Source organism: Trichosurus vulpecula, chromosome 2 (assembly GCF_011100635.1).
Source record: "Trichosurus vulpecula isolate mTriVul1 chromosome 2, mTriVul1.pri, whole genome shotgun sequence".
NCBI classification, from domain to species: domain Eukaryota; kingdom Metazoa; phylum Chordata; class Mammalia; order Diprotodontia; family Phalangeridae; genus Trichosurus; species Trichosurus vulpecula.
Window position 1 is genome coordinate 233,362,608 of NC_050574.1, and position 144,179 is coordinate 233,506,786.

Sequence of the window (144,179 nt, forward strand, 5' to 3'; positions counted from 1 at the left end):
TGTCAAGTGTAGAACCAGAGGATACTGCCAAAGCACATAAGGGAACTAGCTGCCCAGTAGGGCCAGGCCAAATAAATAAATGGAAAAAAGTATAAATAAATAAATGAATGAATCAATGAATAATTAATAAATAAATGAACAGGTAGATCAATGAATGAAGAAATAAATGAGTGACTGAATGAATAAATGAGTGAATGAATGAATATATAAATAGCATTCCTATAGTGCTTTAAGGTTTATGAAATACTTTAAAAATATCTCATTTTATCCTCAAATCTACTCTTAACATCCGTGTTTTACAGAGGAGAAAAATAACGTTAATAAAGTTTAAGCTACTTACTCAGGGACACAAAGCTCAAAAGTGTCTGAGACTGGCTTCGTACTCAGATCTTCTTGACTACAGGTCCAACATTCTACCCCTTGGGCCCCCTAGCTGCCTTAAAATGGCGTTTCCAAACATTATTGAAGGGATCCAAGTGGAGAAAGGAAAAGTTTGTTGGTGAAGGAAGGGTGGTATTGAAGAGGGGAGATTAGGAAATTTCTTTTCTAGGAGTTTAAATTCTGATGTTATACCATTTGTTTATAAGTATTTGTAGTGTCATAGCATTTTTGAGTTTTAGAAATTGTTCTAGTTTTGCAGTCATACCTAAGGAATGTTTTTTAAAATGGCCTAAAAGGAAACTCCCATTATATTAAATAGATTCTCTGTGGATGCTTTGTAAGAAGACAGAGATAAAAATTGCACAGGATGAGAAGGCAGTTATACCCATGTTTAAGATCATAGATTGACTGAAATGCTTAAGTACAGAATGTTAGCCCTGGAACAGCATTTAGTCCAGCCCATCCAATTTACAGGTGAGGAAACTGAGGTTGAGTGATTTGCCAAAGGCCACACAGATAATAAGTGTCTGAGGCAGAATTTGAAGAAACCCAGATTTTCTTGATCTAAATCCATTGAAATATATAACTATAGAACATCCTCACTGGAAGGGATCTTAGGGATCATTTAATCCAGCTGACTCATTTTACAGATATGGAAATGAAACTCAAACAAGTTAAGGTCACAAAGCTTTTTAATTTGTGGTAGAATTGACATTATAATCCAGGTCTTCTAACTCCTGGTCAGGAGTTCAAGATAATAATCCCCATGTTATTAAGATACTTTTCCATGAGCTGTATTTGCAGTCTATTGGTCCAGTTTTTTATAGAAACAACAAAACACTTAAAAATAGGATTTTTTACTTAATTTTAATATTATTTAATTCAAATATTTTCATTATTATCATTATTAATTATGTTAATAAATTCATTGTTGTTGTTCTAAGAAGTTCTGGATATGCTTTGATAAATGACTCAGTTTATTATTAAGCTTCACGTTTGTTCAGCCTCCATCTCCTTTTTTTTGGTGGGTGGGGGGGCAAGATTCTGAAAATAGAGTTTTTATTCTATTACTCTCTATGCAAGTCCTCTGCTAACAAGGCCTCAGACTGAGCCCAGGAAATTTGGCAGTTCCTCATCATGAGCCTGATGCCATGGGTCTGCAATGTGTAAACTGTTAAATCACTAGATCAAAGAATGGAAAACAGAAAAAAAAAACCCTTAAAAAGCCATGTCTTTCAGATTTCCTCACAATCAAGCATTCAGGAATAGTGATCCCTGACACAAAGACACTGCCAGCTCAAATCCTTTCCTTAAAGCATGATGTACCACCACAGTGGGTTTGCTAGAGAATTTCCTTCTATGGAATCATGGAATCTTAGAGTTGGCAAAATCCTCAGAGGTCAGAGTCACAGAACTGGAACGGGTCTTCTAGATCATTTGGTCCAATCCCCTCATTTTACAGGTGACCAAACTGAGGCTCAGAGAAGTGACCTGAATTTTCCAGTCACTCATTTAGTGAGAGGCAAGGCCAGGACTAGACTTGGAGTCCTCTGATCTTTCAATCAGTGCTTTTTCAATATATCCTAGCTACTTAATCTAATCCAACTATGCCTGAGGCAGGACACCCTGAAAGCAGTGGTCATTACTCTAATTTTAGACATCTTCAACTGCTTTGGTCATCTGGAGCTGTGAAAGGTAAACTTTTGCTTCATCTTGCCTCTTACAAGCCACGATGGAACTTTCGACTCTATCCAAACCAGGCTGCCATGGACATACTGAATCTTCCACTTCTTTAGAATGCAAACTCATTGACAAGAACCATCTTACTGGGGTAGTTAGGTGGCACAGTGAGTAGAGCACCGGCCCTGGAATCAGAAGGACCTGAATTCAAATCCGGCCTCAGACGCTTGACACACTTACTAGCTGTGTGACCTTGGGCAAGTCACTTAACCCCAACTGCCCTGCCTTCCCCCCTGCAAAAAAAAAAGAACCATCTTCCTATCCCCAGAACTTAACATGCTGCCTAGCATAATGTGATAAATGCCTTTTCATTCATTTATCCAATAGTCTCTAACGGCTACTGAGTTTTATCTTTGGTTAAGCTAAGACAACCCTTCACATTTTCTTCCTTGTTTTATGTCAAAGATACTCATTCTCTTCTCTGGACTCACATAAAACAAGTTTAGTTCTTTTTCTATGTGTTATTGTTGGTGTAGTTTTCAGTCATGTTTGACTCTTCATGACATCATTTGGGATTTTCTCAGCAAAGATAATGGCGTGGTTTGCCATTTCCTTCTCTAGCTCATTGTACAGATGAGGAAACTGAGGCAAACAGGGTTAAGTGACTTGCCCAGGGTCACAGAGCCAGTAAGTGTCTGAGGCCAGATTTGAATTCCAGAAGATGAGTCTTTCTGACCCCAGGCCTGGCACTCTATCCACTGCACCACTAGCTGCCCTATATAACTATCCTTTACATTTTTGAAGAAAACTATTGTTTTATTTCCCTGTTCCTGCCCTAACATTGTTTCCATCTCCAGGCTTAAGATCCTGGATTTTTTTAATTGAATTGGGTGATTTAGAGACCCTTCAAAATCCTGGCCACCTAATTCTAGCCATAGAGAAACTTTTCCTAATATGTGGCGCCCGGTACTAAAAACAATGTTTTCAAACGGGTCTAGCCAGGGAAGACTAGAGTAGAATGATCACTTTGCTCATTCTGGATCCTAGAATGGTACCTAAATCCAGCCTCTCATTTTGCAGTCCAGTAAAATCACCAAGATCAAGAAACTGAAGCACTGGCAGTCGAGAAAGGGAGGAAGATGTGCCCATTGCTATTTGCTTGGGAAGATTTCCTCCCCCACCTCATACCATTGGTAGAGATATTACAGAAAGGAACCATTAACTGGGGGATGTTCAGGGACACCAGGAAGTAGACAGAGGGACAACATGACCAGAAGGATGGTCAAGTAGATGCCTTCCACAAACTTCAACACTAAAATATCCAGAGTAAGTTATTATGTGTCAGATATGGAATAATTACAGCTGAATCTAAAAGACATAATAATAGTAAAAATAACAGCAACTAACACATATTGTTCTTAAAAGTTTGCAAAATGCTTTATACCTTTATTCAAGGTTTAAAAAACAACAACCAGGAATTAATGCTGGAGAACTTTAATATTTAAACCTGTCACTCAGCACCCCACCCATACCTGTGTTCCATGTAGCTCCCCCAGTAATAAAGCCTGTAACACTTGAGTCCAGCTGTGCGGGTGCCCCACCATGCAAGAAGTGGTAGATATTGATTCTCCTAAGTTGTATGTGAGGGAAATAAGGAGAGAGGTGGGTAGAAACATCTGGAAAGAGCAGAAGACATGTTGCATGTGCTCAGAATCACAGGTTGAAGGGAAATAGCTTCAGGAATGAGAGAAATGGGCCAGGAAATGTATGTGGGGCCAGTCCTCCCCCAAGAGTTTACTTAGTGCTGGGACCTCGCCCATCCATCTTCTGCTATGCTCCAACATTAAGAAACTAAAGCTATAAAGCAAACTGAGCTTGGAGGTCCATGTAGTGGAAAAGGAGCTAGAGAGTGAATGAAAGGAAATACAAAAGAAAAGATGTGAGACCCAGGATGAAGACAGAAATTTGAATAAAAACCCATCAAACAAGCATAGAGGTAATATAGATTGTTAAAAGGAAAATTCTTTGTTCTAGTTTTCACCCTGATTAATGAGGTATAACTCAGGGAAAAGAGAATTAAAAGAGTTTATTAAAAAGATGTCAAGGTAGAAACACATTGACAGGCTGATCACTGGAGATTAGTAAGGGTTTCAAGATGGAGTCAGCTTTTATTAATAACTTTCATAATGAGATAAAGACAATTCAGAAAGGTCTATATCAGTAAAAAGGGATTGGCCATTATATCTCAGCTCCTCCCCAGTTGCCTAGATGTGATGTTTAGCAGGTAAGAAATGACGTTAATAAGTAGGGATACACACTGGAGAGCAGGTAACACAAAAGCTATAGGCTAAAAGATGCCTCCCCCAACAGAGCCTCCTCCTACACTGATTTACAAGCAGGTCACTGATTCAGCATAACTTTCAATAAGGTGACTCTAAAATCAGAAGGAAAAATGAAGCAAAATGGCCAAAAGAAATCATAGCTCTTTAAACAAAAATATAACATGAAGGAAAATCAACTACTATTATGCAATGAAATGAACTGTGGACACCTCAGAAATCAATTCCAGTAATAAGAGATGTCAGAATCACAAAAAGAAAAAATAACTCCTAGAAGAAGAAATTAGAAATCGACTTAGGATAGAAAAAAGATATATCAATAAAGAATTTTTTTAAAAACTAGACTAAGAAAAATTGAGTATGTTAGAAAGACTGTCTCCAAAGAAAAGCTCTAGAAGAGGGAACTGAAACACAGGCAACTGAAGTCAAGCCAACAAACCTTTATTTAGTGCTTACTAGGTGCCAAGCTCTGTGTATATGGCACTATTTGCTAAGCACTGAGAATACAAATAAAAGCAGACAAGCACTTCCTGCCCCCAAGAAACTTACATTCTAATAATGGGGGGGGGAAGAAAATATCAAATAAAAGGGGGCTAAAAAAAGGGAGGTGGAAAGGGGTGAAGGTATCTAACCAGGGATAAATGACAAAGTCACATGGAAATAAGTCAAAGTGCAGCCTGGAAAGGAATAAATAATACATAGTTGGATCTAAGTCTCCTTAAACCAAAGGTTCTGGAAGGAATAAACCAAACAGGGAGAGGCCTGTGAGCATTAGACTAATATATGACTAATATGTCATTGTCATACAATGACAATGAAGCAGAAGAAAGAAAAATAAGCGAAATAATCAAGAAAAGATTAAGTAATGAAATAAATTCTCTCAGGTTTATAATCTTCAAAATAAATCAGGAAAAGAGAAACTGGAAAAGTGAAGTTGGTGTACTATGGACTAAATCATTTGACACTCTCCCCACTCCAAGGCAAATCAGTGTTTTTCATGGAAGGAAATAGAAAAGTAAGAGAGAGCTCAAACTTGATACTTTAGAAGCATTGTGAGAGAGAATGAGAAGATAAGGAAAGAATTTAAGGGTTTATCCCATGAATCAAAAATTAAAATTCAGAGTAGACTGAAAGGAAAGAGTAATAATGAGGAGAAAAGAAGCAAAGGAAAACTTCTTAGACAAGAGAGAAGTAAAAAAAATTTAACTTTTAAAAAAAGATTGGACGTGGAAGAGGAGGAGAAGGAAGATTTGGAAAACTCACTTGAAGTGGCCAGGTAGAAAAGAGTAAAAGAAGTGGAGAAAAAGATTATTAAGTAAATGAACAGAACTAGAAATTATGTAAATTCAAAGACTTTGGGATAGAGTTGGCAAATTAAAGAGGAGTGAGGAGGCCTGTGGGTATTAGACTAAACAGAACTAATCACAATGACAATGTACTACCTTAAAAGAGGAAAAGCATTTTAAAAATCAATACAGAAAGAATTAATTAGAATGCTACTCTAAGGGGCTTGGTGATATTAGGCCACTTGCTAAGGGGAGAAGGTGCTGTATGCTCAGGAGCATAGAAAGAGCATTTGGAGGAGTGGTAGGCTATGGGGTGTGAGAGCACATAGCAGCTGTGAATCATTGTGATGTGGAATAATAGTAGGAAATGAGAGGTGTGTGAGTATGGTACTTGAGGGCTTTCAGCATCATGACAGAATGAAAACAGAAGCTACAGAGAAAGTTCAGAAAAAAATCGTGGTGAGCATACATTAATTCTAGAGTTAAGTGGAGAACAGAGACAATGCAGGGTTTGTTGGGGGACTCCTTTGTCACCATGGTTGCCATGGGGGTATGGATGGAGGTTGATATAATCTAAAGGTCTAGTTGCTAGTACAGTTTAACATCCTTGTGTAGCATATGCCAACAGTGAAGGAGAGGTGGAGAGAATTCTAATATGTTATTCAGGTGTGTCTGACTCTTCATGACCCCATTTGGAGTTTTCTTGGCAGAGGTACTGGAATGGTTTGCTATTTCCCTCTCTAACCCATTTTATAGATGAAGAAACTGAGGCAAACAGGGTCACACAGCTACTAAGTGGACCTGGCCACATTTGAACTCAGGAAGATGAGTCTTCCTGACTCCAGACCAGGTAGTCTTTCTGATGCACCACCTAAAAGTGTATAGAAGTTGTGGGCACATCTGAACTCTTCTGCAGGTTTCTATTTCCAAAAGATGGTACCCAAGTAAGGGAATAGAGGTGGAGGAAGGGGAGAAAAGCAACAGAATGCTCAGGTCTTTTTCATACTGCCTACTAACAAACCAAATTTCTGTCTCTCTGTCTCTGTCCCTGTCTCTGTCTTTCTGTCTCTGTCCCTGTCTCTGTCTTTCTGTCTCTATTTCTCTGTCTCTCTGTCTCTCTATCTGTCTGTCTCTCTCAATGTTTGTTTCTATGGAAGTTAATTTCTTAAACCAAAGTATGAGACTTTCTATTTATTCTTATCAAATTTCATCTTACTCTAGCTTGAGGAGAGATTTGGGGGTCTTTCAAGGAGAGCAGGAGCCATGTAGACAAAGTAGGAATTGCTTAATTAGAACCAAACATAAATTGATCTACAATTTTAAGAGTAAGAAAACACAGATTGAAGAGACACAGCTAATTCACTAATTTTTTTTTCAAAATAAATATATTACCTGAATTACATAGTCCAGAGAGAATGTGAAAATGGGTTCCATGGTTATCATTAATTCAAGTTTAAAACTACTGGGTTGTGGTTTTTCTTCTTCTTATATACCAAAAACTTTATGCGCAAATGAAAGAATGATAATGAAAGATAGAATACTGGACCTGAACTCTGGAGGACCTGAGTTCGAATTCATTCTCAGGCACTTCCTAGGTATGTGACTTTGGGGACATTACTTGGCATCTGCCTCAGTTTCCTCATGTATAAAATAGGACTAATAATGACACCTATCTCCCAGGACTGTTTCAAGGATCAAACAAGGTCACATTTGTAAAGTATATAGCACAGTATCTGACATGCAGTAGGTGCTATATAAATGCTAGCTATTATTATGATTAAAAGGGGATAATAATAGCACCTATCTCCCAGGGTTATTGTGGGGATAAAATGAGATAATAATTATAAAACACTTTGCAAACCTTAAAGCACCATTTACATGCTAGCTGTTATTATTAACAACTTAGGTACCATTCATAGAATCACAGAATTTCATACCTGAAGAGAACCATAGAGTTCCTTTCCTGAAGGTAGAAAATCAAACTCGGTAATTTTACAGATGAGAGAATTGAAGCCCTGAGTGATTTATAATTAGGGATTTCCCTAAGGTTACACCGACAGCAAATAGTCTAACCAGGACTACAACCCAAATCCCCTCATGCTGGTCTAGTGTCCTTCTTGCCACGTCGTGCTATCTCTCTTACTGAATTAGTCGATTATTGGATCATTCATAACCTATTAGATTCAAGGGAGAGAGAAGCGTGTCTTTATATGTCTTCATGAGCTTAGGTACTAGAGTGATATGTCACTTTTAATGTGTGATGATCATAAAATCTTCTTCCTCTTTTCCCTTTGTTCCTTCCCATCCAAATAAGTGGGGAAAGACAAGCAGAAAATGTGTAAACAACTTATACCGGGACACTTGAAGGGCAATTTCTTTAATGTTAGTTGAATGTGATTTAATAGGTTTCATGAAATCCAATTGGGTGCAGCTAGGTAGTTCAATGGATAGAATACTAGCCCTGGAATCAGCAGGACCTGAGTTCAAATCCAGTTTCAGACACTTACTAGCTGTATGACCCTGGACAAGTCACTTAACTCCAATTGCCTCACCTCTCAAAAAAAAAAAAAGAAAGAAAGAAATCCAATTAAGATGGTTGATTTGGATTCATATGAGTTCAAAGCATCATATGTGTTTACACCATTTGTGTCAATTTGCCCAATTGGTATAATTAGCTTTTCTTGTTTCAAATATATGCAATGTTTGAGCAAGCTAAGTGAACCACTGTGAGAAATTATCACTGACTACAGAAAATATTGCTTGCCACTGAGATACATATTTATTCATTCCAATACCACATTCTGTGTAAGTGTGGCCACAATCACCTTTTTTGGCCAGAGGCTCAGAAACTTTGAAATGTCTCCAAAAAAATAAGATTCCAGGGGATCCTCTGATGTATTCTTGTTTGAAAATACATTTTGCAATAGATGATTAACATTAGGTGAACGATGAACCCAATCAAAAGAAGACCAGATGGTCACAAAGGCCCTAGGAATGACAGAAACCCCTGTCCCCAAGATGAAAATATGTGTGGAAGGGAGTGTGCATGTGGACCTGTAATTTCATTCATATGATGAACTTTAAGTGTAGAAGTAACCTCTATAGATGCTGTTCAACCACTGATCTAACTTATATTTACTCAGTAATTTATAACCTTAGAAAGTTAGGATCTTACCAGTGGCCACATAGGTAGTATATTTCACATACAGAACTTGAACCCAGCTTTTCTTGACCACAAAGCCAGCCCTCTAGCCACAAAGCTATTTCACCTCTTTATGTACTTTTCCTCTCCTTATGTACATAACAAGCACTGCCGTATTTTAATGACATGTTATTCATTGCAATGAGAACTCCTTTCATTGATGCAGGTTTCAACTCCCTTACAACATGGCAAACAGTGTTTGGGAGTTATTATTGGCCCAAAAAACAATCACTTTCCTATAGCACCTGCTAAGAAGCATCTCCAAACTTCATTGGCTTGGTCCATAATAAAAGGCAATAATCCATCATCAGGCCCAGTTTTGATGCTACCACTTGGCAGGAACTGCCAGAACTTGTTTTCCACTAATATAAAATATGAGAACCCCACATTTTCTTTATGCCATGAGATATTGATGTGGTAAGAATGAAGAGAAACCTCACTTACACATGCACATTTGTATGTGTATGTATACATCTGTATACTTTGATATATGTAAATAATTTTTATTTCAATTTTCAGAGGAGATGAAATTATTTTTAGGACCTGACATTCAAAATAGCAGTATATAATAATATTCACTTGTAGCACTGCCTTGAGCACATATGATAATGGAAGGTCCTTTCCTGCTCCTTTTCTCTTATTTCAGTGCACATATATTTCAAGCACATATATCATCTGATCACTTCCTATCAGCCATGGGAAGTCCTTTAGTTGGCTGTTGAGTCAGGATGTTTGAAAGGGGATACTTCCCATCCTTCAGGCCCCTTCTTCTTTTGGTCTTCAAAATAGAAGGACAACATTCTGAAATCCAGAGGAATGCTCTGTTCCTCACACCCAGGGTAAGCTCATGGCCTCCTAAATTTGTGTCTGAGATACAGCTGCTTTCTGTTTCTATTGTCTTTCTTGTAATTAATTAATCGATAAATTTATAAACATTCATTAAGAGTCTACTATGTGCCTGGCACTATGCTAAATTCTAGGGATATAAAAAGAGGCAAAAGATGGTACCTGCCTTCAAGGAGCTAACAATCTAATGGGGAAAATAATATATAAATATATACAAAACAAGCTATGTACAGGATAAATAGGAAATAATTAGCAGAGGGAAGACACCAACATTAAGAGGGGTTGTGAAAAGCTTTCTATAAAAGATGGGGTTTTACACAAGAATCAAGAGAAGCATGAAAAGGTAAACAAGAAAGAGAAATCATAAGTGACTTACTAAAGTTGAACTGCTTTGTTTACATTCTTACATGGAAAGATGATGTGTGTAATTCACGGGACCTCAGTATTAGGGTAGCTGAAAGGAATACACACATACACACACACACACACACACACACACACACACACACACACACACATATATGTATATATATATATACATATATATATATATAGGCAGAGGGCATAGGGTGAGTTGAATATGAACAGATGATATCTAAAAATATTAAATCGAATTAAGGGATGAGAGAGGAATATATTGAGAGAGGGAGAAAGGGAGAGATAGAATGGGGTAAATTATCTCACATAAAAGTGGCAAGAAAAAGCAGTTCATTGGAAGGGAAGAGGGGGCAGGTGAGGGGGAATGAGTGAATCTTGCTCTCACTGGATTTGACTTGAGGAGGGAATAACATACACATTCAATTGGGTATCTTACCCCACAGGAAAGAAGGAGGAAGAGGATAAAAAGGGGGGGATGATAGAAGGGAGAGCAGATAGGGGGAGGAAGTAATCAAAAGCAAACACTTTTGAAAAGGGACAGGATCAAGGGAGAAAACTGAAAAAAGGGGGACAGGATAGGAGGGAGAAAAATGTAGTTAGTCTTTCACAACATGAGTATTGTGGAAGGGTTTTGCATAATGATACACCTGTGGCCTATGTTGAATTACTTGCCTTCTTAGGGAGGGTGGGTGGGGAGGGAAGAGGGGGGAGAATTTGGAACTCAAAATTTTAAAAGCAGATGTTCAAAAAAACGTTGTTTTGCATGCAACTGGGAAATAAGATATACAGGCAACGGGCATAGAAATCTATCTTGCCCTACAAGAAAGTAAGGGAAAAGGGGATGAGAAAGAGTGAAGTGACAGAAGGGGGGGCTGACTGGGGAATGGGGCAATCAGAATATATGTCATCTTGGAGTGGGGGGAGGGTAGAAATGGGGAGAAAATTTGTAATTCAAAATCTTGTGGAAATCAATGCTGAAAACTAAAAATATTAAATAAATAATAAAATGAAAAGAAGATGGGGTTTAGCAGGGAAGTCAGTAGGCAGAGATGAGGAAGAAAACCATTCCAGGCATAGGAGATAGATAGAGAAAACGCCTAGATCCAAGAGATGGAGTGTCCTGTTTGTAGAACAGCCAATAGGGCCTTATGAGATTTTGAATAAGAAAACGTATGATAATGAAGGAGAAATGTATATAAGGAAGAAAAGTATAAGTGAATAGTATGGAGGGAAACTTTCATATACCTATCACAATTGTGAATGTGAAAAGGATGAGCTTATTCATAAAACAGAAGAGTAGCAGAATGGATTAGAAAACAAAATCCAACAATATGTTATTCACAAGAAACATAATTGTAACCTAAAACTTGAACGATTTAAATAAGGGGTTGGAGCAAAACCTATTATGCCTCAGGTGAACACACAGAAAAGGCAAGTGGTAGCGATCATGATCTCATACAAGACAACAACAAAAATAGACATAATTAAGAGAGTTTAACAGGGTTGCTAAAAGATAACAGACACTGAATTCATTTCAGTACTTGACGTATGTGCACAGAATGGCACAACACCTAAACACTTAAAGGAAAAACTAAATTAATTACAAAGAGAAATAGTAAAACTTTTACAGAAGAGGACCTCTATGTGGTCCCTTCCAAACCTAGTTAAAACTAACCAAAAAAGAAGCTACGGAATTGAATGGAATTTTAGAAAAGTTAGAAAAGAAAGATCTCTGGTGATTATTAAATGACAATGGAAAGAAATGTGCATATCTTAACTATGAATGGTAATTTTACAAAAATTGATCATGCCTTAGGACATAAAAACCTCACAAAAAATTGCAGAAAAACAGAAATATGACATCTTTTATTAATCACAATGCAAAAATTAAATTAATGCTAGAAAATGTTAAAAATCAATTGGCAACTAAATTACTTTATCCTAAAGAATTGATGGGTCGAAGAACAAAAGAGAAAAATGATAGATTATTTCTTTAAAGATAAAGTCAACAATGAGGCAGCATACCAGAACAAAAATTTTTAAATGCAACCAAAGCAGTTCTTAAGGGCTCTAAACATTTTCATTGATAGAAAAAAGGGAAGAGATCAACAAATTGAAAATGCAACTTAAGAAAACACTAGACAACCAACAGATTTTAAAACCCAAATTAAATACTAAAAAGGAAATCCTGAAAATTAAGGAAGAGTTGAAAAAATTTAAAACAAAAACAATTAAATTAATAAATGAAAGTAGGAGCTGTTTAAAAAAACTAACAAAAAATAAACTATTAGGAAAACAAAAGGCAATAATCAGTTAATGGAAAGTCTTCAGCATTCCATGACCACATCTAACATTCATTTCTTCTTTTGAACTTCAAAACCTATGAGGATAAATGCTCCAGCTGTGCCCATTAACAGATAAGAAACTAAGGTTGAGAGGAATTCAGTAGCTTGCCTCAAGTCACAGAGCTGCCCAGAGTCTCAAGAAGGGTGTGGACTCAGTCTCTAAGAGCCATATTCTGTCTACTCCACCACGCTGATGCTCTGATTTAAGGTAGCGCTAGGGAGAATGATGGCAGGGACAAGAAGCTTCCCAGGTTTAATTCATAAAACTCGGCAACTGAGTGGATATGAGGGGTGAAATATAGAAGAATCAAAGAGAACTCAATATTTTAAAACCTGAGAAATTGAAGTACTGAAGTTGCCATCAACAAAAAATAGGGGAAATAATCATTTTATTGCTGGACTTGGATTATAGCTCCAGCACTAACCTTGGGAGAAAATCACTTCATTTCTCAGTGATTCACTTTTTTTTTACTTATTTAATTAGGATGTTGGACAAAATGAAATCTAAGGTCCCTTCAAGTTCTAAAATATTATGATTTTCTAGTATTTGAAGTCTGTACAGTCTGACTTCCAACCTCATCATTCAACTGAAACTGTTCTCTCCAAAGTTACTAAATAATCTCTTAATTGCCAAATCTAATAGTCTTTTCTCAATCCTCATTATTCTTGGCCTCTCTGCAGTCTTTGACACTGTTGATCACCCTCTTTTCTTTGATGCTCTCTTCACTTTAGGTTCTCATGACACCACTTTCTCTTGGTTTTCTCCTACCTCTCTAAATGCTCCTTCTCAGTCTTTTTTTTTTATTTACTGAATCTTCTTCCTGATTACACACATCACCTGTGGGTGCCCCATAGGGTTCTGTCCTGGACCCTTTTTCCTTTCTCCTCTCTACTCTTTGGATGAGAAATATGGAGGAAAGGTGTCCCATCTTCTTAATCAGGAGATTTAAAGACAGGGATGGATAGAGTGGAGGCTCTGGCCATTCTTCCCAGGCTACAGAATGAGTGGGTTGTGGAGTTACATGTGTGGTGCTCATGCACAGGGGACAGAAGTGCAGATAGTCACCTTTTATATGCCCACTTTTTCTTATTATGATTTTCTTTGGTCTCCAGGCAATTTGGCCTTGCCCATAAAGAGAATGGGCTTGGGCCCCAGTGGCTGAATGATTTCTGCAACCCCAAGCACATTAGGATGCTGACGGGAGGAAGGGGACACTTAGCTGTGGTCACAAGCAATCTGCAGGACCTCTCCAAGTTGATTGTCTCAAGTCTTAAGGGTCATTGAGCCTTGTGATCATTCAGCAGGGTACAAAACCGGAGTTAGCGTGATGAGAACGTGAGTGCAATATCTGGTTCAGTTACACAAGCATGGAAATTCAGGAATTGTTTGCATGTCAGGAGATGTGATAGATGACTTTAGGATGCGACACATCAGCTGTTTCTGGCTCTCAGGTCCTTGGAAATAGGAGGAGTTCCAACAAATCTAAACAGTTATTGATTAATAAGAAAATCATGAATGCCTCAGTGAACACCTGGTGCTGGTCAAAGCAATATGCTTTGTCAGAGGATAAGGTCATCCAGCGGGTGAGCACAAAAGATTGCTGTTATGCCAAACTCAGGGCATAGCCTGCTTCCTGGGCCTTAGTTCTGGGAAATGGGGTGTCTCCAAATATCCTGACATGAGGTAGGTACTGCAGCTTTTATTATTTACATTTTAGAGAGGAGAGATGAAACTACAGGCAATCAGTAATAAGCTGTCTCTGGCCACAGGACGCAGCAAGGCCTGCTTATTGCATCTCCAGCTCCAGTTCCCCCAGCACTGCCCCAGGCTCCACCCCAAACACCACACTTGGTGAGGATGCTGGGCCCAGTGAGAGGGATGGTGTAAGCACTCATGGGGTCCGTATCAATGCCTCATTGTGCTTGTTCTGCCATGGCCACCACCCCTGCACTGCCTCAGACATTGCCCCAGCCTCCTTGCTGTTGTGTTTGTCCTTTGCTCTCGAAGACGATCATGACATCAGGTTGATGATGACATGATTTGCAGTTGACTTGGATTTGAGTGAGGGAGGGCTGTGTAAGGTCACCAGCCTCACTTTCCCAGCCTCCTTGATGTCTGCTCAAATGCTTTTTCCTTCATAATTTTGAGGGTTGCAACAGCTTTCAGGGACCCCTGTGCTCCTGCCCTGGCAAGCCAGCTTTGGCATTACAGAAGAAACCAGAGACCCCGTCTTGCTACCAAGGGGGATAATTACTGAGTATCAGGGGAGTCTACAGGGACTATTGAATCCAATCTATACTCTCACAAGAAATCCCTCTATACTGGACCCAGCTACAACCATATTCCACTTTCTAAGAGCTATCATTGTTGGGTTGTTTGCCCTTTAGCCAAACCCAAATCTGCCTCTCCCACTTCTATCCCATGTGGCTTCCTAGGGCCCAACAGAACAAGTGCAAGCTCTCTTTTCCGTGACCAGATGCAATCATGTTCACTAGGGTAGAGACTATAAATAGTGTTAGGGAATGTTAAGGGATTCCCTGAACTTGTCTTTTTGGGTTGCCATATTTTCCAGAAACACTGGACCTGGAGTGTGTAGGAGGTCCTGAACATGTCAAGGACGAAACTCTCCTGAGCTGACATAATTTGTTGTTTGTACCCCAAGTTGGACTGACACCAATCAGTCTGTACCAGACTGAGAAATTGTTTATGCAACTGGGATTCTTTGTAGAAAAGCAGACCGTCATATTTTCATAGTCTAGCAGTTCCCAAGGGAAAAGAATGATGTCTTCGTCATCTTAATTATTAATGATCTCTCCTCCCCTACCACTACCATTTAGGTGGAGATTTCTGTTTCTCTTCCTCTCTTTGTCACAATTTCAAAAATATGCAAGCTTTTGTTTGGATTGTGAACTTCTTGAGCTTGGGTTCCACATGCATGCTCATTTCTTTTGTAATAAAATTAGTTTCACATACATTCTATAAATATCTAGTTGACAGTAGAGAGTAGAGAGAAGGATTTTTGGACAAATTGGGGTATATAAGCATAATGAAACACTATGGAGCAATAATAACCTCTGAACATGAAGAATTCAAAAAATTAGGAAGAAAGTATTATGTTAATGGGAATGGAAAGAGCCTTCCTACCCATTAATAGGCCTATGTGACCTGCTTTGAGCCAGAGTCACATGGAAGCCTGAGTCACATGAGCCTGGGTCACATGGAGCCTGTGGCGGGAGGAGCTTGCTGAATGGGTGAAACAGGAAGTGAGACAGAGCTGGGAGAGAGAAAGGCAGGCACAGGCAGAGTAGCTAGCATGAGTGAGAGAGGGAGTGATTTTGCCTAAGGGAGCTTGTTCATTGGGGAGGCCCTAATGGAGGGAAGGCTTGGGGATGGCCGTGCTCCCTGCATTGGTAATGTGAATTAACTTCTTTATTACTATAATGGATTTGGCTTTCTGGTGTTTGAATAAATGTCTTGGTTTCATCTTCAATGAAGAGTATCTGTTGTATTTTGCAATTCAAACCTGCAAATACACCAGCATATTCACAGCAGCTGCTGTGGGTATCACATTGGCGATAAAGCAAGCAATATTAAGGAGGTTAGAAACAGGAAGATTTGGCAACTGATTGGACATGTTGAGTGACAGAGTGTTCTCAAGGATGAAATCAGGTCACTAACCTGGGAAACTCTAAGAGGAATAATGCTTTTAACAGAAATGAGAAATTTGGAAGAGGGGTGGATTTGAGGAAAAAATCATGAAATCTATTTCAGATATGCTAAATTTGATATATTTTCAGGCTTTCCAGTTTGAAATGTCCAATAGGCTAACTAAAAGAAGATTAGAAAGAAAAGAAAGTGAACTCAGAACAGGGGCAGTGGCCTGAGAAAATGAGAAGAAAATGAAACAGAGACGATCACAGAGAAAATAGACAATTATGAGAAAATGAAATTGAAAAACTTTTGCATAATCAAAATTAATGCAACCAGACTAAGTAGAGAAATTGTCAAGTAGGAAAAATATTTGCATCAAATATTACTGATAAGAGTCTGATATTCAAAGCTTAGAGAGAATTGACACAAATGTATAACACTGAGTCATTCCCCGATAGATCACTGGCCAAAGGGAATGAACAACATTTTCCAAAGAAATGCATACTATAAGCAACCATATTTTAAAAACTTCAAATTGTTAATAATAACAAATTAAAACAACTTTCAAGTTATCTTACCATAAGAACTGGCAAGGATGAAAGACTGAAGGAAAACAGACTCACTAATATATTCTTCCTAGAGCTATGATTTGGTCCAACTGTTCTGGAAAATGATCTTGAATTATTCAAGAAAAATTACTATGCTATGATCCTGCAATTCCACTACAGAGCATATGCCCAAAGGGGTCAAAGTTAAAAGAAAATCTCAAATACATCAGAATATTTGTAACAAAAATACTGAAAACAGAGTAGGTGCTCATCAATTTAGGAATTGCTGAACAAATTGGGGTACATAAACATAGTGGAACGCTTGTATAAAAAGAGAAAAACCAAGAGAATAACACACAATGACTACAATAATACAAATGAAAACAGCATCAAAAGTCAGCAGAGTACAGATTAATTGCGTTGACTATTCCTAGTCTTGGATTACAGATAATACAACACCCTTCCCTTCTCTCAGGAAAGAAGTGGGGTCTATGGGGTAGTGTTGCACATGATTCTCATTGTGTGCTCTTCCGGTTCCTTAACTGTTTACCTTTATTTCAAGGCTGGATTCCATTGGGTGGGAAAAGACAAAAAGACATTGACAAAACTTTTAAAAATAAGTAACGCCCATAATTTTCTTTATATTTTTGCCACATTTCTTCTGTGTGAAAGGTTCAAGAAAGAATTCAGTAGATAACATCTGAATGGTCTATAAGAAAGCTAGAACATGGGTTATGTCAAGAAACACTTCATCACCAAGATACCTCAGTACTGATCTGCAAGAAACACTATTTCATTTGGCACCATCCTCTCTGCCGCCTTACCTGATTGTGCCAGAGTAGAGTAGTTTGACACACATTTACTTGAAATTGGTTTGAGTTCAGTTCAGCTAGAGATTGGTTCGACACCTAATGTCTAAAATGCTCTATAAAGTCTCAGGAAGTGATTGATTCTAAGGCTTTGAAGACTTTTTCTAAGGGATATCATATGAAAGTGTACCTACTGAACCAGCTCAGAAAAGCCAATTGTTAAAATTTCAGTGTATGCATTTATAAAACCTCAGGAATCAGAAAGTGCTACAAATCAGGGCTGGATATTGTTTTGCCAATTGTATATGCTTTAAGAAAGTGATGCAGAAAATGTTGATGATGAAGATTAAGTTTAAAAGTGTGTTGTGTCTTTCCATAATGGTTCACTACAGCAGGAATGGTGTGCTACCATTACAGAAACTGTGGCCAAGGCAGAAGATAGAGAGTACCTAAAAATTAGAAATTTATTACTTTAGTGCATATTTATATTTTTTTGATCAACTGACATTCTTGGTAAGGTATGGTTTTCCTGACATCAGGTCTAAGTCTTCTCCTCTTTGACTACAACGCTTTTCTTACTTCTGCCCTCTGGAGCCAAACAGAAAGTCTAATCCCTCATTCATGATGTAACTTTTTCTCCCCATAGGCTAAATATCCTCTGCTTCTTCAAATGAAAAACACACCCCCAGTGTTGTCCCCTTCCTGGTTGCTTGTCTTCATTTCTTTATCAAGGTCCTTCCTAGCATGTAGTGATTTATTTCTTAGTTTATTATAGTCATTCTTGTATCCTGTGAAATATAATGATCATGAGTTTGCAAAGCATGTATGCTTGCAGATAGCTTTTTAAAAGAAGAGCTCAATCAATACTTGTTAGCAACTCATCTTTTTTCCTTATGCTGTCTAGCCTCCACACCACTTCCCAAGTAATCTTCATAAATTATTACTATAGTTATGCACCTTTTCTACACAAACTTTTCAATTACTCTTAATTAAAAATAAAATGAAAAATATATTATTGCTAATAATCATATATAATTATACATATGTCATATCACTGAATACGAAATTAAATTCCTGACCTTGGCATTCAAGGCCCAGTAAAATAAAACTCCAGTTTCTTGGCACAGTCTTATTATATATTTATTTTTAATGCATTGTACATTCTAGGCAATGATACTCTCCATGCCCTACATTTATCTTACTCTTCTTTTCTTCTGTATTTTGGGCTCATGCCATTCATCCCTGTCTAGAATGGTACTGGTAAATGTTATCAGTTGGCTCTCCAGAAAAAAAAGTATGCACAACACACTTTTTTTCAGTCATTAGCAAATTTATTAGTTGTATTTATAAAGTACAATCAGTTTCATCTATGTATGTATAATGTACTTTGTTTAGAGATGTCAAAAACAAGGTCAATGCACATTTACTAAGCAGTTACTATGTACTTTGTGCTGGAGACAGAAAAAAATAGATTGAAACATAGATATAGTACAGATCCTGCCTTTGCAAAGCATATAATGCATTAAGGATGATGATAATAGGGACCCCCTGTGACACAAAGGAGAATGGGATAAGTACGAAGGAAAAATATGGAAAAATAGAATGAGGAATTTGAGGAAGGAATTATCTTTTTCACCTGGAGTATTCAGTGAAGAATTAATAAAAAAGTAACATTCTGAATTGGGCCTTCCAGTCCAGGCATACACCAGTGGGGTGGCAGGGGGAGAACAAGAAGTGGGAGAAGAACATATATATAATATCCGAGGAACGCTTTCTGTCTTCCCAAGTTTCATTTTATATCAGACAAGATAAATAATTTTTGTATCTTCTCACAAAGATTTTCAAGTATAGAACAGACATTTACCCTTCATTTTGTTTTTAAGGATATCTGGCCACTGGACCCAGATGGCTCTGGAGGAGAAAATGAGGTTGGTAACTTTGCACAACCTATCCTCACTCAAATCAGTCAATTGCAAGTCACATCGTCATCTCCCTGATGTCATGGTCTTCTTCAAGAATGAAGGACAAGGGGCAGCTAGGTGGTGCAGTCAGTAGAGCACCGGCCCTAGAGTCAGGAGGACCCGAGTTCAAATCTGGCCTCAGACACTTGACACATGTACTAGCTGTGTGACCTTGGGCAAGTCACTTAACCCCAATTGCCCTGTCAAAAAGCAAAAAAAATAAAAATAAAAAATAAAAAGAATGAAGGACAAACCACAACCTGTGAATAGTCTAAGCTGCCTGAATGGAGACCCAGCTGGCCAATTCCAGTTAGGTAACTCAACTTATCCTCTCTTCTCCTCTCCTATCCTCTCTTCTCCCCTTACCTGAGGGTGCTCTGCCCAAAGGAAGATAAATTTTGACGGTCAAAAGCTGCCTAGTTAACTTGGGGTTTACTGGCTAGATTTCTTTTTCAAAGACCAAGCCTTAAACCCAATTCACTCTGGATCTCATGGATTGAATGCTGGATCTCATGGTTATTGTATTATGTTATGAAACAAATAAAAATTCTGCATAGCAAACATAGTTTTTTGAAAATTAATACTTTTCCCCACTGTATTTACGTTTAAATTTTAGAGAAATATATGTATATAAGCTGCATCCATCATAGTGCTACTGCTAAGGTCATGTGATATTTTGGACAATTAGCTCAATAAAGAAATGTTCGGATTTCCCTTATACCCCTACAGGGATGAAAAAAAAAAGATAAAATCAAATGCTGAGGGGTTGTTGTTCAATAGATTATAAACACTGACAAAGGTAAACCTTTATTTGAAATTGTTAAATAGTATAGGGTGAACAGAAGATACATTACTGAAAATGTGACTTTTCAAAACAAAAAATATTTGAAAATTGAAAAATTAGTCTTATAATTGGTATTTTAATAGCTACAATAACATGTCATTTGGATGTTGCTTTTTTCAAATATGCAACAAGGGCTTCTCTCTCACTCTTCTTTCGTAGGCCAGCAAAAATCATTTTCGTCCCAGGGATATATTTTTTAGGGTTCTCCAAATATTCCATTAAACTAGTTTCATTCCAGGTAATACCTAGGGAGTTGAAAATAAATTTTATATGTTGTTCTCCACTTACTATCTAACATGTTACAAATACATGAATAAGCACCTAATCATGAATTCAAAATTAAGACTGACATTGAGAATACTTATAAACAGGATCAATCAAAGACAAAAAAATGTAGGGGAAATTTATCTTTGGTCATGCCATCACGAGCTTCCCCTAAAAGTAACTCAGCATTCTAGTGATCCTTGACTGCCACAGGAGCTCTGGCTACCAGGTAATTTGCCTGGACCTATTGATCTCAAGCAGCATCCCACATTCCTGATGTCTTCCTTTCAGCCAAATTTATAGCATTGGGTGCCCTAGTCCCTTAAGACCATGACAAGGCACGACATGATAGATGTGACACTGGGTAGAAAATAGAAAGGCAATTGCTAACTAAAATATTTACAAGAAAGTCTTACATCCTTAAATAATATAAAGTCCTTGATACATTTTTAAAATATTGTTAAGATTTTTCCAGGATCACCATGAAGGCTAGGAATTTTAGATGATATGGCAGGCCAACTACAGAACATTTTTTTTTTTTGTTCAGGGAGCAGTATACTGTCTCTTAAGGGAAGTCACAAAGACAACTGGCTAATACCTAGATGCATAAGCCTGAGCCTGTCTATAAGCACTACAGTATCAGAAAATGTTTTAATATTTTAAATATTTGACTCAATAATAACACTTTATGTTATGCTTTATTTATGGTGATCTCTAATACACATCGCTAAGAAATTTTGGTCTCTAATTTCAATTTCTTTCTCCAAAACTTTATAATACCTTTAATAACTCTAAGTTGAGCTGATTTAAAGTTATTACTATTTCTCTCTCTCTTTTAATTCACCCTCCTGAGGGACACTCAAAATATTGGCAAAAATAAAAAATCAAACCAGGTTATGAATAATTCAAAAGCTGGACAATCAAAATTTGATTGAAATTGCTATAGTTTTATGAGATTAAAAATGGAAAGTATTTTTGGAAAATCTAGTACCATCCCCTCTAAGATTACCCTCATCTACTTTGTATTTATCTTATGTGTTCTGATATATGTTGTTTATATGTCATATGTTGTGTCTCTCTTTAGCATGTAAGCTCTTTGAGAGCTGGAGCTATGTTTGCTTTTTTTGGTCTTCCAGTGCCTTTTACAAAGCATACACTTAATAAGTGTAGATTGATTTTATCAACTAGAAATTTTTATTCACTTGAATGTCAACCTATCATTAATACTAAAGTCTAGAGTTATGACTTCAAGACTCATTAATGCTTACACACCTTCTGAATTACCAAATAAAATGAAATTATATTCTCTCAGTATTAGAGTTGTATAGTTTATGACATCCTAATATTTTTAAACTGGTAATCCACATTAGTAGATATTCTCAATAATAAACAATAGCTCACATTTTTAAAACAGTTTGAAGTTTAAAAAATACTTTTCTCACAACTTCCCCTATGAAATAGGTGAGGTTTTATCTCCATTTGCAAATGGGGAAATTGAGACTCAGATCAAAGTAATTTGCCTGTTATCACACAGTATATAAACATCTGGGCTAGAACTCAAAGTCAGAACTTACAACTCCAAGTCTAGTGTTCTTTCTCTTCCAATATTCTCTATCCACACATAGATCCTAAAGCCTTCTAAATCTGCTACCTGTATGCTACTGTCATGCCACTGTCTCCAGAGGTTGGCTGGGATTCCCAATGAGGCAAGAGTATGGTTAGCAATGTTCCTACTGCATTCATTCTATCCTTTTCCTACACTGCTCAGGAAATTCACTGTCTGCATCCCACCTAGTGATCTCAAGGCTTTGCAGAAAGTTTGGGTACCCCTAGTATGTTCCAATAACTAGAATATTTAGCCTGAAGGCCCCTTTTCCCCAACCATACCAGATAAATGCTGTGAATGTTTATGGTTAAAAAGTCTATAATTATTTATTCCTTACTGAGGGAGTAGGCAAAGGAAATTTGAGTAACTAAAAGAAATGCATAGAAAAGGCAATGTAATTTTAAGCCCCCTCTACCATAGCATGGACTAAAGAATTCCTAATGACCCCCAAAATAAAATGCACTATGTTCTACATCATATAAACATCTTGAGATATTCAATAAGCTAACTGAGCCACTTGAAAAGAACACATAACAGTCATATATAATAATGTTCTATATTCAGAACTAAAGTAAATCCAGTCTCAGGCAATTACTAACTGTGTGACTCTGGGCAAGTCACTTAACCCTGTTTGCCTCCATTTCCTCGTCTGTAAAATGAGCAGGAACATGAAATGGCAAAGCACACTAATGTCTTTGCCAAGAAAACTGCAAAAGGGGTCACAAAGAGTTGGACACAATTGAAAATGACTACACAATAACATTTAATTCACAAAAACATTTACCATAGCATTCCTTTAAATTTAAGGTTCTTAGCCTTTTTTGTGTCATAGACCCCTTGGCAGCCTGGTGAAGCTTAGGGACCCCTTCTCAGAATAATGTTTTGAAATGCATAAAATACATGAGATACAAAGGAAAACAAACATATTGAATTGCAGGTATAAAAAACTATTTTAAAAAAAGAAAAAAGTTCACAAACCCCAGGTTAAGAATCTCTGCTTTGAATATAACTTCCTCAGTACATTTAAAATTAATTGACTTGTAAAAAAATCAACTTACATGCTTTTTCCAAGAATAGCGTGCATTAAATAAGGTATCTATGTGGCATCTAGACAAACATCACTATTTTGCTTGACATAATTAATTCCTTTTATCTGAGCAATGAAATGTTGTTCTGATCTGTCTATTCCATACAGTAAATCAATATTGATTATTTTAGAATCCATTTTTAATTCCTTTAACAAATATTTATTGAGTACCTGCTATGTGTAACCAAATTGAAAAGAGAGAAAGAAATCAAATCATGCTCTTCTTATCACTTCAAAATACTTGGGTTTCTTGTCACTTCTTAGTTTTTACCTCTATTTTTGTTTGCTTCAGAATAAGAATATCCAGGTGCTTGTCCCGTTTTTCGACCCATCAGACCCCAGAGATTCGGGCCAGTCTTATGTTTTCCACCCTTTTCCACTGTGTGACACTGAGCACATTTTTGAACAAAGATTTTCCTGCCTGCCTCAACATCTCCCATTTTGTTCTGAAATGAAAAAGATTAAGCCACAGACTAAAAAGAAAAGCACATTCTAGAAGACACTGGAAAACTCATTTACAAATCTGAGAAAATATGCAAATCTAGTCATGACTAATGAGGAAAAAAATGAAGGAAAAGTCAAGCAAGGTCAAGGAGAAAGTGAAAAAGTAGGAAAAGAAGGAAAGTGTATCCTTTTCTCACTAATATTAGTGCTGAGTTGGTTTTTTTTTCCAATTCTAAACGACAATTTTATTACTGTTACTACTAAATCAATACATAGTTCTTATTTCCAAACAAAACTTTTAACTTAAAGAAGAGTATGACTCTTCATACTCTTGTGTCTTGCTTCTGACCCATAGTTTGTGGGACCCAGAACAAGTGAAAGATTCTCAGTGTCCCCAGACAAGTCTCTAGGACTCTAAGTTGCAATGAAGATAGCAGTCTGTATTGTTAGAGGAAGTTCTTCACCAGGAGCTCCCTATGCAGATGAAATCACAAGTCCTCACAAAAAAACTATTCATAAAGCATACAAATATTTAAAATTCCATTCTAGAAAAATTGACAAACTTCAGTTATTAGACTTATTTGCATGTAAGTACTTTCAGTGCCTTCTGATCTTAAAACTTGCAATAAGTGCTCTAGAGGCAAACAAGATGTTGTTTCAGTATTCACATGAATAACAGCCACATACATTCTCCTTTTTTAATTCTAAAATTGGATGTAGAAAAATAAAACAAACTAAAACATATTTTCTCAAGCAAGTAGCCTATTTAATAGATCATAAATTTTCCAACTTCAGAATTTTCTATTTTCATTCAATTATTTAAAACTAAGAAGCTAAAAGAATTTGAGGAGCACTTAAACACCATACTCGTAGACACTTTATAATGCCCACAATACTGTTAATTTGGAAATCAGGACAATAAATTTTATAAAATTAATGAACCCCTTAAGCAAGTTGTACACATTATTTCACATTTCCTTTGCAATTTTATCTCTGAATAAAGCTGCCAGATTAGATGCCAATGATATTGAACTAAATGAGATATGTATTCATCAACAAAAATGAGTATTACTTAACATAGAAATAAAAATAAAATACAAAGAAATGATTTAGATTCGGATAGTGCTATTAGAACCTTTACAATGGTATAAAGCCCTAAACATATAATTTTACAAATTAAAAATTTGCTTCTGTGAACATATTTATATATATATATATAGATAGATATCGATACCAAATAAAGTTTGCCTAAGACATTTATTTTGGTCAAGTTGCCATAAGCTCTATTATATCATATAAATTGCTTGTCTCCTCTATTCAAATTATGCAAAAATTATAGTGATTTCAACAGTGAAAAGATAATGTTGTTGATTGATGGCCATGATGTTGCTGCTACTTGTTTCTTACTAATGAGCCTTTCGAGTACCTGGAAAGTAATAAACTAAATATATAATTTTATATTACTGAAATGCAGAAATATTTTATTTTCTAATTATGTGGCTGCATTCCAAGTATAAAATATAAACTTCCAAGTGCTATAGAAATAAATGTAAGACAGTTAACAGCAACATTGTATGATGATGATCAACTCTGATTGACTTAGCTTTTCTCAGCAATACAGTTATCCAAGACAATCCCAAAAGCCTCATAATGGAAAATGCCATCCACATCCAGAGAAAGAACTGATGGAGTCTGAATACAGATCAAAGCACACTATTTTCACTTTCTTCGGGGTTTGTTTGTTTTTTTATTTGTTTGGTGTAGTTTTCTCCTTTTGTTCTGTTTCTTCTTTCACAATGTGGCTAATATGGAAATATATTTTACATACTTGCACATGTATAACTTGCACATGTATATCAAATTGCTTGCTGGCTTGGGGAGATGAGAGGGGAGAGAGGGAGGGAAAAAATTTGGAACTCAAAATTTTATAGGAAATGAATGTTGAAAATTGTCTTTATATGTAATTGGAAAAATAAAATACTATTTACATTTTATTAAAAAGAAAGAAATGTAAGTTATTCCATCCTAACAAAACAATGTATTTATCTACATAAGTTATTAGAAAAGTATATTCTAGTCAAAAACAGAATGCAGTATAGTTTCAATTATCATTAATGCATCTATTAAGATAAAGGTTTGTACTTTACTATACTGTCATGTCTAGATTTACTAAATCTTTCCAAATTCCTTAAAGTTTTGTACCAACTCTTAACAATTTCAATAATTTCAGTTAGCATTCTAAGATTATAATACTTTAGGACTTTTAAAGGGACTTCGGAAATTATGTAGTTCAACCCTCTCATCTTATGGTTAAAGAAAGTAGGCCAAGCTTGCTTCTCCCCTCCCACTGACCAAAGTAAACAAAAATCACACAAATAAATGGCAGAGACAGGATTCAAATCCAAATCTTCTGACCCCACCCAGATCCAGGACTTCTTTCTTTAAGCCACTGCTGTCTTCTAAAAGGCATGAACCAGTTCTATGTGCTCAGAGGCCTCTGTGAAGAATTTAATCCAATAATTTTTATGACTAAAAGTTCTTATAAAGCAAAGAACTGACCCCTATTTTTGCCAAGAGGAAATTTTTTTTCTTGAAAAAATTTGATTAACATTTGTACTTTTCTTTTGAATTGGGTGCTATTGATTTATTTAGATGACCCCAGTAATAAACAAGTTATTATTATTATCAAAATGAATCCAGTCTTACTACTATTATTCTCATAAAACGATTAAGCTGGCAATTTAAGTACTAACTGCATAATCCCTACTTCCAGTGACAATGTAAAGGGCAGAATTGGCCATGCTGAAATTTTTGGATCCTTGGTGGCATTTATAATGCTTGCAGTTAGATAATTTTAAAAGGGGGGGATGTTAATTGATATGCTGCTAATTACATCTGGAAGTCCCCAAAAATATACACAATTTCCACTGTGTCACAACTCACCATTCTTCAAATGACAGTGCAAACTGCTGCCACTTTTGCTACAGGATCCAGCAGGAATTCTCTTTGGTACTTCTCAAACAGGTGAACACTGAAACTCACAAAACTGTCTTAATAGAGAATGTATATTCATACATATAAGGAAACAAAAAAGCAAACAAAAAAGCAACTTTGTTACTATTTTGTTATATTTAACATTTAATATTTATTCTTATATCTATTTAAATTTAACAAAAATATTCAATTTTAATTTTAATTTAAAATATCAAATGGCCAAAGAATTTGTTTCTTCTAATTTTCCAAAGCAGCATAATCTCAACATTGGTTCAGTATACTGTGTAGTATGAAGCCCGTAATATCTGATTTTTGATTAGGAATAAGGTGGGAACCTGATGGTGGACACAAGCCTACTTTGCCAGCAGGGAAAGAGATTGTCAGATTGGCTGTTGTGTTGATTGATCTTGTCTTTTTTTTTTTTTTTAACAAGTAGTAGCTCATTGGTGAGGGCTGGGAATAGAGACCCATGATTTCATTGATATAGGAAACTCTCAGGTGAAGAAATTAGCTCTGCCAATGCAAGGGCACTTTCTATGCAACTTATATGGTGTTTAGAGAGTAGTCTAGAGCAATGAGGCACCAGAGGAAGGAGAAATTCAGGTCTTCGTGACACCAAAGCCAACTCATGGTACCAGACCGTCTTTAATTTTTTATAGGAAAAAAAAAAGAGGAAAAAATGGTACTGTCAAGAGAAGAAGCAAAGACAAAGAAAATGGTAGTTGGGTTTGAAACTTCCCAACTGGCATGTGAGGCAGTGCAGTGGAAAGACTGTTGGAGCTGGAGGCAGAGGACTTAGGTTCAAATGTTGCCTCTGCCACCTGTGTGAGCTTGAGCCAGTCACTTTTTCTCTCTGAGCCTCAGTTTCTTGGGATTGAATTAAATGCTCTCTAAGGTCCCTTCCAGCGCTAGATACAGGATCTTAGGACACCTTGTACATTCCAGGCCTTCGAAGGGTTGGCCATCAGCCCAAGCCAACTCGGACTTCCCAGCCTGGCCAGACGCTTCGCCGTGTCCCTCACCTACTATCAGAGGAAACTCTCGGTCCCCCGCCGCCTCTATCTTAACCTCGACCTTCGGGTAGAGGGCGGACGCGGCGCAGCAGCCACCCAGGGGTTGAGAGAAGCCTGAGCCAGCGTCCCCAGGCTGTCTCGCCTCCGCGAGTGAGCCGCTTGGTCAGCCTAGACCTTCCAAGCGGCCGCAGAGCAGCGGGGGCCACGTGAACAGAATGGAGGCTTCTCCATTCCGCGAGCCCACTAGCTCGTGTTACTTTCCTACCGGACCTGGGATGGGAGGAGGACTCCGAGCGGCCGAAGATAATCCCTGAGTGATAGGATCCTAGATCTAGAAGTAGAAAAAAAAAACCGTAGAGGTCCTCTTCGCAGAGCAGTGAATAGATCTGTCCAAGGTACCTCTGACTCCAGTGGTCGCAGCACCGCCTTCGGCTCTCGCACGCTAAGCTGTTTATCCCCTAAACTTGAATGGGTGAGTTTCAGGGAATGCCAAGATTTGAGGCTAGAAGACCTATTTAAAACCGACCTGATCCAACTTCTTTATTTTACAGATGAGTGAGGAAACTAAGTCACAGAGACAGATAAATTGTCATTTCTCTGGGTTTTGGTTTCCTAATCTGTAAAATGAGAGGGTTAGGATACGTGACTTTTGAGGTTCTTTTCTAGCTCTCAGTCTGTGAAAGGTATTAGGTAAAAGAGCTGAACACAGGTTCACATTCAGCGTACCAGAAATGGGTTTATTTCGGGCCAGCTAGGTGGTGCAGTGAGTAGAGCACCGGCCCTGGAGTCAGGAGGACCTGGATTCGAATCCTACCTCAGACACTTGACACATGTACTAGCTGTGTGACCTTGGGCAAGTCACTTAACCCCAATTGCCCGGCCAGAAAGCAAAAAAAAAAAAAGAAAAAAGTGGGATTATTTCAATTATTCTGGACAGTTCTGTTAATGCAAGCAGCATCTATTACTCCTGTAAATCAAATTAGTATCATCAACTTGGAGCTGGAACAGAGCTTAGATGTTATTTAGCCTCCTCATTTTACAGATGAGGTGCAGAGAAACTAAATAATCTAATGAACCTTGGAGTAATTGAATTAAAGCCGAAAGGAAATTTAGAGGCCCTTTTGAACAGGGGTTCTTAGCCTTTTTGTGTCATGGACCACTTTGGCAGTCTGGTGAAACTTATGGATCCCTTCTCAGAATGATGTTCTTAAATAATTGAAGGAAAGGCTAAATTTCAAAGATTAGTGGAAAATAAAGATGCAATTTTTTTCTCATCTAAATTCATAGAGCTCCTCAAATCTATCCATAGATTTGAAGTTAAGAATTCTACCTTTACATATTCTACCTGTTTAATATCTCTTATATATACCCCCTTCTCTCCACCACCCTTCAGCAGGCAGGCCCTCATCACCTCTTACCTGGACTATTGCAGTAGCCTGCTTGTTGGTCTCCCTGCATCTTCTCACTCTAATCCCTCCTCCACTTAACTATCAAAGTGATCTTCCTAAAGCTCTGTAACATGGTCTGACTGTATTATCCCCCATTCCATTTTCTCCCTATTACATTCAGGATCAAATATAAAATCTTCTGTTTGGCTTTTAAAGTCCTTCATAACCTGGCCCCTTCCTACCTTTCCAGTTTTATTACCATTCATTCCCCTGTACATACTCTATGATGCAGTGACACTGGCCTCTCTGCTATTCTCAGAAAAAAGATGCTCTACTTTCATTTTCATTAGATGTCCTTCACTCCTAGAATACATGTACATGTGTGCACACACAAACACTTATAAAGATAGACATAGATATATAACATATATCTATACATACATACATATGTCTGTATTGTTTGTACATAGTTATTTGCATATTTTCTCCCACATTAGATGGATGATCCTTGAGGGCAGAGACTGTTTTTGTCTTTCTTTCTATCCCCAGTGATTGGCACAGTGCCTGTCACATTGTTGGCACTTAATAATTGCCTATTGGGTTGATTTGAATTAAGAATGCTTACTCTAGATGAATCTTGTGATAGGTAAGGAAACAGTCTTAGAGAAGTTAAGTAACAGGATCATAGGATCATTGAATTAGAACTGGAAGGAAATTTAGAGACCTTCTAAATGAAGAAAGACATGGCATTCAGGATTATGAAGATTAAAGTCCTTCTGTACTGTTCCCTGGTGAGACCACATCTGGATCTTTTGTGTTTGATTCTAAATGTGTCTTAGGAAAGACACTGATAAACTAGGGATTGTCCAGAGGAAGGAGATCAGGTTGGTCACATCTAATATTCTTATTTTACAGGTTAGAAAACTAATACTCACAGAAATTAAGTGACTTACCCAAGGTCACACATAAAGTGACAGAGTCAGAATTTGAACCCAGGTCCTTTAACTACAAATCTAGCACTCTTTCCACTATGCCATACAGCCAACAAACACTTACCAATACCTGCTGTGTACAAGACATTGTACTTGGAGAGAGTGTTGTTAAAGGCTCATGTAGCATGAGGGTATCACTGTGTGGCTCTAAAGGAGACAGAATAGACATCTCTAGTCTCTTCTACCCCCACCTTTCTACAAGGGCAACTTTAGCTCCTTTTAGGAAGGGAAGCAGGAGGTGGAGAGCAATAGCCAGCCACTCTGCTCTCTTCAGAGAGAAGGGATACTGAACTAGAGTTATATCTATCTGCTCCCTTAAATATTGTTAGTCTAGGAAATGTGATTTTTAGATTCAAACTACCTTCTGATCACTGTTTCATTATTGAGGGAGAAGCAGGACCCCAAGCTGTATACCCAAGGCTCTATTCTTTCCCACCAAATACCAGTTCCACAATGAACACACCTAGCAATTATCCAAGAAATCCATTATACAAATAAGTAGCAAAACAGAAACCAGAGAAAGATAGAAATAGGAGAATATCTACCAGACAATACAGAGTGAAGGAGCTCTCCCACTGGGAGCAAGATAACTCAGCTTAACCAAGAAAGAGAGCTCCAGATCTCACCCAAGAGGAAACTTCCTGAAGTCTCTAGTGTGGCAAGCTAGGGATAGAGACATGGGAGAGACTCCCAGCTCCTCTCCTCTCATGCCAGTTTCTTCCCGGAGTCTTCTCCCTTCAGCAAACTGAAGTGGGACTGGCCTTCTCTCTCAAAGCTGGAAATCAGTGGCTGCAGAATCTGTAGAAATTCTAAAGATCCAAAGGTTAAAGAAAAGTGAAAAACCCCAAAGAGCTCTTTTTTCTTGACAACTCCACCCCACCCCTCAGACAGTCATGGGCCATTGATCTTCATCCATAAGAAGTAGAGTCCCATACTAGTGGGCTTTGGTACTGGAGTTAACATTCAGAGCATACAAATACGTGCAATTCATAAGACCTGCTCTCAAAAAAACCTGGAAGTTAAAGAGACAAAGTGTAGAAATATGAAAAAATTAATTAAAAATATAAATTAAAATTCCAAGCAGTACTATAAGAGATAATACAATATAGTAGTGTAGACAAGGAATAATATGAGTTCAGTGGGAATAATCTCTATTGAATGAATAATTGCCCTGGAAAACAGGTTCATGGAGGAAAGGGGGCAAGATTTAAGTGTGAATCTTGAACCATGAATAGCATTTGGCTAGGAAGAAAGGTACAAGGGGAAGTTCTAGGAAGATCAGAAAGGGGGGAAAGTACAAGCTATGTCTGGCAGATACTGAGTGGAGAGGTTTATGTGAAGGAGTAACACTTCACTAAAATTTGAAAGAAAAAAGACGTTACACTCAACACAGATATCTAGCAAGGAAAGTTTTCTAAAGAAAAGGATTTTTTAAAGCCTGTATCTTTGGGTGAATGTGTTGCTAATTTCTTCTGTACTGTGCAGGATACTGTCTTATGGAATGTAACAGTAAAAATTTTGAAATGGGGTTGTGTTCTTGATTTCAAAAAGTACATATTTGGAAGGATTGAACATATAATTTCCCCAAAGCAGATTTCAACCCTTCTAGCCCTTTTGATCCTGGAAGATACTTGGTCATGCTTTTTTCCCCACAAATCTACGCCCAAATAATAATAGCTAACATTTACATAGTATTTTAAGATTTGGAAAGTGCTTTACATATGTTAACACATTTGATCCTCATAACTCCATGAATCAGATGCTATTATCCCCATTTAACAGATGAGAAAATTGAGACACAGAGAAGTTAAGTGACCTGCCCAGATCATTTTGCTAGTAAGTATCTGAAGGAAGATTTGAACTCAGATCTTCCTCACTCCAAGTACTAGGCTCTAACCACTGCACAATCTAGCTGCCTCCCAACATACTGCAAGCCATCTTGAGGCTCTTTTAATATCTTGTGGTACCAGTTTACTATACTCAGGCTATTTATCTATCCTTTCTCATCATCACAACATGACCACACACACACACACACACACACACACACACACACACACCTTCTTTTCCAGTCAAACATGTTCTTGGTAATGTCTTTTATACCATTTCTCTGGTTCTCATCATCATGACAATGTAATGAAACCTATTCATGCTTACCATGCACCTTTTCACTGTTCTTTATCCTATTTGTACCTTTAATGCTTCCAAAGTCATGGTGTTCCAAGATCTGAAGCCTCTTATCATCACTGTTAAGACAATGAGATTTTGCAACAGTTTGGGATCAGTGAAAGAACCACACAATTTTTCAAATGCATTCTAGTCCAATCTTCTCTTCCTCAATGCTGGACATGGCTTATTGATTATCTGCAGCAACTATTCAAGAGACAGACAGACAGACAGACAGACAGACAGACAGATAGATAGATAGATAGATAGCCAGTCAATGATTTAGAGCCTGAAGGGAACTTAGAAACCATCTCTGACCCTGTCATTTTACAAATGAGGAAAATGAAGCCCAGAAAAGAGAAGCAACTTGCCCAGGGTCACATAAGTAGTGAGTAACATTGGCTAGAATCTGATCCAGGTCCTGTGGCTACAATTTCAATACTCCATCTAGCCTATCATGCTACACTAGCTCAATGGGCTTCCCATCTACTGGTATGTAATCATCTGAACAATGAGTACTTTCCTTCAACTTCATTTTTCTGTTGTTGTTGTGGTTTAGAAAGATATCTCTCACAATACCATGGATTTCACTGAAGTTTTGTAGCATTCTGGGGCTCAATGAAACTGGTAAAATATCATCTAAAAGATGTTGATTTTAAAGTATTTTGATCTAGAACAAAATTCAATCTTACATGTAGGCTCCTTGACAGTGTTTACCACATGTGCTAATCTAAGGTATTTCCCAACATCATAGAACATAACCTATGCAAAATCCAAACAAAGAAATTGGGGATAAGTTATGAAGTTTATGAAATCAATCAATCAATAAGAACTCATTAAGCATTTAACTATGTGCCAGGCATTGTGCCAAGTACTGGTGATACAAAGAAAAGCACAAACAATTTCTGCCTTAAAGGAACTTCTGTTCTAAAGGGGAAGAGTACATGTAAATAAGTAGGTGCATTAATGTGTGTATGTCTGTATGTATATGTATAGTATATATGACAGACACAGAGTAGAAGGAAGGTAACTATGGAGGGGAAAACTCAAGTGATTATAGAAGAAGCATTTTGAACTGACTTTTGAAAGAAGCCAAAGATATTGAGGGAGAGCTTTCCAGCATTGTTTGTATATTATCTTAGAGGCACTACGAAGCTATCAAGGATTATTGGGTGATAGGATGACATAGCCAGACCTGCTGTAAAGGAAAATCACTTTGGCAGCTCTATGTAGTATATATTGTAATGGGGAGAAGGAGTTAATTAGGAGGCTATCACAACAGTCTTTGTAACAGGTATTGAGAACCTAAACTAAGGTGATAGCTGTATGGGTAGAGGCAAGGGAATATCTTCAAAAAATATGAGATTTAGCCAGTGGTTAAGTAGTTATGGTACAAATGTGAGAGACTTGAATAATGACAATAGAAGACTCCCCAAATAGGTGCTTCAAAAAAAGCAATCAATACCAACATAGGCATCAGTTGTTAAAAGTTTGTATAGATCCATGGTACTATACTGCATGTTCGAGTGCTCTATCCTAAGCATTTTATCTATCCTAGATAAGATGACACACACAGTACTCAACCAAACTAAATCAAAGGCAGATAGACTTTTGGAACCAAATCTACTAAGAACATTAAGCCGGGAACTGGAATTTATCTTGGAGTTGACTCAAAGGAACAAACAATCTCCAAAAGCAGCATGGAACCTCAGATTTAACCAAACCATCCTGAGCAGCACTATAAACAGGCACATGTTGTTCTGAGAACAACTACTGATAGTTAAAAAAAAACAATATCCAACTTAAAAATAAGACAAAATCTCTTTACTCCATATAGGAGAAACCAGAGGGACTGTCTTGCATCACAACTCTAGCCATAGAAAAGCTGAATTTTATCATTACTTTTCTGCTTGAGAAATTTTGGAAAACAACCACTGAAATCTAGTTTTTTCCTGGCACTTTAAAAATATTCACTTTAATGGTTTCCCCCCACCCCCTTGGAAATTCAAGATCTCAAAAACTAAATTTCAAAGAGAAACGAAATTTTGCCTCAGACATATATACATAATTGTTGGCCATGTAAGCCATACTTTCAAAAATTAGAAAACAAATGTAATCAGAGGATTGGCATCAGCTTATCTCTGGTATCAGATCAATTAACAGATAGAATTTCCCTATTTTGGTTACATAGGCATTCTTGATAGCCTGTTCAAATTACAACTTGAGAACAGACTACTGTTTAAATCATACAGGGAAACTTGATTAAAAAGCCCTTTAGTATCACAAGGAAACCTTCAAATTACTGTTGCCTCTGAGACAGTTGAAATTTCTTCATTTAATTACAAATCTAGAACTGGTTCTTCTAAAAGTAAGAGATTTTCAATCATCCATGTTTGTAAACCTAGAACCATCAGACTTCTTTCTAATTCATAATTACTACCTTTTTTAATGTACCACATTGTTTACTTTCATAGAACTGTGATTGGACTGGATTTTTTTCCAAAGTTTATTTAAATTTTTTATTCTGAATTTTAAAACCAAAAAAGAGCATTTCTGTATATATACAGAGCAGAATGCAAAAAGAGGATTGTACATGGAATCATCACTCTCCATTTCATACTACTAACTTTAAAAAAAGGGTATAGTAAATTCCATACATTACTGTCAGAACTATCCTGTTTGTACTTCCTTCTGCACTTCCTTCTATTCTCTCCTATGCATTTGAAAAATATTTCAAATGTCCTTTTATTCTCATCCCTATTGCTACTATGTAGAATCTCTCCCTTCCTTTAAAAGTCAGCTGAAACACTACTTTCTACATGAAGCTTTCCTTAGGCCTTCCCCCAAAACTGTACTCTCCCTCCAAAACTACTTTTCATTTATTTTGTAATAATCCTGCATACATACACACACACACACACACACATATAGTTGTTCAGTTGTTTTTCATTTGTGTCCAACTCCATTTAGGGTTTTCTCGCTACTTCCTTCTCCAGCTCATTTTACAGATGAAGAAACTGAGGCAAACAAAATTAAGCGACTTGCCCATGGTCATACAACTAGTAAGTGCCTGAGGCCAGATTTGAACTTGGGAAGATGAGTTGAGGCTTCTTGACTCCAGGCCCTGTGCTTGATCTACTCTGCCACTTAGCTGCCTACACACACACACACACATACATACATACATACATACATACATACATACACACATGTTGCCCCAGATGCTGTGATTTCCTTTTCTTTGTTTTTGTATCCCCAGTGCCTAACACAGTACTTGGCACACAGGTTATTAATAAGTGTCCCTTGGTTGATTGATAGCTATCAGTTATTGTTACCATCTCCCCTCAAGCTCTTCTAAAGTTGTCCAGGGCCCCCAGCATCCCATACCCTAACTAGAGACTTTACTGTCTTCATCAACATCACTACTACCTTAACTAGTGTCCCTCCCCAAGTGATCACAGCAAATGAAAAGATGGTTCTGGACTACCCCACACTCACCTCCCAAAGTAAATGAAGTTTTTCTTTCCTTTTACATTACTGAAAAACATATGTTATGCCCTATTTGCATGATCAAATACAGTAATCCCCAATGAGTAACAATATGCATTTTTATTCTTTTTCCACCTTTATTCTTAATTTTTCCAGATGTGATCCAAATGAGGTGAAAGCAAGTCACTGATAGGTCACCTGTAGACATGATTAGAACCAAGAACTCTAGCAATCTTTGTTCCAGTTTGAGTTCTGTCATCCATTATGTGGCCCTGGTCCAAAGAAACTCTGTTCATCTACAGGGTATCCCAAAAGTTTTAGTGCAGTTTTAAGTTGTTAAGCCATTAAAACAAAATTGCACTAAGACTTTTGGAATACCCTGTACAAAATGAGGACAACCATCACTGACAGCTACCTAATAGGGACACAGTATTTGTGTAGGACATTATTTCCTAAACTCTTTTCTATAGGATCTTGGTGCTTCTTTTTTGATATCAGTAGGGATATTTGTGAAAAAAAATTTCCATGTTAGTAGCTAACATTCTAAACTATTAAGAGGGAAATAATTTTTTGGTATTTGGTTGGCTCTGTGCTCTCACCAATGCATGTGTATAGTAGTGTTAAGGGTATGTAGGATGTGGTGATCAGAGTTCTTCTATCACTCCTATTTGCTCCTCCAACTGCTCCTGACTCATGTTCAAGAGACATTTCCAGGGATAAACCTCCATTGCTCCGGGTAGCAATATTATATTAAAGGATTTTTAAATTCTCTTTATCTTTTTGTTAGCACTCAGCCCTTGGTCAAAGACAGCGGCTTTTGGCAAAACACCTGAATGTTCAATCTATCTTCCCCTCTTCTCCAGGGATGTTCATCAGTACACCCCGAAGGTGTACTGATAAATGTTTCATAATTGTCTGGGGGTTGAGGAAATGTATGCTTGATATACTTTTAAGTTTAATCTGCATTGTTAATATTTTCTCCCTCACTTTCTTAAGTCTAGACAATCAAGGAAACATTAAATCAAGCCCTGGTTTGTATCATTTGCCAACTGCTGAGGTGTATATGCTCATGCTGAAAATTTAGCAATTGACTTTCTGACTCCAGCCCTCTGTTTTCTTTTCAGTTGCCTCTTCTCAACTACCTTCTCAATGAGGGCATCTCAATCAGTAAATGCACAGGTTAACACTATTTATAAAAACAAAGTAAACACTTAAAACAAAGAGAAGTAAACAGACTCCCCCATGGCCAAAGCAAAATTTCAAGCCCCTGTGAAGGAGCTGAAGGAAAACAGGAGTACTACCTCACAGATCTAGTCTGTAGTCTCAGAGGATTTCAGCAACACAACTCTTCCCCTGACATTCTACAGGCCCAATCAGCTCAGAATCTTCACCTCCAGAATCCTGGCCTCTTTCTTTGTGGTGGCTGCCTCTACCTGTACTTCCACTCTACCAGCTCCAGGTGACTTCTGATAGCTTCCTCCTACTCTTTGTAGCTTATTTTTTAAATCAATTTTATATTTTTTCATTTCTGAATTCTCTCCCTCCCTCCCTACTCCCTTCCCCCAAAACAACAAAAAAGCCCATTGTAAATATGTATGGTTGTGTAAAAATTCCTGTATTAGCTTTGTTGAAAGAAACAAAGGAAGAAAGAAAGAAAGAAAGAAAGAAAGAAAGAAAGAAAGAAAGAAAGAAAGAAAGAAAGAAAGAAAGAAAGAAGGAAAGAAGGAAGGAAGGAAGGAAGAAAGAAAGAAAGAGAAAGAAAGAAAGAAAGAAAGAAAGAAAGAAAGAAAGAAAGAAAGAAAGAAAGAAAGAAAGAAAGGAAGGAAGGAAGGAAGGAAGGGAGGGAGGGAGAGAGAGAGAAAAAGAAAGAGAGAGAAAGAAACAGAGAAAGAAAGAGAGAGAAAGAGAGAAAGGAAGCAAGGAAGGAGGGAGGGAGGGAAAGAGAGAAAAGAAAGGAAAAGGAAAAGAAAAGGAAAGGAGAAAGAAAATAAAAGATGTTTCAATCTACACTCTGAGCTCATCAGCTCTCTCTCTCTCTCTTTCTCTCTCTTTCTCTCTCTCCCCCTCCCTCCCTCCCTCCCTTTCTTCCTCTCTCTGGATATGGATAGCACTGTTTCTTCATGAATCTTTTGGAATTGTAGCTGTTCATTGTATTAATCAGAGTTCCTAAATCTTTCAAAATTGATTATCTTTGCAATATTGTTGTCATTATATAAATTGTTTTCCTAGTTCTGCTCACTTCACTTTGCATCAGTTCATACAAATCTTCCCATATTTTTCTGAAACTCTTCCCTTCATCATATCTTATAGTACTTATGGCTTCTTGATGTACTATAGTACATCATTTCTTATAGTATTTCATCACATTCATATAATTGTAACTGATCTAGACTGATTCCTTAATTGATGGGCACACATTGTTTCTAATTCTGTGCTACTACAAAAGAGCTGCTATAAATATTTTTGTACATATGGGTCCTTTTCCTCTTTCTGTGATCTCTTTGGAGTATACACCCTATAGCAGTATCACTGGGTTAAAACGGTATGCACAGTTTCATTGTGTTTTTGCTCCACACATAGTCAATAGTCAACAAACACTTATACGTGCCTATTATGTGCCAAACACCAAGCTAAGCTCTGGTGAAACAAATATGAAAAAAAGACAGGCCCTGCCCTCAAGGAGCTTATGATCTAATGAGTCAAGACAACACAAAAAAGAAAGTTGAAAAGTGGATGGACATGGGGCATGATGGAAAATCAAAGAAGTCTAAAATGAATGTAGCAGGATGGGAAACGAGATGTCTGAGGATGTCCATTCATCTTCAACTTGTCTCATTACGAACTGAGTTCCTGAAGTCTAATAAAATGATGATGGTGGTGGTGGTGGTGATGATGATGATGGTAGTCTTTTTTACATATGATAATAGTCATTCATAGTTTGCACACTGGACTCGATGAAATGACTTTTATAGGTTACCTTGAGGCATTCTTCATCCTATCTCATTGTATCCTTTCTAAATCTCTGAAGGGACTAATTTATGCCTTAAAAGCAGGCCATTTATATCATTCCAATGGCATGGCCTGCATCTTTTATGATTAGCAGGCCCCTTTTCTGTAATTATTCCCTGTGCTTTCAAGAACTCACTTATACAAATTCTCCCATAAAAGATGCAAGTTAGAATTCATCCATTACTGTTTATACTGTGCAAGAGGGCATGGATAAGAGCTGGAGCAGCAACCAACTATTTATTCCTCTTAATATGTGACTGACTCAACTCACTGACCACACATTTCTGGTGACATGTGTTTCCACATGTTTTATATATAGAAATAGACTTAATTTCTTAGCATTTTATATTATAGGAGGGAACCTTAAAGATCAAATACTTTTGTTTTAGATTTTCCTTAAGTAGCATTTGAGGGTTCTGCTTATGTATTTTAAGCCCCAAAGTATCCCATGTCAAATTAGTTTCGGAAACTTTAATAAAGAAAGTCAGAGACTATTTCAAATATCCTCAATACATTATCTGGGTTGAATTGTGGTTCCAAATTTTTTTAAGCAGTCTTTATTAGCTCATAAAAAATTTAATGTATAGCCTATCTAAAACCCTCTCATACATGCTGGTTTTTTTATTTAAAAAAATTCATTGTGGTTATGTAAAAAGAAAAATATACAAAATATATGGCTTTTATAATTACACACATTCTCCAGCAGAGGTCACTAGCATATGTGTCAATTTACTCAGTATTTCTTTGCATTTGTATCTAGGGTTGGGGGAAGGATTTATGGGTGTCTTGATTTTTTCTTTCGTTAAATAGATCACAGCTCTTCATAGCCTAGCCCTCTCCTACCTCCCAGTCTTCTCACTCCTTACTCCTTGCCACATACAGGATTCTTTGATCCAAAGGCATCATCCTCCTTGCTGTGCCAGAAACAAGAAATTCCATCTCTCTACTATAGGTATTTTCTATGCCTGTCCCCCATGATTGGAATGCTCTTCCTCCTTATTTCCACTTTTCCTGCTTTCCCTGGTCCCCTTTAAGTCCCAATTAAAACCCCATCTTCTACAGGAAGCCTTTCCTAACTCCTTGATTCTAGTTCCTTCCCTCTCAATTATTTCCATTTATCCTATACACATATTTGTTTGCACATATTTGTTTACTTGTTGTCTCCCCCATTAGATTACAAGTTCCTTGATGGTAAGAATTGTCTTTTCTCTTTTTTCATATCCCCAATGCCCAGCATGTGGTGTTGTTGTTGTCTACCTGTTTTTGAAGAGGACCAATGACACCACAGGGTGATATCTTGCACATGAATTGGATTTAAGTGAGGCAGAGTTGCACAGAATCATCAGCCTCACTCTCTCTTCCAGAGTCAGGACAAAAGTCAGGATGACTGACGATGGCCTGGGATGCACTGGATGACCTTGGCATCTTTGATGTCTGACTAAGCTCTAGTCTAAGCACTCCATGGTACCCACTTCAGCCACCTTCATGGCCCGCTGGAACAAAACGTTCTCATCCACCATTTCACTTGGGAAAGTCTATCCATGCTTGGGGTAGACATTCCCCTAAATCACTGATGGGTTAGAGGCTTTTTGGTAACCCTCAAACTGGTTTAGCCCATATGGTGAAACAGTTCTACCAGCATGTGGCCGCAGCACATGCTACAGCTTCTTGGAGCCACAGGCGAGAGTTGGGTGGACATCAAAGGTCAATGAGCAGACCTGAAAAGGGCCCAGCAGGCTTTCACTCCATAGGTGCTAGTCCTCCAGGAAAATCCCGTATATCCCTCCTAGCATATAGTAGGCACATAAGAAATGTTTGTTGACTGACTGACTGACTGACTAACTGGTTTAAATAAGTCATATTAGTTTTTATCCACAATAGGATGTTTCTGGAAGAAGTTAGGTGAAAAGTGGAGGATGAGGTCTGACTTGGGCATTCCTGAACCCAAGCACTATATTTCTAAAAGATGCATTTGTGGGCTGGGGGATAGTGGAACAATGTCCTTACCCTCTGGTTAACAACTATATGTTACTTGTAGGCAATATGTTTGCTCTGGCACCACTTTTTCAAGCCTGTTACATTTTATCTCAATCAGAGTTCCCAGGCACCAGGGGGCTGAGGTTTCTCCTTTACCATCAGCTGTGTTCCTCTCAGTTTTAGGGGCCCGGTGATTAGCACTCAAGTTTCATGTAATCACTCCACATTGGATTAGCTTTTACAAAGAAATGTTTACTTCAAAAATATAGCAAGAACAAACATACAAACATTCCCTCCCGACACCTGTGGCACAATCCTCCTATACCACCTCAGTCTAGGGAGAGGGAAAGATTAAGGGGAATTAGGCTCACAGTTGCTGAATTAGCCCAGTTCCTAGGCTCAAGCCCAAAGCCTTCGGTTCTGCTTTTGCTGGCTTGGAGTTGCCATTCCTTTTTCCTGAGGGCATCACTGATGGGCTGGCCAAAACACCCAGCTCTGGGTTCCTATACTCCTAGATCTACATGGCTCAAGCTCCAGGGCCAGATTAGAGACTCCATTTCCTGAACCTACAACAGAAAAGAATGAAAAGTCAAAAGAACAGTCCATTGGCTACATAGCCTGGGGATGAGAGGAAATGGGAAGAAAGGAGGCCTGAGGACCCTTCCCTAATCCTGTATGATCTCACTGATCATGAGTGAAGAATTCACTTTCACCCTTAGACACAAATGCAGCAATAGCCACCATAAGTGCAGAGTCAGAGTATTTAAAAGATGCAAGCAGTTCTGGCCATTGGAGGGAAAAAACTCTCAACCACATGGTAAGCCAACACCAATTATTCATACATTCTCTAGTCCTCCAGGCTCCCAAAGCAGGTCCAATATCTTCCACATGGATGATGCAACCTTAGCAAACTGAGGGTATTGGCACAGACTCATACTTAATTGTCTCACAGTTTTGTGATATGTTTTGAAGGCCTTATATATTCAGTGGTTGTTTATATAATGTAAAACTTCATTAGAAATAAGGATTCTGGGTGGATGGGAAAATGGCTGAATAAGGCAGAAAACTACCTGATTCTCCCATATCCCACCACAAATGTGATATATGGAACTGTGTATTGTCTAGTTTCACATATTTATCTGTGTCAAATGTTGGCCTTATCTAGTGTGGGGTTGGGAGGGAGGGAGGGAAACACCTTGGAACTCAAATGTAACAAAAATTGAGTATGTATATATATAATATGCATATATACATATGCACACACATATGTATATATAGACATATATACATATATTTAAAAAAAGAAATAAGGATTCTAAAGTTATTTATTAACAGGATAAGGCAGAACAAACCTACTCTGTAATCGCATTGGCTTGCATTAATAATGACAAATGCTTATTTTGGTTAGCAAAACAACATAACAACCTTCAGATACATGGAAATCTCTATTAGCAAAAGTCTATGCTTGATTTACTCATGCACGGATATGCTCCAATGGATTCATGATCTCATCCATGTGAACTCATTTGTAACTGCTCATCCTATCAATCAGGTAATCATTTTTTTAAGGGCCTATTATTTGAAGGCACTGTTTTAGATCCTTGGGGCTATAGGTGTAGAAGCATATTTTTTTTTATTTTTTCCTTTGGGGGGAGGGCAGGGCAATTGGGGTTAAGTGACTTGCCCAAGGTCACACATCTAGTAAGTGTGTCAAGTGCCTGAGGCCAGATCTGAACTCAGGTCGTCCTGATTCCAGGGCTGGTGCTCTACTCACTGCGTCACATAGCTGCCCCGTAGAAGTATATTTTTTAAAAAACCAACTGAAGTTCAACGAGAAATATTAAGAAATATTATTTTCTGATTAAAAAAGAAATGATTTTTAGACTTTTCCCTTTAGGAAAATGGTTAGAACAAAAGCTAAGTCTTTTCTTAGGGAAATAAACTGAGTGATAACCAAGATCACAACCAAGATCCACAACATGAGGAGATGACCAGGAAGTAGCATAGAGGACTGATTCTGGGCAAGATGTAGGAGAAGGGGTAAGAGTCCACTGCCCTGCTGGCTGGATTTAATCAGTGATTGTATCCACTTCCCCATCCCACCCTTGCTTTAGGTCGTGAAGTCTGGGCTCTAGAGTCAAATGTGGGCTCTGAGACTCACTACCTGTCTGACCTTGGTTAGGCAAGTCACTTTCTCGAACTTCAGGGACCACTACCCCTAAAGACAGGAAGAGATGGTCCCTCGTGTTCCTCCCAGCTCTAAATCCTTTCGGGGCAGTCCACTGCTTTCATGACTGCAGAGGGGTAGTCCTGGCCAAAGCGGACATAGGGAGGTAGACTTTTTAGGGTCAGACAGCCCGGAGATCGTGTGGGAGGTGCAATCAGGCAGAACAACGTCAAGGCTCTCCATCGTCTCCCACAAGCCGGACAGATCCTGGAGAACTCCTGGCCGCCCCGTTTGGACAGCGCCCGCACCGCGCGGCGCCGCCGGGAGGGGGCGGGCTGAGCGCAGGCTCCGCCTCCTCCTGCCCTCGAGGCGGCGCTGCACCCCCGCCGCTCCCGGAAGCCGCTCTGGGTGGCCGCGGCTACAACTGCCGGGCGGAGAAGTTTCGTCTTTCCGGAAGTGTCCGGCCGAGCCCAGTAACGGCGGCTGACGGCCGTCGGTATCCAGCGTAAGGGGAGAGTAACGGCCACGGCGGGGACCACGGAGATCGAAAGGGACTGGGGGTGTTCGGGCGGCGTTTGGGGCGCCATGGACGAAGCCAGCAGCTGTGGCAGCGGGGGCGGCTTCCGCCCCGGGGTGGACAGCCTGGACGAGCCGCCCAACAGCCGCATCTTCCTGGTGATCAGCAAGTACACGCCGGAGTCGGTGCTGAGGGAGCGCTTCTCGCCCTTCGGGGAGATCCAGGACATCTGGGTGGTGCGCGACAAGCACACCAAGGAATCCAAGGGCATCGCCTTCGTCAAGTTCGCCCGCAGCTCGCAGGCCTGCCGGGCCATGGAGGAGATGCACGGACAGTGCCTCAGCCCCAGCGACTCCAAGCCCATCAAGGTGCCGCGCTGAGAGGGCGGGAGGGAGGCGACGAGGGAGGCTACCCGTCGCGGTGCCTCCCTGTGCCCCCGCCAGAGCCCAGGCTGTCAGCCGGGGGTGGAGGGGGAGGGAGCCCAGAGGCCGCCCCGCCCCCGCCCCTGCCCCCGCCCCTCCTGCCCCTCCTGCCCCCGCCCCTCCTGCCCCCGCCCCTGTGCCCCCGCCAGAGCCCAGGCTGTCAGCCGGGGGTGGAGGGGGAGGGAGCCCAGAGGCCGCCCTGCCCCCGCCCCTGCCCCTCCTGCCCCCGCCCCTGCCCCTCCTGCCCCCGCCCCTCCTCCCCCCGGCCCCCGGCCCCTACTCCTCCTGCTTCCACCTTTCTCCTTTCGCTGCCTATGTTCTTGCCCCTTCTCCTGCCTCTGGCCCTGTCCCTGCTCCAGCCTCTGCCTTTCTCCTTCCCCTTTACCCACCTCTGTTACTGCCCTTTCCCCTGCTCCTGCCCCTTCTGTCTTCCAAGCAACTTTGGCAGATGACAGTAGTGGTCTGGCTCTTCTTATTCAGTGGATGCTGTGCCCTGTTTGAGCACTAGCCTACCCTGAGGTCTTCTGTGACCCCAGCAGCTCTTTGCTGGAACTGTTTGCCCATGGGCAAAGCTAAATAACTGTGATTCCCACCCCCAACACACACTCACTTTCTCTATCTCTGTCTCTCTGTGTCTCTCTCTCTCTCTCTCTCTCTCTCTCTCTCACCCACCCTCTCACCCTCTCACCTCCTGACAGTTTTATGCACTGAAATTGTGGCCTGGTGGTGTAAGTCTTTTTCTTTTTTTCCCAAAAGTCCCAAATTTGAACCGTGGTATTTGACAACAATCAAATCATTACCCCACCCCATTTTATTTGGCCCCAAGGTAAGGCAATTCCTTGGTGCCCTGAGCCCTTCTCACTTTTAGGGAGAAAATTCCAAAACAATCGTCATTTTTATTGTTCTGGAATCTTTCAGCTTTAACTTCATTCCTCCAAAAAAGTGGGAGGTCAGGGAAAACATGGCAGCTCTAAGGGTTTGATTGCTATGGCTGTAGAACAAGTCCTTTGTTACAGAATGGGTACAAATTATAATCAGGTAGTTATTGTTTAATTAGTGCACACCACTGCTATTCACTTTGGCCTCATCAGTTACTGGTGGCCAGGATTTTGGCCAGGCCAAACTTTCTCAGTTTCCAGTGCTCTTCTCATAAACTCATCTTCTGAGAAATTGCAAATGCTGAAATCCACCCTTTACCAACTTTGCAGAAATTTCTGTTATAGTGTCAGTCAAGCATTTGATAAGTGCTACTATCTGTAATGGTCCTGTGCTAAATGCTGTGGATATAAAGAAAGAAAATAACCTGTACTCAGAAGTATCTTTATTTCTAATGGAAGAAAAAACATGTAAATATTGAGATACTTAAAGTATATGAAGTCAATCCAAAATGGAAAGGCATTATCATATACAATATATTATTTGTACTAAATCAGAAGTTTTCTAAATTAAATACATTTTCTTTCCCCATTCTCCAAGTTCCTGTATTTTTTACATTTTAACTGTGAATCTTACATGTAGTAATACATGGATAAGGACCTTTTTCTATGTGTTATGGACTCCTTTGGCATTCCGGTGAAGCCTATGTGCCCCTTCTCGGAATAATGCTTTTAAATGCATAAAATACAACTCATAGAATGATGTTAAGAGCCTTTGGTCCTGACCTTTGGTGTCCTTGAAATGGAAGAGGAACATGCCTCTTCCTCTTTTCCAAGAGACAGGAACTTCAAATGCCATTGGAAGATGTGGGTAGAAATAGGTATGGTAGAAGAACAAAATCTAGGATCAATTCCATTAGAGAGGTTCAGTGACAACTGTCAAAAACAAGATGAAATTGAGAGTAATAAAAGATCGAACAGTAGACAGTAGAGTTCCAGATTGAGTTGTCTCCATGACACTTGGGGAAACTGGAGGCAGAACTATCTACCAAAGTGGATACAGTAGGAATAAAAGCCATTTGTGAAGGAAACTAGGATACTCTGTCTCCCTAGGTTTGTCCTTAAGTAGAAGCAAGAGAACTAGTACGTTCAGAGATGCTAGGCCTGAGGTGCAGCCCTTTGATCTGCTGAGGTCAGCAGATGAAAATTATGAACCTAAGACAGATATTTGGAGAAAAGGAACTCAGTAAAATATTTATTGAGCACATACTCTGTGCACAGCACTATGCTGAATGCTGAAGGAGGTACAAAGAAAATTAGAACTTTCCATGTTATTGGGGTTTACAATTAACAGCAGTACTAATAACTTAAAATTATACAGTGCTTTACAGTTAGTAAAAACAGCATATGTTTTTCATCTGCTCCTCAAACAACCCTGAGTTAAATCACATAAGTGCCTTAGAGAGATTTATTAGAGAATTTCTCCTTAATAGATACAGAAGCTAAAATTCAGGTTAAGTCACTTGCTTGGGTAAGAAGCTAAAATTCAGGTTAAGTCACTTGCCTAGGTAAGAGTTAGACTTGAATCCATGTCTTCTTACTGTAAGTCCGGGTGCACAACAGTCCACAACAGACACCAAGCTGAATTTTCTAGGATAATCATATACATTTCTTTGATGACATCCTTTGTGGTTCCTCATTCGTAATAATGGTGTTGCAGCTTGCAGCTTGCCTCTGCCTATCTTGCAGTTTTAGTCAGTCTGATAAGTATATATATATACTTATATATATGTATATGTATATATATACATATACACACATATATGTGTGTGTGTGTGTATCAAAGCATGTATATATTCTGTGGCCATTTGTCATTTATTTAGTTGATGAGAATATGCATAGAAAAAGTGGCAACCAAATACAGAAATCTATAAGTGCTGTTTCTAATAATGATTTTATTGGTTTGCAAAGATTTCCATCAAGAATTGATGAGAACCTACCAAATTTCATCTCATTAATCAAGTACATGTGTCAGTACTTAAGAGATCTGTGATTTCATTGATGTGTATGCTCTTTTCATTAATACAAAGCATAATCCCATTTTGACTTAGTCGATGATAATACTAATAGTTTATATGATGCTTTAAGATGTGCAAAATGCTTTACATATAATATCTCATTTGATCCTCACAACAGCCCTATGAAGTAGATAATAGTAAATATTATTTTCATTTTATACTTGAGGAAACAATCCAAGAAAAGCTAAGGGACTTGCGTAGGGTCATACAACTAGTAAGTGTTTGAGACAGAATTTGGACCCAAATCTTCTTGACTCTAAGTCCATTGCTCTATCTACTGTACCACACAGCCTAAAGGACTGCTATAGCTGAAAAATTCATGACCCTGTGGCCACACTAGTTATGAGCCAGTTTATGGTCCTAAAAAAGCAAATAGAGAGCCTTTACAATATTTTTAGAACAGTCCTTTTTAGTACCCATCAGAATTTATACTCTAGTGACATTGCCTTTGACAATCTAGAGTCACCTCCACACCACAAGAAAGCATTGGATTAGGACATTAATAGATTAGGACTACTTTAATATTTATTTTGTTAGAACTTTAGCAGAAGACATAATAGTCATAAAAGTAATGGGGATCTAGAAAAGGGCATGGACTAGTTTTTCCTATTTAACTAAATCTCTTTCTTAGGTTTTCATTGCCCAGGCAAGATCATCTGGGAGCCACCGAGATGTTGAAGATGAAGAACTTACAAGAATTTTTGTTATGATACCAAAATCATATACGGAAGAAGATCTAAGAGATAAATTTAAGGTACTAATATTTTTAGTCAGATAGCATCTTTAATAAACTCATTTTCCAAAATTTGCTATTTTTTTTTAGTATTCCGAGTAGATATTGTTAAAAATATTGTAGGAAATATTCTAAAACCTTTTATATTCCTATTACATTTAATATATTATTAGCAATAATATCTTAATAATAGTTACAATAATACAACATATTATTTCTTAGTGTTTCCTAGCACTACATGGCTATCGTAATGTAGTTATGAACTCTAATTTCCATATCTGTCCAAGCAACTGGCATGATTATATTTCAGTCTTAATTTTCTCTGAAGGCCTAAGCTGTTGATGTTAAATTTTTAGTACACATTTTGATTGTACATACCGTTTTTGTTTTTTAAATCTTTTAGGTCTATGGAGACATTGAATATTGCAGCATTATTAAGAATAAAACCACTGGAGAAAGTAAAGGTTTGGGCTACGTAAGATACTTAAAACCATCACAAGCTGCCCAGGCCATAGAAAACTGTGATCGAAGTAAGAATTTATTTGGTTAATACTTTTTACAGATATGCTTTTGCAGATCTATCCATATTTGTTTGTTTAAGAACAACTTTCAATTCTGGTTTCACTTCTGATTTGACCTTAACCTAAGCAGTTGGGTTTTAGATGTATAGAGAGCTCTGAGATGGACATTTTTCAGACCAATCTGATGATGGTTATCTTTGGCAACAGTGTTTTAAAAGCAAAAATGTCAGAACAACCATTATTAAGATGATAAGAGCATTAACTTATTTTGGAAAGTATTTATATAGAGAAGAAAACAAGACAGGGTTTTCTGGGCTTTGAAAAATCGGACTGTTGTATTTCTTTGTATTAAAGACATATTTCTTTGAACGCAGTATTCATAAGCTCCAAAATAGCTCAGAGCTTAAGTAAAAGAATTCCGCCTCCCCCCCCCAAAAAAGCATAGTTAAATATGTATAGTCAAGCACAAATTAGAGGATTGTAAGGGGAAAAATGTTATGTAAACAGTAAAGTTCTATGAAAATGTGAAGTGGTTGTTTCTAGTAATTAAAAATTAGGTAGTTTAGTGAGAGGTAGCAGATATATAACCTTTAAATTCTATTTCTGACATTAGTATATGCTAAGAGGCAAAGTGGTGTGGTTGGTAGAACCTTATAGTCACATAAATCTGGTTCAGATCCTGGCTCTAACATATACTAGCTTTCCTTTGAGTTCTACTTGTAACTCAGATACTAATAAATTCCAGATGATTTGTCAATTTGTATCAGTGAAGAGAATTTTCATGTCAGGAGGTCGCTGACATCAGAAGTTGAGACCAACAAGGGAAACATAAATGAAACACACTAAATGAAGGTGGAACAGATAACCATTTATGTAAAACTGAACATGTATGAGCTATCTTTTTCAGGTTTTAGAGCAATCTTGGCTGAACCTAAAAATAAAGCATCTGAATCTTCTGAACAAGATTATTATAGTAGTATGAGGCAGGAGGCATTGGGACATGAACATAGAGTAAATATGTTTCCTTTTGGTAAGTAGTACTATTTTTTATGATAATATGCGTGATCATACCTTTGAAAAAAATATTTTACAGACAGTCTGTCCATGGATAAGATTTCTATAGGATGGGCAGGCATACATACATAACCATACATAAGTTATTTAGTTGCTACGCAGTCATTTTTCTGCCACACTTCTGGGCTGACCGACTTCTGCTTCTGCTTTGCTGGCTCAGACACATCATACCCACACTTAGCTACTCCTTGATATGCTCGACATAGTAGAGGAAATCTGTCAGTCTTGAACATCTGCCTCATGTCTTTAGATTTGAATGAGAGAAAGGTTTTTGGAGGACAGGTGGATTGGCTAGTGAGAGTAAGAATTCTGAATCCCTAGAAATTTGAGGAATCTATTTTCCCAGCTGAAATCCATGGTGGAGTATGACATTTTCTAAGCTGCTATACTTATGTATTCTTGAATAAACTAAACACATTCTCTACTTATATTCCTCTTTGTAGTGAGGAATTTTCTGTCTCTTGTTGTTGCTCTCTTATTACTGCAAGCAAGAGAACAAACCTAGAGGTGTTCCAAACAATTGAAATCATTTTTATATTTGCATGTTTTAAATTATTTAAAGGACTCATTTTAAATTATCCCATGTGATTCAATTTATATGGGACACTATACAACACCCTGATCTCACATATGTTCTTTTATTTAAAAGGTCTATCATTATACCAGTTTTATTCACTTGTACCTAAAACTTAAAGCATGTTTTAAATAAGTGTACAGAAATTTGATGACTATATTTGTCATTTTGTTGGAGAAGAACAGCCGGAATTTCCCTCTTTTGAAAAGAATGATATCCGAGGCCAGGAGACCATCTCCAAACGCTTGTCAGTGGTATCACGAGTTCCTTTCACACAAGAGCAGCTCTACAGCATTTTTGATATAGTCCCAGGCTTGGAATATTGTGAAGTCCAACGAGATCCTTACTCTAACTATGGTAAAAAATAACTTCTAATTTTCTTTCTAAATTAAGCTCTTGTTCTGTTTAAAAATAACTTTCTATAATTGTTTTTTTCTGTAATTGTTCCTTTCATGATCAATTTTTTTTAATGCCCACATGACAGGATTTGGAGTTTCTCTTTCTCTGAGTTTTAGAAATGTCATATTGACCTTGATTCCCTGTAAAAGAAGCTTCTTTATGTTGTCATCCATAGTGATCAGACAAACAAGAATTATATAAATCTTATTATACATAGGAATTTTAAAAAATAATTACATAAAGCTTCATATTTGTAACTATGGAACAAAGAAAATCTCAATGCCCAACTTCTGTATATCCTGCGGGTCAGATTGTGTTGTCTGAAAAGGTTGTCTTCCCAGCTTCTAACCCTTGCCAGCTTCTTCTCTTTCTCCCACCCTACCTCTTGTGGCTTATTTCAGATCCCAGTGACTCCCTAGTCTCTATTCTCTTCTTGAACCAAAACCGGGAAAGATATGCTGCGTTTTTTGGACTTTTCGAAGGATTGTTTTTAGTTTAATTGGAATAAAATGACACTGGATTATTACTTTAAGCAGGCATTTGCCTTTTATATATTTGCAATTTATTGTCTGTGGAATGATTTCCTTTAACAAGGGGAAAAGAATATTCAGTATTCTTTCTGTCCTGAGGTAACACTGATCTTGTCCTTTTAGGTCAGACAAGCATGGCCCATGGTCACCCTGTCTACCACAATCCCTTACCCACACACAAGCCATCTTTGGTATAAGTCTGCTCAAGATGTAATAAGAAGAACTGCTAGGGTTTGAGTCTGTATCCTGTCTTCATTGATTTTTTTCCAGGGTTTGAATCCATTTTTGCCTACCCTAAAAGAAAAGAGTAGGCTTGTCCATACAGTAACCCTCTCTGTTCTGACTGAGTACAAGGCACAACTTCAGTTCTCTTTTCCCTTTTCCCCAAAATTTCTAAATACATATTTTAAGTTTTCTGCCATTTTCTGCCATTTGCTGTTTTTAATAAGGAAATCGTTGTTTTCCCCCTTTATCACTATAGAGCAATAACAGTAATGATAGCTACAGTAACAAAAATAACACATTAAGGTTTGAAAAGTACTTTACTTACAATATCTCACTCGATTCTCCCAACAGTCCCGTGACGTAGGCTCTGTAAATGGTGCTGCTCCCACTCTACAGATGAGGAAACTGACACTCAGAGATGTTAAGTGACTTGCCCATACTAATAAGTATCAGAGGTTGCATCTGAGACCGTGTCAAGTCCAACTCTTTTCCACTCTACTGCATTGCTACCATATCCCACATAGATCCTTTTACCTCATATGTTATTTCTGTCTCTGGTTAAAAAGTTTCTCACAAAGTTTACCATTGAACTATAGCGTCTTCATTAACAGAGTTATTGCTATATATTTAGAATCCTGTTTTAACTAACTTAACAGGACATCAAAATTTCTGTTTTACGCTTAATGTAAGGAAAAACTTCCTAACAATTAGAACTATCCAAAAATGGAATGGGCTGCTTCAGGAGGTAGTGGGTTTCCTCTTTGGAGGTCTTCAAGTAAAGGCTGGATGACCACTTGTTAGGTATGTTGTAGACAGGATTCCTTTTCAGCTATGGTTAAACTAGATGGCCACTGGCATCCTCTCCAATTTGAATTTCATTGAAATGGTGACATATTCCTAGATGGTAGAAAAGGAAATATTACAGTGGAGTATCTTCCTCTAGTGTGTGGGCATAGTCATCTCAAAAAAAGATAAAGAAGAAAGGTAACTGCTAGTTGGACACTAACTCTGAGCAAAACGCTGATTGGTGCAGTGAAAATGGGAATGATCTAGAGGAAAGCAATCGTATCATGCTAGAGTTTGTCATAGCCAAGGAAGCAAATAAATGCTGGGCACAGTCAGTCATAAACTCTGGACTTCACAATAGGAGAGTAAAGATCGATGTTATGCCATTGTTCAAGAGACATAGAAGGCTCACAGAGACAAAAAACTAGTAATATGATTCTGACTGAGCCAGATAAAGAAAAGAAGAGGCCTTTAAAATAAGCACTTTAGTTTCATAGGGAACTCTCTGATGAACTCACATTCAAAAAGAACACCTACTAAAGCTGGAAGGAGGTATGTAGCCAAGAAAAAAATAAAAAAGAGTGGCACATATTTCTGACAGTAGTGTTAAAAAGGTTAAAGCTAACCAATGGAGAATGAAAAAATGCTGAGAACAAAAAGTGATTTTTTTTTAAAAGGCATGCTCAGGACAAATGGAAGATGGGATATATGGTGCAGGTAGTATGATGTCAACCACCATTAGATAAAAAGCGAGCCACTCAATAAATTTTGTTAACAGTTTTCTCAGTTGAGAAAAATGATCCTCAGACTGGAAAGAATAGGACAGATATAATTAAGAAGGAATCACAGATGAATACAGACTACAGCATCTAGCAGCTTTGAACTCAAATCTCCAGACTTGGACAGATTGTACCATAAGGTAGTAGTAATGGCTAATGTTAATGTAGTGTTTCATAGTCATAAATCGTTTTCCAAGGATCATCTTATTTGATTCTTACAACATTCTTATTAGATATGCAATGCAAATATTATTTTACAAAGAAGGAAACTTGAGGCTGGGTTGCTGAAGAAGCACAGCTAGTAAATAGCAAGGGTAGGCCTTAAACCCAAGCCTTCTAATTGAGTCCTGCACTTCACTGTACTGCCTCTTCCTGAAAGAACTTGTAAATGGGAGCACTAAACTGCTGACTGTGATCTCTGAGAAACTGTAGCAAGGGGAAGTTTCTAGAAGAAATTTCCCTTGATTTTCAAAAATTAGGAGGAAGTGGATTTTGTCAACCACAGGACATTCCTGACATTTAGGAGAGAGAATTTATGAGCAGCTTAGGGAAGTAGTAACTTCTTTTCTTTTTTATCAAGCAGTGTCATTTTTTATAGAGATACTAGATTGGCAGATGAAGAGAATAGTATAAACCAGGAGTGGGGAACCTGTGACCTCAAGGCCCTAACCCCCTAAACGTTTTATCTGAATGTGAGCAAGATACTTGGCAAAGCCTTGTGATATTCTTGTGGACAAGATGGAAAAATATTGCTTAGATGAATTTGTAACTAGCTCCGTGTGACTGCTCAAAGTGTTGTTTTGTAGGACAAATATCAATGTGGAATAGTGTCTCTTCATCTCCAATTTTTTTTTCCAGTCCTTACTTTCCTTTAGGGCTCAGTTCAGGCGCTGCCTCCTCTGTGAAGCCTTCTCTAATCTCCCCTCCTTCCTTTTCCTGTTGTTAATGCTTTCTCCTTCTTCAAATCACCCTGTCTTTACTTATTTGTGTCCATGTTGTATTACCCCAGTAGAATGTGTGCACTTCAAGATTGGGGATCATCTTCTTGTGTCTGTGCCCACAGCACCTAGTTTAAGTTGGGCTGATGAATGTTTATTGAACTGAATTGAAAAGTAGATGAGTAAGTATGGTGTAGCAGAAAAAACATTGGACTCGAAGGTAGACTTAGATTCATATTCTAGCACTGTCACTAGCTGAGCATGAGGAAGGTCTTTCCTGCTGAGCTTCGGTTTCTTCATCTGCAAAATAGAAATAATATTTTCACTACCAACCTCAGATGGTTATTGTGAGGAAAGTGCTTTGCAAAACAAAGTGAACTGTTGAAATGCCCTTTAAGAAATGATTATACAAATGAAAAAACTTAATCTTATGCAGATAAAATGTAATTTAAATTGTTTATCTTACAACAGAATTTAACATAGATTTCCTTAAAACAGGTAATTCCAAGTATGCTTAAAAGAAATACCAAAACTTGATTTTGTCATTAATTTTTTAGGAATGTAATTTACTAACATTATACAAAGTGATTTATAATCTACCTTAGCTTCCCATTTATTGCTATAAACTTGCCTTCTACCAACTAATGTTTCCTCTAGTTTTTTCTGAAGTTGTGAGCAGAAAGCCATGCTAAACGTGTAACAAACTAGGATGAATGAGCATATGTGGACAGTTTAGTTAATAGCTTATGAAAGAATCGGCTCTGCTTTCAGCCCAACCCTCCAAAAGCAGATGCTTCTCACCAAATAGGATTCAGTCAAGATACTGTTGGGCCAGAGATGGCTTTTCCAAAGTTGTCTTCCAAAGGAAGGAGCTACATATTTCCCTAGACAAGCAGAGGCCTGGGACTGCTGGCATAAAGTAGTTAGAGCCCAACCTCCTTGATAATATTAGAGCTAAAAAAGACCTTTTATATTATTTAGTCTTTTTTTTCCTTAATAGATGAAGAAATTGGAGAACAGAGATTTGTGACTTGCTTGCAGTCATATAAACTAATTAGTAGCAGAATAAGGAGTTGATTTTCTTTCTCCAATTCTCCTGATTTTCACTTCATTATTCTTTTTACCATATTGCATAACCAATCAACATAGAAACAACACAGAAACTGTAAAGTCTGTGGAACCTATACTATAAACCAAAGGAAACTGATGGTTTCTTAAGAATGGTGGAAAGATTGGCACCTCAGTGGAGTCAGCAAGAGGTTCAGATAGGTAACTTACTTCTCTGCCTTTATGGCTGCCATTCATCTTCCAGTTCCAAGGATGGCTCAAGTGCAATGGGAGCTGAAGCTGAACTCATGAAAAGTGCATTTCAGGGCAGGAATTAAAAGGCCACATTTCTGTTTGGAGGAAACAAAGTTAGGCCTTAAGATGTGGCAATGATTTCTGAGGTATGCTAGGGAGGGGGCGAGGGGGTAGAGTGGAGCTAACCAAAGCAAAAAAAAAAAACAAATGTGACCTGTCATCTAATGTGCAAAGATATCTATAACTAAGTGGAACACAGGTAGTTATCCTTACTACCCTCCATGTTGTCAAGTAATCACCCTTCCTGGAATTCTACTTAGAGCTTCATTTGGGCTAGTAAAATCTTGTGAAATGCAAATATCTCTGGGAGCCTTGAAGTTCTGTCAGTTAAACATACCTTCAAGTATATTATATTTCTTTATTTCAAATACCTAGCCTGGGTCAGTTCTGTTGAATGATTGAAGGTGTGGAAGCTTGGTGACTTAGTGGGTAGAGTGCTGGGCTTTAAGTTAGGAAAACCAGAGTTCAAATCCTGCCTCAGGGGCTTGATAGCTCTGTGGCCTTGGGCAACTCTCTTAATTACTCTTAGACTCTGTTTCCTCATCTTTAAAATAGGGATAATAGTAGCACCTACCTCAAAAGTTGGTTGTAAGGATCAAATGAGATACTTATTATATAATGCCCTTTGAATCATAAGATCATAAATTTAGAACTGGAAGAAATTTGAGAAGCCATCAGGTACAGCCCCCTCATTTTCTGGATGAGAAAACTGAGACTGACAAAGTTTAAGTGACTTGTCTGGAGTCATACAGTTAGTATGTATCAGAGGCAAAATCTGAACTCAGGTCTTCCTGACATCAAGTCCAGCACTCTGTCTACAATCTTAGCTGCCTTCAGGTATCAATTTAGTATGATGATCATAGGCGAGGTGGTGTTGCTAGGATGTTGAGTGGTTATTTTAAAGCACATGGAATGTGGGAAAGTTATAAGGGCAAGGGAAAAGAGGTTCTGGGAGAGGAGCAAATAGAGAAAGCTCGAGGAGTGCCAAAGAACATCTAAAATTTTTGTGAAGGACTAGAACTATACTCTTCTATCTTCTCAGATACTAAATATGAAATAGCTATTCATTTTGAAAGCAGGATCCAAGAGAAGAGAGTCTCACAACCATATATCCCCATGTCAGGTCATTGAAAACCTAGAGCTGAGCTTTTCTAGTTCACCCAGGGTCCACCTCCATGGAGTAGAAAGTTGCCTTTGTCCCCAGACCTGCTACTTGGCCCCATATCAGAAGCTTTCTTTCCTTCTCCAAAGTTGATGAGAGCCTGGGTAAGGCTTCATACAAGTGGCTGAATTAACAGGCAAGCAAAAGGTGTGTGGAATGGTGCTTTTACACAGCTAAGCTTTATTAATTAAGCCTGTTCCTATTTATATAACCTATCTATTATATTTTCATCTCTCTCTCTTATCTCTCTCCCTCTCCCTCTCTCTCTCTCTCTCTCTCTCTCTCTCTCTACCTCTATCTCTACCTTTACCTCTACCTCTCTGTCTCTCTCTACCTCTCTGCCTCTCCTCTCTGCCCCCCCCATTCTCTCTTTTCTGATCATTCTTTCTATCCTTCCAGATCCTTAGTAAGCATAGTTTGCTGTTTCTGCTTCTTTACATCCTATCCCTCAAAAAAAAATAATAAACCTTTTGGAAAAAAGTCCAGTATAACTTTTTGCAAATCTTGCCAAATGTTTAAAAATATTTTAGACATCATTCTTATATGGTCATAGCACAAATTTTGAAGATTGGCTCATTAATAGTCAGAGACTGGAAAATAAATGTTTTAGAGTGGTTTGAGAGGTGGGATATGATTAGTTATTTTTTTTTTTAATGTTTTGTGGTTTCCCTAGTTTGGATTAGGTTTGGATTATAGACATGGTTGTAAATGATAGACTATTAGTTCAGTCAATGAAGGTGGTTTCCTGGAAGCATTTATAGTCAGTTTTCCTTTACCACTGAGGATGGATTGAGAGGAAATAGATTTAGGATGTAGTAATTGGTATGAACATTAGTTGGGGAAAATTCTTAAATACAGAAACAAGACCCCAGGAAACAAGGTTGAAAAATTTCTTTCCCTAAAAATGTTTAGTAAGAAAATAAGCCCTTTTCTGTCTCACATATAATAGGTAGTATCTATTAATCTAAATAACCTTTTTAAGGTACAGATATGTTTTAATCTGACTTGATCATATTACCCAAATCTAACCTAGATCTACAAACTGCTTAAGTTGGTTCATTTAACTGTTAGCTTTCAAGGTAACTACCTCTTTCTCTTTTTTTTCTTTTTTCAACTTCTTTTTTTATTATGAACTTAACATAGATCAACAAATATGAAATTTCAATATACAAAGAACAAAAAAATAAGCTTATAAAACAACTTCTCTTCCATACAATTTTAAATGTATGTTAAATTTAACACAATAGTAACAAAATCACCCTGCTTGTCTAGTTCCCCCTTCCAAGCTTTTTTCTGCTCTCTTTGTATTTTCTAAAATGTTTCATTGATTTTTTCTTTTTTTAAAACGTAAACATCACTATGCACACCCACAGCTCTTTCACCATCCTTCAGATCAAAATAGAGGATAGCTATTTCAAATTTGTTATTCCTAGTTAGTTTTTATCCTTTTCCTCTTAACTACGGAAGAATACTAATGGTGAAAAGTCATAATAAACTTCTTGTAAGCAGATTGGCAACCAATTACAACCAATTAGGCTTTGCTTTTGTAAGTATCAATAAAAAGGGAAATATTAAGTTTATCAACTCTAGATATCATGATGGATCTGTTCAGCAAGGACAACATTTTTTAACAATTACATTTTTCAACAAATTTTTCATTTAAGTTTTCTCTATATTTTCTACTTTATTAAAGGTCATGGAGTGGTTCAGTACTTTAATGTAGCATCAGCTATATATGCAAAATACAAGCTGCATGGGTTTCAGTATCCTCCCGGAAATCGGATAGGTGTCTCATTCCTTGATGATGGAAGCAACGGAACAGAGTAAGTAGTATTCAATGTATGGCTAAGACAGAGTTTTGAAAGTATGTAATTTACTCAAGGGAAAATAGGAAAAATTTTAAACATATACCTGAACATCTCAAATGTGACTATTTCATAGAAAAATAAAGTAATAGTGTTGCTTACTAATCATATTACTACAAGTTCTCTAATAGCATTGTGTAACTAACATCAATCGTTACATCTTCAGCCTCCTTAGAAAAATGGCAACCCAGATGGTCGCTGCACAGCTTGCATCAATGGTGTGGAATAACCCCGGTCAGCAACAATTTCTGGCATCTTTGGTAAGTAGCTATGGTGCTTTGTTTTCTTCTTTCCTCGCACATAAAGAAAGTAGAAGAAAGTTGTTTTGAAGGTCACCTTGACTTGCATTACATTTGTTACCTTTTAAAGAGAGTTAGCAGAGTTGTAACCCAGAAAAATATCCAAGGTAGTAAAGGTACTATTAGAAAGCATGGGTAAAACTTTAGCAGCATCTCTTTTTATTAAAAATCCTCTCTGACTGAAATCACAACCTTCCAGTTCACTGTCATTTTCTTATTATGCACTTCTCAACAGCAATTTGGAGGAAGTTCTGGGTCTCAGTTGCCTCAAATTCAAACAGATATTGTGCTTCCATCATGTAAAAAGAAAGCCCCGCCTGAAACTGCTGTGAAGGAAAGGCTTTTTATTGTGTTTAATCCTCATCCCTTACCTTTGGACATACTGGAGGATATATTCTGGTAAGACTTCAATTCCACAGGGTCATGATCTATAATAAATTAGGATTAAATGTGAAAATTTAAATACACAGTCTTGAAAATTCTCCATTGTTACATAAGCATGTCAAATACAGTTGTTTCTTCTAAGAACCTTTCGTTATATTACCTCTCTCAAAAACCTCTGCCTTTTTGCTTATTCCTTTTGATCATTTCCTTTTCTTGCGTATCCCCACAGAATTAACTATTCTTTTGTTTCTGAGTTGTTTATAGAGTGGTCTTAAAAAAGTTAGGAGCTAGAAATAAATTGACCAATACTTTCACCTGGAGTGAACCTGTACTGTTTTTCTGTTATTGTAACTTGTTTAATTGTATACATAAAATTAATTATATAATTATAATGTATAATTAATTTAACAGGTGATAATTGAGCACTTCCTGTGCTAAGTGCAGTGATGGGCACTTGGAGGATACAAAAGAAGCTTGTAAAGCCGCCCCTGCCCTTAAGGAGCTTACAGTCTCATTGGGAAAACCCGACAAAATCATGCTAACTCTATGAGATATGTTAAATTAGGTGCTAACAGAAGACATGATTTCTGTGCTTTCAGAACCTTTGATATGTAGAGAAATTGTCAAGGGACACTTTTGAGGTCCGTTGGTGATTTAATTGTGTGGGTTTTCAGTGTTTAATCTTCTCTTTTCTTTTCAGCTGCCACTAATGAATTAAGATATATAAAAGGTTTGGTAAGGAGCCATATAAAAGATGAGGTTGCTGGAATGTAACAAAGTATTTTGACATTCATTTAAACTAATTAGAGTAATTTTAGGCTCCTTTTGCAACAGCTTTGTTTACGTGTTTCACTTAAAATAGCTTATTTTGTTTCAGTCGTTTTGGGAATCTGATTGAAGTCTACCTTGTGTCAGGAAAAAATGTGGGGTATGCCAAGTACGCAGATAGAACAAGTGCTAATGATGCCATAGCTACTTTACATGGAAAAATTTTGAATGGCGTCAGGCTTAAAGTTATGTTGGCAGATTCACCCAGAGAAGAATCTAACAAAAGGCAAAGAACGTATTGACCATACAGGTAAGTTCTTTGTAGTCTGTGACTAAATAGTATAACAAAAGCAATGTGTGCTAGCACTTTAATTATAAACTTTGTTTTTAGGGATTTAGAAGTTGGCATTTAAAAAAAGCACTTCAGGCTGAAATTTGGCTGATAATGCCATAGCCCAGGCAGATAATCTTGACAGTACATTTTCTAAAAATCTTTTTAAAAAATCATTTTAAAAAGTATATTGGCTTGATGCCATTTGCCCTTCTGTAACTCAAAAACAAATTCAATCTAGAAAATTAAAACTAAGCATATTGTTTTATTTGTGTATTTTTAAATAAAAAAACTCTTACATTACAACTTGACCTTTTTCTTTTGTGCTTACATAAACTTTTAAGTTTCTAAAAAATTTTAGCACACAGAATTCGTGTCCTTGCTTATTAAGTGAGACATTATAGTAGTCCTGTTGAAACAATTTGTTTCTCATTAATAAAGTACTTAAAAATAAGATTGAATAAGAATATTTTGAAACAATTAGGGTTTTTTTTTTAACATTGTTACCAAAATGAGTGTGGGTATGTATGTGGTCACAGGTTTATACTTTCATCTTTTAAAACTGCCTACATGCCTGCCCCTCTGAAAGCAACCAGTGTACGTTAAGAAAACTGCAATGCAATTAACTGACTTCAGTAGGTGTATAAGGGTTCTTATATGAATATTTAAGACAAAAGTTGCCCTAACAACTTACCAAAAGCTATTTTTCTTTAAATAATATTGTATGTTATCAGAAAGGAAATTTGAGTTTTATTCATAGTAAACTATTATTTTTGTCCATTAATAGTAGGAGATTAATTTTTAATGTCATTGTGTGTGAATGGTTGTATCCCTAACATTCCTGAATGTGTGAAAGATTTTTGGTTTTAAGACATCTTTGACAGCTTTGCATTTTTCTTTTTTGTTACCCAAACAACGGACTTTACAGCTTTTTAGATCTAGAGTAGCCTGAGAACTCATTGCCCTCACAGCTCACACAGAGACTGTTATCACCACTCCATCCCCTGCTATGTCTTGTGGCCACAGGTGCAACAGCAGCATTCTGAGAAGTACTTTGAATCCAATTTGAAGTCACCCATTTGAGACGAGTTGCTTTACGTTACTTTTTATTTTTAACCAGTTATGAGAAAAAGTGATTCTAAGGACTGTTCTAAGGATCTAAGGACTGATTCTAAGGACTAGATTTGAGATGTGTTCTATTTTGATCCAAGTAATTACTTTAAAAGTGAGAAGAGTTAGCAAAGTGAGCAATACTTATTTATGACCAGTCATCTTTATTTGAGGGCTGTTTTAAATTTTACTCAGCGACAGAGATTAGAGACAATATGTTATAACAATGATTTAACATTTTTTGTCTTTTGAGACCTTAAATGTTAGGTGAAAATGAATTGTTTAAATGATGTTAATTCTTCATTTCTACAGTAAAAATGATTCTCAAAATACCATACCAGTATTATTTTTAAAAACAAAATATCAAGGACAGTTATTTTAAAATTTGTTATAACTTATGATAGCTTACTTTTGTAGTGTATATAAAATGTGTTGCCGTTAATTGCAAATATTTTAACATGTTTAAAATAGTTGGTTTCTGCTTTTGTCTAAAGATCCTTTGACATTAAAAAAGTAAGAATATAAAAAGCCTAACTTCACAGTTTAAAAGGGCAGATATTCTTTAAAGTCTTTGTATAAAAAAAAAAGAAAAAAATTATTTAGCTTTGAATTTTTTTTTTTAAATCATGTTTGTGGCTCAGTTCTTTTCCCTGTTGTTTTTCCAGTGGAGGAGAATGGAGTCAATTGAAACTCCTGTCTCATCCAGGAACCAATTAGTAAAAATGATATAAGGTACCAGTGATCAAAAGAGTCAATTACTGAGGTGTACAGTTGCTAAAGATGTAATAACACACCTTTTTGCTTGGTGGCAAAGCTCTGCCTAGAGTTATAAGCTTGCTATGCTATTTTCTGCTCTTAAGAATAAATTACATTCTTTTTCCTGCATTAGAAGAATTTTACATTCTTCAAGATGAGTGGCCATAAAACATAAGCATTTTACCTTCCTCATTATTAAAGCATTGTACATATTCATGGCAAGGACAGAGTGGTTGAAATTGTGGTGATATGAATGGGAAAATTTTGGCTATGACTTATTCTTGTTTTTAAGATCTTCTAGTTGCAGCATGTACCCTACCTTCATCAGCTAAAAGGTGATTTTTATAACCTTTTACCTGCTGGGCCCTTCACCATGGACATCTCAAAGGAAATCTTAGCTTTTATAGGCTGATGAACGATTTTGCCCTAATTAGAAGTACAATAAAATTGTATGAAAGCATTCTTCAATTCTCTTAAAGTGTTTTTGTTTCCTTTCTTAATATAAAGAAGGTACACGCAAATGTAAATAAGTCAGTAAAGAGTGGCTCATCTTTATGGGACATCTTTAGCATCAAATAAGCTACTCTAAGGAAATAGGGGCAAGGATTATCCTATATTAATTCAGCATATGGTTTATTTTTTTTAAAATACTGAAAGCAGTTGGATCCATTTTAAGGGGAAGAGGACCCCTAACACAAAAGCTGCCTTCCCTCTGCTACAGGGAAATGAAATAATCTTGTCAGTATTTAAGACTACCCACTTAAATGATGGAAATTAAAGTTTTCTTAGAGCATTTTTCACTTAGAAGTGAAACAGCTCCTTAATTTTTCCTTTGGAAATATTGAATGAAGGGTTTGTAAAACTTTTGTTGGGGATTCAGGATTTCTGTCTACTTTGAAATACAATGAAAGAACTCATTTTTCTTTTGAAACTGACCATCTAAAATATTACTGAACTTTGATTCTGTAGTAATCCACAGCCTTTTCCCTTCAGAAATTCAGTACCCTGCTCTTGTTTATTACCTTTCTGACCTCTCACTTTGGCTTCACTTGTTTGGGTTCCATCTAGTTTTCAGGTAAGCAGATAAAAAAGATCCATTAAAATACAGTTACATTTAGGTAATGATAGGAATACTAAATAAATAAGCTGTTTGCCTTTCAGGTGATGATTTTCATACTTGTGTTGTGTTCTTTCTACAGAACAGATACTAAATAATGACATAACCCTCAGCTGACTGACTGAAAAATGTGACTGGACGCACTCCCTGTGGACAGTTGACAGCTTTTTTTGTATAATTTGCTAGTTTGTGCACAACGTTGTCTTGTTGGGGGGAGCAGAGTTTGCAGACATGTATTTTAAATCCACCCATTTATGCTAAAAGTAATACAGTAGTTGTTTGAAGAGAAATGTGTTTTGTTGTGTTTAGAAGAAATAAAGTTTTCTTTGTTTCACTAAATCATGCCTTATTAATGTGGAAATTATAATGAATGGAAAAAATAAAGAAGGCAGTATTTAGGGTTTAACAGAATAATGATTCATCCTGCGGTCACAGAAAAATAGTTGCCTACTCAAGTAACTTGAAATTGACTTTGAGGACAGGAGCCCAAAATATGCATCAATAGAAATACTGAATTTTTAAGACCTTTCCAGGATTTGTTAATATTTATATGAAGTGATTTTTTTATAGACTAACTAAGTGAAATAATCAAGTTGCTCATAGGTTGAAATAAATTATTTGGAGGGCATTTTTCCCAAGTTAATATGGAAATTTGATGATTACAACAAAAATACTTTTCAACATTATTTATTATAGTTATTTCAAAAAACCGATTTAACAAAAATTAATTTTAAACAGATTTAGTGAATTTTAAACAGATTCAATTTGCTACTTTTTAAGTCTTTTTGCTTATACTTGGATGTAAATAAGTAGATTGGTTTGGCAGCTACCTAACCATACCCCCATTAAATCATGTGACCTCTGAAGATGTATCTTATCCCTTCTTAAGTAATTATAGAATCTAGGAAAATTTTAACTAATAAGTTATTAAGGAAATTTAATAAATTCTTTATATTACCCAATTTATTGAACTTAATGGATTAATAGACCAGAAATTTTATTTAAACTTGATTATATAAATTGGGGGGAAAATAAAATTATTTTAAAATAATTTTTAAAACTTGATTCCATATTAAACAGAATTGTACACCTGAACTGATCCATAGTAGCTACATCATTGCTGGGCTTGTAGTCAGGAAGGCTGTGCTCAAATCAAAGATCTAACACCGTGTGTGTGTGTGTGTGTGTGTGTGTGTGTGTAGCCATGGTCAAGCCATTTACCCTATGTCAGCCTTAGGTGGGGAATCTGTAAGTTGGAGGGTAGTATCTTCAGTGGGTTTCAGTGCTCAAGGGAGATCATGTACATTAAGCCCATTGCAAACTTAAAAATATTGTTGAAATATTCATTATAAGTCAAATGTTAAAAAAAATGTATCCTGCTTCTCACAAATAGAAATTTTGAATCACAGACATGCATCAAAGCTAAAGAGGCCAATATGTTGGGAATTATATGGATTTTAGGTTATATCACAGAGGTAAAAATGTCAGTAAGGCTTTTTTTTTTCCCTTAAATATACCCCTGTTAAGTCCTGGGCTGCTTCCCATAATAAGACTTTTTTATTTTAATGAACCTAATATATTAAGAGGCATATATGCCATTTAATCACTTCATTGCATGTTCTAGGTCCTAAATTAGACTAGGATTAGTGAAATATTTAATCATTAAACATAATAAAAAATACTTAATATTTGAAGAAGAAATTTTTTTATAATATAGTTTTAGCTAGAATATTTAAAGAAATAAATGGTATCTTTTTAAATTTGTCTGCCTCATACTTCCTAAACCAATATCTGGTCTGGTATATATGATACTTTATTATGGACCAAAATTGTTACAGGAACCCATAGCCAAAGGGGATGGAAGGCCACTTGTATATATTTTGCACACATTCCTGGTCTCATCTTTATCGTGTCTTAGTGCGTTACATAAGAAAATAACTGTATTGTGTTCTCCTTGGCTTTGTCTGAGGATTACAGGCTTGGCCATGGCAGGTTCTACCATCCTAGAGAGGCTCTGAGTGTGGACCCAGTGATAAACTGAGTGTCCAAAAACCACCTATCTAAGAATACAAGACAGTCACCCACCAGTATTGTCCACGTGAATGAGTCAAAGAAAAAGACTAGGTAATCCAGGGACAGAAAAGGATTACTAAATATTTCCTATTAACACCATCCATGTACTATTCTCAATATCTGTTTCTCCCTTATTAAAGGGCACATTTAGTTAAAATAACATCTCTCTTTAAACATTGTACAAGAAAAGAAATTGTATATAATGATAGTCATTTGCATGAATATGGTGTTTTAAGGTCCGCAAGGTACTTTGTTCTTTACTATGAGACAGGTTTTGGTTTTGGTTCTGTGATTTCATTGTTTTGGCAACTCCGCTGTGATTGGCTGATTGGCTGCTCTTTAGTAATTGATATTATTAGAATTGCCTGGGGCACTGAAAAAGTTAAGTTGTTTGCTTGAGGTCAGACAGTCAGTGTGTGTCAGACAAGGGACTTGGAACCAGGGTGGTTTTGATTCCAAGACTAGCTCTGGATCCATTATGCAACTCTGCTTCTCTCATGAGTTATGGATGCTTAATATCCCCTTTTCACAGATGAGGACACTGAGGCTCAGGGAAGTCACACAGTAAGTGTCAGAGCTAGGAACACTGTACAACTTCAGACTTCTGATGCTAAGTCAAGTGCTCTTTATTATGCTGTGCTGCCTCCAGTTATGCCATTTCTCCTTAAGACTGACAAATACTCAAACATTTTAGGATAGTCTACCTCCTTTTGGCTTTTATTGAAGGATATAGTTGACGCTTTCTATATTTAAAGGTTGGGTTAATACATAATTGTGTTGCTTAGAAAGCTCTGTCTTAGAAGTTAGAAAGTTTCCATGGAAGGTATTTATTCAAAAAATGACTTTCATTTTCTTTTATTCACTGTAAGATGTTTCTTCATGAATAAGAAATCCAAAATTTAAAAAGTAAGCAGTCTAAAAGACTGTGATATCCCTTGAGTAGATCCACATTAATAAATAAAAATTGACATTTCTAAAAATCTTGATGTGATTTTTTTCAAAAAACATTATTTCTTTAGTCACTCCTAAAAGTATTTACAAAAAGACCACCTAATATGATGCTTTTTCTGAAAAGCTATAGAGTATTCCCTTATATCATTTTTTTATCTTCCTGTTATATCCCCTGACTTCTGTCTCACCTCAAGATATGTGTTTGTTGTTATTCAGCCATGTTCAACTCTTCATGACCCCATTTGGGGTTTGCTTGGCAAAAATACTGGAGTGGTTTGCCATTTCCTTCTCTAGATCATTTGACAGATGAGGAAACTGAGGCAAACAGTTAAGTGACTTGCCCAGAGTCACACAGCTAAGTAAGTGAGGCCAGCTTTAAACTCAAGAGGATGTCTTCCTGACTCCAGACTCTTATCGACTGCATAACTTCCTTTCATTCTTTGTAGGCAGAATATATTGAGAATAATAAACTGCTGATTGCTTTTAGGTGCTTCAACAATGGGTTAGTGTTGTGGAGTAAGCTTCTTTAAAAGAGTAGAGACAGTAAAGGAAATGTCCCTTTAAAAGCATTCATCTTTGAATGATGGCTTTTACTCGTTATTTATTCATCCATTTACACCATTCAGAAAGTAATCCTAAGAAAATAGGTTCTTGAAAGGAGCTATTGTCTGTTAACATCTACATGTTATGTGCAGATGACAACCTTCTAATGGAAGTATTTCCTGGAGAACTGTTGACCAGAGAGTAAGCATCTATAACCAGGTCATCTTTCAGTTATAGTGATACATAGACATAGCAAGATGACTGCTATAGAAGGTGGGAGTAAAGAAAATTGACTAATGACTTAAATTTGCTCAAATTGTTATTTTCTATGCGGCAATAGCACTCCCTCAAATCCCGTGAACTTCTAGAAATAGGCTTAAAGGTTGTTCAAAGCAGTTTTTAATTCTGTGCTTTAAGACCACGTGGCATTTTATGTATAGTTGCAGATTGTTGCAGGATAGTGTAACATAAGGATTGCAGACCATGTCTTGCCATGCTTCCAGCTGTGTAAGTTTCAGTATATCACAGGTTGGCATAAGAAATTACTAAAAATGGGAATTTGGGGGGAGTTTTGCTGAAGCCGCAGATGACACTTGAAGGCCAGCAGATGACCCAAAGCCTATGACCAACCAAATACTTAACCCAAATTTTACAGTAAGAGGCTGTAAACACCCCATAAAAGAAAAAGAAAAAATTCAGACTTCTTCTCTGATACAAAGGGAAGGCCAAAAATTTTACACAGATTTTCTAGATCAAAGGGGTGCTGTGCCCCTAACCCTCACAATGTGGAAGGGATAACTATAGTCAGTGTGTGGTGAAAGGAATACTGATGCTGATGGAAGAATAGATTCTTGAAAGATCAAAATTAAAAAAAAGAAAAAAGAAAGATCAAAATAGTTCATACTGTATAACTTATAGAAATCATAGAAAGTTCCAGACAAGACTAATGATGTTAATTGGTACAAACAGAAACCTACACCCTAGCAGCCTTGCCTGCTTGCACTGCACACAACCATGTGATACTAATTTGCTCTCATTTATTTTTAAAATAAGATCATTGCATTGCTGACAAGAAATAAGTTGTCACCATTTTATTCTGCCCTATATGCAAAGAAAAGTTCTTAAAAATAAAGAGTTATTACAGTTTTTCCCCCGATTTGGTCTTGTTTTTGTTGTGGTTGTTGTTTGAATTTCCAAATACATAAAAACCTGATGGAAAATGGAAACGTGTCATTTTCCCACTAGGTGGTGCTAAGTAATTGTCACTCAAAAACATCCAAGCGTGGCACTAAGAGTTATTTGAGGCAGCTGGCAGTCTGGCCGTATAGTGCCACAGTTTGAATTAGCAGTCCGATATTTGACACAGCACCACAATACTTACCCTAGGAATATCCTGGTTCTTTGGCTGTACTGGGAATTCTCTTGCTTTAATGCTTGAAACAAGTGGGACAAGCATTGGAAAACATTCATAATCTAGATTTTTGTTTCATAGAATTCAGCCTCTATTCTTTCTTCAGTTTAGTTAGAATGTATATAAACTGTACAAAAAACTAAGGAAGTCTCCATCTGCTTCAAGGGAGACAGCACTGCTTATATAGTAGAAAGAACAGTAGTCCCTGAGTCAGAAGATTTGGGTTCAAGTCCTGACTGATACTTCTTAGCTCTGTGACCCTAGGCAAATCACCTTTCCTCTCCATACCTCACGGTCATCATTAAACTTGCATTACCTACCTCACAGGTTTGTAAAATAAAACAAAAACAAAAAAACTTTATATAAGAAAACATTAAAGGAAAAGGAACATTCATATTGGAGACATAAAAATTGTGGGTTATGTCAAAGAACCAAGGACTAAGTAATTTTTCTTACATCTGTGACATTTAAAAAGTTTGAGAGACATAGTTTCTGCATAATTAATCATTTTTGTTAACAATGCTAGCATTTTATTAATAAAAGGAATGGTCATTTGGCTTTCTCTCTCTTGAACCAAAGACATCATGGTGGTAGACTCAGTTTATATGCCCTTGAAAGAATGGGTGTACCCGAGGGTGGCAATCAACTCTGATCAGTTAACAAGTAATAGGAGAGGATGAAGATTACAATGAGGGGATAGACTATATCCCAATGCCGGTGTTGGGGTATGTGACACTGAGCACCCAAATCTTGGCTAAAGGAATTTACCAATTTCCATATCACCTGACTGACAAAAGAGAGAATCCACATTTTCCCAGATCTGTCTGAGTAAACACAATGAGCAGGAATCCACCTATTTGCCTAAACTTAAAATTTCTTTACTCTCTTTTATTAGATCTTAGCCTGGCTAAGTCTTTGCCCAAGATTTCCACACTGGTTGATTTCTGGATGAGGAAATAGAAAAAGGGAAAAACCTTGGTCCTAATTCAACATACAAGAGAGAAATAATCATTTCTCTCATATCTTTCATGTTTTGTATTCTAGTCATTTTGCATCATGCCAAATTGTAAATTCTTTAAGGACAGAAGTCTCATTACCTTTTTAATCTTCCCCCAACCGCCTCAAGTAGTGCTTGGTACACAGCAGGTGCTTGGTAGATATTCATAGTTGGTTGTTGTCTGTTCTCAAAGAGGACCAAAATGACATCACCATGCTAGAGTCAAGTTTCAGTGTATCTGACTGTGGTTGATCAGACCAATAGGAGCTCAGAAAGCTCTACCACAGGTCAGGCATAAATAGTCTGTGTGAACATTTGCGGTGGACTCTCTAAATTTGTGCATCTTGCGCTTCTTCTGAGTTATTTCAATTCTGCTTTGCTCATAGAGCACAGCAGCTTCTCTGATGTGGGCACACCATGCTGAGCACTCCTGTGCCAGCATGTCACATCCCATGTTACACAATTCTAAAGTTCTTAAGAGAGACCTTGTATCTCTTCTGACCTCCATGTGAGTGCTTGCCCTATGTGAGTTCTCCATAAAATAGTCTTTTTGGCAAGTGTAATGTTTTGCATTCAAACAATGTGAATATTGAGCTGGAAGAACCTGTAAAATTGTACACAGAAAGTCTACAGAGTGTAAATGGAAGGTAATCTAACCAACTGACATTGCATTAAATTCAAACACCTATTAGAGTCTCATATTTTTACGTTACTGTCCATCCTCTTTTTTTAGAAGAATATTGACAAGAACTGGAACAGTATGGTGACTCAATTCAAGGATTTCTAAGTGCTTGCTGTGCATTAAGCACTGTGCTAGGTGCTACAGTTACAAAAATTGAATTCTTTACCTTCATAGAGTTTACATTCTATTGATTGGCCTTTGTCTACTCACTTTTACCCCTATTTTACCCCCTTTTACTCCTATCTGATTAATCTTGACTCTAACTTTCCAACATTAAAAACATTCAGTTCACAGTACTCACTAGCATAAAAGATTTAATTCCTAGTGAAGGAAATTTGAAGATGAATCAACGATTGATCTAGCCCCTGTAGCACTGACCTTTTCAATGGTCAATACAAACCACTCATTCATTTCTCAGTAATTCTAGAGCTAGGTAGAGAATGATCTCTACTCTGTTCCTGAATTGGCATTAAACTGGTAACCCATTCTTTCACTACAGGCCCTAGGACTGTCAAAAGAACAATGCTTAGTCACTAAATATGGAATTCTACAATATTGCCTCCTGCTATTGTTAAACCAGCCCCACAAAGCACATTGCTAACCTTCCACTTTAAATGCTGAAATAGCTAGAAGTCTGTAGTGGCAGATGTGACCTTTTAGGGGTTATAGAAAAGGATCTTACAAGAAGAGGAGCCGAAATGGTGAAGTAACCAGAAGTACTATAGTAAGCTGTCCCCTCCCTACAAAAAAAACAAACATCCAAATAGATCTAAAAAGCACACTAGACTGGTGAGGAAATCCAACAAAAAGTCACAGTGGGTCATTTTTCCAACACAGGGAAACAGAGATCTGTGGACACTAGGAACTGGGGGCTGGTCAGGAATACTCTGCCTTTGGAGAACTCCAATGCCTAGGAAGACACTGTGGACTGGGGCTAGTGTAGGTCCCAGACTCATACTAGAATAGCCTCAAACACATACCAGAGCACTGCAATAGGAACAGGTGCCAACTGGTAGTGTTGCTACCCTCAGTTCCTGATCACAGATCCTGGACGGACTTGAGAAAGGGACACGTGTCCCCCAGGAATGGTATGCTGAGATAAAGAGAAGTGGAAGACCCTGGGCAGTGTATTGAGAGGGAGCAAGTTCAGAAGAAAGCAGCAGCAGTGTGGCACGGACATCAGGAGCAAAGCAGGGTCCCAGTTCTAACTTCTGGCCTAGACTAAAGCATACAGAAGAATAACCAGTGCAAGAATCATAAACCTAAAGGAAGCTTGCTGCCACTGAATCAGTAGAGCTTCTCAGCTGGGCCAAGTTCAACAGCAATCTACTGTTGCTCAGACCCAGACCCAGGTCAGAAATTTGCAGAGGTCAAACCAGGTAGGTAGCAATCAGACTTTGCCCTGGATCAGACCATGTCGGGAGCATTGAAAGCTTGCAGGTCTCCAGTCTGAGCTATCCCTGAGATCCTGAAATAGTGTAACAATACTCCAAGGAAGGAGCAGGTGTAACCCAAACCTTCCCTTCAGAAGGGAGTACAGTCCAGCCACAACATCAAGTCCAAAGTCAGCAAGTAGTCTAGAAGAATGAGCCCCCACAAAAAAGCCCAAAAATCATATCATAAAGGTGATTATGACAGATTAAGACACACAGAAGAAAGGAACAGATCCAGAAGGTCTAGAAAGCAGCAAAGAAAAATATACTTGGGCACAAATTCAACTAGAATTCCTTGAAAAGATGAGCCAAGAGTTTAAAAAAGTTTTTGTTGGTGAAATGACAGTGCTAGAGGGGGGGAAATGGATAAGAAATAAGAGTTATGGAAGAAAGAATTGGAAAAGGAATTGACAGCTTGGCAGAAGAGGTACAAAAGCTTGCCCAAATATCAAACTTTCTGAAAATTAGAATGAACTAAATAGAAGCCAATGATTCCACAAAAAAAAAACAAATAAAATCAAAAGACTTTTTCTAAAAAAATAAAGTTTCTCATAGCAAAAACAGCTGACTTTGAAAACATATTGAAGAGGGAAAAAAAGTCATTTTACTACCAGAACATAATAATGAAAAAAAGAGCCTAGACATGTTTCAAGAAACCTTAAAACTACCAAGATCTGGGGGTGGAGCCAAGATGGCAGCTGGAAAGCAGGGACTTGCGTGAGCTCCCCACCACGTCCCTCCAAAAACCTATAAAAAATGGCTCTGAACAAATTCTAGAACTGCAGAACCCACAAAATAGCAGAGGGAAGCAGGGATCCAGCCCAGGACAGCCTGGATGGTCGCTGGATGAGGTCTATCGCGCATAGAGTGGAGGGGAACAGAGCTCAGCATGAGAGGCAGCAGGACCAACCAGACCAGGAGCTGGGCAGGACGGGTCCTAGCACCCTGAATCAGTGAGCTGTGGCAGTTACCAGACTTCTCAACCCACAAACACCAAAGACAAGAGAGAAGGTCAGTGGGAAAAGCTTCGGGGGACAGAGTTCCTGGTTCAGCCACCGCCCCAGGGGCGGTGAGGGAGGTGCAGCTACAGAACTACAGCTGCAGTTACTTCTGGCCCCAGGCCCATGTGGTGGGAGGAATTCAGTGGCGGATCACAGCGGAAGTGCACAGCCTGCTGAAGATTTGCATCAGGTTCGGGTTGGTGGTTCTTGAGGAAGGAAGAGTGCTGGTGTGGCAGAGCTGGCTATATAGAAATAGCTCTGAAACCAACGGCGCATCCCCTCAAGCTTGGAACAAAGTACTCTTTGCTCTACAAGTAGTCATACCCCGACGAAAAACTCAAGGGTCAAGTAAGTTAGCTGGGAACATGGCCAGGCAGCGAAAACACACCCAGATTCAGTCTCAGACTTTGGAATTCTTCTTTGGTGACAAAGAAGACCAAAACATACAGCCAGAAGAAGTCAACAAAGTCCAAGAGCCTACACCAAAAGCCTCCAAGAAAAACATGAACTGGTCTCAGGCCATGGAAGAGCTCAAAAAGGATTTGGAAAAGCAAGTTAGAGAAGTAGAGAAAAAATTGGGAAGAGAAATGAGAATGATGCAAGAAAACCATAAAAAACAAGTCAATGACTTGCTAAAGGAGACCCAAAAAATACTGAAAAAAATATTGAAAAAACAACACTTTAAAAAATGGACTAACTCAAATGTCAAAAGAGCTCCAAAAAGCCAATGAGGAGAAGAATGCCTTGAAAGGCAGAATTAGCCAAATGGAAAAGGAGGTCCAAAAGACCACTGAAGAAAATACTACCTTAAAAATTAGATTGGAGCAAGTGGAAGTTAGTGACTTTATGAGAAATCAAGATATTATAAAACAGAACCAAAGGAATGAAAAAATGGAAGACAATGTCAAATATCTCGTTGGAAAATCCACTGACCTAGAAAATAGATCCAGGAGAGATAATTTAAAAATTATTGGACTACCTGAAAGCCATGATCAAAAAAGAGCCTAGATATCATCTTTCAAGAAATTATCAAGGAGGATTGCCCTGATATTCTAGGGCCAGAGGGTAAAATAGAAATTGAAAGACTCCACAGATCACCTCCTCAAATAGATCCCAAAAAGAAAACTCGCAGGAACATTGTCACCAAATTCCAGAGCTCCCAGGACAAGAAGAAAATACTGCAAGCAGCCAGAAAGAAACAATTTGAATATTGTGGAAAAACAATCAGGATAACACAGGATCTGGCAGCTTCCACATTAAGGGACCGAAGGGCTTGGAATATGATATTGCGGAGGTCAATGGAGCTAGGATTAAAACCAAGAATCACCTACACAGCAAAACTGAGTATCATGCTCCAAGGCAAAATATGGACTTTCAATAAAATAGAGAATTTTCAAGCTTTCTCAGTGAAAAGACCAGAGCTGAATAGAAAATTTGACTTTCAAACACAAGAATCAAGAGAAGCATGAAAGAGAAATCATAAGGGACTTATTAAAGTTGAACTGTTTTGTTTACATTCCTACATAGAAAGATGATGTGTATGATTCATGAGACCTCAATATCATAGTAGCGGAAAGGAATATGCATATGTATGTGTGTGTCTATGTATGTATGTGTATATGTGTGTGTGTATGTATATATATATATATATATATATATATATATAGACACATACAAGGGCACAAGGTGAGTTGAATATGAAGGGATGATATCTAAAAAAATAAAATCAATTTAAGGGATAAGAGAGGAATATATTGAGAGAGGGAGAAAGGGAGAGATAGAATGGGGTAAATTATCTCGCATAAAAGTGGCAAGAAAAAGTAGTTCTGTAGGAAGGGAAGAGGGGGCAGGTGAGGGGGAATGAGTAAATCTTGCTCTCATCGTATTTGACCTGAGGAGGGAATACCATACACACTCAATTGGGTATCTTACCCCACAGGAAAGAAGGAGGAAGAAGATAAAAAAGGGGGGATGATAGAAGGGAGGGCAGATGGGGGGAGGAGGTAATTAAAAACAAACATTTTTGAAAAGGGACAAGGTCAAGGGAGAAAATTCAATAAAGGGGGATAGGTTAGGAAGGAGCAAAACAGTTAATCTTTCACAACATGAGTATTGTGGAAGAGTTTTACATAATGATACGCATGTGGCCTATGTGGAATTACTTGCCTTCTTAGGGAGGGTGGGTGGGGAGGGAAGAGGGGAGAGAATTTGGAAATTTGGAGAGAATTTGGAATTTGAAGTTTTAAAAACAGTTTCAAAAACAACAACAACAACAAAAAAGTTTTTTCATGTAGCTAGGAAATAAGATACACAGGCAATGGGACACAGAAATTTATCTTGCCCTACAAGAGAAGAAGGGAAAGGGAGATGGGAGAGGAGTGGGGTGACAGATGGGAGGGCTGACTGGGGAATGGAGCAACCAGAATATACGCCATCTTGGAGTGGGGGGAGGGTAGAAATGGGGAAAAAATTTGTAATTCAAACTTTTGTGAAAATCAATGCTGAAAACTAAATATATTAAATAAATTTTAAAAAAAACTACCAAGATCTCTTAGAACTAGAAGACAAAATAAAAATAGAAAAAAATCCACTGGTCAGCTCTTGAAAGAAACCCCAAAATGAGAACTACCAAGAATATCATAGCCAAAATCCAGAGCCTCCGCATCAAAGAAAAAATACTGCAAGAAACCAGACAGAAAGAATTCAAGTACTGAGGAGCCAATCAGGATCACATATGATTTGGAAGCCACCACTATAAATTAGGGGAGAGTTTGAAATACAGTATTCCAGATGCCAAAATCTATAGGCTTGCCACCAAAAATAATTTACTAAGCAACACTGAGTATAAAACATATAGGGGAAATAGAGGACTTAAAAATATTCCTGATGAAAAGACCAGATTTGTGTTACAATTTTGAACATCAAACACAACCAATGAAACATAAAAGGTAAACATGAATGAAGAAAGGGATTAAACAGCTTACATTCAAATATGGGGAGACAATATGTGTCCCCTCTGAACACTATCATCAGGGGTCATGAAGAGAATCTATTTAGACAAGACCTGGGAATAATTCTGTCATATCTTGATGGTCTTAAGAGAAGAATAGAAAGAGGGGAAGGAGAATACACTAGGAGTAGAAGAAAGAGAAAGTTAGCAAAAATTATCTCACATAATCAAGATGCATAAGTAGAAAAAGGAGGGAATAAGGAGAAGCAATTGAAATTTAAACCTTATTTTAATTTGAACTGGTCAGGGGAGGGAAAAATTCATACACACACAGTTGGGTACAAAAAATGTATTTCAATCAGTGGGGAAATAGGGATGGGGAGAAAGAAGAAAGGGAAAGGGAGGATAGATTAAAGGAGGCGACTAGTCCTAAGCAAAATGAACTCTGAAAGATGTACAAAATGGTTTTTTGCTCTTTTTGACATGGCAAAGGATAGGAATTTGAGAAGGTGCCCATAAACTGAACAACTTATGGCATATAAATGTGGTGGAATACTATTGTGCTATAAAAAATGATGAAGTGAATGATTTCAGAGAAATCTGGGTAGACATGCACGAACACATGCAAAGTAAAGTGAACAGAACCAGGAGAACAACTTATACAACAACTATATGGTAAAGACAAACAGCTTTGAAAGAATTAGGAATAACCAACCATGATTCCAAAAGTCTAGTGACAGAGAGTTGAAGGACTCAGAGTGCAGGATGAGACTTTTATTTTTAACATGGACAATGAGGAAATTTGTTTTGCTTGACTATTTGAAGTTTATGATAAGGGTTTTGTTTTTCTTTTGTTCAGGGTGGGGGTGGGGTGGGAGAGAATGAAGGCAAACTTTTGATTGAAAAAAATGTAATTTAAAAAAACTTGCCATCTTTAGCTTTTAAGAATACTCCCACCAGAAAGTGCTGTAGCCACTGAGTACACAGGCTACTCTTCTGACAATCCCAGGGTCAACCACAAAGGTATGGATACTAGTTTGATTCAGATTGACAGTTCAAAATCCTGCTAGTGCCTTTCTCCCATCTTTCTTTAGGATTACAGAGCCAGTGGGTAGTTTATGTTGACCACTGGAAATGTAGGTGCTGTTTGGGGCCTGATCAATTTTAAATCCATCTCAGTGTTTGATCTTTGACAGGAGCTCCAAAGAACCTTCTGTCCCCCCACCCCACTACTACCCCCCCAATCATGTCTTCAAAGATTAGAGAGATACACTGAACATCCTAACTTAAACAGCATATGTTGAATTCATCATCTATATATTAAATCTCTTAGAAAAAGCTTATTTTCAGTTATTATAATATCTTTGGGAAACAAGTTACCTGAGGTTGTAGAATTCCTCTTGTTTCCTAAAGCTACCTCCTCCTAGCCTCAAGAGAATACTTTCTAGTTAGAAACTTCCTGTGTATCATGTACTTATCATATATTTAATGATTATATTATAGATTATAAATCATATATTGAATGATTTTATAACCAGTCAAATACATTCTTAGCCTTCATCTTTCCAGATTGAAAAGTTGATACTATTTTCATTATAAAGAAATCGTTTGATTCCCATAATGATCTTAGTTACCCTTCTGTGGACCTTTTGCAATTAAATTACCTCTTTCTAGAGCAGGAGTGGTGAACCCTGAACCTTTTTTCTGTCAAGGATATTGACATAGAGAATTCAAACACAAGTTGGACAAAAAAATTCATTTGGAGGAAAAGTAGAGGTATTGAGAGAAAGTGTTCGACTCAAGAACAAAGAACATAAAACTTTTTTTCAGTTACTACGACAAATAGAAATATTCTTTTAGTTTCATCTTATGGCCAGTTAAGAGGGGGAAAAACAATTTTAGCAGTGGTTCATTGGCAGAAGTGATAATAGAGCTTGGCTCCTTGCTGTGGTGTTCCATCTACCAAATCACACTGACTTCCTTGTTAACCTTGCTCTGTCCTTTACAATCTGCTATATAGTGCAAAGATCTAAACCTAATGGTTTAGACTATGAAGAATCATAGATGTCACTATTCCCATTTTACAAATGACAGAACTGAGACTGAAAGAAGTCATTTTCCCATGGTTAAGCAGCTATGCTAGTTAAGTGTCAAAAGCAGGATTGTAGCCCAAATCTTCAAGGCATTGTGGTGCTGTAGAAAGAGTGCTGGATTTGAGTCAGAGGACCTACGTTCAAGTCCTGGCCCTGACCATGGGCAAGTCACTTAACTTCGTTAGGCATTGAACTTTCTCATTTACGAAGTGAGGGAGTTGGACTAGGAAACCTCTTAGGACCCTTCCAGCTTTATATCTAATTCAAAGCCAATCCTCGTTCTACTACACCATGCTGCATTCACCTACCACTGTGCGATTCTACGAAAGAATTAAAAAACCATGGCTCCTACCAATGAAGACTTCATAACAGAGAACTTGCCACTACAGAGTTAACACACACATACTTGAAAAGAACCAGAGAAAAATTCCAAAGTATATGTACACAGTGAGACACTGTGGTGCATAAGGAATAAAATGTAACCCAAAATAATTTTACTTAATATTTTCATGTGTTCACCATCTCTTTGGGGAAATAAAGAACAACTGGGGTAACTGGGTGACTCCTGGATAACTGAAGTTCTCAGAGGGTTGGAAGGAGAACAATGTTTGGTAAGTCTTAACAGACCATAAGTAACAGTAATATTTTATTAATTAAGTAATTTAATAATAGTAAATTTTACTATTTACTAAATGGGGGTCCAGTTTCAATATACTAAGTCCCTTGTTTGGAGAGCTAAATAAATGGGCATAGACATTCTTGGGCAGCTAGGAGCTATAGTGGATAGAGTGCCACACCTGGAGTCAAGAAGACTTCATGAGTTCAAATCCAGTCTCAGACTCTGTCTTACCCTGGGCAAGTGGTACAAACATGTTTGCCTCAGTTTCCTTATTTCTAAAATAAGCTGGTGAAGGAAATGGTAAACCACTCCAGTATCTTAGTCAAGAAAACCCCAAATAGGGTCACAAAGTCAGACATGACTGAAAAAAAAATGACTGAACAAGACATTATTGGAAGAAGTGGAATCATCTGGCTGAAGGAAATAGGGCAGTTCCCAGAATGGCACCCCAAGTGCCTGGGAAAGCTGCAGAAATCTCTGAATAGCTGAGTGAAAGCTCTACACTAAAAATAATAGTGAGAAGAGAATAGGCAACATATCTGGGTTCTAGTTGTGGAGCAGGAAACTGAGACAGATTGAATTAACCATGACATTTCCACACTACCCACCAGCACTTTGGTGAGCATACTTGGTACTCCAAGGTGTTAAGAGTGGACCTGCTTTAAGTCAGCTTTGTTCCAAGGTGGATTGATCTTGAACAGCTATGAGCCTGAGGCAAGGAATGGACATTTCCCAGACTTGGGGAGAGAGCTCCTTATATTACGAGAAGTTCCCAGTGAACTTCCTTGCTGCCTGTTTTTATCTCTTTGTCAATGTCTTTTATCTGTTTTTACTTGGTACTGGAGGGGGTTGAGGGGATATTGAATATGTTTTTTTATAAATAGAATTGTTTATCTGAGGGTCTCGGGCTCAGAATTAATCAGTGTACCATACATGGAACCACTATGGGGACATGAGTGTTGGCCATGCCACTAATTGTGTGACTTTGAGCATATCACAGTGACTTTTCTGGGCCCTTTGCCTTTTTTTGTAAAATAATGTGGTTAGACCAGCTGGGGAGTTTTTAACATGTGGCCCACAAAACCCCAAGGAGTCCATGTATACATGTCAAGGGGTTCATAAACTTGGCTGGAAAAATAAATTATAGCTTTATTTTCAATGATATTTGGCTTCTTTTATAATGCTGAACATTTTACATATATCAGAAATGATTCTGACAGAAAGTCATAGGCTTTACCAGATTGCCAAAGTGGTCCATGGTATGAAAAAAGCTAAGAAGTCCTGGACTAAGATGATCCCTGATCTGAACTAAGATGAGATCCCTTCCCATTCTAAACTTTCTATCCTCTCTAATTATAAGAGGACAGTCTCCTACTTGGCTCACCTGTCTCAAGTTTCAGTTGATCCTCTGTACAACTCCCAAAATGTTTTTTTCTGAAATGCGGGCCTGACCAGGTCACTCTGCTATTCAAACTCCAGTGGGCCTCTAGAATCCAATATCAACTTTTTAGCTTTTAAAGCTCTTTATAACCTTGCCACAACCTGTTTTTTCTAGCTTCATAGTTCATTGTTCTTCCTCCCCTCTTCAGTCCAGTCAAACTGCCTTCTTTCTTCCTCACATAGAACATCCCATCTCCAATCTCTGTCTCTGCACTGGCTCTCTTCCATGCCTGGAATGCACTCCCTCCTACACTCTGCCTCACAGAATCTTTCTCTTCAATATGCAGCTCAAGCATCACCTCTGTGAAGCCTCTCCTGATCCCTTCAACTCCCTCTTAAACTACCTTGTATTTATTCTCTTTCTATTTATTCTCTATGTACTTACCTATGTCATTGTCTCCCCAGGTGGAGGGTTAGTAGGGAATGTTTCATTTATTATATTTATTTCCCCAGTGCCTAGCAAACAGTATTTAATAAATGTTTGTTGATTGATAGTAGACAGACCTCCCAGAGAGTTCTCCTCCAGGAACTTTAAGTGACAATGGGGAATACTGTGGGGCATTACATCACTACTACTATTGATTTTAGATAGCATCATCTGTTCTTAGGAATGTGTCAGATAAAAGCATTTATTTGGTTAGAGAGTGTGGGGGGAGGGAAGTGAGGCCAGGTTAAAGCCAGTGCATTTGATACTGATGATGAGCCAGACTTTCCAGTGTGGTGGCTTGCTTGGATTTCTGGCTACAAACTTTAGCCTTTTCCTTTGTTCCCTGGCCCTATCTAACATAAAGGTGATGTCAGTGCTGAGGGAAATTAAACAAAACATAATTATGGAGCAATCGCATGACCAACAAGATGGCAGAGTATTTTATTTCCATTACCTGAAGCGTGCTAAAAACCTCAGAAAAAGAAATCATGGCCAAAGTATAGTTACAGCTGAATCCACAAGATAAGAAGATGAAACCCCAAACAAAGTAAAAACCTCAATAATGGAGAGCTTAAATACTTAGAGCTACAATTCAGCATCCCTATACCTAATGCACTCCAAATGCTGGCCACCGTAGGTACGAGCAAAAGGATCCCTCAGAGCAATGACTCAGTTTGAACTCCCCACCTCTTTACCCCACAAAAGGAAGCAAACACTTATTCTGCCCAGCCACCCAAAGGAGACAGTTACTAGAGGGGAAAGAAGAGTGAAAGATTGGGGCAGAGCAGAAGACAAGCTAGAGGGGAGTGCTGATGCCTCATGGAAAATGAACTGCGGTTACTTCTCTTCTCCAGAGTTTACTCAGGTTCTCTCTTCATATCTCCCTATGTAAGGGGGCAAAGGATGTCCATAGCCCAGTCTAAGGTTTGGGCATGGGGGAAGGAAGCCTGTACAGCAGAACTAGGAAGAGAAGCCAAAAAGTGAGGAGGGACCCCAGACTCAAATGACTGGGAATATAAAAAGATGGTTGAAAGAAAAACATTCCAGAGAAAAAGCCTGAATTAAAGCCTAGTTCATAAGCATGTAAACCAATAGAGAAAATCATAAAAACAGAAAAATGAGTAAAACCTCAACGAAAAACCAGAATACATTTAGCAAGTATTATAATATGAAGAAAACTGAACCAAAATAACCCCATGAAAGAGAGAATCCTGCAGACTCACATGAGATAACACAATATCAAGAGACTCTAGAATGGTTCAAAAGAAAAATAAAATTCTAAAGTAGGTCATTAGTAATGAATTAGGCAAGAAAAAGTTCATTGCGGTGTGTAGCCAATGAGGGGAGTGAGGCTTGTGGTGGTTCTTGAAGTACTGGCAGAGAGCAACAAAGCAAGAAAATAAGTAATAATATAGGGAAAGAAAGAAGCCAGGTGCAAGCTGGGACCTTAATAAGAAGTCCACAGCGCCTGAATTACAGGGGAGTGTTGAAAAGAGATGTCTAAAGTGGTAACCAGGGGCTAGTTGATGTGGAAGCTTGACTGCCAGCCTGAAGTGTTTGGATTTAATCCATAGGATCAATAAGGAAATAAATTGTCATTGTAGATTTTTGATTGGGGAAGACGAATGGTGTTAAGTTCTTATTATCTTGTGTTTGAAAGCCAGGATGGCTGCCTACAATCCATCAGTCACATGGTGGGGGCGGGGAGCAGTTACTTTGTTCAAGACATTATTCTAAATGCTTTGGGGGGCTATAATGATATATAAAACATGGCCATTGCTTTAAAACAAATTTTAAATCTACTTGAGGAGACAGTCTGTATGTAAAACTGTATATGTAAAAAAATGTGTAAAATATATACACATATGTCTACACGTGTGTATTGCGTATATATTTTTTGTGTATACACACACCTTACAGAACTGACAAAAAATAAGATAAAGAACTTTACAAATAGTAGTCTAGGGCTTGGTATGCAGAATTAGCCCAACCCAAAGGGAACTGTCTGAAGTGTTGAGAAGTCTGCCCTCAAAACTAATTTTGTAAGCTTTCCTATCTACAAAAGTACTCTAGAAGTAATAATAATAATGTATTATTAGTGGCAATAATTATTATCTGTTTGCTATGTTGTGGAAGAGTATACTATGACAGCTTGAAAAACCTGTCTTAAGTGAGCTATACATAGTTCTTGGAAGTCTCCTGATGAGCCTGTACTTAGAAATCTGTTGAGTACTGCTGGACAGCTACCAACATACTTATTTTCACAGTTTCCTTTAGAAGTCACAGTGCACTTATGTAATCTTCTTGTTTCCTGTATTTTATTTTGGCATTGAGTACCTTCAGGAATGGGTTTTTTTTTTCTTTTTACAGCTCTGATTCTTAATTCTTTAGATTTATTTAAATGTAGTTGGGCCAGCCCTAGACAAAATTGAGAAGTAGGCAACATTTGTTTTTACCACCATATACTCATGCTGCTTGAAGCTATGTGGTCTGCTAATCGTCAGGCCATCCACTGTCAACAACAGTAGCTGATTTTAAAGAGAAAGCTACCCATTCAAAAACAGGATTAGAGATTGCAAAATCACAAAAAACATTGGAGACTGAGCAACAAAGTGGAAGAGTTGGAAAAAGGAGTTACTACTACTCCACCAGTAACAGCAGAAGGAGGAAAGAGAGGGTGGGATCCAGAATGTTTCACAGAAGTAGGTAGTCATGACTAGAAGCCAGGCCAAGAGTGAAGTGTCAGGGAAGCCAAGTGAAGACAGAAGCCAAGCTATCAACTCAACCACAACTTGCCTGCTATAAGTGTACCATCCTTTCACGCTGTGTCTGTGTATAGCTGCTTATTAAAGGGTCAGTGAGGCCTAGCAGCCCTCCCATTCTTTCCTCCTTTGTTCCAGTCTATTATGAAGAGGTAAATCTTTATCTTACCAGGGTGCTCTTGATTCAATCCTTCTCTTCTGAGAACTTTTCCCTTCAATCATTCCCTCTCATTCAGTCTCTCTTTAGCCACTGACTCCTTCCCAGCTACCTACACAAGTCCCCATCTTAATGTAACCTGGTACTCAAGCCCATTTGCTAAGATTCTCCTCATTGGCACAGATTGATGAGTCTGGCTTTTCAGAGCAGAGCTCTAACAAGAGCTTTGGGAGAGTAAAGATCCTTATTGTTCTGGCTTCCAGCTTGCAACAACGATGTTGCTAGCAGCTGTCATGGGGGTAAAAGACCAACAACAACAGCATACAGAAGGGCTGCTAGCACAGGATCTATGATCTGCTTTTCTAAGGAGAGCAACTTTAAGAGGTTAACAATCTCACTTTAATTAAACATACATATACCATTCACTTAGTTCAGGGGGAAAAGCCAGCACTCTGAACTTTAGTGCAAATACAAACAGAGACTATATAAACAGACCAAATCACAATACATAGTTGCCAGAGAAGCACCAACATTTGGGTTTTTCAAAGCGAGGGGGCTCCTTTGGCTACCCTTAGTTTTGTCACCAACACTCTTTCAATGAGTGTGCCCCCAAAGGCAAAACACTAACCTCTGATCCTATATTCACATCTCTGGGTCAAAGGGTGTCACAATCATGTGACTCAAACTCATGTGAACTAGGCCTTGCCTTGACAAAAGCAGGTCCTCAAAGACTCTTCAATCAAAGATTCCTTAGTGCTGAGAAGCACTTTCAAAACAGAGACAACAAAAAGTTCACTTAGCTTGCCATTACATTTGAAAGGTGAGACTCATCAAAGGTACTTGATTACCTCAGCATTCCAAAAGAGAAAACAGTAAAAAAAGAAAAAGGCCCACCTTAATTAGTATAACACAGCTTCAAGAGAGGAAATATATGGCTCTAGGTTCTCTTCAGGGAGAGGCTAAGAAACTAATTATCATATCTCTATTCCCTCCTCATCACACTAGAGACCTTGGGGGAATTTCCCCTTGGGTCAGATGAGAAATTTTCATATGGTGGAGCTCAGTTCTCACTCTCCATGGAAGAGCTCATTCATTCTGTGTCTTGACTGGCATGATTCTGTTTGCTATCCACTTGGACAAATAGGTTTATTTGTTATGTGTGATGGGGCTTTGTATTTGTAATTGGTATTTGGTGGGAAGAGAGTCATGCCTTCAGACATAACTTGGAGCATTCCCTTTCCACTAAAGGGATAATGATTAAGAGAGTGCCTTGAACCTAAAAATTATTTTCCCTAAACTAACAATATTTAAGGGGCTAAATAGCTATAATTCTAGTCTAGTGCCCCCTGTCTGAGGAGAGCAGAGTGGCCAGCCTCATGACTCCAATCTCCTGCTCTTCCTAGCAGGAATCAAAATTTATCTTAGAGAAGGGTGACCCTAGAGGAGACTCTATAGATATCTGTTGATACCTGTGAGTCAGACCTAGTGAGATCCATATGAACACACATAACCCACATAGGCAACACACACCCTACACTTTAAAAAAAACAACTAAACTTCATTTGACTATGCAATTCCCTCAAACTATCATATTCTATCTTTCACAATGTTATTCCTTCAAAAGGGTTATCTATATTCTTGATCTCCATTTCCTCTTCTCCCACTGTCTTCTTAATTCCTTGCAATCTGGCTTCTGAGCTAACAGCCACCATTTGACTGAAAATGCTCTCTCCAAGGTTACTTCTAAATCCAATGGCTTTTTCTCAATCCTTATTCTACTTAATAGCTACAGTTTTTGATGTTGTCTTCTCCTGGACACCCTCCTCTCAGCTTCCATAGCACCACTCTTTCCTGATTCTTCTCCCAATTGTCTGGCCAGTCATCCTGATCCATATCTTACCACTGGACCAAGAGGGCTCTAGAGGAGAAAGTGAGGCTGGTGACTTTGCACAGCCCTCCCTCACTGAAATCCAACTCACTTGTAAGTCATGGCCTCACCTTCTTGATGCCATGGTCTTCTTTGAGAACAAATGACAAACAACAACCACCTAATTGTCTGACCATTCTTCTCAATCTTCTTCACTGCAGAATCATCCTACTTCTGCCCACTTGTTGGGCTTTGGCTAAGGCTCTCTCCTGGACTCTCTTCTCTCTACTTTATATACTTTCCTTTACTGAACTCACCAACTTCTATGGGTTTAGTTATCACTTTTATGCAGATGATTCTCAAATCTACCTAACCCTAATTTCTCTCCTGAGCTCTAGTCCCACATTACCAACATCTTGCTAGGCATCCTACAGGCACCTCAAATTCAAATAGGACCAAAATAGAACTCATCTTCCCAAAACCATACCTCCACTAAATGTCCTAATTTCTGTTGGGTCATTTCCAGTCGTCCTGGTGAATATCAGGCCACTGGACCCAGATGCCTCTGGAGAAGAAAGTGAGGCTGGTGACCTTGCACAGCCCTCCCTCACTCAAATGAAAGTCAACTGCAAGTCATGTCATCATTTCATGTCCTGAAGGACAAACACAACAACAACAACACACAATTTCTGTTGAAGGCACCACCATCCTTCCAGTCACTCAGGTTCACAACCTCAGAGTCTTCCTACACTCTATACCAGGGGTGGGGAACCTGAGGCCTCAAGGCCACATGTGGCCCTCTAGATCCTCAAGTGTGGCCTTTTGACTGAATCCAAATTTCACCAAACAAATCCTGCCTAAACCCTCCCTTGCCTCCCATATCAAATCAGCTGAGAAGTCTTCTTGATTCTACCTCCACAACCTCTAACATCTGTTTCCTCTTTACTCACACAGCCTCTCTACCCTAGTCTAGGCCTTCAATACATCTCACCTGGAGAGGTGGCAGCTAGGGCATATCATGGATAGAGTGCTAGGTCTGGAGTAGCTATGTGAAACTAGGCAAGTTCCTTAAAAAGTTGGGGGGGTGGGAATATCAAAGAATAAACATTTATATAGCACTTACTTTGTGCCAGGCACTGTGCCAAGTGCTTTACAAATACTATCTCATTTTTTCCTCATATAACCCTGAAAGATAGGTGCTATTATTCCCAGTTGAGGAAACTGACCAAACAAAGGTCAAATGACTTATCCAGGGTCACACAGCTAGTAAGTGTCTGAGGTTGTATTTGAACTTGGGTCTTCCTGACTCCAGCCCCCACCTATCCACTGCACCACCTAATTTAACTCCTCTCTGTTGCATTTTCCTCACTTGTAAAACAGATAGTAATAGCACCTCCCTAACAGGATTGTTTTATAAGGATTAAATAAAATAATATTTGTAAAGTGCTTAGCACAATGCCTGGCACATAGATGCTTAATAAAAGGGGGGAAGGGGGGATTCTGTGGTAAGGGAGCATATCAAGTTCCTCCCTTCCCCCCTTCCCCCTTTTCTCCCTTCCTCCCTTCCTTCCCCCCTTCCTCCCTTCCCACCTTTCCCATTTCCTCCTTTCCTTCCTTTCTCCCTTTCCCTCTTTTCCCCTTTCTCCCTTCCCCCTCTTCTCCCTTCCTCCCTTCCTTCCTCCCTTCCTTCCTCCTTTCTTCCCTTCCTTCCCCGCCCTGATGATTGTAATAACCTCCTACTTCTAGCTTCTTTCCTTTCCAATAAATATATCCTGAAAACTCATATTACTAAAACTCAGACTGACCATGTCATTTACCTGCTCAAGAATATTCTGGGGCTCCTTATTTCTTCTACCAACCATTGGTGGTTGTTGCTACGCTATGGAGGGTGGAGTTATCCAGTCAGTACTTGATATACCCCCTTACACACAAAATCTTCAGCTTGGCATTAAAGGCTCTCCACAACATAGCTCCAACCTACCTTTCCAGTTTTATTTCATATTATGCTCTTTCACACTTCCTTAATTCCAGCCAAACTGACCTGCTAATTATTCACCATATGGGACATATTACGTCCCCTCTCTTTTCCCAGGTGATTCCCTGTGTCTGCACAACATACTTTCCTTTCCTCCACCTTGTAGAATCTCCAGTTTTCTTCAAAAGGCCTTCTTCATGAGGCCTTTCCTGGTTGGCCTGGTTGTGATGCAATTTCTGGCTTGATACTCCTTCATATAATCTTGTATATACTTCGTATTGATTAGTCTGTTTATTACAGATTATAAGCTCCTTTAGGGCAGGAAGTATTTTATTTTGCCTCTGTATTCCCATTATAGTCAACTGGTCAACAAGCATTTATTTAGTGCTTATTATATGCCAAGCACTCTACTATCTGGGGATACAAATAAAGGCAAGAAACCAGTTTCTGATCTCAAGAAACATATATTCTAACAGAGGAGATGATGTGTGAATTATGAGGTACATACAAAATATATACAGAGTAGGTGAACACAATCTGAAAGGGGAGGCATTAGCTAAAGAGGGAGAGAGAAGGGCTGGAAAGACATCCTACTGAAATTTGACTTTGAGATGCATCAAACTAGGAGGTAGAGTTAGGAGACCAAGCATTCTAGGCACAGGAGGAAAAACATTCCAGGCCTATAGGAAGGCATGGAAGCGAGAGCTGGAATGTTGTGTTCAAGGAACTGTAAGCAGGCCAGTATAGCCAATTTGTATAGTAAGGGGACTAAGACACAAAAAGGCTAGAAAGGTAAGAGGTGATAGGGAGCCACTGATGCTCAACGAGCAGGGAAGAGACATGGTCAGACCTAGACTTAGGAAAATCACTTTGGGAAGAGGATGAATTGGAGAAGGAAGAGACTAGAGGTGGGGGAAAGCTGTTGAAGTAGTCCGGATGCGAGATGATGAGGACCTGAACGAAGATGGCTGTATGAGAAGGGGACACATACAAGAGATAGCATGAAGCTGGAAGCAACAAATATTGTAGGTGCCGAATAAACACTCGTTGAGTTGAATTGTTGGATTGAATTCTAGGATGCTTCTCAAGGGTCCAGTAGGGATTTCATGAGGTATCTCTTTAAAAAGTTCTTTCCAGGGCCAACACATGTAGGTTCCCAGCTGGAGGCACTCCTCAGGTCCATAGGCTGCCCGGTCAATTTGTTGTTTTATTATTCATTCATTTATTTATCTATTTCTATTCATTCATTCATCTATTTTTTTGTTTATTCATTCATTTCTTTGTTTCTAGGCTGTTTATAGGCTCTCTCAGGTTGGAAGTTCAAGGGATATTCACAGGCCCAATCTCATTACTGATGGGCACTAGGACTTGGACCTGCCCATCGCTGACCCAGTATGGTTCTTTCCTACTTAGGCAATCTGACTGGCCACTCTGCTCCTGGGATCTCACTGTATTGATGTCAAACTTAATGTGGATGCCCAATCACTGCTATCTTGGGTTGCCTGAAGGGACTCCTGCATCTAAGATCCTGTCTAGCAAGATGGAATTCAGTGTCTCCCTATTTGTCATAAAACTCATGAATAAGTGGATATGAATGTCAAAGCCTGGAAGCTCATTGGACTACCCCAATAATTTTTCTGAAGAGCTGATGGGACAGGAACACAGTGAGGTAGCATGCAGCATTTATTTGCATAGCTGCTGGATTTTCTTTATCAATTCAAGTGTTAAACTACTCTGTGCCAGGCATTGTACTAGGCACTGAAGATACAAAGACAAACAAAATAGTGCCTGTCCTCGTGCAGTTTACATTCTACTGGGAATAAAACAAGTAGTACAGAAATAACAATATGAAATACCTAGACCGGACCTATGATTTCATCTGTATCAGGAACCCCCAGGGAGAAAATACCCTAAATCAATGAGTCTTATCCATAAATCCTCAAGTTCCAGGGCTTAGCACAGTTCCTGGCATGTAGTAGGAGCTTAATAAATAGTTGTCGATCAGTTTGCACTCACCTCGCATAACCAATCTGTTGCCAAATCTTGTCATTTTTACCTCCACGACATTTCTCGGATACAGCTTTTTCTCTCACATACCACCCTGGCATAGACCCTCTTCCCTTCTCAGATGGGTTAGTAATAGCTTCGTATTCAGTTTGCCTGCCCTGTCTCTCCTTGCTCCCTACTCCAGTCCATTATCTACTTGCCTTCCAAAGTGATTTTCCTAAAGCACAGATCTGATCATGTCACTACCTATTCAAACAAAATCCAAAGGTTTTCTCTTACCCCCAGAGCCAAACAGACAATCCTCTTTGGTAACCTCTTACCATCTCATCTGGCCTGGAATGCTTTTCCTACCCACCTCTGACTCCTCACTTCCTTAACTTCCTTCAAGTCAAAGCTCAAAGTCCATTTTCCATGGGTGACCTTTCTTATGTTCCCCTTCACCCACACTCCAGCACCTTGCCTCTGAGGTTACCTTTCATTTACACTGTATGGAACTTGCATGTACATAGTTGTTTGCATGTTGTCTCTGCCATTAGAATATGAAACCCTTGAAAACAAAGACCATGTTTTTGCCTTTCTTTGTGTCCCCATTATTTAACAGAATGCCTGGCCTATAGCACTTAATAAATGTTTGTTCTCTGACATTCCTTTGTAGGCTATACTCCCACTTCACCCAAGACTTTTTCTATAATACCCCCAGAAACCACTTATCCTGGAAGCTCATTCCAGACTTGAACTTCACATGTTGGGAACAGCCTGCTTCCTGCCCCTCTCCCTCTGATTGGCTGCTTCCCCCCAGAACCTCCATTTTAAGATGGAGGCCCAAGGCAGCCATGTCTTCATTCTTCTTCAGGCTACACTCCTGACTCTCCTGGACTTTCTTGGTAGGAGTACCTTCATCTCTTCCCTGCCTCCCTTTTTATGTGTCATCTTCTCCCATTACAATTTAAGCTCCTTGAGGGCAGGAACTGTCTTTCTTCTTTTATTTGTATTCTTAGCACTCAGCACAGTGCCTGACACATAGTTAAGCTTAATAAATATTTCTTGAATTGATGTGACTCACCGATTGACTCCTGATTCTAAGGCCAGTTTTCTAACCACTATGATAGATTGTTTCTCACCAGAATGAAAATTCAATAAATACAAAGTAATTTCAGTCTGGAGCACTAACAACTGGGGCAGTCTTCTCATAGAAGGCGGCACTTTATCTGAGCCTCCAGGTAAGGAGGGAGAGCTTTCTGTTCTTGGAGAATACCAAGTGGACTAGTTTGGCTGGAACGCAGTGTATGGAGAGGATGGAGGGGGGTGGGAGATGGAAAGACCAGAGGGCAGGAGTTGGGGATGGGGGAGAAGGATGTATTATCACCCTGTAAAGACAGGTTTTGAGCCAGATTGGGAGAGGGGGAAGGGGAAAGGAAGAATATAAGTACACACACACACACATGTGTGTATATATGCACATGTATACACATATATACATCCATACACATATGTATACAGACATATATATGTGTGTGTGTGTGTGTGTGCATTTCCTACAATGTGCCTGGGACTGTGATAAGCATTTTATAAACATCTCAGTTGCTCCTCACAACAACCCTGGGAGGTAAATGTGATTATTATTCTCATTTTACAATTGAGGAAACTGAGGCAAACAGATGGTAAGTGACTTGCCCAGGGTCACATAGCCAGTAAGTATCTGAGGCTGGATCAGAACTCAGGTCTTCCTGACTCCAAGCCTGATGATCCTAGGCCCACTGTGCTACCAGCTGCTTCTAAAAGGTTATAAATGTCCAAAAAGAAAAAAAAAAGCTTATTTTATGTTTTGATTTTTAATCCTAAAGTCCACTAAAATTTCTCAGGCAGGGAGTATGCTTTAGGAACATCAATTTGGCAGCCGTGTCGAAGATGGACTGGAGAAGAGAAAGGCTAAATGCACGGAAGCCAATTAGGAGACTTTGGCAATGGTCCAGGCCTAGACATAATGAGGTCCTGAGAACAGGGTATGTGGAGAAAAGGGAATAGGGGCATGAAATATTGTAGAGGAAGAAACAACAAGATTGGAAGTGTTTCTACGTGAAGCGTAAGTCAGTCAGCTAGCATTTATTAAACACTGGGAACACCAATAAAGGCAAGGACTCCCTTCCAAAACTACCATTCACTCAGAGCATCCCATCTAGATCATCCAAGCTATTTGGTTACCAGATCAACCAACTCACATTAAGGTCTGAATGACTGGAAAAGGAAATGGGTTGGTCATATAACAATACCTGCCATTTATATAGTACTCTAATGTTTGCAAATATTACCTTACAACTCCTAGAGGCAGGTACCACTATTATCACCATTTTACAGGTGAGGAAACTGAGGCAGGCTAGATCTGAATTCAGGCTGTCCTGACTCCAGGTCCAGCACTCTAGCTACTGCCTGTGTAGTTGTCTCCATAACAAGAATGAGACTGGAGATGGACAACCCAAGGGTCACATTGTCTCCCCGCAATACCAAAGAACCAAAGGCTGGCTTCCAGCACATTAAGTGGCTACTCTATGGAAGAGTTATAAAAAGACAACAGACAAGAACTATAGGATGAGAAGTCATGGAGAAGTTATAATCTGCACTAGTGAAAGAATTCCCACACCAGTAAATTCATACCTCAATGTCAGTTGCAACTGGTAGGCTTAATATCTTAGTTCCTGGGGAGTTTGGGGTTGTTTTTTGTTTGGTTTTGTTTTTCTTCTTCCGTAGTTTTAACACATCCTTAGGCCCACAGAAATCCTATGTCCCACAAAATTCACATTAGTTCCACCTTCAATTACCAATATCATTATTCTTTTCCATATCTATTCCCTTATGCACTTGATCCCCAACTAAGAGCCAGAAATACAACCATGAGCCTGTTGTGGACACCTTAAAAATATTAACAGACTTAAACTTTCTGTGAGCCCACTCCTCTTGTTTCTCTTAGGCTATAGACCTGGATAGTTTCTTACTTTTATGACTACTACAAATCTGTGTTTGTTCTGCAAATGTTATTATGGAAGATTCGTTTAATTTGTTTTATAAATCCTAATTTGAAATGAATTGTGGGAAGGGAGCTCTGTTCAAATTTTAAATTTTAATTTTAAAGAAACCAATCATTAAATGGTCTTGTTAAGCCAATAATCCTTTGGAATGGAAGTAATTTCCCACTAGCTTATCTCCTTTGCAAATGTGTATTTTTATATGGGTAATCAGTTTCCTGCCTAAATATGTTCTATATTCAAGTAGTATGGAAGGAGCCCTGATTCTTGAATCTGGAGTCCACCAGAGCCTTTACCTAGGGTACTTCAAATCAAAATGATTGTACCCCTTTCAAGGGCCTAGAACTGCAGAGAGATGGGGGAAAGAGTTTTAAACAAAAAAGAGAAAAAGAAAGAAAAAGAAAAATGAAATTAAATGAAAAAAGACAAGAAAGGAAAAGAAAAAAGAAAAGGAAAGAAAAAGACCAATGACTTATCACATAATCTGGAGGCAAGAGCTAGGAAAGTCTGTCATGAAAGAGAAATAAGGGGACCAGGACTGCCTAGCTAACAACTACTGTTTTTTCCCCATACAAACCCTCTTGGGCATGACATTCCACTCTTGATAGTTATTTTAACTAAAAAAAACATACATGTGTGGGGTTGAAAGCGATCCCACTGTGGTTTACCCTGTCCCTATATTCCCTGAAGGATGATCCTAGTCAAAAGTCAGGGGCTTATACTTCCTAAGTGCAACCCATGGAGCAAAGAGCTACTTTACTAATTGGCCATGTAGCTAGGCCACCATCATCACTAGAAACAAACCAATTCAGCAAAACCCAAAGTTTTACCAGGAAAGCTTTGGGAAGATTTAGAGCATTATAATGCAAAATACCTTGCATTTTATATAATATTTTTTCACTGATGAAGTCAGAAGCATTTAATAACTGTTCAACTTATCTGCGAGTAGGGATATTATCACTACTTTATCAAACCAAATAGTTTCCTGAGTCAGAAGAACAAAGTGCTAAATTGTCCATCTGGCTCAGTATTTCTGTGCCTGCACTAAATAAATAATCCACCAATCCACATGAAACAAAAACGCTTATGTATCAACTGTAGGTCACCTGACCCCTAAAAGGAAAAATGCTTGCAAGATCAAGTCACCATTTGGACAGTATAGCACAGTCAGTATACTTTTGGACTCGACCAGGAACACGAAGCTAGCAAATGTCTAAGGCAAGATTTGAACTCAGGTTTTCCTGACCCTAATGCCAACACTAGCCACTGCACCACCTAAGGGATATACGATTTCATCAGTGGAAATAACATTAGAGAAGATGACTTACAATCTGCTTTGCCACCATACCTCAAGGACTGTGGAACTTTTCCTACTGATCTATTGCTGAAATCTTCCACGTGTGTTGTCTTCCTCTACTAGAATAGCAGTTCCTTGAAAGTAGCAGCTGTCTTGCTTTTCTATTTGTATCCATTCACAAAATCATACTAAGGTTAAATACCAGCAATTGTTGATTGTTCATGAAAGAACCGCGCTTAACACAGTGCTTCGACCATTTGTTGTTGCTTTGGTCATTTTTCAGTTGTGTGCAGTTCTTCATGACCTTTTTGTAGGTTTTTTTTTGGCAGAGATGCTGGAATAGTTTGCCATTTCCTTCTCCAGTTCATTTTATAGATGAGGAAACTGAGGCAAACAGGGTAAAGTGACTTGCCCAGCATCACACAACTAGTCAATGTCTGAGGCAAGATAATTAAGTGCTAAATAAATGCTTTTTCTAGGAGGCACAGTGGACAGAGTGGTGTGCCTGGAGTCGGAAAGTTTCATCTTCAGTAGTTCAAATCCAGCCTCAGACACTTACTAGCTGTGTGACCCTCGGCAAATCACTGAACCCTGTTAGCTTCAGTTTTCTCAGCTGTAAAATGAACTGGAGAAGGAAATGACAAACCACTCCAGTATCTTTTGCCAAGAAAACCCCAAATAGTGTCTCTGAGCAAAACCTCATTTCTAAAATATATAGAGAATTGAGTCAAATTTATAAGCTATTCTCCCATTGACAAATGGTCAAAGGATATGAACAGGCAGTTTTCAAAGGAAGAAATTAAAGCTGTCTACAGTCATATGAAAAAATGCTCTAAATCACTATTGAATAGAGAAATTCAAATCAAAACAGCTTTGAGGTACCACATCACACCTATCAGATTAGCAAACATGACAAAACAGGAAAATGACAAATATTAGAGAACATGTGGGAAAATCAGGATGCTAATGCATTGTTGGTGGAGTTGTGAATTGATCCAACCATTCTGGAGAGCAATTTGGAACTTATGCCCAAAGGGCTATAAAATTGTGCATACCCTTTGACCCATCAATACCACTTCTATGTCCCAAAGAGATCCTAAAAATGAGAAAAGGATCCACATGTACAAAAATACTTATAGCAGCTCCTTTTGTGGTGGCCAAAAATTGGAAATTGAGGGGATGTCCATCAGTTGGGGAATGGCTAAATGAGTTGTAGTATATTAATGAAATTGAATACTATTGTGCTATAAGAAATGATGAGCAGGTAGCTGGAAAGACTTATACGAATTGATGCTGATTGAAGTGAATAGAACCAGGAGAACACTGTACACAGTAACAGCCACGGATTCAAGTCCTGTCTCTGACACATACTATGTGACTATGTGACTATGGGTTAGTCAACTCACCTCTCACTGCTCTAAACAGCTCTCCAAACCTATATGTTATGGAAATGATGCTAATCCCCATTGGAAGAGGGATTGTCTTCTCCTAAAAGTTCATTCTATTAATGAAGTCATTATTTACTTATACCATTACCTATACCATACCCTATTTCTATAAATGTGCTCTTTAAAATATAGTTGAGTTTAAAGATCATGAATCAGATGATATGAAAGGAAAAAATGAATCTAGCATTCTACTCCTAACAGCAAATACAACCATGAAAGCATTGTATATAAAACGTTATCCTTTAAATGTATTTAATTACAGACTGCCTCATCCTTGTCATTATCTCACTGCTAACTCCTATCCAATTTCTCTGGAAATACTTCTATACCTATCTCATGTAAAATAGATAAAAATGTGTGAATTCTTCCTTTCTTCTCAATCACAACAAAAGCAATGGACTCATGGGGCACCACTAGAAAGAATACTTTGTCTGGAGTCATAGGCCCTGGGTTCAACTCTTGACTCTACCACTTACATGGACCATGTATTTCATTTCTCCAGGCCTTAGTTTCTCTCCTTTGTAAAATAAAAACATTGTATGATTTTTTAAAATGTATGATGAAGAATGTCTTCTCCTGACAGACAACTGATGGCCTAAATATGTAGAATGAAATACATTTCTGGATGTGAACAATGTGGGCCCTTGTTTTGTTTTACTACGAATGTTTGGTTGGGGGGGGGTTCTTTTTTTTTCTTTTTCAATGCAGGATGGGTAGGAGGTGAGAGGGAAAGAAAATAGATGCTTGTTAATTGAAAAAATAAAAAATTAAATAAAATTACAGGATTCAATGACCTCTGTAGTCCCTTTCAACTTTAAATCTCTGATTTATTTTATTTAATTTGTGCCCCTTTTGTTAATATTTATTCACTTTTTTTAGTGTATTGCTGCTGTAGTCCTTTCAACTTTAGTATACTATAACCACTTCATCCTTGAATAGCCCCAAAGAACAAGATATTTAGAATATAGTACCAACCTCAATAAGTGAAAATAATACAGTCACTGAAGGAGTGAAAGAAAAGTGCAATCAGAGACTTATTAAGAGGTCCATGAAAAATCGAGCTTTAAAGTCTGTCATTTCATAAAGGTGAATTGTGTTGACTTCCCTGCCATTCTCATTTCCATATTTTTAAATTTCATTTCCTATCTGTTCCATTCTCTCTCTCTCTCTGTCTCTGCATCTCTCTCTCTGTCTCTTTCTCTCTATTTGTCTCCATCTCTGTCTCTCTCTCTCTGGGTTTCTCTGTCTCTGTCTCTTTCTCTCTTTGCCTTTATTTCTCTGTGTGTGTCTCTTTGTCCCTGTCTCTCTGTCTGTCTCTATCTCTCTGTGTCTGTCTCTCTCTGTCTCTGTCTCTCTCTCTCTAACTGGGTCTGCCTATCTTACCCAGGCTGGTAGTGAAGCAGCCACTCCCAAGTCAATGGGCCCAATCCCATTATTGCTGAGCTTCTCGGCTCTGTCCTACTGGGCTGGTTCATCCTTCCTTAGCCTCCCACTGGTCTCAGGGGATTCACTGTATTAATCCCAAACCATGTAGATCTGCAATCCTCTGAGCCCGCTGCAGCTGAGAACTCTAGGACTCGAGATCCACCAGCCTCAGATACCTCAGTAACTGAGGTTACTGGCAGGCACCCCGACTCACCTTCTTAAGGGGTCACTTGCTATATAGCTTCACCTGATGACTCCAAATGCAGCCACAAACAGAGATATACCAAGCTACAAGGAATTATAATTTTTAAATGTAAGTGTTCTTTTGACATAAGCGTCCCTGAATACAGAAGTTATGTAAAAGATTTTTCTTTTTTGATTCCGATTTGTAGGCCTTTTCACATAAATATAAAATGTTAAGTGTTTGATTAATAGACTCCTCACTGATTCGAGTCAAGTCAACATACATTAATAAAGGACCTACTATATATGCTAGGCACAGTGAAGCTCTAGGAGTACCAAAAAAAAAAAAGACAAAAAAAAATCCCTGCCTTCAAGGAACTCACTAAAATATACTGAACATGTATATTGAATATGGATGACAGAGGAAAGATCTTGTGTAGACTTCTTTGAGTTGGGGTTTTAAGCAGACCTGCTAATGCTTTTCAAGTTCAAAGGGTACAAGTAAAACTATCTGATAACTTTGGTAAATTCTTCTCATTTAAGAAAAACCTTTATTCCTGTGTTAGAGCAGAACTAGAACTGTAAAGTTTCAGCGGGGCATGAACTCAGTATTTTCAAAATGTCATGAAACATAGAATGTTGCTGAGATCTTAACAAAAGGCCCCGCATTTCAAGACCCTACAACCTCTTCTCTAGATTATCTATCAGAGGACTAACCCCTCTGATGTGGGGGTTTGCTAAGCATTCACCTTTGGTGTCCATCTATATCACCCAGTTCTCACCTGTGGCTCCAAGAAGTTGTAGCATGTACTGTGGCCACACCCTGGTAAAACTATCTTGGTAGACTGGCTAACCAGGTGGAAAGTAACCAACAGGCCAAAAACTCATTGGTGAGTTAGAGGGATGTCTATGCCAAGCATGTGAAGACTTCTCCAGGGGAATAGGCAAATGAGATTAATTTGTTCCAACAGCCACAAACGTGGCTGAAGCAGGTGCTGTGGGGCACTTAGAGCTTGGATAGACATCAAAGATCTTGAAAATCTCCAGTGAGGTGAACCCCACTAAATCTTGTAGCTCATTTGATTTCTGAATAACTCTATTTGTTAGGAAGTTATTCTTACATCAAGGTTAAATTTTTCTCTTTGCAACGTTTACCTGTGATTCCTAGCTCTACCCTCTGAGGCAAAGCAGGTTACCTCTAATATTTCATCCACGTGACAATCTTTCAAATGCTTAAACAAGACATCCTCTGCTCCCAAGAAGCTTGAAGTCTGATGGGTAAGACAACATGCAAACAACTATACAGCAACAATATACAGACAGGATAAATTGGGGTTAGTGTTAGAGGAAAGGCACTAGTATTAAGGGGGCCTGGGAGAGGCTTGTTCTAGAAGGTGGGACTTTAGGTGAGACTTGAAGGTAGCCAGAGAATTCAGGAGGCAGAGATGAGGAGGGAAAACATTCCAGGCTTATTCTGGTCATCTTCTTTTGTATATTTGTCAATGTCCTTCTTAACATGTGATACCCAAATTTTAATACCCCCAAAGGGAAAAATCTATAACTAAACAAGAGATAGAGAACATGGAAATGTTTTTCAGGATTTCACACGTATAATTGATATCACATTTCTTGCCTTCTCAATGGATGGGGGAGGGATAGAAGGGAGAGAGAATTTGGAACTTAAAATTTTTAAAATGAGTGTTTTTAAAAAATCAGGATAATTTTGATTACATTAAATTTAAACATTTCTGCACAAATGAAACCAAGGAGGCCAATATTAGAAAGAAAACAGGAAAATATTTTACAGGAAGTTTCTTCGATTTTTTTTTTGTTTGCTTCCATGACTCCATTTGGGGTTTTCCTTGGCAAAGATATTGGAGTGGTTTGCCACTTCCTTCTCCAGCCCATTCTGCAGATGAGGAAACTGAAGCAAACAGGGTTAAATAACTTGTCCAGGGTCACAAAAGTATTAAATGTTGGAAGCCTGATTAGAACTCAGGAAGATGGGCCTTCCTGACTTCAGAGCCTGGTGCTCTGGGGCAGCACCATCTGGCTGCCCCAAGTTTCTCTGAAAAAGGCTTCATTTCTCAAATAGACAACTGAGTCGAATTTATAAAGATAGAAATCATTCCCCAACTGATAAATGATCAAAGGATATGAACAGGCAGTTTTCAGAAAAAGGAATCAAAGCTATCTATAGTCATATAAAAAAATGCTCTAAATCACTACTGATTAGAGAAATGCAAATTAAAATAACTCTGAGATAGCACCTCATACCTATCAGAATTATTAATAGGACAGGAAAGGAAAATTTCAGAGGTTGGAGGAGATGTAGAAAAACAGGCATGCTAATGTAATTTCGGCAAAGTTGTGGACTGATCCAAACATTCTGAAGAACAATTTGGGACTATACCCAAAGGGCTATTAACTGTGCATACACTTTGACCCAGCAATACCACTACTAGGTCTGTTTCTCAAAGAGATAGAAGGAAAAGGACCTATATGTAAAAAAATATTTATAGCAGCTCTTTTTTTTTCAATGGCAAAGAATTCGACATTGACGGGGTGCTCATCAATTGCATAATGACTGAACAAATTATGCTATATGATTGTGATGGAATACTGTCGTGCTATAAAGAATGATGAGCTGGATGGTTTCAGAAAAACCTGGGAAGACTTACTGAATTGACGAAAAGTGAAATGAACGAAACCAGGAAAACATTGTATTACTGTAACAGCAATAATATATGATGATCAACTGTGAATGACTTAGCTATTCTGATCAATACAATGATCCAAGACAATTCTGATGGACTCATGATGAAAAATGCTATCTACCTCCAAAAAGAGAACTGATGAAGTCTGAGTGCAGATTGAAGCATATTTTTCCACTTTGTTTTTCTTGTCTTTTTTCTGTAACATGGCTAATATGGAAATATTTTTCAGGATTTCACATATATAATTGATATCACATTTCTTGCCTTCTCAATGGATGGGGGAGGGATAGAAGGGAGAGACAGAATTTGGAACTTAAAATTTTTAAAATGAGTGTTTTAAAAAATAATAAATTGAAAAAAAATTACACCTCCAGCTGTGATCTAACCAGGGACAGAATGCAAACAGATCATCAGTCACTTCTCTAGTTCTCCTTAATATAGCCTAACATCACATTAGCCTTCATGGCTGGTCCATTATCTTGTTGACTCATATTGAACATGTAGTCTACTGAACACCTCAGATCCATCTAGGCTATATAGGTATGCTTCCCCATCTTATACTTTTGAGGCTGATTTTTTTTAGCCTAAGTGTAATTCTTTATATTTGCTGGGCAGCAAGGTGGCACAGTGGACAGAGTGTCAGACCTGGAGTCAGGAAGACTCCTCTTTGTGAGTTCAGATCCAGTCTCAAATACTAGCTGTTTGACCCTAGGCAAGTCACTTAATCCTGTTTGCCTCAGTTTCCTCATCTGTAAAATGGAGTGGAGAAGGCAATGGGAGACCACTCTAGTTATCTTTGCCAAGAAAACCCCAAAAGAGATAAGGACGAGTCAGACACAACTGAACAACAATTCTTAGGCCTATTTTCATTTTATTAGACTTAAACCAACATTTTAGACTATCCAGATATTTTTGGAGCCTGATTCTAAAATCTAACAATTTAACTGTTGCTTCCAAATTAGGAGTAATTAGAAAATTGGATAATGATTCTAACTGTGTCCTTATACATACTATTTTTTAAAATTAAGGAACACAGAGCCAAGCAACAATCCCTGACACTCCACTAAAGACTACCTTCATGGTACATAGAATTATAGATTGAAAGGTAGAAGGGACCTTAGATGCCATCTCTTCCATATTCTCATTTGATAGATGAAGGCACTGAGGCCTTGAGATTAAGTGATTTGTCCAAGATCACACAGGTACATTAGCATTCGATCGCTAATGATATACTATTCAATCATTCTAAATTGACCTAACTACTATCATCTAGTCCACCTTTCTCCATCTTTTCCACAAGAATTCAATGAGACACTTTTTCTTATTCTTCTCTGAAATCTAGGTAACCTATATCTACATAATTCCCCTGATCTATTATTCTCTTAACCCTGTCAAAAAAGGAAATGAGGTTAGTCTGACATAACCTGTTCTTGATATGATCTTTGTGATCAGGACTTTATTTTCTATATGTTAACAAGCCACCCTTTTAATAAGTCATCTTGGAATTTTGCCAGGAATCGGAGTTAAGCTCACTGACCTATAATCTAAAGGCTCTCATTCTCTCTTCCTCTTTTTAAAAATTGGGACAACATTGTCCAATCCTGTGCTACCACTAATTCCTCACAGTTTTTCAAAGATCACTGACAATGTCTCCATTCCTATCTGTCAATTCTTTCAGGTTGGCCTAGAGACTTAAACCCAACACAGAGACTCTTAATATCTCCATATATATCTTCAGCATCAGCTCCACAGTACTTTTTTTTCTGTCATTTCCAGTCCAAGATCATTCTTAGCAGAAAAGCCAAAAGGAAAATTACAGCTTACTAGCTCTCTGCTCTGCCTTGTTATGCATTACATCCCATCTCATCCAATTCAAGAAGCAATTCTGTCCCTTCTTTGATTTTCCTGTCCCCTTGATATAGTTTTTAAAAATATTTTTTGTGGACTTGGTTTTCCCTCTCAGTCTGAATTTTAAAGCTCCTGAAATTATTCTTCTAAGTCTATACCACACTTTTATATTCTTCTTCTAGTCCCCTTTCTTGATTCTATCATCTATGCATATCTCCTAAAAATTTAGTCCATGAAAAAAGAAAAGAACATATAGTTGAGGCAGAGAAGAGGACAACAGAAGGCCAAGAAGGACACAAACAAAACAGGATGGCATTGAAAGCTACAAGTTGAATTATTTATATACATAAAAAAAGAAAGAAAATGTACATAATAGTGATCTGTAGTTTTGTGTTCATTCCTCTTTCTTTTCTACTATGTATAGTTATCTCTTCTACATCATGGAGATTAGGCATGCAGTGCCCCCATCATCTGGAAAATCCACATAAAATTTTTGACCCTCCCTTCATACCAGAGAAGGTCTGAATTTTTTCTTTTTTCTTTTTATTTTATGGGGTGTTTATTGTAAAACTTGAGTTAAGTATTTGATAATAGGCTATATGTAGGTCAATGTTAAGTAAAAATACTTTTTCTGTGTCATCTGCTGGCCTTTGTGTGTCATCTGCAGCAAAACTCTCCAAAAAGTCCCATTTAATTTCTTATGCTGACCCACAATACATTGAAACCATAATGGGGAAAGTCTCAATGGGGAAGGGATAACAGTATGTGAAATGTACCTTTTATTTGGTGTTTTTTAAATTCAGAATTTTTTTGAAAATCATAGCAAAAGGAAAAGTCTTGTCAGTGAATTTTCTGTGCAACTTCATCGGCCCCATCCATTTTCCCGTCAGCATTGTGTTACTTTGGGTCTTCAGAATTTCATTCTTGAGTTTCCTATCTCTTCTGGACTGACTTCCTTTATAGAAGTTCAGGTCATGAGATTCTATATAGATTTTCTCTGAATCCTTTGAAATGTATTCTACCAAAATCTATGCTAAGGGACATATTGGACTACATCATATTTTCCTCCCCCTTATCATAAATTCTGGTATGGAGTAGTCTTCTCAACAGTTCCATCATTTCTTTGTTCATGTTGATGAGAATCAGGTCCAGAATGTCTTCTTTCTTGTTCTCCATCATGCTTTCCCTTTTACCAATTTTATTCATTTTGAGTAATTTTCCTTTTACAATGCTAGATTCTAATCATGGTTCTCATAACACAAAGTCTCAATGATACTTGTGAAACCAAATTTTCCCATTTTCATTAGGATCTCTCATCCATTTTCTTTGTAATCCATACTTTGTGGTTTTGTGTATGGACCATGAGATTATGATTTTATTGGGGTTCCTTTCTTGGATTTTGCCTCCTGTGACTATAATACTATTCTTTTACCCACGTTGTTGCTATCCTCTATCGTATCTAACTCAGTGGATAGGTAGGTGGCATAGTTCTGCCTCCCCCTTCCTGAACCTTTCTTGATTTATACATGTATAAAATATTGGCAGGATATTCAACCACCAGGTGGCGCTTGAGAATTGCATGCTCACCTTTACAATCTGTGCATGCCTGCTGGGTGGGAAATGCTAAGAAAGTGAAGTTCTGACTAGTTACCAGATGATTAAAGACCTTTTATACCTATTCCACTTTTTTCGATGGGATGGTAATACATATGCCCTAGGGGTGTGTGAATTAGGGGAACTAACTTGGCTCTGAGACCCCACCAAATGGCTAACCCTAGCTATATAATTTTTGAGGTACTATATTTCAATCAGTGCTAGTCACAAGACCATGGCATTATGGCATTAGTTCTTCATATTCTTATTCTTAAGATCCTTTTGATTAGATTTATAAGATATCACATTTAAAACATTAAATTTACAAAATATTGACAGTATTTAAGTGAATAAAGAGTACTTAATAACCAGCGAACACACTGGATAATAGAACATAAAATATCTGACCCAGTGACTGAATTTACTACTCTCTTTCTTATTCCTCAAAATTGCCTCCAGACAAAGGATTGATCTAGACCCAGGAGTTCTAGCCAATACAGACAGTTTTCCCTTTATGTAAGTAGACTGTTCGGCAGACCTCCATATAAAGTAATTTTTATATAATGCAAATTTGCCCACAAAACACAGAGAAGGAAGGAAGGGAAGCAGGATGGAGGGAGGCAAGATAGAAGGAGAGGGCCGGTACATGATTCAAGGACATGTTGGGGCCAAGGATAGAAAAGCAAGAGCAGAAGGGAGAACAGGAGGAATGGGCTGGAACCAAAAGCAAGAAGGGTGGCAGACAAGTGGGGACCAGACACAGACACAGGAGGGAGAGGACAGCCAAACTTGGGGGCCAGGGACAGACACATAGTACTTGAGAAAGGATGGACAGAAGACACACACACACGCACCAGCCTGATGTGCAACAAAGGTATCCTCATTCTGAGCCAGAGGTGTCAAGTCAAGCCCCACCCAGGGGCAATAGATCAGTTCTTCTGCTTTCACTTGAAGGGTGGTTTTTTTTTTTTTAGTTTTTTTGAGGGGAGGAGGGAGTTGAAGTGCTGAGTCAAGGGGCAGGAAGGAGGGGGGAGGGAAAGAGAGAGAGAGAGAGAGAGAGAGACAGAGAGAGACAGAGAGAGAGACAGAGAGAGAGAGAGAGAGAGAGAGAGAACACAGTACTGTACAGTAAAGCTAACAGGTTTGTTTGGGTTTGTTCATTTTTTGGATTGTGGTTCTTTCAGAATTCTTTACTTGTATAATGCAAATTTGCATAAAGCTAGAACTGTATATAGTTTAAGTCCTCCACTGAGCAGGTTAAAGAGTTCAACAATATTTATTTTAGATATTTGACTCATACTTTGCTTAGGAGATTGCTTATCATGATTGTTCATCAGTACAAATGCAGAAACTTTAGATTTCTCTCACTTATAACCCAAAAACAAGAATGAAGAATCCAGTGCAAACTGGAACTAGAAGAACTGATGGTTTTTCTGGTTGAAGGTGGGGACCTCTCACCACATCTGGCCTCCGCTAATACATCAAGTTGAAGGATGAGTACAATTGGCAAGCAATAGTACCACCCACTGTCCCTGGTTCCTTTTCTCTTTTAGCAAAACACCACTCTCTGCTGCTGTTCCATCTCTTCTCTCCCTGTTGCTACCCTGAGACCCAATCCCCATCCATCATGCTTTCCCTTTTACCAATTTTATTCATTTTGAGTAATTTTCCTTTTCCAGTGCTAGATTCTAATCATGGTTCTGATATCACAAAGTCTCAGCGATACCTATAAAAGCCAAATTTAACCCTTCTCATTGGGATCTCTAGTCCATTTTATTTGTAATCTATACTTTGTGTTTTTGTGTACGGACCATGAGATTATGAATTTTATTGCGGGTTCCTTTCTTGAATTTTGCCTCCTGTGACTGTAATACTATTCTTTTACCCACATTGTTGCTACATACAGGGTGATGGTAGGGGAGGTGTTACATCTGGAATCACTGTTTCTTCTTCATTTGTTTGTTCATCAGTTCTATTGTGTATATTAAATGACTTTTAGACCCCTAACCCTTAGGGCATGAACTTTGCTTTTCACTTATGCTTATTCACTTCGAAGGGGGTCATCTCCAGTCATCCTGATCTACATCTTGCTGCTGGACCCAGATGGCTCCAGAGGAGAGAGTGAGGGTGGTGACTTTGCACAGCCCTTAAATCCAATTCACTTACAAGTCATGACATCACCTTCCTGATGTCATTGTTCTTCTTAGAGAACAAAGGACAAACAATAGTTCACTTAGAATTTTTGTAAGTAACTGTGTCTGTCTCTGCATATTAATAATCTTGCAAGTATATTAAACTTTAGTCTGTGACATTTTCTCTCTCAGAAGTCTATAGTCCACTTTTGCTCCTGCCCCCATGCCTTGATTTTCTGATGCTCTAATGAAATATTCAATTTTGGCTAGGTCTTTTTTCTTTGCCTTCAGACAAAACCCTCTATGTACATTTTTATTGGATTTTTTCAGGGAATATAGGCACCTCTCCCTTGGTGGGAAAGTAGACTCTTCCTGTCTCTCTAGCCTAATTTAGTCAAACCAAAGACAGTGATGGTTTAAGTTCCCAGCCATAGACAATTTTAAGTTAAACCAGGATTCCTCAGATTGGTTTTGTCCAATAGATAATGAACTAGAGTTAGATGCAATGTAATTATTACCTTATTTTTTCATTCAAATGAAGTACCTAACTAGTTTATACTGATGGTTTCTTCAATTTATCCATTACCCAAGTTCCATCAAGCTACCCGAAGGTAAATGAAGCTGTCCAATTTTCTCATGGTCATTGGAAATGGAAATGACCTAAGCACAGTCCAGACCCTGCCCTTCATGGACTATTGCTAATTAGGAACAAATATCCCCAGCAAAGAACCAGAACCACAACTGTCTGACTAAAATTATACCTACATTAGGAGTATGACAAGTGGAATTTTCTTTCAGTTCACTGTTTTCTGCCACATGTTGATCAACTAGAAATGGTGGGGTTGTGTTAACATACATGCCTCAATATAATTTTGTTGCTTTGTCTGGTCATGCTTTGGATATTATCACCTTAATTCTCCTAGGTATCATTATTAGGTCATACTTATTTATTATTCTACAAAGTTTTTTATACTTTTGTATGTCATAATTTTCCCCAGCATCGTTCTCTACCTCCCTCCCAGAGAGTTATCCCATTTAACAAATAATACTTTTTAAAGACAAAAAAAAGAAATAAAAGAGAAAGAAGAGAGAAAATGCAGCATAATTGATCAATATATTGAAAAAATCTAAAACATATGCAGTGTGTGATACACTCGGACCTCCTATCTCTACAAAAGGCTGGCTTGGGAGTATCCTCTCATATTTCTTCTTTTGTGTCATGCTTATTCTTTATAATTTTGTACCATTCACTTTTAATTTGTGTGTGTGTGTGTGTGTTTGATCTTTCCATTTACACTGTTATAGTCTTTATGCATGTCATTTTCTTGGCTCTGCTTACTTCAATCTGTATCAGTTCATGTAGATCTTTCCATGCATCTCTGTATTCATCAAACATGTTATTTCTTATGATGCAGTAATATTTCATTATATTCATGTATCATAGTTTGTTCAGCCATTCTCCAGTTGATGGACATCTACTTTTCCCCCAATTGTTTGCAATAAAAAAAAAAAGTTCTGCTGCAAGCTGGTGTACATAGGAACTTTCCTATTGATGGCATTCTTGGGTTATGAGCCCAGTATGGGTCAAAGGGCATGGCCATTTCAGTCAGTTTATTTGCATTATTCCAAATTATCTTCCTAAATGGTTGTACCAATGATTGTACAGTCACAACTCCACTAACAATCCTTTGTAGGTGATTTTTATTGAATTGCTGTAGATCTTGTCTAAAGTACTAGTAGCCAAAATATACTACTCATTTCCTGTCATATGTTTCTCTTACCCAGGAAATCTTTGTGTTCTCACTCCAGCAAAACTGTTAGATTTTCAAGGGCTATAAATTAAAATAGGCACTAAGTAATACAGGAAGGCTGGACAGTTTGTCTTAAGTACATGTAGAGAAACTCAGTAGATGGACGGAAGAGCAGAAATGAAGAGTCAGCATGGTGTCACACATAGAAGAAGTATTACAGCTATAGTCAGGTTAGAACTGGGTTCAAATTCTACTTCGCACAATGAATATCTGTGTCACAAGCCTCCCACCTGCAGTTTCTACCTGCATAAAATAGAGATAATAAACCTGCAGTAATTACCTCACAGGGTTTGTGTGAGGCTCCGTTTAGAATATGGCTATGAAGCATTCTGTAAATGTATAAAGTGTTAGCTACTGCTGCTGCTGTTACTACTACTACTACTACTACTACAACCACTAGTACTTCTGCATTCATTAAGTTCCAAGGTTTAGAAATTTTAGGAAAAGAAACAAGTTTCTTAAGGCAAGAGAAAATTCTCTTGAAACTAATTCTTTTCACATTTTGAGGGACAGGGTAAAAAATAAAAATTGATTGAACAGAAATTTCAATAAGAAAGATAGGTATGCAAAATATTACATATTTAATTCTCTCACTACCAATAAGAAGACTGTAATTTGCATTAAATTAATTAATTTCTCTCTGTACTGGTATTATGGCTTCATTATTAAAGATGTATTCTTCAATGAACAATCTGCTGAATTCATATTTCTATAACCATTCCAGAATGCATTAAATTTCATTATTATTTTATTGCAAGAATTTAGTCATAACAAAATATTATTGTTAATATTAATTAACATTATTTAATTAATATAATTATGCTATTATCATAATTAATACTAATAATGTTAGAATTTTTATACCATGTTTCTAAATTTTATCCTGTGACTGCAGGTGCTATATTTTAATTCCAGATATATAAACTTTTCAGAGTAGGAATTTTATATTATGCTTCTTTATATCCTTTATATTCACTCAGAGCTGGACTATTCAGCATATATAATTTTTTAATTCATAGGACTTTTTAAATTATTAAATTGAAGCATGATTCTAATCAATTTTTCATCTCTTTGGAGGTAAACCTCTGGCAATTTGGTTCAAAATTGAGAATTTCATTTGTTGTTATTTAGTAAAGTATAAATGTGGATAGAACATGAGAACTAAAATAAGGATGTTGTAGTTCAATTGTTTCAGTTATGTTCGACTCTTTGTGACCCCATTTGGGGTTTTCTTGGTAAAGATATTGGAGTGGTTTGCCACTTCCTTCTCCAGCTCATTTTACAGAGGAGGAAATTGAGACAAATGGGCTTAAGTGACTTTCCCAGGGTCACACAGCTAGTAAGTCTCTGAGGTTGGTTTTGAACTCTTGAAGATGACCTCAGGCCTAGCTGAACCCCAGAGAATGAGGAAGACCTGGGTTCAAATCTAGTCTCAGACTCTTACTAACTATATGACTCTGAGCAAGTCACTTAACTACTGCCTGTCTCTGTTTCTTCATTTATAAAATGAGGATAATAATAGCCCCTAACTCCCAGGGTTACGGTGAGGGTAAAATGAGAAAATATTTGTAAAATGCTTTGCAAACCTTAGAGCATTATGTAAATTATGATGATGATATGTTTTTTATTTGTAAAAGGCCAAGCTATAAAACAGAATAAAATCAGACAACCTATTTCTGAATAAATCTATGACTGCACTATACATGTAAAAGAGCCTAGTATTTAAAACAAAAACAAACCAGAAACCCTTATAATGATGTAAATTTATGGATCCCTGCTCCTGACCAGTGGATGAAATGATTAAGTGACTGGGAGCCAGGAAATAAGAGAAGAAACGGAGGAATGACAAGAGAAATGAATATTCCCAAAGCACTTGCCTCAAGAAAAATAACCATAAATAGACATACAAATCTGAAGAATAAAATAGAATGTTGTATCTCATTTCCCCAGCAAACATTAATTCAATGTTTTAAAATACGTAAAATTTTATGTAACTTATCCCTAGTAGCCTTGGTTTTTATCTTTTTTTTTTCCCCATTCTATATCTGGTAGTTTAAATGATTCTTAGGCTCTGTTGTTCAACCTCGTGACCCCATTTGGGGTTTTCTTGGTAAAGATACTGGAGTGGTTTGCCATTTCCTTCCCCAGCTCATTTTACAAATGAAGCAACTCAGGCAAAAAGGGTTAAGTAACTTGTCCAGGGTCACACAGCTAGTGAATGTCTAAGGCATTCTTATTTTGCCAAGAAAACTCCAAATGGGATGAGGAAGAGCTGGACAAGACTGAACAACAATAACAAATTGGTAATTCACCTTAATTAAATTACCGGCATTTTATGTGGAAAGGAACATGAGACACTTTTGTCGATCTCCGTGAATCAAATTTGTGTTTGTGTGTCTGTGTTTTACTTACTGCCCAACTTACGTTGCCAAGGGGGGGAGTATGGAGCCTCTCCCCCCAAGTTTTCTTGCATTGGACACCAGCCTCATTTTTCATAGTCTCTTCCCCTTTGGCAAGACTTGTATAACTCAAGATTAGATAGAAGTACAAAAATTAGATTAAAAATCTCATGGACATACACATCACAACCCCTGGCCTTGCATAGAAAGCATGTACCAGCAGGAAATCAGCTTTCAAACTTATATCAAGTGTTACAAAGAGAAAGTCAAGCTTGTATGAAATGAGGCAGAGACAGTACAGTGCATGGATCCAAGAGTGTAAGACTGACAATGACTCTAGTAAAGTAACCAATAACACTCAAGCCCAGTCCAACTATGATTGACTCTGGGGAACAACCTTGTTCTGGAAAACTGATAAGGAAAGGTAGGGACTACCTAGACCTCAGTATACACTATCAGATGTGGATATGCGTGCGCTGGTACTGTTTAAATTGTTGTATTTTATTTTTGTTACACAAAAGGACTTACTCTAGGAGGATACAGAGACATGACTAGCAAAGAAACAAAAGGCAACAACAAAACTTTTTTTAGTAGAAGAGTATATTAAATATTAAGTATCTATGCTGTACTTGTTGACCTGAAAATAACTGACTATACTAATACTGAGTATAATTCTTTTTCATTTGTAGTTGAGTAGCTCTCTTGAGGCACAGGGAGGGTAGGATCTTGCTACATTCTGTCTGGTATTCTTCAATTCATCAAGGCTTGCTCTTGGATGAACTAGGAAAACCTCCCAGGCATCTCTGAAACAATACTGTGGCAACATGGTGGGTGGTATGAAAGTTTTATAGGATGGGTGTGTATGTGTGTCCCAAAGAGGTTAGGTGACTTGCCTGATGTCTCACAAGTGGTAGGGAACAGAGACAGGATTTGAATCCAGGTCATCTAAATCCACTGCCCCTTTTGGACTGGACCACGGTGACTAGGACCTGGAATGAACATTAGGGAGTTTGAACATGGCCTTATGGTCAGTTTTTGAACAGAGGACTAACATGAAGAAAATGGCGTTTTAGGAAGATAATCTGGTGGCAATATGTTTAGTGGAACTGGAACCTTGGAGAATTCAGAAAGAAGCTATTATGATGAGCAATCAGAAGATGAGAATCTAGAGAAGGGTCAAGGATCACAGGGTAGGGGAAGAAGGTATTAAGCCTTTTTAAGCACCTGCTGTGTGCCAAGCACTGGGATAAATTCTTTACAAATGTAGAAACATGCAGCATGGAGGTGTCTTGTGACTCAAAGGGAGGCAAAATAGACATCGCTAGCCTCTTCTCCCCTTCCTCCACCCACCCTGCCGCAGCCTTCTCCAAGGGACATTTAATTCTGATCAGAGGTCCCAACTCTGCTCTCTTGAGAAAGGAAGGGGTAGGGTACCAGGCTAGTAGTATTATATCTGTCTGCTCCCTTAAATGTCGTTAGGAGGATGAGGTTTTCAGGTTCAATCTCATTTCTGATCACTGTTTCATTATTGGGGGAAGGAGGACCCCAAGTTTTATATCTAAAGCTTAACCCTTTTCCCACCAAATACCAGAACCACAATGGAACGCATATAATGAATAGCAAAGAAACTCATTTATCCGAATCCCAGCAAAACAAAAATCAGACGAGGTATACATAGGAGACTATGTATAGTAGACAATAGTGAAAGTTCTCTTATTGGGAACAAGGTAATGCAGTTCAACAAAGAGAGCCCCAGATCTTACACAAGGGTAAGTTCCCTGAGGTCTCTAGTGTGGCAAGCTGGGGACAGGGACATAATAGAGACTGTTAGCTCCTCTCATGTCGGTTTCTTCTTAGAGTCTTTTCCTCTGAGTAACCTGAAGTGGGGTTGGCCACTTCCATCTTCTCTCAAAGCTAGAAGCCAGAAATGCCCATAGGGACTTTAAGCTTGAAGTCAGAGAAGACTAGAGACCTCTCATTTCTCCTGCTCTCACCAACTCTGCCCCGCCTCTCATGCAGGTGCAGGCATTGATCTCTACCAATAAGGAGAAAGTCTCTTACCAATAGGCTTTGGGATTGGGTTACACAAATAGTATCTCATTTGACATGTACTAGAAACCATGGCCTTTTTTTGTCCTCTGTAGCAAATCAAGCACTAAATCTTACTGCTGCTTCTTATAAAAAATTTTCTCATGTCCAAATATTCTTTTATATTCCCTCTCTGGCCTCAGATACTTACTAGGTATCTGACCCTGGGCAAGTCACATAACTGCTGTTTGCCTCAGTTTCCTCAACTGTAAAATGGGGAGAATAACAGCACCTACCTCACAAAGTTGTTGTGAGGATTATATGAAATAACATTTGTAAAACACTTAGCACAGTGCCTGGTACCTAGTGAGTGCTACATAAATATTTATTCCCTTCCCTTTCTCTTCCTTTAATTAAATGATATCCCTCTAAAACCAGACATTCCATCTAGGAGTCAAGGTATCAGCAATTCATTCATTCATTTCCTCATTTATACATTCATTCAGTTAGCCCTGGCTCTATAAATGAGAATAAAAACATATGTTTGGCCAATAGGATCACAACCTGTGACTTTTGTTAACTTCAAATTTTTCCTGGACTTGCTTCTTCTTAATAATTGCTCAGTCACATCCCTTTTTAGCCAGCTAGCTCCTGAAGTCTATATCTGCATTGTTGGCCTCCTGACCACTTCTTGACTTGACCCTTGTCAAATTTTTGCCTGCTCAATTGCAATTGGCTTGTCCCCACTCTCTTAACATTCCAATACAGATTGTTCAATTCTATTTGCTGCCTCTACCCTAGTACCAGAACGAAACTAGGCAATCCATTTATGATTCAATCTGTGACTGCATTAAATCTTGAATGAAATTTATATCATTCTATTCAAAATACAATCATAATTTCTAAAAGGAAATGCCATTGCAGATTTCTGCACTAGGATTATACAATTAGGTCCCCATTAATGCAAATAATGAATCCTATGAGATGGTCACATTATTTAAATTTTCACCATTCAAAGTTATAATTTTGTGTAAAAAATGGTAATAGGTTCTAACTCAATGGAAATATGAAATGACATTTTAAATACTAGTTTGTGTTCATCAATATAACAATAAAGGATAAGAAAAATAATTCTGATTTAAATTAATCATAAAGTAATAGACACAGAAAGTAATTTTTTTAAAAAATTAAGAAATTACTGAATATCTTATTAAAGATAAACCTACCCTGACAACATGACAAAAACATTATTTTCAATTAAAATATTTTAGCAGCCAAGACTGAATTCTTATCTTTCTTTAAATCTATATACACATACTGGTAAGTACAAAGAGCTTTATCCACATCTCATAACATTTGCAAGTTCACATTCACAATGAACAAGGTGTAGTTAGATGACCTGGGGCATTATCTGAAATCAGTAATGGTTTAAACATGATATTATTGTTCTTACAATATTTTTCAAGAGCTGAGCTAAAATAACCAGTCTTTGAAAATCCGTGCTTTCTTATTTGACCACAAAAAAACTGGAAGCAATCAATGGTTAGAACCTCTCAGATTAAGAGAATTTCAAGACTGATGAAGAAGCATTTGACTCAGTGGATAGAGAATCAGGCCTGTAGTCAGGAAGACCTGAGTTCAAATGTGGCCCCAGCTGTGTGACTCTGGGCAAGACCCTTAGCCCTGTTTGCCTCAGTTTCTTCATCTGTAAAATGAGCTAGAGAAGGAAATGACAAGCCACTCCAGTATCTTTGCCAAGAAAACCCCAAACGGGGCCACTGAGTTGGGCATAACTGAGAAATGACTCAACAAGAACCCAAGAAGCATCGACTTTCATTTAAAATCTCCTTCTAAATTATTACCCAATGCTAGATGCTACTTAGACATTTTAAATCCTGATTGAATATTTTCTTTCTTTGAAATGTAAGTTCTGGTAGGTATCCTTCTCTAGAATAAGCTGGTTTCATCCAAATTAAAAGTTTTTTTTTAATCAACGTATCCATCTGCTTTGATTATTTCTTTTAAAACGTCAGAATATTTAACTGGTGTATCCTCATCTGTGCTGTTTGCCTCTCCAGTAATTTTTACATGTGATTGAACCCAATTTTTAAAGTGATCAAACCAACCAATGCTTGCAGTAAAAGTTTCTTCCATTATTCACTTCATTTCCCTGTTTCATTGCCTTAAATAAATTTGAAGTTTTTGTCTGAATGGCTGCTCTGCTAAGAGGAATACATTTTTATTTGCAAGCTTCAATCCATACAGCAAAAGATGCTTTATTTCTATCCCTGAAACACTTCTATTCTTTGAAGGTGATGCAATGACAGAAAAATGATGAGATAGAGGCATGTTAAAACCCTCAAATAACTTGCACACATTTCATTAATTGAATTTTGGAATTATATTAAATATGACTTGATATTATCTTATCACTCACACTAAATTGAATTCCACAGTATTCAAACTTGCATTAATCACAACTTAGCTATTGTCCACATATAGATAGCAGACTGTCTGATCCCTTATTTCCCTCCACAGATCTCTTGCTTCTCCCCCTAGGAACCTTGGTTGTCCATCTGGTTTGGAACAATAACTAGGCTTTCAACTTCAAACTCTACAGCAGGGCCAGGAATTGGACTCAGTCCCTGTTAATCACAGTACCCAGGTCAGCTTAGCCGTTCTCCTCTCCCTTAAAAATGGCTTTAATAAAGTCCATTGACTCCTGATTACCTCCAGAATCAAATATAGAATCCTCTGTTTGGCTTTTGAAGCCCTTCATAATCTTACCCATTCCTACTTTCCAGTCTTCTCATACCTTTCTCCTCTGCATGTATGCCTTCTTGTTAGCAGTTCCTTGTATGAGACACTCCTTATTCTGATTATGAGCATGTTTATTGGCTGCCCCCCATTCCTACAATGTTCTCCTTTCTCATCTCTACCTCTGAGCTTCCCTGGATCCTTAAAGTCTTACCTAAAATCCCACATTCTGCAAGAAACCTTTCCTCTTCAATGCTAGTGCCTTCAATCTGAGATTAACTACAGTTTATTCTGCATATATCTTGTTTGTACGTAATTGTTTCCATGCTATCTTTCCCATTAGACTGAACTTCTTGAGAGCAGGGACAGTATTTTGTCCTTTTTCATATCCTCAGAGCTTAGCATGGTGCCTGGCACACAGTAGGTACTTAATAAATGCTTGTTGACTTGACTTGAAGATAAACGTTTCTTAATTCAAGACTATATTTTCAGTCAATGCCCACACTAGAAATTACCATGATCATCCTCCTCCTGAAAGACACGAAACATATTCCCTTATGTCCCTGGAATACTAATCCTCTCTTGAATCTCTAGCTGACTCTATTTTCTGATAACATGAGTCAAATTTCTTGGGGTTGTCTTGACTTCCTGGGCCTACTACTTGAAGGGTGCAGTGTCTATAAGTGGGTAAGTAACTCCACTGCAAGATATCATAAACCAAAAATGAAAAGAAAGAAATCTTCTCCCCCCACCTCCATCATTGCTGCCCTCTGGTAAGTGTTCAAGGAGAAGGGAAAGACTTTATTTCTCCCAACTCCTAAGGGTTAGGCTCCTTCTCTACAAACATGTCTCTTCTCTGCTGCCACAGATCTCTCCTACCTCAACTCTGTGTCTGGTTAGTATAACCCTACCAGGGGCATGATCTATTCCTTACCAGACAATAACTAGATGTTCTTTAATTCCATTGAGGAAAACCTCACATTTTGTGAAGGGGTAACTGCATAGACCAATTTTTGCACATCATTTAACACATTAACATTGTGTTGTCACTATAACTGTCCCTTCTGTAATTTCATCAACTTGACTGGAGAAAAATCAATTGAATATGAATGTCCTGACCAACTACTGCCCACAAAGACACATGCGAAATGTTTATGTTTCCTCAACAATTAAAAGGGATAACAAGCCGTCTTCAAATTAGAGAATTGCTATACATTTCTTTACCTCTTTCCCTATCCTTTACCCACTTGGCAAGAGACGGAGAGCAACTTGGTGACTGGAGGATTCTGAGAGAGTAGGAGCAGGAATATCATAAGGTGGAAACTGAATTGACTTTAGACAAAATTGAGAAATAGGTAAAGTTTGTCACTCACATCTCCATTTCTCCCTTTAGCAATTCTCATTCCCCATCTCTATGTGTCTCACATGCTCACAGTAACCGATTTCTCCCTGTCATCACTGGAGAAAAGCATCTGACCTATTAATTTTTATTAAGGTGCTATACAATTGAATTACAGTAAATAAAAATAAATTATTGGCTCAAGTCTCCAAAAAGAGAATCCTAGGGAGAGTAGGAAAAATTTATTGGCATCAAGGGGCATATTGGGGGGGGGAGGGAAGGGAACCTCTCCATTCCCCTCAAGTCATTCCATGTAGTTCTATCCCATTCAGGCATAAAATTAGACCTGTCTGGCCAATCCATTGTGGTAATTGTTAAACGTGACAATATTAAACAAAAACCACATATTTAGTCCCTGACTGAATATCTGAGATGGACCTTTGTGAAAAGTGGAAGACCAGTCACCCAACCTTGGAGAGACTAATTTGGTACTTAAAGAAATAAAATGAGCCTTAATCCTTAGTGAAATCAACTTGCTTAATTTTATTTACTCTGTAGTACAGTATTTATGTACTCTGTAGTACAGTACAGGTAGTTTGCTTCCAGTGATGTGAAATTCAAAAATCTGCCTAGTCAAACTGTCACAGATGTCATTAGATATGAGAAGTGAGTCATGATATCTCTGTTTTCAATTTGTGCCTAAATGCTGTGCTGTCAGTTTTACATAATTAATACTCACATTTCTATTTTTCACTATGGCAAAGTACATGGAAAATTTAAGTGCTGCAACTTTATGTTCCAAGATCTCGCTGGGCACAGAAGTTAAGCTAAAGCAATAGAGATGCAATGTTCAGTTATCCAGTTTTACTTTAAAATATTGGTACTGAGGTCACTTCATAGGATCAGAGATGAAATTCCAGATAAATTATAGGTCATTTAGTCACATTCCTTCATTTTAAAGATGAAGGAAATGTGTCTCAGGTGGCTGTACGACTTGTCCAAAGTCACAAAGTAGCAATAGAAGTAGTAGGAATAGCGTAAGCAGTAAAGAAGTAATCTTATTAATTACTCATTGTATATAGATGAGGTCAAAGGAAGGGAATAAGCATTTATTAAGCATCTATTATATGCCAGGCACTTTAGTAAATGTTTTACAAATATTATTGCATTTGATTTCCAAAATAACCGTGTGTAATGTTAATGGGGGGGGGGGCGGAGCGGGCCGGGTGTGTAAGATTTTCTCCTGCCCATTAATAGGCCTCATGTGGAGCCCATTAACGGAAGCTTGCTTATAGGAAGGCTTGCACACCTTTTGTTAATAAGCTAATTAGGCACTGAGTAGGGTTGTGATGCCTCCTGGCTCTGAGCCTATTAGCTGAAAGAATATATACTGTGAGAGGTGAGCTTTCAACTTCGGGGCTCACTTATGAGAAAGATGTTGTGATTCCCTGGTCAAGACTGAGTGGCCACATGTTCAGAACTCTCTTACTGCTCAGAGGTAAAGGCTCTCTCAATTCAGTGGTGGATGTAAAGCTTTGATTCAGGCAGTAGAGCCCTGTCTTTTGGTCTTTATTTCTCTTCTCTGTATTTTTTTTCTGTTTAATTAAAGAAGATTGTTGACCCCTGAAACGGCTGTCATTCCTTAGTAAAGCAGATAAAAGAACCTGCACTGCTGTAATATTAATTAAGTTGGGATTTTTTTTTTTTACTGTTTTAGAATGCTGAATTAATGAAGTATCTTTGATTGAGCCTTACTAGGTGCAAAGCCCCAGGCCCAAACCCCTATTTACTAGGTGCTAAGCCTATGTGGGTGTAAAGCCCTCAGGATCACACCTAAATTCTGATTGCTCAGATGACCAAAGACTGTATAAAAAGAGAGAACAGAGGTATTTGCTTGAGACTCTCACTCCTGGAGGAGTGTTGGCATAGGACTCCTGGCTCACCCAGATGTTGATGGTTTCTTGGTAACTATGAATTGTATTTGGTCTGTTTATAATGTATATTTGTAATTTGTTTGTATTTGCTCTGAAGTTCAGGGTGCTGGCTTTTCCCCCTGAACTAAGTGAATGATATTTATATGTCGGATTGAAATAAGATTGTTAACCCCTAAACTTTTCTTTCCTCAGTAAAGCAGATCAAAAGAACCTATGCTGGCAGCATTCTTGTGGTTAGGCTTGTGTTGGTCTTTTACTCCCATGGCAGCTGCTAGCCGAATTGTTGAAACAACTGACAGCCATCCTGAATATGCCAGTGTGATTGCCATTACACCCTGCAAGGTAGGTGCTTTATTATCTTGATTTTTGTTGTGTTTAGTCATTTTCAGTCATGTCCAACTCTCTGCGACCCCTTTGGGGATTTTCTTGGCAAGGATACTAGAGTGGTTTTCCATGTCCTTCTCATTTTACAGATGAGGAAACTGAGGCAAATAAGGTTAAATGACTTGTCCAGGGTCACACATGTAGCATCAGGTGATTCTGACTCAGATCTTCCTGACTCCAAGCCTAGTGTTCTACCCACTATGCCCCCTTGCTGCCTCAAGCTATCAGACTCCCTATTTCTCTAAAAATATATTAAATAGTCAGAGCCCACCTCTGCCTGAGTCAACGCAGGAGTTTTCAGTTACCCAGACTGGGCCAGGGGCAGCACCAAGTGTGTGGCACTGGAGCCAGGACTGGAGGGACCTCTGGGGGGGGGGTGGCCTGTAAGCCCCTGCTGCCTTCCCAGGGCTGGGCTTCCATGGGTCCCCCTCTATGCATGGGAGTAGCAGTTCCAGGCCAGTACCCCTCTCCCTCAAGCTGCTGGACTCCAAGGACAGCCACTCACCCCTGATCTTCCTGCATGGGTTGTTTGGCAGCAAAACTAACAACCAGACCATAGGCAAGATCAGCAGCAAACAGGCAGGAAAGTGCTGATAATGGATGCTCAGAACCATGGAGAGAGTCCACACAGCCCTGATTCCAGCTATGAGGCCATGAGTGCAGTGGAGGCCCAGCTTGGCCTGGCCCCCTGCATCTTCATCAGACACAGCATGGGGGCAAGACAGCCATGGTACTGATGCTGCAGAGGGTAGAGCTGGTGGAATGCCTGACCTCAGTGGACATCAGCCCATTGCCAACCACAGCCATCTCAGACTTCTCTTCCTACTTGGTAGCCATGAAGTCTGTGCAGATCCCCAAGGAGCTGCCCTTCTCTCAGGTGTGCAAAGTAGCAGACCAGCAGCTCAGTTCTGTCATCAAGTACTCCACTGTACAGCAGCTCCTCCTCACCAATCTGGTGAAAGCCAGCAATAGACAGTTCGAGTGGAGGGTCAGTAGTGAAGCCCTGATCCAACAGATGGACAAGATCATGGACTTCCCCCAGCTCCAGAAATCCTACCATGGCCCCACACTCTTCCTCAGTGGCCTAAATTCATCTAGTCTAAATTTATCCAGCCTAGTCATTTCTCCGAGATCAAACCTCTATTCCCTCAAGCTCAAATCCTGTCTGTCCCAGGGAACGGCCACTGGGTCCATGCCGACCAGCCCGAAGACTTCTTGACCAGTGTTAAACACTTCCTGGCCTAGCAATTGGTTGTCCCCCCCTCTCCTCATCTCTACCAGCTCTAGCACTCAGAGGACCCTGGGGACCAGGGAGTGCCTCCCACTGATGAAGAAGGAAGCTAAGCACTCTAACTCCTGTCCACTTCAGAGTGGGTGCCACAACCAGTGTTTCAGACTTTAACCGATAAAGCTGTTCCCTGTCTTAAAAAAAAAATACACTAAATAGTTCCTACATCTCATGGAACTTTTCTCCAGTTATGTCAAAATAAGATTTGGATTAGATAAGTGTAAACTAAGAAAAGATAGTGACTAAAAGTTTCAAGGTTGAATATGGTAATCAAATTGAATCAATGGATGAAGACAGTATCTGTGGATACTTGTTCTTCTCCAGGCAAGATGCATAAAGATATCAAGGAGAAAGTTGTGGTTGAGTATGTTAAGAGACTTACTGGAAGGATAAAATGAAAACAAAAAGGGAAGAAAACATTTAAAACAATTCACCCCTATACAATACCAGTCTAATGTATTTTTTGGAACTATAAAATGGATCATAAAAGATTGGTAAAGTATTGTTATTGTTATTAATTATTTATTAATAATTATTACTAATAAGACACAGGGTCCATCCCTCTAAGGCAACTCTAGGATGATTAATGTTGCTTTTTCTTTTTGGTCCAACCTTCTAATTTGTAAATGATAATTTCATTTAATTTTATTTTCAATTAACAAACATTTATTTTTCTCTCCCTCCCACCTACCCCAATTGAAAGAAGAAAAACAAAATCCTTGTAACAAATATACACAAATTCTTGCATTGACTACATCCAAAAATGTATTTCTCATTCTATATTTGAAGTTTATCATCTCTCTGTGAGAAGAAGGATAAAAGAAGAAAATGCTTACCATGAGTCCTCTGGAATTATAGTGACTACATTAATTACAGTTCTTAAGTCTTTACAAATTGCTTGCCTTTTAAAATTTCCTTTCCAAAAAGTTTAAATAAGATTAATAAATATTCTTAGAGTGCATGACAAATTAATTCCAAACATCCAGAAATACTACTGGCACAAGTATCTATAGTTTCATTGGACAACAGCCAAGACTGATAAAAAGGTACACACTGTTGGATTTATCCATTGTAAACAAAAGTAAGTTACCTCTAAATGTAGCCTATGAAAGAGCTAAAATCCACAAGTGACAACCATATTAATTCAGCCAAAAAGTTTTTGATAAAGAAGCATAGAATTAATGGATATCAAGCTGATATTGTTTCTGGAAACAAAAGGATTTATAACGACAATTTAGGATCAGGTCATTGTCATCATAAATTGCAGAAGTTATCCTTAAAGAATTCAGACTTAGTGATCCATGTAAATTATGCAAAGAAATGGTAGAAACTGTGCAATGAAGTATTTGTCATCCCTGCTGTCCTTTCTGCTACTAAAATCATACCAACGATGCTTTCAGTGAACCTTCAGAGGATGGGCTTACATTCATATGTTTTTATTGAACCAAAAAAAAGGTTTTATCTGCTTCTGCAAAAGTCTATAAAATATAAATATTAAATATAAAGTAAAAGAATAATAGCAGGATAGCAACTTTTCCCTGGATCATTTTTCTCAGAACTCCATTGAAAAGATGAAAACATGATGATGACGATGATGATGATGATAATGATGAGGATGATGATATAGTAATAATAATTAACAACTGATATTTGTGTTTAAGGTTTCCAAAGCACTTTATCTACATTATTAGAATGTCACACCACATCACACAAACCTACAATATGATTTTTGGCAGGGCAATTAGGGTTAAGTGACTTGCCCAAGGTCACACAGCTAGTACATGTGTCAAGTGTCTTGAGGCCGGATTTGAACTCAGGTCCTCCTGACTCCAGGGCTGGTGCTCTACTCACTGCGCCACCTAGCTGCCCCTCAAACCTACAATATGATAAGTACTGTAGTTTTTATTATCCTCCTTTCATAGATAAGGAAACAAGCTCAGAAAGTTTAAGCGATTTGCCCAAAGGCATATAGCTGTTAAGGGTCTGTTCAAACCCATACCTTGCAAAGTCCAAATCTAGAACTCTAGCCATTATCCATATAGTGACAGAGCCAAATTGAACCTCTGTCCTCTGACATAGATGAGCAGTATTTACAGAGTGTCTTGAGGTTTGCAAAGCATTTTACAAATATTATATTATTTATGTTCCCAACCCTGGTAGGTCCATGCTATTATTATCTCCATTTCACAGATGAGGATACTGAGACAGACAGCAGCAGTTAAGTGAGTTGCACAGAGTTACATAGCTAGTAAGTGTCTGAGGCAGGATATGACTTCCTGATTCCAAGCCTGACTCTCATCCACTGCCCCACTTATCTGCCCAATCCAACATTCTTTCCAATGTAACATGCTACCTCATCACCTTTCCCACGTTTTAAGTAGCTACACCTCATTTTCCTTGAAAAAAAATCTAAAAAAAAATACTTACTAATAGCTCTGAGATGTGTCAATGCCTTATATGATTTACCTTTAAAAATCTGAGCAACCTTCCAGCTCTGTGCTCCTATGACACTTACTTAGGAAAATAATAGATTTTAAATCTATTGTATAGATATAGGTATTTTTGTGTGTATGTAACATATGTATAAAAATTATAAAAGCAATGACATATGTAGTCCAACGGTTTCTTCCAAATTTTCCAAAAAAATTCTTTATTCATGTATGAGTCATGTTCATGGTGCCATTTTTAGGAAAAGCCACCATTTGAATCTCCAGCTGTATCTCAGATCTATTTAATATCTCCAGGCTTACACTGATAGCCTATCTTGTAATAGTTCTAAAGGAATCAACTAAAGATTGGCATGATTATTTCCCTTTGTTTAAAGACATGCATGTGGTGCTTTAAAGAATGTCCACATCATTGTACAATAGGGGGAAATATGTCAAGTGTCCTATCCCTGGGAAGTTTCCACAGTAAGACTGGAGGAGTGGCACATTACAATACAAATCTTCAGTATCCAGTTCTCATTATCCAAATGATTCACTTAAAGGAAAAAAAAGTATATTTTGAGAAGGTTTCAGAGAAGAAATTTCTTTGCAAATGGATAATATATGAACCAGAAGGATTAGTGTAGAAAGAATCGAGATTCAAGAATTGAAATGGGGATTAGAAAAGAGCAAAAGATTTTTAAAATAGAAAAGGGGAGGGAAGGGCAACCTAGAATTGAGTTTATGATCCACCTATTTTGTTTTCTTTTCTGAGAAAGGGAGGATAATTTTGGTCCATTATCATAGCAGAAGAAATGGGATTCAAACCTAAATCTTTTCTATCCATTAACTGAAGGAGCTCTATCAATCACTTTGTTTTGCCAGGAGAAAAAGTGGGTTTTCTTTCATTTTTGTTCATTTCCCACTTATATTTTACTCTAGTAAGGAAGAATCCAAAGACAGAAAAGCAAAGTTTTCTTTAGTTTAAATGTATTTTCTTTTAAAAATAGCAAATAAAAGGTGTTTTTCATGGAACCTATTTCTGATCTTGTTTTTATGAAGGCAGCCAGGTAGTACGGTGGGTAGAGTGCTCAGGAAGACCTGCCTTCAAATATGACCCTGAGACACTTTTAGCTGTGTGATCCTATGCATGTTACTGAACAGATTAAGCCAGTTTCAACCAGTTCTGACCAGATGTAATCAGTTTCATCCAGTTCTGACCAGTTCAAAGCAGTCTAAGCCAGAATCTAGTTCAACCCAGTTTCAACCAGTTCAATCCAGTTCTGAACAGTTCAAACCAGTTTTAAGACCAGTTCAAATCAAAACTGAGTCTGACCATAACCAGTTAAAACTAGCTTAATCCTTTTTCTGACCAGTTCAAATTGATTCTGACTAGTTCAAACCTAACCATGTTAATCCAGTTCTGATCAGTTCAAGCCAGTTTAATCTGAGTTCTGCTCAACTGGTTCAGATTGGTTTAATCTGGTTCAGATGTGTTAAAGCCAGTCCTGACCAGTGGTTTCAACCAGTTCAAACCAATTTAATCCCCCTAAGCTTCCCTGAGACCCCAGGATGCTTCTGCCCAGCACTCCCAGAACCATGAGCACTACACTACCTCCTTCTGTCCCAGACATGCTTTTGGGCTGGGCACCGAGAGCCTTATTCTGGCCCTTGTCCACTAGGTCTCAAGTACTAAAGATGACTACAAGGACTATGATGATTTCAGGGACTCAGGTCCTGTCTCCCTGACAGTCACCTGCCAGCCAGCCCAACTCTGCACCTGCTCTATCTCTATCCCTATTCCCATCCCCGCCCCTCTGGGTCCACAACTGGAACCTCTGTAGGTTACTCAGTCTGTCTCTGAAGCACATGGCTGATTGATGAGAGGTCCCTAATTCTCCAGAAACAAGCTCCTAGATCTTGGGCAGAGACCCCACCCAACGAGGAGAACTTATTTCTGTTTAGAGTAAACAAAATCTAATCTAGTTAAATTATTGCCCCAAGGAAACTGAACCTCTCCATTGGAGTTTAGGGTGACCCAGTTTATGAGGGAGAAAACCAACCAGAGTGGTCTGGCCAGTGATGGATTCCCCTGTCCAGATTGCTGGAGGTGGGTAAATCTCATAATTAAGTCATGTTCTCTGCAGAGGAGCTAAAGACTTCTAGCCTACCTCTTCATTAAATGTCCACCAGCCAGGGTTGATTTCTCCTGTCAGAGGCATCCCCTTTTACAAAGGAATTTAAAGCATTCAGTGTCTTCATGGTTTTGTCTTAGGTTACCAAGAGAAACCACTGACCATCAACTTATTGATTATTAATTAGCCTAATTAATAAATTAATAATTACCCAGAAACAGTCTCTCGGGTTTTTCATTCATCACAGTAGCAACAATACTGATCTTGGAGTCAGAAGGGTGCTGCCTCTTATTACTTATTTGTTGTTAGACAATGGAAATTAATCAGCTTACTTTCTCAGTCTTAAATTTCCTCATTTGATAATTGAGGAGTGGGATTATGAAGATTGAATGGCATTATGGATGTAAAAGTGTAAACTATGTCTTTGTAAACTATGAAGTGCTTTGTAAATGATAAAAATATGATTTTCTAGTATTACCATATTTATCACAAATGCTTTCACTGTATGAAATCTTCTCTGATCCCTCCACAGTCAATGCAAATTACCCTTCCTATCCTTTGCAGAGGTGAGGGTACACAGATGTGAAAAGTTGCTTATTAAGTCATTTTTTTAATGTCTTAATTGGTTTTGCCAATTTCCCCCATTTTCTCTCTTTATTTTTTCTTATAAAAAATTCTTTGTTATGAGCATGGCACCCCCTATGAGGGAGCAGGAGAAATATGAAGGAAATGTGCAGTGATGTAAAACAAAAAGATATTAATAAAATCTTATTTTCTAAAAGAGCTGAAAATTAGCTTATTGCTTCAGCAATAAAAGTGTGACTTGGGATTTCTCATTCTGTTCAACCAGTGATATTGTTTAAAAATTATACAAGTCAATTAAAAGGAATGTGACAAAACTAGAGAGTTTTTTTTCCTTCACTTTCTTTTCCTAGAGTTTCTAAATAGGTTCTTAACACTAGAGAAATGCATTCTTTCTGTGGTCCTAATATGAGTCAGGCCACAAGATAAAGCAAAATCCCTTAGAAGTTACCAGAAAAGAATTTAGGGAAAACTTTTAAGTTTCCTTTTTTTCAATCACCATCAATTCCAGATATATTTTCCCTAGTAGAACCCCCATACATCCTCTGAAACTGAAATTCCCTTTTAAAAATGAAAACTACTTATGCAGAAACAACTCATACATCTGACATAGATCGAGGGTAACCAACAGGCCTGAAAACTGTCAATAAGTTAGAAAGATGTCCACCCCAAGCATGTGAAAATGTTCCCCAATGAGAACAATTTGTTCCAATGGCCATGAATACAGCTGAAGCAGGTGCAGGATCACTTAGAGTTTGGTCAAGCATGGAAGATGCCAAGGTCATCCATTGCACCCTGGGCCATCTCCAGTAGTCTTGACTTTTTTCCTGCTGCTGGACTTTGATGACTCAGAAAGAAAGAATGAGGTTGATGACTCTGTGCAACTCTGCCTCACTTAAATCCAATACAAGTCAAGACATCACCCTGAGATGTGGTAGGGGTAGATAGGCGGGAATTGCTGAGTGTACTCTTGATCAATTGAGTTCTTGAAATTTACTTGATGAAGTCACTGAAGACAATGGATTGATAACAGAGAAAATAATGTGTTAAATTCTTAAGTAAACAGTAAAGAATTATACTTTGTTACCACTTTATGAGATGTTAAGAGAAGTTTTTAGATCAAAACTGATAGAATTAAAGATTAATATAGAGTATCTAATCTAATATTTACATGTTAGGAGACCATTTTTTATGTATGGAGATTGTGGGTATAAGTAAAGGAACACAAGTTCAAAGGATCTTAAATCAGGTAGTTTATTACTTATCGGCATGCCCCAGTCCTTCATTCTCATGGATAAGAACAGTAAGCATAGTTGTATAAAGCCAGAGATCTGACTCTCTGAACTTACATGTTTGTTGTGGCTGGGCAGATTGATGGGTAATGAGTGTGTGTGGTGGGGAGACCTTAAAGGAAGTCAATCAAGGGGTGGTCCTGACTTTGACCCACCCCACCTCCTTATTAATTACAAGAGCATTGTGATGAGGAAAGGTTGCTGATCTTGAACATATGGATTAGATGAGTTTTGCTAAATTGATTTTGATCAGGAAGGCCATACTTTACTTACTGAAATGAAGCTGAATAAACTAGTTATTTAGTACATAGGAACTTCTTGGTATACAGGTAGGTCAATCAGTCGTCAACCTCTGTCAGCAACAGGCCAGCCTTCACAACAGCTACATGTCTTTATCTATCAATGTTTATATAAATACATAGGTTCCTCTGTTTGTGTGTGTGTGTGTGTGTGTGTGTGTGTGTGTGTGTGTGTGTATCTTTATCTTGGGCAAGCAAAACAAGTGGACAATTAGTTTGGCCTAGAATTAAAGAGGAGTAGGAGAATGGCTAACTTGCCTTGGGAAATTGATAAATTCCTTTAATAATCCAAAATTGTTCCTTGAAACAAAGAACTACCTTTGTAATACCAACATTATGCCAGTGTTGTTGAATGGTTGCAAGTCATGAAACTACAATCTCTGAATAATGAAAACTGAGTATCGCACAAAGGGTAATGGAGGGGTACATCGTAGGCATGATCAGACTACAACATATAATAGAAATATTGTTATCATAGAAACATAATTAGGTGGCTCTGTGGATAGAGCACAAGAACTGGAGTCAAGAAAGACCTAAATTCAAATCCAGCCTCAGACATTTACTATTTGTCTAACCCTGGGCAAGTCACTTAACCTCTGTTTGCCTCAGTTTCCTCATCTGTAAAATAAGGATTAATAATAGCACATATCTCCCAAGGTTGTTGTGAGGATCAAATGAGAAAGTAATTGCAAAGTGCTCCACACAGTGCCTGGCACGTAATAAGGACTATGTAAATGTTTTTTTTTCAGTCATTCAGTAGTGTCCAACTCTTCATGACCCCATGGACCACACTGTCCATGGGGTTTTCTTGACAAAGATACTGGAGTGGTCTGCTATTTCCTTCTCCAGAAAATGTAAATGTTAGCTATTATCATTGCTAGATGGACTAATCATTTGGCAAAAGAAAGCAGACAGTCTGTGTGTTCCACCAGCACCCTTGTGATGCAAGGAGAAAGCAGAGAAGGCTTGTAACGTGGATGGGTTGCAATCTGCATCCCTGGATGGAATGACCACATTAAGGAGATCACAATTCCATTTGAGAGTGGAACCTAGGACAAAAACTAATTGGTCCTTTATTGACTTTTTTCTTCCTTTTGTCTTTGAGGCATAGAGTATCAGCAATCACCCCAAAAGCAGGATGGATTTTTTTTGAGATAATCCTATTCTCCCAAGCTGTGCTTCTTTTCTTCCTCCTGCTGTCCCCAAACTAGGGCAAATACTTGTGTTGTAGGCCTAACTTCTTATCCACTCAAAGAGAAATTGATCCTGTTCTTGGGGCTTTAACTAGCAAATTGCTTATTCACCTGCTGTTTTTAAAAATTCAGATGTTTATCCTCTTGTTCATGTACCTTTCAATTCCATTTTCTCTAAGAAGGTCAAATCTTGCATAACCATCTGTTTCTACGAGTGGAACCATTCCATTTAAGCTGGAAAGATATTTCTGCAACTGAGAATAGGAGCCATTCTTCTCATTTTTAGTTCTAATCATTTAAAGCTACCCTGATATCACAGAAAATTTACTGTGGAATTAAATGTAGAACTCACAGATGTGTTTATTAGAGGGAAGGGGAAGGAAAGGAAACAAGCATTTATTAAGTACCTACTATGTGCCAAACACTCTGAGAAGCTCTTTAAAAATATGATCTCATTTGATCCTCACAACAGCCCTGGGAGGTAGGTGCTATTATTATCTCTGAGGCAGCGGTTAAGTGACTTGCATAAAAGACAGACTAAAAGGTAATATATTTCAAAGATTCTATTTCCCTAAAGAAAGAAAACTGGATTTGATTCTGCACAGAAAATTCAAGCATCTTGTCCATCATTTTATAATTACAACTTAATCATTTATAAAATAATTTGCAAATGATCATCTTTAATTGTCCAATAAGATTACTTTAGAAAAATACATTTATTTAGCATCCAGCATCTAAGACTAAGTAACTTAAAACTTTAGAGCCATATGATGGCAGTTATTATTGTTCCAAAGTAATCTGTGGAAGGGCACAGGTGCTGGGGAGCTCCCTATCCAAGATTATGGAATGAGTCAATAATAATGCAAGAAAATGAGCGTGGGTTTCCTGATTTACATCACCCTTCTACTCTACTCCCTGGTTTCAAGGTCAGGTTCAGCTTTCTGCACAGCTTTCTAATTCTTCTAAAATATCATTCCAGTTTACCTGTAGGGCAATATTTTAAATATGGACAGCTTGGGAAGGCTTCAAGTGAAAAAGTGAAAAAATAAAGCAGGATTTAACAAACAATACTATGCTTCTTAGGTAAAAGAAAAATAAGTTTGTGATGGGAAGCAATCAGTAGACTATGTTGTTCGTAATTATTTTATATTTCATTTTAGAGATTTAAAAGCCAATCAATGGGCTTTGAATAGGAAAGTAATTGAAATATGGGACTCTTGGACTATGTCAGCAGCCAATTTAATGAGAACAGATTGAGGTGAATGTATTATGTGACATTAAAGAAGGGATTAGGTCTAGCATCTGAAAACATGATAAAAGATAAACAAAACCATGCAATCTGGAAAGGCAAGGAAACAAATGAATGGAGATAGAGGTTAGGTTACTCACCCAGGGTCACACAACTAGTAAGTGCCTGAGGCTGGATTTGAACTCAGATCTCCCTGAGTCCAGGTCCAGCACTCCATCCACTGTGCCACCTAGCTGCCTCTCTTTGACAGATATCTTGATAATCATTTCAAAAGGTCTTTCAACTAAAAAAAGATGGGGGACTTAGAAGAAATACTGCCTAATTAAATACCCAAAGTTAGCTACTATAGAGATTAGCCACAAAAAAAGGAAGAAAAATAATAGCAAAGAAACTCAGACATTCATGGGAGGGAAAAAAAATCGAAGAAAAGATCCAGTAAGAATAAATGGATCTTTCCTAAATACAATCAAAAGTGTCTATCTAATACGAATTGCTGGCATTATATATAAGGGGGATAAATTAGGGAGCTTTCCAATGAGCTCAGTGGTAATGTGAATATATCCATTTTCACCATTTGTTGTTGTTCAATTGTGTCTGACTCTTCATGACCCCAAAGACCATAGCATGCCAATACTGTCCCAGGGGTTTTCTTGGAAAAGGTACTGGAGTGGTTTGTAATTTCCTTCTCTACTGGATTAAGACAAACACAGGTTAAGTGACTTGTCCTAGCTAGTATGTGTCTGAAGCTGGATTTAAACTCAAGTTTTCCTGCCTCTAGGCCCAGCATTCTAACTACTGAACCATTTCCTAGCTGCCCCATTTTCACTGTTACTATTTGATAAAATATTAAAAATTCTAGCTATAGCAAGAAAGCAAGAAAAAAATTCATGGAAGAAGCATAGGCAAAGTAGAAGTAAAATTATTACTTTTTGCAGATGATATGATTTACTTAGAGAATGCTAGTCAACTGAAAAATTAATTGAAACAATCAATAAAGCAAATTTGCAGGATATAAAATAAACACAAATAAATCACCAGCATTTCTGTATATTGGCAAAATAAACTCAGCAGGAAGAGTCAGAAAGAGAAATTGCATTAAAAATAACTATAGAGGGGCAGCTAGGTGGCTCAGTGAGTAGAGCACTGGTCCTGGAGTCAGGAGGACCTGAGTTCAAATTTGGCCTCAGACACTTGATACATGTACTAGCTGTGTGACCTTGGGCAACTCATTTAACCCCAACTGCCCTGCCAAAAAAGCAAAAAAAAACAAAAACAAACCAAAAAAAAAATAACTATAGAATGTATAAAATATTTGAAAGACTACCTGCCAACACATATACAGAAACTATCTGGATTCAAGTAGAAAACACTTTACATGAATGAAGATCCAAATAATTCAAGATATATTAGTTTTTCAAGGATAGGCTCAGCCAATTTAACAAAAACAACAATACTACCTAAATTAATTTCCTTGGTTGGTGCCATACCAATGAATCTACCAAAGGATTACTTACATAACTAAAAATAAAATAAAAACAAAATTCATCTAGAAGAACAAAATGGTAAAAATCTCGGGGTGGGGGAATAAAAAAAAGTGGTAAGGAAAGGGACCTAGGAGTACCAGACCTCAAACTCTACTACAAAGCAGGGATCATAGAAACAATATGATACCAGTTATGAAAGAGAGGCCAGTCAGTGGAACACATTAGGTACACAATAAATAAAAGCCCACAAGCAGAGTAGCTTAAGGTTTTGCAATGCGGCTGAATCTGGACCCATACTCTGAGGGCCAGGCCTGTTACATTTTGCCCTGCACAGGGTTCTCAGTCACCCCGAAGTGGTTGAGAAAGTCACTCTTCTCAGCCATCAGCTCAAGCCCCACACTGCCTGTATTCTCCCCTCACAATTTTTGGGAAATCCAATGACTAGCATCCCATTTAACCACTTAACATTGTATTAGTTTTTACAAGGGGGCATTTACTTCAAAAATATAACAAGAACTAATGTACAAACATTTCCCCCCAACACCTCAGGGACATAATCCTACCTCCTATACCATCTCAGCCTTAAAAGTGAGGAGGAAGATGGGTGCTAATTAGCATCACAACTTAATTCACTTCCTATATAGTATTAGCCCCGTGAAATTCAAGTTCTCTGGCTGGAGTCCTGGGACCCTTGCTCTTCAGGGTCTTACTACTGGGCAGGCTGAAACACCTGGCTTAAATTCCTGGTCTCCCAGATCTTGTGCCTCAAGCACTGTAACAAGTGCCCTAGCTTACCCAGGATGACTAGCTAGCACGGGTTCTTTGATCTGCTTTTCTAGGAAAGACTGCTCGCAAAAGAGTTAACAATTCTACTTTTAATTACACTCACTAATTCAGGAGAAGGGTCAGCACCCTGAAGGTCAGAGAAATTAGCACAAAGACCAACAAACAGAGCTCTTTTAACTGCATGAACCAAAGCAATATTGCTATACATTTTACACACACCACTGGATCAAGAGTGCCTTTACATCTGAGCAGTTGGGGAGCTCTAACCATATGACTACTCAGAGTCTCAACCAGGGAATCAAAAAGACCCTTTTCATAAGCGAACCCCCAAAGCAAAATACTAACTCAGAGTAGATATACATTTCTCAGAACCAGAAGGCATCACCACCCTCCTGACTCAGTGCCTAATCAACTTAGTACCAAAAGGTGTAGAAACCTTCCTACAAGCAAGCTTCCCTTAATGGGCTCCATGTGAGGCTTATTAATGGGTGGAGAAGATCTTTGTATTCCATTAACATTACAAGTGCTCAGACAGCTTTGGAGACTGCACTCCTTGCACCTAGAATGGAAAAGAATGAAGGAAAAGACCAAATACACAGAATCCTTTCTCAAGGCCATATAGCCTTAATTGGGGAGGGAGGGAACAGAGGGAGCCCCAAGACCTTGGTTCTCCCCACTTGCCACACTTTCTCTCCCATGTGCAAATGCCATAAAAGCTTTGCCAGGTAGTGAGTTAGTCCATTTTAAAAAAATCAAGTTTTCAGATAAACGGTCAATGAGAAAAAAGGCTAGGCCAACACAGAATGACCACACATGCTCCAGCCCACTAGCCTATTCGAAGCAGGTCCCTAGCATTTTCCACATCGTTGACACTATCTTAGGTTGTCTAGGCATGGGCCAGAGGCTATTCCAATTTGATAAACTCAAAGATACCAGATATTGGGGTAAGAACTCAGTGTTCTTCCATAAATCCTGGGAAAACTGGAGTGTAATGTAGCATAAAGTAGTTAGAGATGAACATGTCAAACTATATGTCAATAACCTCCAAATGGCTACATGGCGGACAAAAAGAGTAATATCACAAAGAAATGAGAGGAGCAAGGAAGAAAATATCAAATTTATAGGTAGGGGTAAACGGCAGAAGATAAAATGGACAATTTTTCATTATATAAAAATAAAAAGCTTTTGAACAAACAAAACCAATGCAGCTAAAATTAGAAAGGAAGCAAGTTACTGGGTGAAAATTTACAGTGAGTTTCTTTGATAAAATCCTCATTTCTAAGTTATGTAGGGAACTGATTGAAATTTATAGGAATTAGAATCATCCTCCAAATTCATAAATGAACTAGCAATTTTCAGAAGAAGAAATCCAAGCTATCAATAACTATATGAAAAATAAATACTCCAAATTACTAATAGAGAAATGCAATTTAACAACTCTGAGGTTCCACTTCACACCCATTAGATTGGCAAAAGGGACAAAAAAGGAAAGTGACAAATGTTGAAAAGGCTGTGAGAAATTAGGTACATGAATGCACAGTTGATGGAACTATGTTCTGATCTAGCCATTGTGGAAAGCAATTTGGAACTAAGTTACTGAAATGTGTACATCCTTTAACCTAGCAGCACCACTGCCATATCTATTTCCTAAAGAGATTCAGGAAAGTAGAAAAACAACCTATATGTAAAAAATATTTATTGTAGTTCTTTTCTTGGTTGCAAAGAACTGGAAACTAAGGGGGGTGCCTATCAATTAGGGAATGGATGAAAAAATTATGGCATATAAATGTAATGGAAGATTATTATGCTGTAAGAAATGATGAAGGATAGAATTTCAGAGAAACCTGGAAAGACTTAGATGAATTAACAAAAGTGAAGTGAGCAGAACCAAGAGAACCATTTAAAACTGTTTAATGACAACATTAAAAATAATAATTTTAAAAAACTTAAGGATTCTGATCAATGCAATGACCAACCATGGTTCCAGAAGACTTATGATGAAACATGCTACCCACCTCCTGGCAGAGAGGTAATAAAATCAGAGTGCAGATTGAAACACATGTTTCTTGGACATGGCCAATGTGGACACTTGTTTTGCTTGATTATGAATATTTGTTATGAGGGTTTTATTTTTCTTTCTTTTAAGGGAGAAAGGGAGGTGGGAGAGAGAGGGAAGGTATATTTTTTAATCAAAACATTACATCATAATTTTAAAAGCTGTCTTAAAAGAGAGAGAGAGCTAGCAGTAAACACCCATGACCTCAAGTGTCTATGCCCGAAGTTTAGTCAACAAAAAAGAACTAGAGGTCCTAATACAAGTCAGAAAAATTTGACTTCTTATCTAGTACTGAGACTTGGTGGAATGAAACCTATGACTAAATCATCATTTTTGATGAGCATACCTTATTCAAAAGAAATAAGTTAATATGGCCAACAAGATAGAAGATTAGACATTTTCTCTAATCCTCACAACTTCTCAAACCTCTCCAAAACAGGAATAATGCACCAGAAAAAGCAATTTCATTTGTCTCCACAATCTAAGACACAAACAGCCTTAACAAGTTAACAACCCAATGAACTAACAGTAGAGCAGGCTAATTTCTAATTCCTAAAACGCCCATTCAGCATTTCTTCCCCCACTGCCCACTACAATCCGGTAGGTCTACACAATCAGACCCACAGACTTGCAAGAGAACTCAGTGCAGAGACAGCTGGTGGCACATTGGAAAAGATGCTGGGCCTAGAGTTGGGAAGACCTGAGTTCAAATCCATCCTCAGATATTTACTAGTTTGGTGACCCTGGGCAAGTCACTTAATGTCTGTTTGCCTCAGTTGTCTCAACTATAAAATGGGATCATAATAGCTCTTACCTGGCAGGGTTGTTGTAAGGATCAAATAAGATAATACCAGCAAAAGTGCTTAGTATAGTGCCTGGCACATATTAGGCACTATATAAATGCTTATTCCCTTCCCCCACTATTCCTTCCTAACCTCCACTACAGAGATCACTCCTTCTGATATAGCACAGTGCACTGTAAGAGTGCTTAGCTATAGGCCTAAGGAACAAAGGGAAATGGGGCAGAGTGCCAGCATATATGAAGGGGCTCCACCAGGCCTGAAGGGAGGGGGACTGACATCTAATTGATGACAATTCTGTCCCTCCAGATATTCTTTGGGCTAATAAAGAATGAATTCCCCAGTATTGGAGGAAGCTAAGATAGCTTTGAATTCCATTCCCCAAAGAAAACTACCATCACAAGGAAGAGTTAGAAAGTGAGTGGGAATATAAAGGGAAGCAACTAAAATTACCAAAGAGCTCAAGAGGAAAAAAAAAAACTCAGTTAAAGACCTTGGGCACAAGCTGATAAATCAATAGTGAAGATACTAAAAACATATGGTCACATGGCTTCCAGGTCAAGTAAATGGGTACAAAAATATCTGAATAATTAATGAAAAAAAAAGGAAAATGAATCAGCACCTGATGAGGCAGAATGGATTTCTAAGAGAGCGTGGAATGTAGTATGGTCCTAAATTGTTCAAGAGGCAGATAGGAATCATGAAAGTAGAATTTATGTCCTGAACAGCAGAAATAACTTGCAGAAAAGGAAAACTTGAATCCACAGTGATAAGTCTCACCAGAGAAACAAAAAAGAGAACCGCTGATTGTGAATGCAAATAAACAGAAATGAAGGAAAATCTGGAAAAAGGAAGCGAAAAAGAAATAATATTATGAGAAAATATGATCTCTGTACAAGCAAAATATATTGATCTTGAATGTAGGGGATGTAGAGATAATTTAAGGATTATAGATCTCCCAGAAGAACATTATTATAAGTCAAAAATTCTGAACATTATGATTCAAGAAATAATATAAAAAAGTACCAATTAAAAGAATCCATGGATTACCTCCAGAAAAAAACAGCCTATGATGCAAATTTCAAGACACATGGTTATTAAATTTAACAATTCCAATGACATATTGCAAATAAAGATCTTCGAATATAAAGGAAATGAATGAGAAGATAGGACTCATTGGAAAAGGCCCGGATGTTCGGGAAGATTGAAGGCACAAGGAAAGGGAATGCAGAGGATGAGACTGATAGATAGTGTTGTAGAAACAATGAACATGAACTTGGACAGACATCAAAAGATAGGGGAGGTCAAAAGGGGCTGGCATGTGTCTGATTCTTTGTGACCCCATTTGGGGTTTTCTTGGCAAAGATACTAGAGTGGTTTGCCATTTCCTTCTCCATCTCATTTTTAAAATGGGTAAACTGAGGCAAAGAGAGTTAAGTGACTTGGCCAGGGTCACATAGGTTTTTCCAGACCTGGTCCTCTACCCACTATGCCACCTAGCAGCCTGCATAAAAAAAATTGTCTCCTGACCAGATTATGATATGCAGCATGTCCATAATTGTATATTAAAATATACATGTATATATGGACATCAATTTATTGCATATATGTGTATATATACAGATTTCTATCTTGGAACTATAGTAAATATGGATAGTGAGTTGAATCCAGGGTTACATAAAAGGAGGAGAAAAACCTTGACTATCTTTAAGAAATTGCAAGATTCCTTTAATCATTTCAAATTTCTTCCTAAGATGAAAGCTGTCCTTTAAATATCAATATTCTTCTTATGATTGTTTTATATTTGAATCACAAGACTGTGATTTTAGAGTACAACTGTGGTGGCTTTGTTGCCTCTCAATTTACCATAAAAAAAAACCCTTGCAGATCTTTTCAATTTTTCTTCTATTTGTTGCCCTTACATTTTTATTCTTAAATGCCCTTCAGCTGATCTTGTTTAGTTGGATCACCCAACAAGTTTCCTTTAAATTGGTGTTACTTTTAACTTCTCTTAGTTTTATGAAGCAATACTGCCCATAATCTTCCATCATCTTTCTCCTCAAGATTTGACAAATGAGTTTGATCTCCTAAACCAGTATTAACCTTTGCTCCCATTGCTCTTAGCAAATAAGTGTTTGTTGATTAAGGTACTTTTAGGCTCTTTTGGTGCCTGAGCTATGACAGTTGATCTACATCAACTAAACTTCATGAAATAAATGTAGTGAATGTCTACATACTCTTTTTAATCCATGTCACAGTTTTTTGGTCAACTCACTTAAATAGGTTAGAATAGAGGTTTTTTAATTGCATGCCATAATTTTTCTCTCATTTTATCCTTTTAAAAAAATTTTTTTAGCATTGCACTAAATTTAACCATTGTACTAGCAAGTGGTCTGACTATACATAGAAAGATGATTCAAGTGATTCCCACATTAGTAAGCAGTTATTTCCTGTCTGTTAAAATAAAATTAATGTAATTTTCTTATGTCATTTGATGCTTACCATGTCTATCACTTTCTCATTCTTTTCTCATAGCAAGTATTCATGCTGAGCTACAGGTTCTTGGCTTCTCTCATATCTTACGATCCACATTTTTCAACATTTCTTGCCGTATTCACCTATTCCTACCTTTGCATTGAAACCACTGAGTATCAAAAGTATTTCTTGATTTGATTTAGAGGCTCTTTGTGAGCTTTTTATAAGATATTTTCTACCTCTTCATCTTTTGGAAGAGGGGTCAGTAGGTAAGCTGCAACTATTTTCATAACAGTCTCTTTACAAATACTTAACACAGGCACTGCAACATGAGAAAGCCAAATATCTCATGAAATGCTATTTCTTGTTGCTTTTGAGTTCATGATAAAACTGGCTCTTTCAACTTCTTTATTTGTCTCTCTAAGGCAAACCTGTGAATTGTCTTTCAATTTAGCTGCAATTTCCTTCTTTCTTCTGGCTTTGTTTATAGTAAGAATGTAAAAATTGCTACGTCAGTCCCTCCATTAAAATATCCACTTGTTGGTCACTGGACAAGGACCACACGTTCATAGTGCCAACAGTTCATAGCTAGTCTATGAACCTTCTGTCCCCTTTTCTACAACTCTGCCACCATCACTTTAGAAGCAGAAGGACCTATATGTGACTAACAGCCATTTTGTATTTCTCTTTGTTTCATGGGTTTCCATGGCAATGGCCAACAGCTGGCCAGCCTGTTTTTGGTGAACCTACTTAATTTTGCTGGTCCTTGGAAAACATACTCAATCAAAGCCTTTATGGTGTGATAGAACTTGTCAGAGTTCTATCTAAACTCTGCTAAAACAGCTTTTAAGAATCCAAAGCCATCTCCACACCAACATGAGGCATCAGAGTAGGACTATGTGAAAAGATATGTAGCCCATGTAAGCTCTGATGATCCTTATCCCAATTCTTATTCTCACAGATGATTTGGGTCCCCAAAGCTTGACTACATCTCCTATTTAGAGTTCTAGGGGTACTCCTAAGGAATCAGAGGTGATTCTATTACACAGTTGGCACAAGCCCCCACCTGTGTGCTTCTCTCTAAGATTATCAGTTGATGATCATTTAAGCGGCAGCCTTAGGTAGTTTTTAAAAAGGGATATTTACTAAGGTAGTACAGTAAAAAAAAAAAAAAAAAAAAAGGTACAAAACATCCTCCCAAAAGTCTTTAGGTCCCCTCCCACAAGTATCTATAGAGTCCAGGGGAAAGCGGGCTCAAGCTTAGAAAACATATATGGCAAAGGTGTAACTTAACAGCAGGGTGCTCAAGAAGACCCCCTTAAGTAAGGACCAGTTTGTCTTTGGCTTCTCATGAAGACAATTTTACTAGCTATTGTTGTTTGGGGTAGGATGATGTGAGGATGCTGTTAAGATGGGAAGTTCAAAATCCTATGAACCTTTCAAGACTCAAAGAGGCAGTTGAGGTTTCTCCTTTCTCCCCAAGTAGTTCCTCCTTAGGTGTGTGCTGGAAAGCTACAATTTCTCCAGTCTCTAGCTTGAAAATTTGTAGATGATCCCTAGGGCTTGGACACTTGTTCACAGCCTATTTGAAGGTAATTATCATGCAACTCACTGCAGTCAAAAGGACTTTTCCCAACTTATTCTTTAGCTCAAGATTGATTGGGCGTGTCATCATTTAACTTTGAGTGCAGTGGGGTGACTTGCTAGAATAAATATCAATCAACCTTACCCTCACAGAAAGCTGATGCAAAATAAGAAATGAATAGTTGAATCTTATCATTTTCATCCTATTTTCAGATCCCATCCATCCCAGTGGTGGGTCAATTCTTACTTTGACTCTTCTTATGTCCTAAACATAGCTAAAAAACCAAACCAAAACAAACAAAAAAAAGTGTGACATTTTTATCTTATTTCACCATGTTTGAGAAAGCTATTTTTTAAAATTAAAAGTTGGTGATATGATCTAGCTTCAACAAGAATTACATTGAAGACTGGTGTAAATAAGTACTGAGATTTAAATAACACAAGTTATAATTCAAGGCTTGCTTTGACATCTCATCAAAATATATCTTTTTTCATAATTTAATCAATGGGATTTAATAATTTATTTCCTAATAACTTTAAGCCTATTCTCAAATACATCATCTTCTTGAAACAATTTTCATTTTAATTCTTTTCACACAAGGTATGTAATTCTCATGTGGATAAGTGAAAAGAGAATAATACTTTAAATCAGTGGTTCTCAAAATGTCATCCAATGGGGTTCCTTGAAGCCCTTTCAGAGGGTCTGTGAGGTCAAAATTATTTTTTCTAATAATGTTGATTATTTGCCTATTAAAATATTCCTCCCTTTTCCAACTATATATCTCTTAGGGCCAGATTTTCTTTATGTACGTCAACCAAAACAACATATGCAGAATACAGAAGCAGACATAAGAATCCAGGTGTCTTCCATTAAACCAGACATTAGAGATATATTCAAAAATATGTTCAAATAATGCTCCTTTTCTCACTAAAATTCTGTTTTGAAAAACATAGTTATTTTTCATAAAATATGTTGCTTATGTTAACATGTAATTTTATTATTTTAAATTAATACCAATTTTAAAAATTTATCAGTTTTAAGGCATATGTAATTGACTTGCACTAGTAATTTAAGGTCAATGTCCCCCCAATGTCTAAGTCTTCAGGACATGATAATTAAATGGAGCTGTTTTGGTTGTTTATCCTTTATTCTCAAAGAGGGCCAATGACATCACAAAGGTGATGTCTTAACTTTTGAATGAATTGGATTTAAGTGAGTCAGAACTGTGCAAAGTCATTAGCCCCATTCTCTCCTCCAGTAATCAAGACAAAAGTCAAGATAACTGCTGATGGCCCAGGATTCAGTGGGTAGCCTTGGCTAAATATAAACAAAAGCTCTATGAGGTCTTCAACAACTTTTAGCAATATAAAGCAGTCTTGGGACCAAAATTTGAGAACTGTTGCTCTATTTCATTTTCCTCTTCCTCACAATAGCATCTATGGTTGCTTCTGGGTAAAATTTTTCTTAAAGATCTGGGGTGTAGAAACTTGGTATAACACTGAAATTAAGGAAAAAAAGATGGAAAAATGAAATGGATGCTTCTCTCCTGTTTTATTCTTGCTATTTATAACTTTGGAAATATTATAGCAGGTGAGATCCACTTAGTGATGATATTGTTTAGGTCATATGCTCATAATGACCATTATATACAATAAAAGTATCCTTAGTGAAAAAATGAGAAAGAAACAATGAGCTTTCACATATGACTTTGTGTAATAATCTAGAGTCTAGATTTTTATAAAGTTTTACAGAACAAATCCTTTTATTAAGGGGATTTGTTCTGAGAAGTTTGGCTTCAATCAAAAGGCTGACTTGAGGACCTAGGGGGCATCCACAGATGCTGCAGTATTAATTAAATTAAGTTCCAGAATATACAAAGTGTCCTCAGTGAAATCCACAGCATTGTAAAAGCACTGTAGAAACAAAGTGGGTTTCTATTCTGGCCAGAAACTCTGAGGGTCTTCCCCTCCCAGACTGATGCTTTTGTGAAGGCAAACTGGGTCATCTTTTGTCTCAATCCTTACCTAGCCTTTAATTATTGAATGGACATCTCCTCAGACAAACTGAGACCTGGGAAAGACCTTAGCTTAAAAAGGCCAAGGTCCCCAACTGCATCCAGGGCCATCACCCGTCATCCTGACCTAAGTCTTGCTGCTGGACTCTGATGACTCTGGAGGAGAAAGTAAGGCTGATGACTTTGCACATGTCTGCCTCATTTAAATCCAATTCACTTACAAGTCAAGACATCAACCTCCTGATGTCATTGGTCCTCTTCAAGAATGAAGGATGAACAACAACAAGAAGAATCAACGTGGATTTAAAAAATACTTATTTTGCTCTTCCTCTTTCCTTGAGCCGTCATAGGTAATCATTTAAAATGGTGAGGTATTGTCTTGATCCAGAGAACCCCACAAAATCATGCAAGTCAAGGGGTTCAAATCTCTGGGTCCACTTCAAGAACACTCGTGAAGCCCAAGCTATCAAGGGCATGCATATCCGAAAAGCTACGAAGTATTTGAAAGATGACACATTGAAGAAATAATGTGTTCCCTTCCGTTGATATAATGGTGGAGTTGGCAGGTGTGCCCAGGCTAAGCAATGGGGTTGGACACAGGGTCGTTGGCCCAAAAAGAGTGCTGAATTCTTGCTGCACATGCTTAAAAATGCAGAGAGTAATGCAGAACTGAAGGGTTTGGATGTGGATTCTCTTGTCATTGAGCATATCCAGGTTAACAAGGCTCCCAAAATGTGACAGTGTACTTACAGGGCTCACGGTTGAATCAACCCATACATGAGTTCTCCTTGCCATATTGAGATGATACTCACTAAAAAGGAACAAATTGTTCCTAAACCAGAAGAGGAGGTTGCTCAAAAGAAAAAGATATCCCAGAAGAAACTGAAGAAACAAAAGCTTATGGCACGGGAGTAAATATGACATTAGAGTGCAAATAAAAAGCAAAATGAAAACATCTGTTACAGTAAAAAAAAAAAAAACACCTATTTTTCAGACATGCAGCTGGGCTAGCAATCCTTTGAATTAATCCATCCATCAATATATTTACATAGAATTATATAAAAACTAATTGTCCAAAAGTGTTTGTACATATATGTTTATATGTCTATCTATCTACCTATCTATCTACCTATCTACCTTTTACCAGATTCTGCGATTTCATCTGCATAAATAGTTCTTCCAGTCTGGGGAGAGGAACTACCTCTACTCAACTTACAGTCTTAGAGAGATGCCTGAGGCACTACAAGTTAAGTGATAAGGTGTCCGAGGTAGGGCTAGAATAGTCTTCTGGACTTGGAACCCACACCATCACCACCCCTTTCTCTCAAGTCAGAGACTTGAGGTAGGGAGACCAATCTGCAGTTTATTGTAATAGTCCTGGTATAAGGTGATGTGATGATACACTAAGGTTAAAGATTGTTGTTTGTAAAAGTCACAATTTCTTTATGGATTAGAGTAGTTAGGAGGTAGCTTAGTTTGGTTAGGATGAGGGAAAGTGGAAGTGATAAGTTTTTTTTGTTTGTTTTAGTTGTCTTTTCTACCAAGGTACATGTAATTAAACTGCACTTAAAAGATGAGTCTGATTCCAAGCCCAGCCCTCTAACCACCGTGGCACCTAGCTGCCTCTAATATTATTTAAGATTCTATATTTCTCAAATATAGCACTTGTGATGCAGGTTATTTGGGAAAAATAGAATCTTCAATGATATTAGCAGCAGCTAGGTGGCATGGTAGATAGAGCACTGGACTTGGGATCAGGAACACTCATCTTCATGAGTTCAAATCTGGTCTCAGACACTTACTGAGCAAGTCACTTAACCCAATTTGTCTCAGTTTCTTCATCGGTAAAATGAGATGGAGAGGGAAATGGCAAACCACTCCAAGTATCTTTGTCAAGAAAACCCCAAATGGGGTCACAAAGAGTCGGACATGACTCAAAAACAACTGAACGACAAAAAATGACATTAATGAATATATTACTGTTTTTCATGCTTTCTAATTTCTTTCTGGAGTCATAAATTGGAGAATTTGATTATTGCTATTTTCTAATGTCTCCAAATCAAATTATAAATCATGATTTCCCCCGGGTACATTACACTAGAGTTAGTGTTGATGAGTAATTTGAAATTTTCCATATTACTTTAAAAAACTTTAGCAAAATAATAATAATAATAACAACAACCACAATAACTACTGTATCTATTTTGACAAGGAAAAGATTAAAATAGATTTTTTCTTCTTTCAGAGACTGTTGAAACTAAAACTAGTTGGGTCTTGGGAGTCAAAATGAAGGATATAAGAAAAAAGGTTGCTATGATAGAATATCAATCCAGGAGTCAAATATAGTATAAACAAGGAACTTCTAGTTGGTCTTTCTGCTTCAAGCCTCTGCTCATTCCAGCCCACCATGCCAGACAAATGATAAACATATAATCGTAATGATAATGACATTTTTATATCACTTACTATGTGCCAGAAACTATGCTAAGTGCTTTTTATAATTTTTATCTCATTTGACCCTTGTAAAAACCCTGGGAGGTAGGTGCTATTATTATCCTCATTTTACAGGTGAGGAAACAGAGGCAAACATAGGTTAAATGATTTGGTCATGCAACTAATAAGTGAATCTGAGGTTGGATTTGAAGTAAGGTCTTCCTTACTCCAGGCCGGGTACTCTAACCACTCCACTACCTAATTGCCCTAATAATGCTGTATAAATGCATGTTGACTTTGAGTAGATGAGTTATAAAAAGTCCTTCCTTTTGCTACTGCTGTACTCATTGTCATAGCTTCTTGTTTTGGGGCAGATGTGGGTGCACGTGTATATATGTGAGCTCCAGGAGAAAGTACCTGAGATAGAGAGTTCTAGTTCTGGCTTTGCCTCTGCTTTATGTGACTCTGAATAACAACATCTCTGTATCTCAGTTTCCTCTTCTATCAAATAGTAATAAAGATACTTCCTCTTCCTACCTCTCAAGGCTTCATGACAATAAAATGAGATGATGAGCCTGAATATACTTGAAAAATGGAATGGAAAAGAGCAATGGACAAAGAGTCAGGAGACCATAGTCCTACCCCCAGCTTTGCCTACCAAGACAGCTGTGTGAGTCTGGGCAAATTATTTAAATAAATTAATTTATTTAGTTTTAGTTTTCAACATTCACTTCCATAAGTTTTAAATTTTCTCCACCTCCCTCCCCAGGATGTGTTGCAATGTGATATAGACTCTACATATGCATTCTTATTAAACATATTTTCACATTAGTCATGTTGTATAGAAGAATTAGAATAAATGGGAGGAGCCATGAGAAAGAAAAAACCAAAACAAAACAAAAAAAGAGAGCAAATAGTATGCTTTGATCTGCATTCAGAGTGCATATTTCTTTCTCTCGATATGAATGGCATTTTCCATCATGAGTCTTTTAAAATTGTTTTAGGTCCTTGCATTGCTGAGAACAGCTAAGTCTATCAAAGTCATCACCACACAATGTGGCTGTTAACTGTGAACAATGCTGTCCTGGTTCTGCTCACTTCATTCAGCATCAGCTCATATAAGTCTTTCCAGGTTTTCCTGAAGTCCACTAGGCAAATTATTTAGCCTCTAATTTAGGCCATCTTCTTTTACTACATAATGAGGGTGTTGGATTATAAATTTCCTTCTAGTTTCAATGGATTATGATTCAATCCAATCCAATCCAACAATTATTTATTAAGCACCCAAAATGAAGAACTGACTTCATATCTGGCCTCAAACACTTCCTGGCTGTGTGACCCCGTGTGGCAAGTCATTTAACCTAGTTTGCTTCAGTTTCCTATCTGTCAAATGAAGTGGAGAAGGAAATGACAAACCACTCCAGTATCTTTACCAAGAAAACCCCAAAAGAGGTCACGAAGAGTTGGACATGACTGAAACAACTGAACAAAATAACATGTGCCAGGCACCTTGCTGAGCACTGGAGATAAAAAGACCAAATGAAAATAATCTCTGCCTTTGGGAAGCTTACATTATACTAGGATCATAGATCAGGAGTGGGAAGGGACCTCAGGCCATCTAGTCCAACCTCCTCATTTCATACTTGAGGAAACTGAAGCCTAGGGAAGGTAAATGACTTGTTCATTCTGGTAGCAAATGTCTGAGGAAGGATTTGATACCAGTGGCCATGGCTTTTCTTTTTAATAAATGGAAGATACAAATTTTTTGTGTATGTAATATATACTTCTACTGAAAATACTTAATGTGATATCCATGTTGACTGGTGTGTTAAAAAAGAAAAAAAAATCATCAATATTCATTCCTAACCTGCATCCCTATCAGGGCAGTCTTTTGGTTTTTAATAAGGACAGTTTGTAGGGTATCCTATTTTGAGTCTGTTTCTGTACTGCTTAAGTATATCTGATTTAATCTTTTTTTCTTCCTCATTTCTTAAGCAGTATGATTTCTCTTTTCTTCCTCAAAAAACAAAAGGCCCCCCAATAAAATTCAGGAGAGGAGAAGAGAGGTTTGAGTTACAAATTCTATCTCTCTGTCCCTCACTCCCTTCCCCATTCCTAAGACAGTAAGCAATCCAATATAGGTTATACATGTGTATATCCTATTTTAAGAAATCATAGGTGAAAAAAAAAAACTTACCAGATCTCATAACCAGAGGACAAGTGAATATAGGAAGAATCCACCAGTTACCTGATGAAATAAATCCCCAAATGACAACTTCTACAAATATGTTAGCCAAAATCCAGAGCTGTGTGCGGGGGTGAGGAGAGAAGAAGCAAGCTGCCAGAAAGAATTTAAGTATCAAGAAACCATAGTCAGAATCATACAAGATTTAGCAGCTTTCACCACAAAAAAGAAAAGGGCATGGAATATGATACTCCAAAAGGCAAAAGATAAAGGCTTACAACCAAGAATTACTTATCCAGAAAACCTGAATATAATTCAACAGGGGGAAAATGGGCCTTCAATAAAATAGAAAATTACCAGACATTCCTGATGAAAAAATTAGGACCTAATACAAACTGAAATGCAAACAAGGTGGTAAAGAAAAACCACACAAAGGTGTTTCAAGTGAAGCAATCAGAAAAGGCTTTATAAGGATCAAAGTTTACATTCTAGTTGGAAAGGGCAGTATACGCAACAATTAAGAACTTTAATGTCTTTAGGGCCACAAAGTCTAGGAGTAATTTTAGTTTACACACACACACACACTCTTCACAGAAGTCTTAATCTTTTTTTTTCCTTTTAAATTTTATTTTTTCCAATTAAATGTAAAAAAAAATTTGAGTTGCAGATTATCTCCTGCCCTTTATCCCCTTCCCCTTCCTTGAGAAGGCAAGTAATTTGATAAAGATTATACATGTGCAGTCATGCAAATGTGTTTTATGATCTTAAAAGGCAAAAGGGAGGAGAATACAATAAGGAAGAAAAGTGGATGAATGGAAGGGTACTTATCTTACATCATCATGGGTGGAAGGTGCAAGAAGTCTATACAAAGATGAATGGGTAGAGAGGAGTGGGTATCACTTAAGCATCACTTTGAATTGATGCAGTGAAGTGACCAGAAACAGATGAACAATTTATACTATAACAACATTATAAAAACAAATTTTGAAAGATGTAAGAACTCTGATCAATGTGGTGATCAACAATGATTCCAACAGGCTAATGATTTGGAATACTGCTTATCTCCTGACAGTGAGTCAATGGATTAGTTATGCAGAACGAGACAAGCATTTTTGGGCATGGCTAATGTGGGAATTTTTTTTGCTTGAGTATGTGTTTTTTTTTAAATATAGTTATGCAAAAACAATTCCTGAATTAGCTCTTCCAAAAACAAAAATCAAGAAAGAAAAGAAAATATGTATTAATCTGCATTGAATTCATCAACTCTCCATCTGGAGAAGGATAACATTGTTCCTTCATGGGTCTCTTGGAATTGTGGTTAGTCGTGTTGATCAGAGATTCTAAATCTTTCAAAATTGATTACCTTTACAATATTGTTGTTATTGTATAAATTATTCTCCTGGTTCTGCTCACTTCACTTTGCATCAGTTCATATAAGTCTTCACAGGTTTTTCTTAATCCATTCCCTTCATCATTTCTTACAGCACGATTTGACAATGTGCATTTTTTCATGGTTTTTTTTTCCATTTCCTGGGAGGCTGGGGAGGGGGGAAAGGCAGGAAGAAGATAGGAAGATACTTGTTAGCTGAAAAAAATTAATTAAAAAAGATACTACTAAAAAAGTCATAGAGGAGCATAGAATTTAGAGCTAGAAGGGTTCTTGGAGATAAAATAGATGTAGAAATTTAGACTCAGAGAAGTTGTGGCTTGCCTAAGGTAATA

At 37.9% G+C, this 144,179-nt stretch overlaps 2 protein-coding genes and 2 pseudogenes across 4 annotated transcripts; 3 read left to right on the forward strand and 1 right to left on the reverse strand.

The window, feature by feature from the left end:
* Positions 1–20,367: 20,367 nt before the first annotated feature.
* Positions 20,368–23,668, reverse strand: LOC118838110 (cytochrome c, testis-specific-like). The gene is made up of 2 exons (XM_036745321.1): positions 23,500–23,668; positions 20,368–20,516 (listed from the first exon to the last, which is right to left on the reverse strand). The coding sequence occupies exons 1-2, from the start codon at positions 23,666–23,668 to the stop codon at positions 20,368–20,370; spliced, it is 318 nt and encodes a 105-aa protein (XP_036601216.1).
* A 19,584-nt stretch (positions 23,669–43,252) lies between these two features.
* RBM45 (RNA binding motif protein 45) lies at positions 43,253–62,811 on the forward strand. Of its 3 annotated transcripts, XR_005009579.1 has the most exons (11): positions 43,312–43,752; positions 47,391–47,513; positions 47,896–48,022; positions 48,921–49,043; positions 49,839–50,018; positions 57,536–57,665; positions 57,874–57,967; positions 58,242–58,405; positions 59,268–59,468; positions 62,349–62,430; positions 62,555–62,811. XR_005009579.1 is itself a non-coding variant. In XM_036744884.1 (10 exons), exons 1-9 carry the CDS (start codon positions 43,453–43,455, stop codon positions 59,458–59,460), a joined length of 1,431 nt encoding a protein of 476 aa, XP_036600779.1. In that variant the 5' UTR covers positions 43,253–43,452; the 3' UTR covers positions 59,461–59,468; positions 62,555–62,811. The 3 variants fall into 3 exon arrangements, 2 of the variants coding, with proteins under 2 accessions (XP_036600779.1, XP_036600778.1); XM_036744884.1 differs by lacking the exon at positions 62,349–62,430 and having other exon boundaries at positions 43,253–43,752; positions 49,842–50,018; XM_036744883.1 differs by lacking the exon at positions 62,349–62,430.
* Positions 62,812–86,789: 23,978 nt separating this feature from the next.
* Positions 86,790–117,420, forward strand: LOC118836927 (annotated as a pseudogene).
* A 20,782-nt stretch (positions 117,421–138,202) lies between these two features.
* On the forward strand, positions 138,203–138,754 carry LOC118838948 (annotated as a pseudogene).
* The last annotated feature ends 5,425 nt before the right edge of the window (positions 138,755–144,179 follow it).

Excerpts from the sequence above, each read along its gene's own strand:
- LOC118838110 (XM_036745321.1), bottom strand. The coding sequence starts at position 23,668 with ATGGGAGATGTTGAGGCAGGCAGGAAAATCTTTGTTCAAAAATGTGCT. Across the intron at positions 20,517-23,499 it reads TGAAGCAAACAAAAATAGAG|GTATTACCTGGAATGAAACT; the intron begins GTAAAAACTAAG and ends TCAACTCCCTAG.
- RBM45 (XM_036744883.1), top strand. The coding sequence starts at position 43,453 with ATGGACGAAGCCAGCAGCTGTGGCAGCGGGGGCGGCTTCCGCCCCGGG. Across the intron at positions 57,968-58,241 it reads AACAATTTCTGGCATCTTTG|CAATTTGGAGGAAGTTCTGG; the intron begins GTAAGTAGCTAT and ends ACTTCTCAACAG. Across the intron at positions 58,406-59,267 it reads ATACTGGAGGATATATTCTG|TCGTTTTGGGAATCTGATTG; the intron begins GTAAGACTTCAA and ends ATTTTGTTTCAG.